The following is a 142384-nucleotide window of genomic DNA, read 5'->3' on the forward strand; positions in this document are numbered from 1 at the left end:
AGACACGGGAGGATGGCATTCCAGACTGAACAGGGACAACGTGAACAAAGGCCTAGATACAGGAAAACACAAGGTTCGTTTAAAGAACAGAATTGTGAGGTGAGGCTGAAGGATTGGGATGGGAGGTGGGATTGAGGTGGGAACTGGCAATGAGGCCAGTGAGCCTCAGGGGCAGGGAACAGAAATAAAAGTCTGCATGGAGAAAATGAGGAGGGAGGCCCAGCAACTTTAAACAGGATAGTTACAGCAATTATCTTAGAAGTGACACATTGAGCCCAGGCAGGGTGGCTCATGCCTGTAATCCCAGCACTTTCGGAGGCCAAGGCGGGCTGATCACGTGGTCAGGGGTTCAAGACCAACCCTGCCAACATGGTGAAACCCGTCTCTAAAAAAAATACAAAAATTAGCTGGGCATGATGGCGGACACCTGTAGTCCAGCTACTCTGAAGGCTGAGACAGGAGAATCGCCTGAGCCCGGGAGGTGGAGGTTGCAGTAAGCTGAGATAGAGCCACTGCACTCCAGCCTGGGCCACAGAGCAAGACTCCGTCTTGGGGGCAGGTGGTGGGGGGAGTGACAAGTTGAAGAGGTAAAGGAGTAGCCATATGACTATCAGGGGGAAGAGTTTCCAGACAGATGAGCAGTGCAAAGGTCCTGAGGCCACAGGGCTGCCATGCTGATGATGCATTAAAAAGGCCAATGTGACTGGAGCGTGGGAGAAGGGGAGGGCAGTAGAAAGAGAGTTTAAAGAGTTGAAAGGGAGCCAGCTCCTGAAGGGCCTTTGCAGGTCATGAGGGGCCTTTCCGGTAAAGGAACGACGTGCTCTTACTTAAATTTTAAAGGATGGCCGCTGGGACTGTTGTGTAGAGAATAGCTGCAGGGGGCCAAGGGTGGAAGCTGGGAGGCCAGTAAAGACGCTATTATGGAAATCCCGGGGGGGTGGGGGATGATGGCTGGAACCAGTGTGGTAGCTATGTGGTGGCTCGCCTCTGATTCCCCGTGTAAAAAATGGAGTTTAGGATCCCTGCCCTGTGTGCAGCCCACAGCCTCAAGCCCCTATGGGGATGGAATGCCGGAAACCTCTGGCCAGCATGGTAACAGCCTGCAGAATACCGGAGATTGCGGGAGAATTGTGGGGCGCATGGGCAGCTCCCTGCGCGTCCGGGCCCCTGGTGCCCACGAGAAAACCGACAGATGCGTGCCCCTCGCCGCACGTCAGGAGGGCAAGACTCAGCGGAGGGAGGAGCTGTCCGCTCGCTCTAGCTCCCCAGAGGCTGAACAGGGAGAACTGGGAAAAGGGGCGCCTCCTCAGCGTCCTAGAACTGGTACTCGTCACCCGGTATTGCGTGCGCCCTAGTATGCGGCCGCTCCACTTGCGCAGGTGTTGGTAACATGGGAGGAGCGCCACAGCATGCCCCCAGTGAGCCGACCCCCCCACCCCCCAATTCTGCCCCCTTTGTCTCGCTGGCCCCTACTCCCTCTGTCTGCCTGTCTGTCCCGTCCCAGGTTCAGCGCGCACGGCCCTGGCAGGGTCCCTCTGGCGGTTGCCGTAGCAGCGCGGCCCGACCCGGGGCTCCCAAGAGGAGAAAAATCATGAATGAAATGGATGCGATGCTCCCACTCCTCCGCCCTCCCTGTCCAGGCAACCTTGGCTTGAGGACAACGACTGCTGGGACTCCGCGCAGAGTTGCTCGGGAGAGGGAGGCACCTGAGATGAGGTCAGGGGTTAAGGGTCTGTGATCCGCCCCCTTCGTGCCCCGGGAGCAGCCCGATCTCCCGGTCCCCAGCCCCGCCAGCCCTGCGCAATTCCCGGGGAGCGGCGCCAGCCCGCCCGGGGGCGGGGCGGAGCCAGGGCTGGGGGGTGCCAAACCCACCCGGCGGCTGCGCCTGCGACTCCGCAGCTGAAGCGCATTTGGTGAGGCTGTAGGGCGAGGGAGCGCGCACCGAGCGCGGGACGGAGCGCCGGGCGGACGGACCGAAGGACGGACGCCCCCGCACACGCAGACGCACAGAGCTCGGCGCGCCCCCGTCGCGCACACACTGGCACAGACACAGGCAGGGACACACGCAGACACACGCACACTCGCGCGCGCACATCCTCCCGCCAGCCTGCCCGCCTGCCCGCCTGCCCGCCTGCCCGCCTGCCCGCCTGCCCGCCTGCCCGCCTGCCCGCCTGCCCGCCTGCCCGCCTGCCCGCCGGAGCCCGCAGCCCGCAGCCCGCAGCCCGCAGCCCGCAGCCCGCAGCCCGCAGCCCGCAGCCCGCTCTGGCCGGTAAGTGCAGCGCCTCCGTCGGCGCCTTTGTGTGCGGAGCCGGAAGGTGCAGGGCGCGGGTCCCTCCTTGGGGTGGCCCCGCGATTGACACCTTCTCCAGTCCTCCGGGCCGAGGAGTCGGCGCCCGCCCCCGCCACGCCCCCGTGGGGCTCCGGGCGCCCCCATGCTGGGGGAGGGGTCCCCCAACGCAGAGGAGGGGGCTCGGCGCTTGGTAGCCGGGAGGGAGCGGCAGCCACTCCCCACGAAGCCCGTGCGCGGTTCTGGGGAGGAATCGGGATAGTGTTTTGGAGTGTGAGCCTCTACGGCCGGCGGAGGTTGGTGCGCGGCTCTGGGCTGCATTGCCTCTTCAGAGCCTGAAGCCCCTGAGGGAGGTTGGAAACCGCCGCTACCCTTCCGGTCTCTAAAGCGCGGCTCCCAGCCTTCCCAACGCATCGCCTCCACCGACCCTTTAGCTTTAGCCTCCAGCGTCCCACCCTCCCCCAGAATAAAAGCTTAGCGCGCTCCCCTCCCCCAGCATGCAGCTTGTTTCTGGATGAGGCCCAGGCTCCTGCAAAACCGGAGATTGCCCGTGTAAGAGCCTTGGGAGGCTTACCTTATCCAGGATCACAGGGCTTTAGAAGATCCGGGCCAGACGAATCTTCGGAACTTAGTCAACCTCCTCATTTTACAGGTGGGGTAACTGAGGGCCCAGTAAGGTGGCTTGGCCAAGGTGACCGGAGAGTTAGTGGTAAAGCTTTCATTAGAATCTAGGGTCACAGGTTTTCATACTCATGCCCCCTCCTACACAACTAGATCCCACCCCCATTGAAGCCCCAGAACCCCAAAATTCACCTGAGTGTACCACGAAAGTGTGTAATTCCAGCCCTGCCTCACTTGGAGGGGCAGGTGCCATTCATTTGCTATCATCCCTACCTGCTGTACCAAAAAACGGGGGAGGGGGCTTTAATTTGCTTCCTTCAACCTCAAAGGAGAGCTCTCACGTCTCTTATGCAAACACTCAAACACTCCGAGTTTGGGATTCCGTTTGGGAGAATGAAGAAGCCCTGGACCTGAGATCAGATTCCCAGGCGTTAATCCTGATCCACCCAGGACACATTGAGCCTGAGTGTCCTCAGTTGGAGCAGGTGATGTGGCATCCCAGGATTTGTCCTCTTCTCCACTGTGTCCTGACTGCGTGCCCTCCCAGTCACCCTTCCCTCCCCCTTGAGGGCCAAGTCTTCTACTCCAACCAGGCCCCTTTAGTCATCCCTTTGCGGAGGTCCCCACCTCTTTCTCCTTGGGGCTTGTTAAGGGCAGCCTCTTGGTGCTGCTGACAAAGCTGCTGGGGAAGCTTGAGTTACAATCACACCAGGCTCGGGTGCTTTCTCAGCACAAGGCTCCATCAAGGGCAGCCGGGTGTCCCCAGAGCTGAGCCTGAAGCCTGGTGCAGAGAGGGTGCCCCGAGAGGTGTGTTGAAGGAGTACAAGCACAGACGGATGGTGAAGGGATGGAGTCCGTCACCTTGGAGGAGACTCTGGATGGAAGAGTTGGCAAGGAGGGCAGTGTTCAGTCTCCAGGGACCTGAGGTTCTGGTCTCAAGAACTTCCTTTTTTAATTTTATTTCCATAGGTTTTGGGGGGACAGGTGGTGTTTGGTTTCATGAGTAAATTCTTTAATGGTGATTTGTGAGACTTTGGTGCACCCATCACCCACAGTATACACTGAACCCAATTTTTGTAGTCTTTTATCCCTCACCCGCCTCCCTCCTTTCCCCCAAGTCCCCAAAGTCCATTGTATCATTCTTATGCCTTTGCATCCTCATAGCTTAGCTCCCACTTATGAGTGAGAACATACAGTGTTTGGTTTTCCATTCCTGAGTTACTTCACTTAGAATCATAGTCTCTAGTTCCATCCAGAACTTTTTTGAGGGGTGAGCAGCTCATCCTGGAGCTGAGCCAGGGTGGCCAAGTGGCAGAACTTCAGGGGCTGCCACTGACAATGTAGTCCATACAGATGGCATTGGCTATGAAGTTTACACAAACTTCATAATGAATTGTGGCCCCTGGGTTTTTGCCGTGTAGGGGTTTCTCCCTTCAGAGTGGAGAGATCTGGATTCCAGGCCCAGTTTCTTCCTCACTGGCTATACAATGTCAGTATATAACCCTTCTGGGTCTCAATTTCTCCATCCAAAAAATAACATCATTGGATTGATGATGTTATGAACTATTTGGCGGTGGGGTAGGGGGGAGCACGTATTTATATAACTGCTATGGGCTTCTTTTGCTCTATGAAGGAATAATTTCTGACTGAAGAATAATGTATGTAGAGTACTTAGTACAGTCCCTAGCACATACGAAATGCTCAAGAATTGGTAGCTAGTAATTCCACTAGGACCCCAGCTTTGTGGATATACCCTATACGTCTTCCTTTCTTCAGATCATCCAAGGACATGGGATTCTTAAGGCCTCAAAAGTCCTCCTCCCTCAAAAGAATCCTTTCCCCACTGACCTATTCCTGGACTTCAGGCTCAGCCAGCATAAAACATCCATGAAAACTCCCTGGGAGGAGCAACACTTTTGTTTATTCAACGTTTTGTATGTTAGCATGATAGAATTTCATAATTAATTTGTATGTAGTGTCAAAAGCTTTTCCTATACTCTGTCACTTACTCCTCTATAGCACATCCATGACATCAATAATGTTATCCCCATTTTACATATAGGGAAATTAAGGCTTGGATATTCACTTATCTAAGGGTGCATACCTCAAAAGTCTCAGATCCAGACAGCTAGGCCCTCCAGCTCAGATGATCTGACTCCAGATTCTGAACTCTTCTGTGTCATATTGCCTGTCCTTTCCTGAGACTTGCCCTAAAAGAGAGGCAGATAACCCCTTAAAAAACAGTTGAGAAGAAAGAGGAATTTTAATCTCCTCACAGGTCAGTAATGGCTTCTTGGAGAAGCCAAGTAGCATTTAAACTGGGTGAATGATTTGTACATTAGAAGAAAGGAAGAAAACTATTTCAAGAAATGGAAACAGCATAAGCAGAGGATGGACAGGCAATGGGGACTTCTAGGATATATACAGAAACTGGAAAGCAGTTCATTCCAACTGGATCAAAAAGAATAAAAGAAGGGTCTTGAGAAGGAAGGTTGGGTTAAGGGGATGGAGGTTATTGGGGGCACATTGACTGCCAAGCTATAGAGTTGGGAGTCTTTAGTTTTTGAGTGGGGAAGAAACATGATCAAACCTTAGCATGATGAAACTCACTCTGGCTACCCCTTGGAGAACAGATTGGGTGAGGAGAGCCTGCTGGCCGGAAGCCCAGGTAGGAAATGATGACAATGGTTTAGGTGAGAGATAGAGTATGGACTGGGGGTGGTTGTAAGAATGGTTAGAAAAAGGAGTTGTTGCAAGAGGCCACAGTGTCACTAAAATTGGTAACTGATTGGATGTAGGCACTAGCAGGAGGGAGGAGTAAGTGGTGGCAAGGCTTTGAGACTGAACGGCCAAGGACACCATTCACAGACAGAGCCCAACAGGAGGAGGAGTGGGAGGCTTAGGAGTAGGGGCTATGAATCTACCAGGGACCATAATGATCCCTCCTGCAAAGCTGGTTCATCAAGCACCCTAAACTATCAAGAACCAGTTCATTCATTTATTCTCCGAATACATATAAACATCTGTTACATGCCAGGTTGTTCTAGCCCCTAGGGATACACTGCTAAAAAGATGAACTTCCTCCCCAAGCTCTACCAGGGGAGGCAGAAAATAAAAATAAGCAAAGATAAAATTGTTCAGGTGGTGAGCAGTGCTTTGGAGAAAAATAAAGTAGGATGAGGGATGACTGGGAGGAAGAGTGGAGGAAGAGATCTGCCTTTAAATAGAATTGTCTTTGAGGAGGTGATATTTGAACAAAGACCTGAATGAAGAGGAGACCTGGGGAATAGCATTCTAAAAACAGGAGACCGCAGGTGCAAAGGCCCTGGGGTAACAATATCTTGGTATCTTCAAGGAACCTGAAGTGCAGCTGTAAGAGATAAAGGGGGAAAGTGATAAGGAAGAAGGTGAGAGAGTGGGCAGAGCCAGTCATGTAAGGGCCTATAGACCTAAAGAATGAGAAGGTGCATGATGTTAATGAATCTAAGAGAACAGACATCCTATTCACCTTATATTCTTTGTGCCTAGCAAACCAAACCTGACCCTTCACAGTAAATAATTGTTGAATGAATGAATGAATGAATGTTGGAAGTGACCATTTATGTATGAGACTGCATATCTTGGACTTATACGAACCAATAAATAAAGATATTATACCATAGTAAGGGTATAGTAAGCTGTACTATGATCAAAATAGTAAAGCTCAGATAACTTGAATTCTGTGTTGTTGCTCAAGTATGAAAATTTAAGTGAAGTCTACATATTTTATTCAATATGGCTTGATACTATAACACTGCTGTTGACTAATACGAAATAGTAAAACATACCTGAAATGACTGTAAAACAATGAAAATAACATTTTTGGTCTTTCTTCATCCTCCTCCCAGCACAAATATACATCCTTCTGGCTTCATTTCAAATTTTCTCTTGAACTCTCAACCATTTCCTTCATAGAGGTTTTAAAGAAACTCATCTCTAACACAAAGACCCATATTTGCAGGACAAGATGCTGTCATCTCCAGTAAATTGACAGATTCCCAAAAAGAGAAGGCAGTGGAGAGGGAGAAATTATAGACATACAAATGCTTCAGGCACCTAATTAATTGTTGAAATGGGTCTGCAAGTGGAGATGGGAAAACTGACTGGACCATGTGAGGGGCTAGGTGACATGCAGGCTCAGTGTTAGAAACACAGGATCTCTGGACCCCCTGGTCCAGATTCCATCTGAAGCCACAGGTCTGTCACCTGTCACCTCTAGAAGGTGGAAGCTCAGGTCATCTCAAGGGAAAAAAAAACAAACTAGAAACTCTTTTCGTTTTCAAGCAGTGTTATCACCAAAAGGCTCTCCCTTACGTTAGGGGATTATGGAAAATAAGATTCCCCCCATTCTTTAACATCATCTCAGTCTTTTCTACATCTGGTGAGATGTGGAACGAGCATCATGGTCACCGGTGTCTGGCAAAACTCAGAAATTTCTAAACTCTTAGACTGAGAAAAGCTTTTCCCGCTGTGCTGCAGCACATGGAACAGAAGCTACCCTCCTTCCTGTGTCCCCGTTGAAGCAAGCGTGACTCAAGTTTCTATACCTGGGGTGTAGCATGTTGGATGGGGAGGGGATCCCCTCACACCAGATGCAGGAGATCCACTGTTTGCAGATTTGTAAGGGAACAAGCATCTTGGGAATTCCTAACTTTGGGCTAATGTAAGGGATAAACTGTTCACAGCCAAATTTTCTGGTTAGTCCAATAGCAAAATAAAGACCCTAAATTGCCCTCCTTTTTGTGGTGAGGTAGTTGGTTGCAGTCGTTAGAGAGACACACCAAGTCCCCACGTGTCTTTCTGTAGAGTCAAGATGAAACACCGCCTCGCCCCCCGTTCCTCTGGAAGCCGTTCGGGAGAGATTTGTGGGCCTCAGTGGTGGCAGCATATGGGCATCTGGAATCAATTCTGAAGATTCTTGCAAAACTAACGATGTGTATATTTCATCATCTGCCTAAAGGCGTTGTCTGGTATGAGTTATAAATTACAGTTGTGAAAATAACCATACTCCATGCTAGAGAACAAACATAAGATGAACCATTGTTTTATATGCTCCATTCTATGTTTTCTGTAGATCTGTATTTTGTAATAGTTGAAATTAGTCCACATATAGGTGTATAGCCTGCATTTTTCACTTAACATTTTGTCATGACTTCTCTGTTTATACCTGGTTGGCTGGTCCCTACTTTATTTAACTATGTCTTTATTGTTGCGTGTAGTCCATAATGAGCATCTCCAGGCACATAGCTTTTCCATCTCAGAGTCTCAAAGCATCTATCTGAAGCACCCTCGAGAGATATGATGGGATCAAGGAAAAGAACATGTCCTGGTCCTGGGGTCTGCAGTAGAAAAAGAACAGAGAGCTGGGTGTGGTGGCTCACACCTGTAATCCCAGCACTTTGGGAGGCTAAGGCAGGGGATCATTTGAGGTCAGAAGTTTGAGACCAGCCTGGCCAACATGGTGAAACTGTGTCTCTGGTAAAAATATAAAAATTAGCCGAGTGTGGTGGTGTATACCTGTAGCCCCTCCTACTCAGGAGGCTGAGGCAGGAGAATTGCTTGAATCCAGAAGGCAGAGGTTGCAGTGAGCCAAGATCATGCCGCTGCACTCCAGCCTGGGTGACAGAGCGAGACCCTGTCTGAAAAAGAAAAAAAGAACAGGGAACACGAGAGCTGGAAGCAAGGAGAGGATGGAGAGGAAGACAGATCATGGGCCAGGAGGTCAAGGTCACAGAGCACTAGGGTTGGCAGAGGGGCATGCAGCTCTGTCAGATTTCAGAGGGAAGTCTGTCCTTCCAGTGTTTTGTTTGGTGTGGGAGGCTTTTATTAAATTGTGGTAAAATGCACATAACATGAAATTTACTATTTTAACCAATTTTAAGTGTATAATTTTGTGGCGTTAAGTATATTCACAGTGTTATACAACCATCACCACTGTCCATCTCCAGAACCTTTTTATCTTACCAGACTGAATCACTGTACTCAGTAAATACTAATTCCTCATTCCCATCTCCCCCAGCCCCTGGTGACCTCCGTTCTACTTTCTGTCTTCATAAATTCCCCTATCCTAGGTACCTCGTGTAAGTGGCATCATGTTTGTCTTTTTTTGTCTGGTTTCTTTCACTTAGCCTAATGTTTTCAGGGATCATCTCTGTTGTATCATATATCAGAATCTCATTTTTAAAGCTGAGTATATTCCATTGTATGGATATACCACATTGTTTAGCCATTCATCTGTTTCCACCTTTTGGCCATTGTGAATAATACAGCTATGAACATTGGTGTGCAAGGATCTGTTTGAGCCCCCGCTTTCAACCCTTTGGGGTATATACCTAGCGGTGGAATTGCTGGATTGTATGGTCATTCTGTGTTTAACTTTTTGAGAGGTGCGGAGTGCATTTTTTAAAAAGGATTTTTGCATGCCCAGTATGAAGACCACTGAGTGAAGTCTTAGGAGTAGAGAGTCCAGGAAGAAGCTGTTAATTTAAAAACTAAATGTTGTTTGGGTTCTGCATGGCCATGGAGGTAACAGAAGAGAGAAGAGGGAACAGAATACAAATGAGTCTGGCTCCATTTCTGAAGAATTGTTGTGATTTAGAGGCATTGTGGGTGGAAAAAGAAAGCTCTCAGGAGAGATCTTAGTGGGTGGAATTCATTCAAGCATGCAAGTATTTACTGTACCAGGCACTGTGGTGGACACAAGGCCCTCAGCAATCAACATGACCACAAGGACCCTGCCCACAAGGAGCTTAACATCTAGTGGAGGCACCAGAGGAGTCACCTGGCAACAGTGGTCTGTATTGATGCATTCTAGGCTCACCATAAGCACTCGCTCTTACTGAGTGCTTACTACATTATCTCAATCTTGGTAATAGTTCAGTGAAGACGGTTTCTGTTAGCCTCAATTTGCAGGTGAGGAAACAGAGAGCTTGAGTAACTCCGTTTCAGGTACGCACAGCAAGTAAGTGTCAGAGCCAGAATTCAAACCTAGGCAGTAACTGTGTTCTGTAGGGCTGTGGGAACACAGGAGAGACACCTGCCCAGGTCAGAGAAGGCTTTCTGAAGGGAGGAGGGGTCAGGTGAGTATTTTCATGCAAGTCAGCTGTGTTGTTCTTTCGCCTGTGATATAAAACAGTGCTTTTCTATAGTAGCAGCAGTAGCGTTCAGCCCTGCTTCCAGTGGCTCCAGACACTCAGGGAGACCCCCGTCACTGAGACTCCACTTCAGAGGAAGATGATCACTTTTATCCTTGGTGCTTATCATGAGGCCGGGAGGCTGGGGGTGAGGCATTGCCGTTTCCACTACCATCTGCTGCCTCTGCTACTTCCCTAGCTGGTCAGCAGCTGAGGTGCCTCAGAGGTACCTCCTGGGGCCCCTCCAGGACAGCATCAGGCCAGTGGGCTAAGAGGCAAATATGAGGCCTAGGAGTGGCAGTGAAGATCATATGTCCACCTTCTGTGCCACATCACTGTCCCAAGACTCTGCCACCACCACCACCAGAGCCTTGTCTTACCAAAATACAGATGTGGCCAGGTCTCTCTGGTGTTTCCGTCCTTCTGCAGCTCCCCATGGCTTGCAGCTATATTTCTCAACAGGGACCTACTGGCCTTTGGGTGGGAGAGTTCTTTGCTGTGAAAGCATCCCTGGCCCCATCTCCTATAGATTTGCCTGTAGCACCCTTCAGTTATTATAACAACCAAAAATGCTCACCCATGTTCTTCAGGTTTATTTTACAAGCAGTCAAATGTACAGATCTTAAGTGTTCTGTTCAGTGCATTTTGACAACTGCATGAGCTCATATAACCATCACCAAGAGCAAGACTCAGAAGATTTCCATCACCCCCAAAAGTTCAGCGATAACGATTGTTCCCATTTCTATCACTGTAGATGGATTTTGTCTGTTCTTAATCGTCATATAAGTGGAATCATATCGTATGTGCTCTTTTGTGTCATGAAATAGTTTTTAAAAAGCCAGATGCAGTGGCTCATACCTGTAACCCCAGCATTTTGGGAGGCTGAGGCAGGTGGATCACCCAAGGGTCAGGAGTTCAAGACAAGCCTGGCCAGCATGGCGAAGCCCCATCTCTATTAAAGTACAAAAATTAGCTGGGCATGGTGGTGCACACCTGTAGTCCCAGCTACTCGGGAGGCTGAGGCAGGAGAATCACGGGAACCTGGGAGGTGGAGGTTGCAGTGAGCTAAGATTGTGCCACTGCACTCGAGCCTGGGTGACAGAACAAGACTCCATCTCCAAAAAAAAAAAGTAAAAAGACATAGTTTTTGAGATCCATCCATGTTGTCACTTTTTCCCCACTAACTCCTGATACACACATGGATTTCTAAATGCCAGCTAGCATGGCAATACCTGCTCTGTCCCCCTGAGAAAAAAATGGTCTGTGAGTCAAAGTCAGTGTGTCTTTAGGCTGATGCATGAAGCCCTCTGCTGTGTGACAAGAATCCCGCTTATGTCTACTCTGTGGCTACACTGAGGTGCCTCCTCTGCCTAGCGTACCTTGTGCTTTCATCTCCCCGGGCCTTTGCCCTGCAGTGTTCCCTGCCTGGAATGTCCTCCCTGTATCTGGTGAACTCCTGCTTGTGCATCGGGTCTCTTCTGTGCAGCCTCCCAGACTCTCTTTTTGTGCCCTCCTGAGCACTCCCATAAGACAGCCTCAGTGGGCCCTTAATGCATTTCTCACTCAACTCACTAGGCTGAATGCTGGGTGGGGGGCGGGGACTGGTTCTTAGTTATCTGTGTGTCCCCCAAGGCTCAGTACAGAGCCTGATATTAAAGAAATTGATACAAGATTATAGCAAGATTATCTCAGAGACAAACTGGGTTTAAAATGCAAAATATATTCTGAACCAGCCTCTGGAGCTAACAAAGCTGGGGCCGGGCACGGTAGCTCATGCCTGTAATTCCAGCACCAGGCCGAGGCAGGCGGATCACTTGAGGTCAGGAGTTTGAGACCACCCTGGCCAATATGGTGAAACCCCATCTCTACTGAAAATACAAAAATTAGCCGGGCATGGTGTCTGGCGCCTGTAGTCCCAGCTACTTGGAAGGCTGAGGCAGGAGAATTGATTGAACCCAAGAGGCAGAGGCTGCAGTGAGCCTAGATTACACCACTGCACTCCAGCCTGGGTGACAGAGGAAGACTCCATCTGGAAAAAAAAAAAAAAAATAAGTGGTCAAAAAAAGACAGTCTGATCTCTGGCTACAGATGATAAATGTAAACTGACTTCCTGCCAGTGAGGCAGAGACCTCCATGCCTTCCCCAGAGGACCTGGCACACAGTAGTAGGTATGCAGCTGCTATTTATTAAATTTGAATTCAGGAGGTCAGGCCCCTTTCAACCGTGATTCCTGGTCCCACCTGGATATTTTTTCCTAGTTCACACTCTATTTTTTTGTTTCCTGGCAAAAGAGCCTTAAAACCAGCTGATGTTTCCAAACCCTGCCTCTCTGTGTCTTCTCCTCCAGGCCCTGCTTCTGACTCAGTTTGACTCTTCCACCAAACCCGAAGATGCCGAGATCTTCCCAATTTGCCACGATCTGAGCCAGGCCTGAGCACAGAAGGGTTAAATCGGGCTGGGGGCAGGAGGCACTGATGAGAAGCTGGAGTTCACAGCAGGGTGTGGCAGGAGCTAGGGGCCCCTCTAGTTGCAGGTGGGAGCAAACTGAGCTCTGAACTTCAGCTTTCCCCTCTGTAAGTACATCCCAGCCCTGTGAGAAAGGAGCCTTGTAAACAATGAGGACCAAAGCAGATGCCAGAAGGGAACATCATGGACCATCCAGAGCAAGGCAGCTGCACTGGCAGCCCGGGCCCAGGGCGGCATGAGGGAAGTCTAGGGATGAAACCAGAGGCATGAAATAATATGTGATCAGGGTGGGTGTGTAACCAACACAGGCTAGGCCAGAATTCTAGTTCCAGGGTGTATTAGACCATTCTTGCATTGCTCTAAAGAAATACAGCAATTTCTTTAGAGCAATGCAAGAGACTGAGTAATTTATAAAGAAAAGAGGTTTAATTGGCTTATGGCCAGGCTGTCCAGGAAGCATGGCACTGGTGTCTGCTTGGCTTCTAGGGAGGCCTCAGGAAGCAGACAATCAGAAGGCAAAGAGGGTGCAGGCACATCACACAGGGAAAGCAGGAAGAGAGTGAGTTGGGGGAGGTGCCACATGCTTTTAAAAGATCAGATCTTGTGAGAACTCTCATCAGGACAGCACAAGCCATGCGGGATCCGCCTCTGTGACCTACCAGGCCCCACCTCCGACACTGGGGATTACAATTCAGCATGAGATTTGGGCAGGGACAGATATCCAAACTATATCACAAAGGGAGAAGGGAGAGCTGCAAGAGGGGACAAGGCCTAATCCTAGAAGGCAGAGACTCTGCCCGTTAGAGCAGAAGGCCAGTTGCTGGGGTTGGGTCAGTGTCCAAGCCAGATAAGCAACAGTGAGACTGAGTTAAAACTCCTAACGGTGATATTGGCTAACACAGAGCACACAGCGTGCCATGTGCTCGTCTAAGAGCTTCAGGTTTACTCCTCACAACAGTATTTTGAGTTAGGTCCTACTGCTGATCTGTTTTAAAGATGAAGAAACTGAGGCACAGATTGAGCAAAACTCTGGACCTCTGCTAAGACTGGCAGCATGACTCTTCACATTCATAGCTTGAAATCGGCCACGGTGGGAGCATTACACCATGAAAATTGGCAGAGGACACAAATCAGGGCTTTTCTTTTTTTTTCTTTTTTTTTTCTGAGACAGGGTCTCGCACTGTCACCTGGGCTGAAATGCAGTGGTGCGATCATAGCTCACTGCAACCTTGAAGTCTTGGGCTCAAGCAATCCTCCTGCCTCAGCCTGCTGAGTAGCTGGGACTACAGGTGTATACCACCATGCCCCGCTCACATACTATTTTTTGGTGAGATGGGATCTCACTGTGTTGCCCAGGCTGGTCTCGAACTCATGGCCTCAAGCAGTCCTCTTGCCTCAGCCTCCTAAAATGCTGGAATTACAGGTGTGAGCCACCATGCCTGGCCTACATTATTCTTTTTTTTAATTCCTGCATAATATTCTAGTTTGCTTCATCTTGCTCCCAGTGATACAGCAGTTCAGGTCCAGTAAAGAGAAAGTTAAGAACCAGTTTACCAGGACACCCCAACATTCATCCCAGAACCTTCGTGGACTTTATCCATGGGAGGAGAAGAGTTATATTAACTGGGAAACAGGCAAAGCCTGAAACACAAGATGATGACAACATTTTTAGGAGCTTCCTGGCCCTGTTCTACACATTTTCCATGCATCTCGTGTAAAAACTTTGTGCGAAGATCAACATTCATTTAATCTTCATTTTAACCCTCTGAGGTGTAGACACACTTATCCCTGCTTCACAGATTAAGAAACTGAGGCACAAAGAAGTCAAAGTCTTGCCCAAGATCAGGCAGCCAGTCAGGGAGCCTTGATTCATACTCAGGCAGACCAGAGCCAAAGCCTATGTGTTTACTACTTTTATGGTGGTGGTGGTTTTTGAGATGAGTCTCACTGTGTCACCCAGGCTGGAGTGCAGTGGTGCGATCTCTGCTCACTCACTGCAACTTCCACCTCCCCGATTCAAGTGATTCTCCTGCCTCAGCCTCCCAAGTAGCTGGGATTACAGGTGCCCACCACCACTCCTGGCTAATTTTGTATTTTTGGTAGAGACGGGGTTTCACCATGTTAGTCAGGCTGGTCTCAAATTTCTGACCTCAGGTGATCTGCCCACCTCAGCCTCCCGAAGTTCTGGGATTACAGGTGTGAGCCACCATGCCTGGCCTTTTATGATGTTTTTAATGAGCCGTTTGTAAATGTTCAAACATTACCCCACTTTTCATTTTTTTTTAACATTTGCATGGTGCCAGATACAGTATTGGACATGGGAAACAGAAAAGTCCATATCAGATGCTGGAAACCTTGTGATTTAAATAAAGCCTGGAGTTGATATAAACTGAGTTTGAAGCCTGGTTCTGCCGTGTACCAACTATATGACCTTGAGCAGATGGCTTAGTCTCTCCAAGTCCCAATCTTCACGTGTAGGTGGAGGATGACTGTTTACCTCATAGGGTTACAGTGAGAAGTGAATGATGTCATACATGTACAGTGCTTGGCACGACATCCAGCACACAATAAACCTGCAATAAAAGGAGGCTACAGTCATCATAGACCACAGATTTATGTCCAGGTAGCTCTGCGTGAGGCAGGGAGACTGGCATCAACACATAAGAGGTAAGAACAGAAGACAGAGTACCCAGTTCTTCCTAAGGGAGTCGAGGAGGGTTCTATTGAGGAGGTGACATTTGAACAGAGTCTTAAGAGGCAAATAAGAATTTTCCAAGCAGAGAAGGGAAAAGGGGGCTTTCCAGTGTAGGGAAAAGTGCATCCTAAGGCATTACAGGTAGGAGCAAACATGTAACTGAATGGAAATATCAGAAGACGCCCACAAGAGGTGTGATCACACCTTTGCCTTTGTGATTGCTGTTTTCTCCCTGTAAATTAAACTGCATACCTGGGGGCAGGTGCGAGGAGAGGGAGCAGAATGGACTGTTTTCAGAGTCTTGGAGAACAGAGGTTCAGACCAACCAGATAACCTTTGAACTCCAAAATCCTGCCTTTCTATCTTTTGGGTCCCTGACCGCCGCACCATTTAGAATCAGGCCGGACCACCCACAGCATCAAATCACAGCTGAACCTGGACTCTGTCAATAATTGGCTCAGGCCAGATCTGCCCTCCACGCTTGAAGGTTGGGCTGCATGGACCAAGGCCTGTTTCCCTGATGCTATGAGCATCCTTTGCTGGTTCACTGCCGTTCCACCCTCTGCCTCATTAAACCTGACAGGCCCGGAATTGAAGCCTGACCTCTAAGGAAAGGCCCTTAGAGGTCATCTCATTCAGGCCGTTTGGGTTTCATTTGGGGCTACTGAGTTTCAGATAGGGGAAATGACTAGCCCAAGGTCACACAGTAGCCTGGGACTAGAGCCCAGGGCCAGTGAGTGTATTCGTCACGGCACTGATGGAACACAGCTGCCACCATCACAGGCTCCCCACCCAAGCCAGCCTCCCAAACTCCCCATGCAAGCTAGCCTTCCAAAGCCTGCTCCCTGGTCTGCTACTTCAAGTGAAGAAACCCGAGGTCGTGGTCCAGCGCAGGACTTCCAGTCGTTCTTCTGGGGAGAACAGCAATGAGCCCAAGCAGGCACACAGGGACAGGGATCTCCCTCTTGCTCCTTCACTCATTCACTTGGGTCACTTCACCCCCTGAGCCTTAGTTTTCTCAGCTGTAAAAATGGGGATCATCACACGCTACTCACATAGATTTATGGTGAAGATTTTTTAAAAGAACATGTAGAAAGCGACTGCCATGATGTGCAGTCTCTTCACAGAGGTGTATTTGCAGAATATTTTTTCTTGCCAAAAGCTAAAAAGTGAAAGAGAGGTTAGGAATGTGGGCAGTGGGGGCAGCTCTGTGATGACTAGCTGTGTGGCCTTGGGCAGGTAACTTCACTTCTCTGAATTTCCATTTCCTCCTCTAGAAAATGCGGGGAATGTTAGGAGGTTCCTCCAGGGGCCGCTGTGAGGATTGAATTTGCTAACACATGGAAGGCACCGGAGCAGTGCCTGGCCTGTGTGGTCCAGGTGCAGTAGTGATAGCTGCCCTTTCTATTGTGAAGGTACTGTCATTGTTATCCTCTTCGGTCAGGGGCTAAGATGTTACTGAACAGGTGGCCCTAAGATTGCTTCTGCCCTTTTTGCTGCTTCCATCCTCTCCCTGATCACCTCCTTCTATTCCCTTCCATCCTCACCCATCTGACCATGAAATTTAAAAGGTATACATTTTAAAAGAAAGCCAGAGTGGCCCTGAGAAGAGGCTGGGAGGGTCCACAGAGTCTGAGCTGAATCAGTGTGAATTTCTGACCCTCCACTTCAAAGGTGTATTTAGGACAGAATGTGTTGGCTTCAGCCATGAGCCCCTGCTCTCTCTCAATGCTGCCTATGCAGCTAGCCCCTGCTACTTTGGTCCCAGCAGGGTGGCCAAAGCCAGCAAGGAATCTGTGTTTGTTTCTCCTGCTCCCATCCCACCCAATAAGAATTTGGCAGGATGGGGTCTCCTCAAATCTCCCTCCAGCCCCCTCCTCCTCAGAGTACAGGGGGAAGCTGGTAAATTCAGTTCATACTGAACCTTTGGACCAGACCACAGACACCTGCAGGTCCAACAGTGCCTTTCTGTTGTCAGCAAGGGAGGGCACATGGTCCTGGGATGCCTCTCTTGTCCAAAGGCTGCCCCAGACAACTTGGCATTGTTCAAAGCCCTTTGCCCTTTCTAGAAGCTAGGTTCCCAGCCCTTTCCTGGGAGTTTATACATTGTCTACACCTGCTTCGCCACTACCAGCACCCTCATTTCTCTGCTGTGCCTTTGTTGGTTGTTTGCACAGGTCCTGAGCACCCGGTGTTCACCAGTCACCATGATAGTCAACATTCACCTTTCTCATTCACTGGTGGTCTTCATCACAATCCTGTGTGGAAGGTATTGTCATCCGTGTTAGACATATGAGAAAAATTTAAGGCTCAGAGTTATAAAGACACTTTCCCAGAGCCACACAGTTTGACTAGAGCAGAGTGGAGACCTGTCCCCAGGCAAGGCTTCCTAGAGCAATTGAAGATTAAGCTGAAGCTTAAAGTCTGAGTTGGATTTTAAGGAGGGGTGCAAAGAGGTGATGGCCTTCCAGGCAGGAGAGACAGCCTAAGCAAAGGGGTGACAGGAAGGATGTGCTTCGTGTTCACGGGGGTGATGAGGAGACAGTTATGGTCTGAAATCAGAGTGACTGGAGCAGGTGGCCCAGCAAGGGGGCAGTCCCCAGCTGCAGTCCCAGGCTAGGATGCCCCATCACTTACCTGATTGCCACACCCACCTTTTAGCTGGTCTCCTGCCTCCCAAGGCAAGAATCTATTCCTAGAACGGGTTGATTTTTTTAATCCTTAATATCAGGTATGGAAGAAATGTCTCATTGTGCTCCTTAAATGAAATTAGTCCAGACTCAGAGCTCCCCAGCAACCCTACCCTGTAGGAAATTCAATCCCAGTCGTCACTGGAGTGACCTCAACCCACTGCCGTGACCACCATGCCAGGGATGTTTCAAGGAAACCCTGCTGATTATAGCTGAGATATCCCAACCCCACCTGAAGAGCCCCTCTGGGTCTGCAGACCGTGTGTCTTCTGTCAGGGTGTCATGTGGGGTGCAGCAGAAGCCCTGGAACGGAGATCCAGCCCTCTCTATGCACTCAGTGCCACCCACCCACACACCAGGCACCAGTCATGGAACTGATGGGCTCTGTCACCTTCGCAGGCCCGGAGACCCCCTCCCCTTCCTCACACCCCCACCTCCCTGACCAAGAGACACCCCATCCCCAGGTGCTCCAGCTTTCACAGAACAAAGACTGGAAGGATAGCTCCTCCAGGAACTTGGCCTTTGATCCTGTAGCCAAGCTGTCTCTCCCAAGGGAGTGTAGGTCTGCCTTACCTCTCTGGAAAGAAGGGGAGGGATAAGGAAAAAATTTACAAGTGAGCGGTTCGGTAGATTGTCCCATCCGACACCACACCCCCTTTCCACACTCCCTTTTTAGACTACATTTCTTTCTAGTCCTTGAATGTGCCCTGCTTTGTGTCAATTCCAGGCCTGTCTGCATGTCCTCATTCTACCTGGAGCACCCCACCCCCTCCTGTCTCATCCCACAGCCTCTCCCCCCAACTCCTCTTTCACATCTCATCAGAGATGACCCTTCCTGGGAACCAAAACTCTCCTGAGTCCTCTGCCTCCTTAGGGGTCTGGCTGGCACTCCCAGGGCACCCTGCTCGTCTCCCCGCACACGGGTCACCTGTGTCGCCATTGCCTTTTCTTCTTACCTACATCCCCCACGAGATGCTTGTCATTCATTGTATTCCCAGGGTCCCACACGTAGCCTGAACATGGAAAGTGTTTAGTAAACGGGTTGAACAAATGAATGGTCCAATCCCTGAATCAGACTCAAATGAAAAATGGACAACTGTTGCCCGAGCCCCTCAGCAGGCTGGGCCTACCCTACACTTTTCATCTTCTCTTCCCTGGGGTCTCTGCCATGCCCACACCCTGCTTCTTCCACTCGGAGAAGAGCAGGGATGGAAGGGAAGTCATTCGTCTGGGCATATCCCAAGCAGAGAACACTCAGACCCTGTGTTTAGGATCCAGAACACTCAAGTTTGCAGTCTGCTCAGACGTGAGGACAGATGGCTGGACAGTGGACAGCTGGGCAAGGAGGGTAGGCAGCTTGGCAGGATGGAAATAGCAGTGAACTAAGCATTGGGAGTCCTGGGCTCAGAGCCTATTCATTCCACGAGTTTGCTGCACGCATCAGTCTGGGTTATTTGGTTGCCAGCAACAGAAGAGGACTCTGAGTAACTTAGGCAGAAAAGATATTTATTAGAAGGCTTCGGGGTATGATACAAATAACAGGTAACTGAGTTCTGATTCTGGGCTGTCTGTTGTAGCAAGGGGCAAGCAGGGCACCAGGGGAGGAGAAAGGTGACTCCCAACAGGAAATCAGGGTTTTGACTACCTGAAAACAAATTGTTGGCACACTGTGTGACCGGAGACTAGTCACTTAATCTCTCTTTGCCCCTGTTTTCCCATCTGGATGATCTGAAACTGCCCTCTCTCCTTCATTTATATCTCCAGCTTGCTTTTTGCTGAGAAAGCTTCCTGCGCTGGAAGATGGCACCCTTCCCCATCCAGATACCTTGGGAATGAATTATGAGGGAGCCAGGTGAGTGAGCATTTATGCCGTCCCCCTGCAGCCCACCCACTGAGGAGGCCAATCCTCCATCTGGATGCTCTGGGGCACATGACTCATTCTCATGAGGTGGTCATCCTGATCATTCCTTTTCCATGAAACCAGCATGTCCTCTGCCCCCTGCCTGCTGAACATGCTGATGAAAATCTGGATGGCGTTATGGGCCTCTTCCTGGCTATGGTTTGGCCATCTTCTTTAATTGGGAGGCTCCTAGCTGGAATCTGCCTTCCTAGAGCCCCTAAAGCTACCAACCCTGAGACCCTGCCACTACCCCGCATTTGGCCTTTAACATGTACATCAACAGGCTCAGGCCCTGTGCTGAACACATGGGATGCAGAGGTGGTTGAGGGGGTGAGGATGCTCCAAAGTCGGAAGTTGGTGGGGGAGGCAGGTGCATAAACAGCTAACTATAGCAGCAGAACAAAGTAAGAGACAAAGGGACGTATGAACCAGGTGTGTGGGGGAGCCCAGAAGTGGGAGGACGCAGTTCTTCCTGAGAGATCAGGGAGTGCTCCGTGGAAGACGTACCGCCTGAGTCGCACCTTGGAGAATGAGTAAGATTTGACAAAAGGGGAAAAGGATCTTCCAGGCTGAGGGAACAGCACAAACAGGGCTCGAAAGGAGGAATGGACAGGTTCAATTCAGCGAATAGAGATGTCAGGTGGGGTTGGAGCTTTAAGAGGGTGATAAGAGCCCCACATTGATAGTGAGGGGTGTTAATGGGGTACCAGGAGCACAAAGGCCAGAATAGAAGGCATGTCTGCCTGGGCTTGGCTCAGCCTCACACCCAGGAATCCTGGCTTCAGCATCCCAGTTCCCCCTTGCTCCTCACCTATCTTGGAAGCAGGCTCAGGCTCCCTGACTGGCTCAGCAAACCAGCCAGCTGTTTCTCTACATAAGTCCTGGGCAAAGCTGGGACCTCATGTAAGGAGACTCCAGGATGTCTCCTAATAGCATCCCCCATCCCCCGCTCCACCCCCCAGGCAGAGGGGCGGTGCCTCTATTAGAACTTCACCCAGCCCACGGCAGCATCTGTTCTATGTCTTCTGCCCTGGCCGTGAGCTTCTGGAAAATGGGGTTGGGTGGTCTAGGCTGGGTCTCCAGCACCCAGCACTGGTGGCGTAGCTGCACGACACATTACCTTCACACATACGAACGAGCCAAGGAAGGTGATGACTTTTGAGTTACAATGGGCTTAGAGTCCAACCACCTTCTTTTCATAAGTGAGGCCTCAGACCCAGAGCGCAGAAAGCATTGCCCAAAACCACAAGCGTGATGGGAGGAGAGTGGAAACAGAGCAGCTTGGTTCATAGGAGCACTATTCACAAATAGCCAAAAGATGCAAACAACCCACATGTTCAACTGCTGAACAGATAAATAAAACATCGTCCATCCTACAGTAGAATATTATTCAGCCATGAAAAGGAATCCATGAAAAGGAATGAAGTACTGATGCATGCTGCGGACTTGGATGAACCTAGAAAACATTATGCTAAGTGCAAGAAGCCAAACACAAAAGGCTGCATATTTTATGATTCCATTTATATGAAATATCCAGAATAGGCAAACCCATAGATACAGAAAGCAGGTAAGCAGTTGCCAGGGGCTGGAGGGAGGAGGACAGGGAGTGACTTCTTAATGGGTACAGGATTTCCTTCTGGTATGACAAAAATATTCTGGAAGCAGATCATTATGATGGTTGCACAATGGTATGAATGTATTAAATGCCACTGGATTGTACTCTTTAAAATGGTCAAAATGTTGAATTTTATGCTATGGGAATTTTAGCACAGTAAAAAGAGTAGTTTCAGACCAGATCGGATGCTACCAGCTGGGTCTAAAGTCCATTCCTTAAACATAAGCTGCTGCTCCCCCACTTCCTGTTACAGACCTACCCAGCCAGACCAGGTGTGAGAGAGCCAGCATCACTCTCAGTGCAGGGAAGCCACAGGGAAGCCGTATGATCAAGTGGAAGAGGGCTTCCCCCGCCCCCGGGAGGCAGGATTTCTGGCTTCTAGGCTGCTGCTTGCCCACGTGCCTCTGCTGAGGCCTAGCCCCCATCTGCTGCTCCATCCCACTGACCAGCCTACTTCTGATTGCACCAGATGTTCCACACATCTTGGGTCTCCATGCCTCACTTTTTCTATTTGCTCTACCCAAGAAATCCTTTTCCCAACCCCTCATTCACCTAAAAACATATTTTAAAAAACAGCTCCTGGCCGGGCACGGTGGCTCACACCTGTAATCCCAGCACTTTGGGAGGCCAAGGCAAGCAGGATCACCTGAGGTCAGCAGTTTGAGACCAGCCTGAGTAATATGGTGAAACCTCGTCTCTGCTAAAAATACAAAAATTAGCTGGGCGTGGTGGCGGGCATCTATAATCCCAGCTACTGGGAGGCTGAGGCCGGAGAGTCACTTGAACCGGGGAGGTGGAGGTTGCAGTGAGCTGAGATAGCGCCACTGCACTCCACCAGCCTGGGCAACAGAGTGAGACTCCATCTCAAAAATTAATTAATTAATTAAATTTAAAAACCATTAAAACCAGCTCCTGTGTCCCCTTTGAAGAAGACTTCCTCTTCCCCTTGCCCCTCCCCACAAATGAGCAGAGCCTTCCCCAAGGTGGTCACATGCATACATCGATTAAAGCAGGCATCAGGGTACGGTCGTGTCTGCATGTCTGTCTCCCTGAGAAGACTGGGAGCCTGCAAGGAGGGACCTGGATTATTCATCACTGTGTTCCTAGGGCAGCTCCAGGCCTTGCTCACAGGAGGTGCTGAGCACATGCCTGTTGAATGTGACGATGGCTTTGGGAAGCTGCTTTCACTCTGGGACATCCTCCATCAGTGAAGCGGGGGCAGGCTGGGTGATTTCCAAGTCCCTTCATCCCTAGTGTTCTCTGGTTATAAGGGAAGCAGTGGTGGGGGCAGCCCAGCAAGTGGCTGCTGTTGTCACAGGCTGGTTTTCTGTTCCTCTTGCCTGGCTGATAGAAGTGGGGAAGGAGAGAGCAGGAGCCGTAGCAATCCAATAAAATCAGCTATTTCTGCTCTTGGTGGGGAGGGAGGAAGGCAGCGCCCAGAGACTGGGTTCCCCATCCAGCCTGAATGGGCCATCTGTTTTCTTTGGAAGGCTAATTAAACCCTCCTCTGGACAGCCTGGACATGCAGGCTTTGGCTGGGGTTGCCTGGAGTCCTTCGACTACAGGGAAGAGCAGCAGGCTCTTGCTCCATTTTCCCCTGCAGTCAAGAGGTGCTACTCGTTCTGCTTTTCTGGTTATGAAATTAGTCATTTTCTAGGAAGCTTATTTATAGAGTCCACTGCACACATGCAGCACTGAGCTATTCTGAACACAGCTTGGGGTCTGAGAGGCTTAAGGTGTGAAAGCAGGTGTGAGTCACACATGGGTCCCCTTCCAGAGGTATCTGGATACTGTGCTTTTCTGTACCCAGCCAGGGGTCAGCCCTCATGGTGCTGCCGTCCAGCTGGGTGCTCTTTAGGGTAAGGAAAGAACAAGTTTAGGATTGGAGGTTTGGGGGTGGGTGCTCTCAAACACAATCCCTGTGGCCGCTCTCAAACACAATCCCTGTGGCCACCACCAACTGAATATAAAATGTGGGGCAAGTCAGACTCCATCCTCTGCCTCAGTTTCTCCTCTGTAAAATGAGAGGCCTTCCAGGTCTGTGATTCTCTGACTTCTGTGGACAATAGCTATGGAGGAGAGCTCCCAGCTACTTAGCAAAGACCCATCCACAAAGCAGCTCAGATGATGGCTGTGTTTGAGGCTCCTAATGTTTTCTCAAGAACATCAGGTCAACATTTACTTATTCCATAAGTGTTTGTTTATTGAACATCCTGCTACGAACCAGGCACTGTGCGAGGCTTTGAAGATATGATGGTAAATAAAACAGAAATAGTGGACTCTGCCTTCATGAAAGCTACAGTCTAATGATGAAGACAGGTGTTGAATAATGGCATAAATTACAGTGACATTTCTAACTGTGTCAAGTGCATACCATGAGTAAAAAGTACTAAGAGGTAGAGCTAGAGAACCTCTCTAGGTAGTAGGTAGAGAGAAAAACATGTGAAAGGCACTGTGAGGAAAGAACCTTCCCAGTGTGGCTGGAGTGCAGAGGTCAAGGAGGAGAGGGACATGGGGTGAGGCTGGAGGGATCAACAGGGACCAGACCACCCAACATCTAGTGAACTATGCCAAAGGATTTTTCTCTTTGTTCTAAGTACAATAAGGATGCCATGAAAATATTTTTTCAAGAAAGGTTGTGTGATAAAGATTGAGTTTTGAGGAATTGATTCTGGCTCCTCTCTTCTGGGGAAGAGTTCTCCATGCCACTTTCCATTGCCTGGGGCAGAGGGGACTTCCACATCCAGTTGTGCAGGTTGTAAACTGCACAGATTTTCTATGCCATAAGCATTGGAGCCATGTGGAGAATGTTTTGGAGGCCAGCCTGAGTGGATGCCAGCAACCAGTTAAAATACTGCCACAGCAATCTAGGCAAGAGATAATAGTGACTGGGACCAAGATGGGGCGGGAGAAAGATGAAGGGACTCCAGAGACATTTAAAGAAAGCGCTTAAAGTTACCTTGAAGGAAGTGACCTCTCTGCAGGAGTGCTGGGGGGCTCTAGGACTTGTGATTCTCAGAGACCCTGGCAATTGGGTTGAGGAAAAAATAAAATAATATAATGCCAGTTGAAAAAGAAGATATCAGAGAGAGAAGGGACACCCTGAACCTGGCCTTTCTGCCCTTAATTATTTAAAATCTGGAGTTAGGCATGAAACAGGCCCCAGGGCCAGTCTAAGAGGCAGGATAGCAGGACTCAGGGGCAGAGAGGCAGCTGAGCCTCTGAAATTCCTGGAAGTACGCTAGCAAGGCTATGTCAAGGGTTCTTTTGGTTGCCAGTTTCAGAAATCACATCCCACTGGCGTAAGCTAAAATGTGGAGATTTATTGGAAGGATCCATGGCCATCTTGTGGTCTGGACGGACATATTGTCCAAGACTCAGTACAAATGAGAACAACGCGGCTCTCAGGCCCTCATCAGCAGATGTTTGCAGGTCTTCTCTCCGGGGCACTCTGGCTTTCATGATTCAGCCAAGCAAAGTGCACCAGAATGCATTTTCAATGTGCAAGGGAGAAGATCTGATTGACCCAGCCTGGTTTGTGTGTCCAGCCTTGAATCAGTCATCAGCTACTGCCAAGGGTCAGAGACATGAAAGGCAGGCAAGGCCACTAGAGCCCACGCGGCATTTCAGGCCATTCCCAGGGTAGAACCCCTGTGAGCCAAGTGGTTGCTCTCAAGATATATCTAAAGATGCTTCATGGGGTCTGGCTGATCTCCAGCAACCTTTTTCCAGCTTACTAGGTAAAGGAGAAAAACTAGACCCCCATACTGTCCTATAAGGTGCCCTGATAGGCTAGAAAGAGGGTTCTCTGATTTCAGGAAGGAAACATTTAGACTATACAAAACATGTATGTAACTACTTTTTATAGCTATTTCTGGAGAAGAGTTCTGCATGCCACTTTTCACTGCCTGGGGCAGAGGAGACTTGCACATCTTGGAGAGCTGGACACAGGATTGTGGGTTACTCAGAGCCCTCTTCTTGTCCACCCATGGTTCAAAACCACTGGAACTAGGACACAGAATGGCACAGCAGCGAGAGCATGAGTCCGGAGTCCTAAGCCATAATTTCAAACTCTTCTCTATTCTGTTGAGCTGTGTGACCTTGGGCAAGTTACTTAACCTCTCTGAGCCTGTTTAATGATCCCTCATTCATGAGATCATAGTGAGGATTTAATGTGGTAAAGTTTGCAAGGTGCTTGCATATAGTAAATCCTCCTTCTGTGGTAGAGATGATGATGGTGGTGATGATGATGATGGTTGTGATGATACTGCTGCCACTGATTCCACAAGGAAGACACATGCAAAATTCTGCTCCTGCCTCTGCAGCTTGACCCGTCAATAGGCTGATATTTTCCTCAGGTCCCTTTGATGGGGTGGAGTTATCCAAAGGGATACAGAATACAGGAGAGGGAGGCTTCTTATCTTTGCTCAGGGTTTTTGTCTTGATACTGGCTCAACAGCGTCATCTCACCTTTTCCATCCTGCTGCAGGAGTGAGAGAGAGAACCACGCTGCTGATGACTTCGAGGGAGGAGCCCTGGACATGTGCTGCAGTGAGAGGCTACCGGGTAAGTCTTCCCAGCACCCAGGTCCTCCCCAGACCTCAGAGCGGAGAGAGAATGCCCCGGCTGATGCCGGGGCCGGAGTAAAGCCTAGCTAGCTGTGAACTTGAGTGAGAAAAACCATGCGGCTGCTCCATAGCTCTTCGTTTAAATGGGGACTTGTTTTTCTAATCCCTGATGCCTTCTGACCTGTTATCATTTGGAGCTGCTCTAGGCTCACATGGAGGGAAGAGCAGGCCACTGAGGGTGTGCTAGGAAGTGAAGAGAAGGATGAAGAGCTGGGGAGTCCGGGGCTCCTAGGGAATGACCACTGACCATTCAGTGCTGGGCTGACTTCAAGAGGTAAGGATAGGAAACAAAACCTGAAGGCAGCATGAGCCAAGGATGGGGTGGGGGATGTGGAGAACTACCTGACCTCCCTGTTGAGAAGCCCGGCTCGAGGGTGAAACTGTGCTGCTTGAGTCCAGTTGACCACACTTGCAGGGAGCCAGGCCATTGCAGCCACCATGGAGACATTACCAAGGCACTCTTGTCCACAGGGTGGCAGCTTGTCCCAGTTGTAGCCCCATGACCCACGCCATGATAAATAGCCTCAGAAGGAAGAAAAAGAAGGTGGGGGGGAGAGTTTCACATTTTTAAATAAGTTTTTATTGTTCTTTTCCTTCGTATAACAAAAGGTTAACTGTCAAAATATTAGAAAATAAATACAAATAGAAAAAAGAAAAATCACCATAATCCTGTAACACAGCATGTATTTTTATATCTCTCCTTCCAAACATTTTGTTAGAAGACACGTCTTTTGGGCCGGGCACAGTGGCTCACACCTGTAATCCCAGTACTTTGGGAGGCCGAGGCGGGCGGATCACAAGGTCAGGAGATCAAGACCATCCTGGCTAACACGGTGAAACCCTGTCTGTGCTAAAAATACAAAAAAATTAGCCGAGCGTGGTGGCGGGCACCTGTAGTCACAGCTACTTGGGAGGCTGAGGCGGGAGAATGGCGTGAACCCGGGAGGCGGAGCTTGCAGTGAGCCAAGATCACGCCACTGCACTCCAGCCTGGGCAACAGGGCGTTACTCCATCCAGAAAAAAAAAAAAAGAAGAGGAAAAGTCTTTTGAACTCTTAACTTTGAAATCCCAAACCTGTAGCTTGTCAGAGACCTCATGATTGGCAAGGAACCTTAGAATGGAGTCTTCATGTGACACTCTTTAAGACAGACACTGGAAACAATCAGGTATGAGTCTAAAGCGATGACTCTTCAAAATAAGTGGTATTTTATTCACACCACACACTCAGTGCCCCCGGCTCCTGAGGAAGCCCTTTGGTGCAGTTCATACCTTAACCAGTAGGGGGTGCCATTGCTCAAAACACTTCAGACAGCCTGTTGAGATAGTCTACGACGGACGCCATCTGTCTTGAAGAGGAGAATTCTCTGAAAAGATGTGAGAACTGCCTGAATATCTGAATGGCTGTCTTGTGGAAGGAGCAGCAGATCTATTCTGTGTATCTTAGGATGATGTAAGCCCAAGGCATTGAAATCAAAGACAGGCTTGTTGGCCCATAGACACAGAACTCTCTGTCCAGTCATAGAACTCGATAATTCCAGAAGGAGAAATGAGTGTTCTGTCACAGGAGGCATTCAAGTACTGGATAGATAGACAGTGGAGAGGAAATTTCCACAATGGGTGGGAGGTCCAGATGACATCAGAAGTTCCCTTCAACTATTAAACGGTTCTGTGATTCAGATATGAGTCATAGAATTCGGAGATGACGCTACAATCAGGGATGGCCCCACTGGCTAGAAGAAATCTGCAGAAAATAGGACAGGATGAGCAGGAGTTCAGAGAGTAGCACGGTGTGGAGGACGAAAGAGCATGGGGTTTGACGTTTGAGTCTGCCTGTTCTGCTTCAGGCTGTGTGTTTATGCACGAGTCACTTAACCTTGCTGGAGCTCCAGTCCCTCAACTGTGAATAGAAACAATAGCAATATGAATATTTATCCTCACAAGGGTCCTGGGGGAATAAATAAATTTTACCAGTCAGTCATTCACTCAAGTATTTATGAGCACCTGCTGGGTCTCAGGTTCTGTAATAGGTGCTAGAGATATAGTGGTAAATAAAACAGACATAGTCCCTTCCCTAAGGAAAGTTCATGGACAAGTTTGGCTCTGAGCTTCTTCTGCAAAATGGGATGAAGCCACAGCAGAAAGGCTTGCAGTAATAAGCATAATATGTTAATCCCAATGTTCTCTCCCTTTTCTCCCCGAAAACCAGCAACCAGTGTAGAATACAAGAGTATTGGTCATGTAATATCCTAGGAAATCAGTGTCATTTGCTACCCCCATCTTACAGATGAGAGGACTAAGGCCCAGGGAGCTTAGGCAGTCCGTTCAAGGTCACTTAGCTGGTAGAGGGAGGATTCACTCCAGGCAGTCTCTCTCAGTAGCCCATGTCCTCACCACTACCTTGTTCTGCCTCTGTTGTCCCCATGGAACTACTGTCATCTTCTGGCAACCTGTGGACTGAGGCAGAAAGAGTTAAGGTGTGTTTGTGCCAGATAGGAGTTTGGAGGAGATAGACAGTGTCACTGTGCCTGTCCCCATCTGTGTCCTTCCTCTGGGAAGTCCTGCTTGCAGAGGCCGAGCAAGTTGTGTGACCCTCTAGACTCCCATGATGCTGTCCTCATAGGGGATTGCAGTAATTATTTGCCGCCTCCACGGGGCCATGAGCTCTCTGAAGGCAAGCGCCTCTCTGTTTCATCTCTGCATCCTCCATGTCCAGCATGTATTCCCTCATTTCTTCATTCTGTCACTACTGATTGAGCACCTACGTGTGCTAGACACTGTTGTAAGCATTAGAGATTAAATAGAAATCCAAACTGAAAAAATGGCCCACCCTCCCAGGACAGGATTATGTGCTGGTCAAGAGCATGGTCATGATCATGGACAAGCTACTGAATCCTTTTGGGCCTCCCATTCACAGTATAGCAAGAACGATATTCACCGCTGTGTCGAGTTGTTAGAGGATTCAGTAAATTAACAAAGTTTAGCACAGTGCCTGGCATGTAGCAAATGCTGTACAGACATTTGCTATTAAGGCAAAAATAGACAACAAATAAGTAAGTCATGCCACATAGTTTGGCTAATAGTGGTAAGTGCTGTGAAGACAATTAAAGCCATGAAGAGAGGGATGGGAAAAAACTGGGGGATGGTTTGGCACTGTGAATAGGGTAAATTCATATTGTGAATTTGTGGAATTCTACTCTACACCACAGCCTGGTGTAGAGTAAACTTCCACAAATGTTTGCAAAGGACACTGACCTGTACTGCAACTTGGACATAAAAGGAAATGGGGGTTTGTAGGCCAAGGGAGTTGGAGTGTTAGGCCTTTAAAAGGAGCCCATGAGCACTACAGGCAATTGCATAATGATGGTATAAAAATCCAGCCCTCAAGAACTGTCTCCCCTCCTGGCTGTCTTGCCCAGAGGTGAGGCAGAGTGAGGGCCAGCCATGCCTAGTGGCTCATTCGTTCCCACACCCACCTCCGGATAGGGGCAACATGGCCAACATTCCCAGCCACCGTGGTCATCCAGATCTGAGCCAACACGGGGCAGGTCATACAGTTCCCTCAGAGCTTTCTGGTGTGGAAACATCCTCAGCATCACCAACACCCCCTGGCACCCCCTGCTACCCCCTGCCACAATGCCCAGGGCCAGGCATGCTGCCTCACAGCCCCTGAGACACCTCACAGTGTGCTCGCACCCTCGTGTTTGTGCTCACTTGTCACAGCCGCATGCTCCCCGATGCACATGCATGTACCCACGCAGTCACCCAGACACGTGGCCTCCCTCTGTCTCACACAGCCCTGCAGGGGCGGACGCACACCTCCAGGCTCACACATCTGCATGCTTTCCTCTTGCACACTCACCTCTCTCAGCTCCATCCCTCCATCCTGCGGCTTCCACTCTGCATGCTTCCTGGAGATGTGCTTGCTCTCTCGTTCCCTCCTTAGGTGTCTTTCTCTCTCTCCCACAACTGTACCCCTTCTTCACACACACTCAAAAATGACTAGGCAGACTCCTTTTCTCCCTCTCCATTCTCTATCCTCTTCCCAGGCTCTCAGTCATGCCCAGCTCCCAGGTACTGTGGGGGCACTGAGTGTCTACCCCACTGCCTTCTGCACCCCCATGCACATACACATGCATATGCATGTGTTTTTCTCCTCCCTCGTGCACACACCCTTTTTCATGTGGTCACCCTCCTTTTCTCTTTCACTCTTCCTTTCTTGCTCACTTCGTTTGCTCATAGTCACCCAAACACTTTGGTGCATTCAAACTCACACTCTCCCTTCTTCTATGTGTAGGTGTTCACATTTGCAAGACACCAGGCGGTACTGCTAATGCTGGGGCCTCCACTCCTTCCCCAACCAGCACCAGTACAGGCCTAGCCCAGTATAGTCCTAGCTCCCAGCAGTTGCCACGGAGGTACAAGGTAGAAGGAGATAGATAAAGCAACAGTGGGTGCCAGTGGGGGTCAGCACATGGAATACAGCAATATCTCCAGGCATTGCTCTCAGCATCTTCATCATGCAGACTCGTGGGCAGGCCTGCAGGGACCAAGGTCAGACTACCAATAAAGACCCTCACAGTATACCACCCCTGCTCAGTCCTGCACTGCAAAGGCCGTCGCTTGCATGCATGCATGTGGGCAGGCCAGTCTGTATGTCCAAGCTTGGTCCACACTCCACCCTAATAGCTACCCCTTGGCCACCCCTCCAACCTGAAGATGCATAAGCAGGAGACTGTCTACCCTCACAGGGATGTACCTGAGCAAGAGACCCGTGCAGGCTTCAAGCCATTTGGGCAGGAAATCCTGAAGTCCTAGTAGTTAGAGTATAGCCTGGAAAGGGGAACATGGATTCCAGCTGGTAAGAGACTCTAGCTGAGTATATATCCTGAGCCCTGTGGACTTCTCTGCTTATGGGGAGTGACATGGACAGAAGAGACGGGGCCCAGGGCCCAGGTCTAAGGACAACACTGCTCTTGGAAACAGAGTACTCCTGGAGCCTTTCTGCGGGCGGCTGGCGGGAGCCGTGACAATCCCTACCAACCTGAGATTTCAGTGTGTCATGATTAGCTGGCTTTATGCATGGTCATGAGTATGCTGAAGGCCTGAGTAGGCCATTGCACCTTTGGTAGGAACAGCTGGCCTCTTGGGCTGGTGATTCTGAGACCTACTCTCCACCTTAGATCCTGATGTCTTGCAACCTGTCCCCAGTCCAGCCCTAGGCACTCTGCTCTGTATCATTGTGGGTATTCAGTGGACCCTCCCTTCAGGCCGAGGACAAGGTCTAGGTCTCAGCAAGAAGCCACTGCCCATCCCGAGTGCCAGTTTTTAAAGTAAAGGAGTTGGAGGCCTGAATCAAGGAAAGCTTTGTCACCCTAATCCTGCAGCACCTATCTCTGACCAGCAGGAAGGAACAAGTCATAGCGTGCATAGCCTTCCTACCATGCCACAGATGAGGTCTTGCACCAGTAGCCAACAAGGCCAGTTGAAAAGGCAGCCTGATTCTTTTATCCACTCAAATTTATTGAGCACCTACTCCATGTTCCATGCTTGCCAGACACTAGTGATACAGTGACAAGACAGACAGGGTCCCTGCTCCTAAAGAGTGTAGGGTGCCATGGAAGGGTACAGCCATTATGCAACCCTATCTTGGTGGGTCAGGGAAGGCTTCCTCTAAGAAGTGACCTAGAACATGAATAGGGTCTTGGTTCATGTCTTCAGGAACCTGCTGTGTCAAGCATTTTAAGGAGCGGGTTTACCTCATAATGGGCCTCATCCCTGATCAGCTAGCCCGTTTTCACAAAGCCCCCCAGAGTGGTGCTTAGTACTGGTTCAAGCTGGTCTGTGAGCAGGTGCAGGAGCCCAAATGGACAAACTTCAAGAAGATGGACCTGGTTGTAGTAGTACTAAGATATCACCGGTAGCTGTCAACACTCAGTGGTAGAGGTTCTGTTGATTTTTATTTCTTTGTTGAATTGATGGTTCTGTTTTCATTCAAGACTTTAAATGCATTTAGAGATATTTATTGTCATTGATAGTACAATGAGTTTTTTACTTGAGTCTTCAGAATGGATAAAGTAAAATGAAACACCATTTGGATGTGCTAAGAACACTAATTGGGCAGTATTCTGTAACAGTGCCATTGTATTGAGAAAGGAAGTACCATCCCAGATGCCCACTGGTCAGCAAAAGTGAGGCTAACTATTCTCAGACACCAGGATGGAGCCCATCTAGTTAGGCCTTGGGGTGCTATGGCCAGGCAGACAGACCTGGGTTCAAATCCCGGCTCTACTGTTGACCAACAGCATGATCTGAGGTGAATTATCTAACTGCTGTGAGTTCCAAATTCCTCACTCTAAAATAAGGGTAGTAATATGATGAGATCTTCACAGAGATTTTGTGAGGATTAAATGAGTTCATGGACGTAAAGTGCTTATTACACAGTGCTGTATAAATGGTAGCTAATAGTGACGGTGATGATTGTTCCAGGATATGGAATGTGAACAGAAAAAAACCTTTGCATCAGGCCGGGCGCGGTGGCTCAAGCCTGTAATCCCAGCACTTTGGGAGGCCGAGACGGGCGGATCACGAGGTCAGGAGATCGAGACCATCCTGGCTAACACAGTGAAACCCCGTCTCTACTAAAAAAAAAAAAAAAATACAAAAAACTAGCCGGGCGAGGTGGCGGACGCCTGTAGTCCCAGCTACTTGGGAGGCTGAGGCAGGAGAATGGCTTAAACCCGGGAGGCAGAGCTTGCAGTGAGCTGAGATCCGGCCACTGCACTCTAGCCTGGGTGACAGAGCCAGACTCCGTCTCAAAAAAAAAAAAAAAAACCTTTGCATCTTTGTGTTCCTGTGCCCAGGGCTTGGGCCTCAGGTCCAGGCCAGTTCTACAGCAGTGGAGTGGGGTAGTGTAGCCGGTGGTCCTTCTTGACTCCCCATCGCAGGTCTGAGACCTCACTGAACCAGCACAGCCACAGGCCAGGAGTGCTTTCTGCTTGCATAGTCAAGGGGCCAGGGTTGGTGGGGAGAATGATCCTCCATTTTCCTTCACCAGGGTAGAAACAGTTCTCATATTCTAGGGAGTTGCCTGGATGTATGATGACACTTAAAGACAGTCTTTGCAACTGAAAGAAGGAATGCATCTGGTCCAGTCCCCTGCATCTTCAAAGGTTGATGCCAAAGCCCTTTTAGACAAATGAGCATCCATCATACTCCTAAGATATGCAGTGACAGATGCCATTACCTTTCTCTTTGGTCTGGCTCAGGGACAAATCACCCCAGCTCTCAGAAAGTTCTTTATATCTGGGGGAAAACAAAAAACAAAAAACAAAAAAAACTCATCCTTCCATTTAAGCTCATTTCTTCATTTCAGATCTCAGCATCTGTTTTGGTTGTCTATTGCTGCCTGACTATCTCAAAACGTAGTGGCTTGAAACAACCACCATTTTATTTGCTCATGACTTGGAGGGTCATGCAGGGTTTAGATGGGTGGTTCTTCCATTCCATGTGGCATCAGCTGGGGTCACTCATTCAGCTGTACACACCTCGTTCTGTGCTGGGATAGAATGTCCGAGAAAGTTTTTATCATACATCTGGCACCTCAGTGCTCCTACCTTGGGCTTCCTCACAGCATGATGGTCTCGTGGTAGTTGGACTTCTTATGTGATTATCCAGAAGGAGCACTCTAAGAGGGGCAAAAAAAAAAAAGAAGGCCCAGCTCCAGAAGTTACACAGGGTCACTTCACTACATTTTGTTGATCAAAGCCAGTCACAGGGTCAGCCTAGATCCAGGGGATGGGAAGTAAATGCCACCTCTGGATAGGAGGAGTGCAGAGAGTCTGTGGCCATCCTTCATCCACCTGAACTTCCTCTTTATAAGCTTTCACATCCCTCCTAACACTAACTTCTTCCGCTCCTAAAGCTTCCTACCCTCGGCCTTCATCTCATGTCTCATTCTTTTCCCCAACCTTGCATTATGTGAGCTACTGACCCTTTGTTGCTTAAATCTTTGGCTCTTTTGCTCTTCTCTTTTCTTTGGCTCTCCTCCCTGCCACTTCAAAGAGCACAACTGTGTGCAGTCCCACCCCTAACATCTGTAAGGCTGTATATGTTATGTCTGGATAGCTGTTTGGAAGCAAGCTGATAAGCTTTGAAAGGAAATATGTTGTCCTTCCACCCTGACAAATACTCATTTGTAAGGAGTTTAAAAGCCTGGTTCAAATGGAGAATTCTGAGTTCTGCACCAAAATATGGGGTCTAGGGAAAGCCAGTCTCCAGTCCACCCCAGCTCTGTCCAGCACCATAAGGACACTCATGAGCACTTGGGTAGATGGGTACCCCAGCCCACACATCTGAGCTCCAAACACACCTCCTGCAAACAGTCACCTTAGCCAGTTCTAGGAATACACACAGCATGGTGTACTCTCATAAAGCAGTCAGTAAAGAGGGCCACCAGGTCCAGGAATCAGGCTGAGGACCGTTTGACCAGGGAATCTTGTTGGGGGGGGTGGGTGCGGAGTGTGAATATGTGGCCTTACAGGAGGAATGTCCCTTTGGTTCCCTGGACTCCTAACCTGTGAGGAGGAGCATACCTGGTGGCGGATTGGAGCAGGGCCCTTCAAAGCGTGAGATCAGGATGAGGGACATTTTTGTAAGGACAGTGCTGAGTGTGTCTGCCCTTGTATTGGGCATTGCCTTTCACTGATGGACTTGGACGAGCCCCTGTATTGCTCCATCTGTCTCATGAGGCATTTCCACTGTGAAATGAGAAGCAATTTTTTTCATGGGAGTTATAAGAATTCAGTGAGACAATGGATGTGAATGGGGTTTGTAAACCATAAAGTCTTATTCACAGCTCATTTTTTTATGGTTTCTTATTGTTGGATTCAGAAGCCCTGGATGTGAATGAATTTGGACTCTGCCCCTTTTGAGCTTGGATCTTGCTTGAATCACTTTACATCTCTAAACTTTGGAATTTCACACACACACATATGAAAATGATGCATGGGACAGGTGGGGATGTTTATTAGGACCTTGGTGCTATTTTTAATTCCAAGTGATTAAAACCTGAAGGATGGGCTGGGTGCAGTGGCTCAGTAATCCCAGCATTTTGGGAGGCTGAGATGGGTGGGTCACATGAGGTCAGGAGTTCAAGACCAGCCTGGCCAACATGGTGAAACCCTGTCTCTACTAAAAATACAAAAACTAGCTAGGCATGGTGGCTTGTGTCTGTAATCCCAGCTACTCAGGAGGCTGAGGCACAAGAATTGCTTGAACCCGGGAAGCAGAGGTTGCAGTGAGCAGAGATCATGCCACTGCACTCCAGCCTGGGTGACAGAGTGAGAATCTGTCTCACACACACACACACAAAAAGTGAAGGATGTAAGGTACCAGGAAGAGTTGCCAGCAAAGAGGAAACAAGGCTGTCTGAACCAGACATAAGCCAGATGTCAGCTGGGGTAATGTTGCCTTTTAAAATACAGATGAGAAGCCTGCCCAGAATTTCCCATTGCACACCATTCTCCTAAATAAGACAAGGCTTTGCATAGAGCATCCCTCTTCTGAGGACCAGTCACTAGCCTGCCCCCTCTCAGCCCTATTTGGGTTGTGCCTGACATGACTATTAGATATTGAAAAAGATCATCTTTTTTTTTTTTTTCACTTTTTTTGATACAGAGTCCCACTCTGTCGCCCAGGCTGGAGTGCAGTGGTGCGATCTTGGCTCACTGCAACCTCCGCCTCCTGGGTTCAAGCAATTCTCCTGCCTCAGCCTCCCAAGTAGCTGGGATTACAGGCACACACCACCATGCATGGCTAGTTTTTATATTTTAGGAGAATATAAAAATATAGTTTTTATATTCACCACGTTGGCCAGGCTGGTCTCGAACTCCTGACCTTGTGATCTGCCCGCTTCGGCCTCCCAAAGTGCTGGGATTACAGGCATGAGCCACCGCGTCTGGCCCAAAAAAGACCATCTTTTTTCCCACATCCCTGTTGAACATCACCTAGCTTGAGACAAACCTTTATCAATCACAAGCAAGACCATTTGGAATTGTGCGTTAGTCCTCTACCCAGCCCAGTGCCACCCTCTGCCAGTCTTGAGTAGCTTCCCAGTGGGTCCTGGTATCCAGCAGCAGGGCAACCCCCAGCCTCTTAGGCCTGTCTCTCCTCAATGGGAATGCAGCCTGCTATGAAAGTCCGTATTACCTGAGGGAGGGATAAAACCGCTTACATTAGTTATATTTTGCTACATAACAAATTACCCCTAAAACTTTGCAATTCAAAACAAATAAAAACATTTCTTATCCCCCACAGTTTCTAAGTTAGGAAACCAGGAATGACTTAGCCACATGGTCTAAGTCAATCTGGCCTGATCTCTCACAACATCTCAAGATGTTGACCAGGGCTGCAATAATCCCAAAACTCGACTGTGGCTGAAGAATCCACTTCTAAGCTCACTCACAGGTGATTGGCAGACTCCAGTTCCTTGCAGCCTCTGGGCCAGAGGTCTCAGTACCTCACCATACAGGCCACTCCACAGGCTGCCTCAGCGGCCACACTGCAGGGCAGCTGGTTCCCCACAGAGTGAGTTATCCAAGAGAAGGCACACGAGGGAGCAAGAGTTGTGTCCAAGATGGAAGTCACAGTCTCTTAGGACCTAATCCTGGAAGTGACATGCCTTCACTTCTGCTGTGTGCTATTGGTCACGAAGACTCACTCTGGTACCACGTAGGAGGGACTGCACGTGGATGTGAAGAGCAGGAGGCAGGGTTCACTGAGGGCCACCTTGGAGGCTGTCTGCCATATTACTTAAAAGTTGACTCCCTGTAGGCTGGGCACAGTGGCTCACGCCTGTAATCCCAGCACTTTGGAAGGCCGAGGCTGGCGGATCACGAGGTCAGGAGATCGAGACCATCCTGGCTAACATGGTGAAACCCCATCTCTACTAAAAAATACAAAAAAATTAGCCAGGCGTGGTGGCGGGCGCCTGTAGTCCCAGCTACTTGGGAGGCTGAGGCAGGAGAATGGCGTGAACCTGGGAGGCAGAGCTTGCAGTGAGCCGCACTCCAGCCTGGGTGACAGAGTGAGACTCTGTCTTTTTTTAAAAAAAAAAAAAAAAGAAAGATTGAATCCTTGTAATCGAAAGGGGCATAGTCTCAGGATATGCCTACGTACAAAACGATGCACAAGGTAAAAGTGCACCCACAACAAGAGAAAAATACATCAAAAGGAAACCAACGCCTTTCTCAATGAGGCAAGAGTATGGATGACTTGGTTTTTCTTTATGCTTTTATTGTAGGGGCAGGTCTTCATATTTTCTAAAATCATTAAGGAAAAATGATTGGCCACTCCAAAATAGTAACTAATCCTTGCCAAGCAAGAGTGATAGCTGATGAGAGAGGGGGCCCTCTCAGTTGAGTCACCACCCTCTGGGTTGATTGGTTCAGCTTGGCAGGTGGAAACCTGGGGATGACCCAACCCCAGGGATCTTAATGGGGCTGGTTATTCTTGGAGACAGCCACCAAGACATAGAATTCCCCTCTCCCTGTAGAAAGTCAAGAAAATGACTCAGCGGTCATGTTGGTGAACCAGCTCAGAGGAGAGGAGATCCAGGGGTCTCCCTGACAGTTGGCTCTGCTGCAGCTCAGTCCATGAGTCTTTCTCCCTTCAGAGGTGTTGATTCCCAAACAGCCAGGATTTCTCTCTCTCCAGCTCTCCCAGTTCCAGGATGCAGACAGGATGAAGGGCCCTCAATTTCTGTTCATTGTTTCCCCCATTGGACCTTGGCTCAACTTCCAACTCAGTGGTTTTTGGATTTACTCGGAGAGGAAAAGGTGGTTCTCAAGAGTTTCTAGAGCATTATCCATCATACTCCTCAGTGCATGGTCCTGTTATCTCCAGTGGGCCATAGAGGCTCTCTCTTTAGTTTTATTCACTTATTTACTTTTATGTCCCACTGCTGTACCCCCTCTCTCTGTAGTTAATGGGTTTAATATGTATTTTTTGTTGCTATGTGCCCTTGCAGAATGGGTGATGTTTTTTGTGTCTGTATTTTTAATTGTGCATATTGTACTGTTAAATCTCATTCTTTTTACTCAACACTGTGTTTCTAAGTTACCCCACGGTGCCATGGTACTCTGATCCTTTGCTCCTGAGGGCTGCACAGCACTCCCCAACATGTCCCTGAACACTTGGCCCACCAGCTCCCCAGCCAGGGGCTTTCAGATGTCTGTACTCCCCAGCCCCCACCACAGGTAGCGCAAGAGAGAACATTGGCTTACATGCTCCCTTGGGGACTGTGTGAGGATTTCCTTGACATTTACATCCTAGAGCAGAACCACCAGTTTCCAGACTTTTCTGCTTCCCATACTGGTTCCAACAGAGGATCTGGAAGAAGCCAGACCAGAGAAAACCAGGAGGTGTGGGTAGAGTCTGGGGAGGTAAGCAGGGGCCAGAGCATGGTGGTCCTTTGTTAGCCATGGCAAGGGCAAATATTTTCGTCTTTATCCTAAGAATAAAGGGAAGCCATTGAATTAAACTAAAGCAGAGGTTCAGATTTATTTTTAAGTAACAGTGGATCTTTAGAGATAGAAGGACCCTGAAAGACTCCTAGTCGCACTCTTTGAATTTACAGGACACTTGGAAGGCCCCCTGAGGTAGTGAGATAGATGCCGAAGATCACACAGCCAGAGAGTCCAGGCCCCCTGACACCTTGGGAACGTGGTGTGAGCCTCCCAGGTTGCAAAGACCATCTGATGGTGGCAGCCTCTGGAGGCTTGGGATTTGTCCTGGGGGCACCCTGGGCTGAAGAGTTCACGTCCTGTCACCTGGACTTTCCTAGACCTCTGAGGGCATTTAACAGGACCCTTCAAAGAGCCCCAAGCCAGGACCCAGCCTTCCACTGCCATGGGGCCTCAAGCCGTAGACCTTCCAGATATCCACAGGCAATCCCTGTTGAACTTCATGTGCTAGCTTAATGAGACAACTGAACTCTAGAGGCTTAAAGATGAGCATGGCAGTCCTGGTTTTGCCTCTTATTCTCTGGATCTCATCAGTTTTCTCATCTTTGAAATGAGAGGATGGAGCAAGATGCTCTCTTAAGTCTGTTCCTTCCTCCCCAAGCATTTGTGCTTAAGTGTCAGGCACTGGAGACCTCTGGTATCTCACCGCCCCAGGGCCTCTGCTGTCAGCTCTTTTAGTTCTCAGCATGGGCAGCTGCTGGGGGAAGCAACACCCTCAGAGTTTCATTGACCCTTTTCACCCTCGTACTTGTGGGCCTCCATGCCAAAGAGGCACAAAGAACTGAGCCTTTGTTTGCAGCAACAAAGCTGTTTGCAATTTCAGATAGAACCATTTTATTATATCCCATCCAAAGAGGACTTGAGTTGTTTTGTTTTGAAAGCTTGTTAGCATTCTGGACTTAATTAGCTGGCAGAGACAAAGCTCCTCCACCCCCAGTCCATGCCCACTCCATCCACCGACCCCAGTTGCCAATCAGCAGCTTCAAAGCCCCTGCCCACCTCCAGGTGGGGCACCCATTGTACTCCCGAGGGGCTCACCTGGCAGATGAAAGGGAAATCCTTACTGCTACCTCTCCCTCACGCTCCCCTTTCCCCATAATCTCTAGATTCTGGCTACCATTTATTGAGTATTCACCATGTGCCAGGCAGCAGGCTAAGCATTTTGCATGCTTTAATTCATGGCATCCTCTGAGTCCTATGAGGCAAGTTTGTTTTTTAAGACGGAGTTTCACTCTTGTCGCCCAGGCTGGAGTGCAGTGGCACACTCTCTGGCTCCCAGGTTCAAATGATTCTCCTGCCTCAGCCTCCTGAGTAGCTGGGACTACAGATGCACACCACCATGCCTGACTAATTTTTGTATTTTTAGTGGAGTCGGGGTTTTACCATCGAACTCCTGACCTCATGCAATCTGCCTGCCTCGACCTCCCAAAGTCCTGGGATTACAGGGTGAGCCACCATGCCCGGTGACTACATGGACTCTTCTAACCTAGCCTTACAGTCCTATAACATCACTTCTGCCACCTTCACTCCATCAGGGCAATCAGCCAGAGAGGGGACATAGATGCCACCTGTTGATGGGAGAAATGGTGAAGAATTACGGACGTATTTTAAGACCACCGCAGGAGTTAAGTTACAGAGAGGTTAAACAACTGGCCTAAGTCATATGTAGCTGATAAGTGGTGAGCACCCATGTTTTAGTCCAGAATCTTCTTATGTCACAATTTGATTCCTTTTCCCACCCCCATCCTGCCTGCCTGGAGAGTGTGGAGATGAACAAGACTTGGGCCCTTCCTTCAGCCAGCTTACCATCCGAGATGGACTTGCTGCTGGCCCAAGCCCTTATCTTCCTACTTCCTCCTGTGGATCTCTTGGTCGTGTTGCTCACTGATCAGCAGGACTAACAGGGTGGAGGGGTTGCAGAGAGCCAGTACAAATTCCCAGAACTCCAAATCCACCACCTGTTTGTGTTTGCCTTTGCTGGGAGAAGCTAGAAATTTTTTCCACCAGGACTTCTCTCACTAGGAGTCCTATTGGTCAGTGTCGAGGTTGAAACATAGAACATCTTGCAGGCAGGAGATAATCTTAGTGAAGGGCCAGGCATAGAACCGGTGCTTGGTTAGTGTTTGCCGTGTTTCAGGGACTCTGCTCTTCAGCACCGTATACTCTAACACCTACTTTGCCTGCTACACACCTGCAAAAGGTAGCAGAAAATAGGGAGCCACCTTCAGCCTCTCCCAGTGAGTACAGAGACCACAGCAGTGCCCAGTGAGACCAGGCTCTTCCTCTCAGAGCCCACGGGAATGCTGAGGGTGTGATATTGCAATGGCAGAAGTGGCTGATTGGGCCTGTTCCTTCTAGACTCTTCCACCACTCTGCCCTTCTCAGTTCCTCTAGCAGTACCTCCTTTGATTCTGGACCTATCCAAGCAAAACTTCAAAATAGGCCTGGTAGGCAAACTTGCTCCACCCATTCCCCTTGTGGGTTTCCCGACCTTTCTGTGGAATAAAAGAAAAGTCATAGACTGTGGAGACCCACGAACCTGGGTTCAAGTCCCAGTTTTGTCGCCACTTGGCTCTGTGATCCCAGGCAAGTCACTTAACCTCTCTGTGCCTCAGTGGCTCCCCATGCAAGACATAGGCAGTCATGTGAACCTGCAGCTCAGTTGTGAGTATTGAACAGCATAAGACTGACAATGTGCCTGGCTCCAAACTGGCAAGATAGGAGGATAAAGGAGGGCAAATCCTCCCTGTAGATTCATCTCTTCATAGGGGAGAGCTGTTGGGAAATTGCCCAAGGTCACCCCTACCACTCCTATATCCACCTCCATCCCCACAATGAGATAGGAGCAACAATCCTATGAACAAGAAGTCAATGTCTACTGGTGGCATTTTGGACACAGCGACAGGCCATGGAGCCCAGCATCATCACCCAGATGGTTGAGGGGTGGGAGTGCTGGAGACTTGTTAACAGTGATGTGGTGTGGGAGGCAGAATGCCTAGTCCTAGGCATGGGGAGTTAGTCTCATCTCGTGTGTGGCTAATAGCATGGGCTCTGGAAGCAGACTGCCTGGGTTCTAGTCTTAGTTTCTACCCATTTATTAGCAGACCTCGGCCAAGTAACTTAACGTCTCTGTGCCTCAGTTTCCTCATGTGTAAAATGGAGGTAAGAGCAGTGCCTACCTTTTGGGATTGTTGTGAGGATTGAATGTGTTAATATATGTAAAGCACTTGGAGCAGCACCCAGCACACAGTAAGTCTTCAACATTCAGGCTCTGCCCTTGGCTGGCTGTGGACCTTGGGCAAGCCACTTCCCCTCTCTGGGCCTGTTTCTCCATCTGAGAAATTAATGGGCTGAACCAGATATCCCTCAGGGCCCACCAGGCTCCGACAGCCGGTAGTTCATGAAGTCCGGGCAGGTCTGAGTGTCATGTTCTTTTGGGTAGGGCTCCCTGTGGCTGCTGGCCACATTGGGAAGGGAAGAAAAGCTAACTGGGACAGAGCTTCCTTTCTCACGTAAACAGGAACAGGCTGAGCCAGCCTTCCACTCCAGTTCCGGTGGGCTGGCAGCCTGAGAGCTCAAAGAATGAGTCACTGACAGGAGCAGCCACAGTTCTGGAGCTCAGGCGGCACCAGCTCCAGGGCACAGAGTAGCTGCAGAGTTCAGTGGTGGGATTTGGGAGCCGGGTGACAAAAGAGGGATCATAATGTTTCCCTGTCCCTATGTGAAATCCGAAGGCCATTTGCCTGCATGCCTTACCCAGGATCCTACAGCTTTGGCCTGGGATACTGAGCTTTGCCTTCCAGGCTTGTTTCCTTCCCTCCTTACCACATGTATACTTTGAGGATCCATCAGCTGGGGACCAGGCACAAAATCCGCACCGTGGCCCCCATGCAGCTGATCAAGGTTCAAGGTTCTGCCCTGCACCCCTACCCCCACCCCAGACACAGGACCTCCCTGCCTTGCTGCAGTGACTCTTTACTGAGAAGCGGCATGGCAAAATGGAAACGTCACTTGATACTGGAGAGCCCTGGGTTTGAATCTCAGGTCTGCACTTACTTGGGCAAAACACTTAACCTCTCTAAGCCTTGATTTTTCTTGCCTGGAAAATCCCATCATCCTGTGCAAGAGGTGAGCCCATGAGGAGCCCGATGTTAAATCACTCGTCAGCGAGCTGCCTCTGAGTCAGGGTTTCATGCGTGGCAAAGCAGCTACCTCGCTGTGAACTATTGAAAAGCCAGCCCTTGACACAAGCAGCCGCCTCTCACTGACAAAACAGGGCTGATGATGATCATGTCTACCTCATAGGGCTGTCGAAAGAAGCAAATGCAATTGCGTGTGCAGAGGCACTTTGGGAACTGCGGAGAGCCAGCCCAGTGAGGTGGTATTATTCCCAGAACAAGATAGTGAGTGAAGGAGAGGGCAGGGAAAGGATAAGAGCTGACATCATCTCTAGGAGCAGAACAGAGTCCAAAAAAACAAACAGGCCTAGGACCACAGCGGTCCGCGCAAGTGGGGGCTTTTTCCTTCACTGCTGTATCCCCAGAGCCTAGCCGAGTGCTTGACAAAGTAGGCACCCAGTAAATACTTTTCTGAATTGCATGACATTGAATCTTCGTGTTCCCAGTGCTTGACGTATATCGGTGCTCAGTAAATGTGTGTTGGACTCATGCACAAATCGGCAGAGACTAAAACCAGAGTGGCAGGCTCCTAGCCCAGTTCTCCATCTTTGAAACTAACACCAATTTCCATCACAGACACCCACTGCCCACCCCTGAGATCAGGGGCTCTTAACCTGAGGTCCATGCATCTCCCCAAAAATTAACTTGTAGAATATAGTGTGTGTTTGAAACATATCTTGCTGAATTTAAAAAAAGTCAGATTTCTACCCAGAAAAATACTAAATAAACTCTGCTCTGAAAGATGTACATCTACCAGGTGCCTCGTAAATAGCCATCAGTTGGATGTATCTGGTCCCCAGGGCTGCCAGGTGACCAGTAGTCTTAAAAAAATTGTAAGCCTCCCACTCTCTGAGATCCACATCTAGGGCCCTGTGAGCCTGCAATTTTTCCTACCACCTCCATAATGTGCAAGGCAGTTAACCTATCTTTCATATGCAAAAGTGATGATCACACATTATCCCGGGGACCTGCCTCCGGAGTGGCTGTTCTGCTGCTGGGTGGGTCTCGCAGAGCCACGCATACTCTGTCAATCTCTTACATCCCAGCGTATGCATTTAGATGTGACAGGTGGGAGTCAAGGCCTGAAACTTGAGAATCCTAACTAGGCTTCATGATATCAACTCAGAACTTTGATCTTTTTGAAAAAAATATTTTTCTCACTACAAATACGTGTGTGCATGTGTCTGTGTATGTATGCACACACATACATATTTATTAGAGGAAATGTAGGATATGTAAATAAAATCACCTCTAATTTCACCCTACCCCCAAAGAACCGGTGTTAATACCTGGCTTTAGTCTTCCCATTTACTGTGTACAACATTTATTAAGCATTTACTGTGTGCCAAGAGTTCACTGTTCCATGCTGTATGATCTCTAACTCATGTAACCTCTAATCTCACATCAGGTATTTGCTATCTTTTTACAGACATGTTTATACTTTCTTAATTTTTAAGGCCAGTGAGATTATACTGTTTTGTAACCTTGCCTTTCTTAGTCCATACCATCAGATTTCTTTTACCATGTTATCAAATATTCATCAGCAGAGTCATTTATAATGGCTGCATGATGTTTTATTGCAGACAAATTCCATGCTTCTCAGACTGGGGTGCATGTACCCCTGAGGGCAAAGCCACAGGATAAATGTCACAGATCTTCCTGAAGCAAAATTTGTGATTCAGAGCTTTAGGAGAGGGAAATAAAACACATTATTTTCAAATCAAAACGAGTACAAATATATCGTAGTGTAGAATGCAGAACACCCATATGTCTTAATACAGGCCAGATGCGATGGCTCACACCTGTAATCCCAGCACTTTGGGAGGCTTAGGCAGGCAGATCACCTGAGGTCAGGCGTTCAAGACCAGCCTGGCCCACATGGTGAAACCCCATCTCTATTAAAATTACAAAAATTAGCCAGGTGCAGTGGCTCGTGCCTGTAGTTCTAGCTACTTGGGAGGCTGAGTCAGGAGAATCGCTTGAACCCAGGAGGTGGAAGTTGCAGTGAGCTGAGATCACGCCACTGCACTCCAGCCTGGGTGACAGAGCAAGACTCTTGTCTCAAAAAAAAAAAAAAAAAAAATGCAGCCAAGTCCAAGATCATGTTATTCCCCATAGTTCCATATTCCCTCTCCTCTGAGGTTTGCAGAAACATCTAAGAAGCGCTGAATTCTAGTTCAAGCCCTTGTTTTTACAGATAAGGAAACTGAGTCCCAGGGAGAAGAAGGGCTTGCCCAAGGTCCAAGTATGTGCTCTGCAGAACCAAGGCACAGAAGCCAGGTAACCCCTGGGTCTGTCCCTTTCCACCATTCCATATTTGGCATCACCTGTCAACTGTGTGTGGGCAGAGACCTTGCCCCTTGAGAAATCAACCCCCTGCTTATCAATAGTAGCAACTCTTGCCTTCCCACGTGATCCTTCTTTTAGCAGCAGCTTTTCCTTTTTCACCTTGCTCCCAGAATCTGAGCTGACAGCTGAGGTGGTCAGGAACTATAACCTCCATGGACAAAGGTAGATGCCCTCCCATGACCCTCTTAGGCTCCATTGGCACTTAGATTAATTGCTTAATGCACTATATTGTAAACATGTCTTTACTGGTCTGTTTTAGCCATGAGACTGGAGACTTTTGAAGGCAAGAATTATGTGTTAGCATTATAATCTGCCATCTATTGGGTTCTTACTAAATGCTGAACACTGTGCTAGGTGTTTCATCTGTAGTATCTAAAATATTTAAAACAGCTGCCGGGCGCAGTGGCTCACGCCTGTAATCCCAGCACTTTGGGAGGCCAAGGTGGGTGGATCACCTGAGGTCAGGTGTTCAAGACCAGTCTGGCCAACATGGTGAAACCCTGTCTCTACTAAAAATACAAAAATTAGACAGGCGTGGTGGTGTAATCCCAGCTACTCAGGAGGCTGAGGCAGAATTGTTTGAACCCAGGAGGTGGAGTTTGCAGTAAGCTGAGATCACGCCATTGCCCTCCAGCCTGGGTGACCGAGTAAGACTCCGTCTCTCAAAAAATAAATAAATAAATAAATAAATAAATTATATATATATATACACACACACACACACACACAGAGCTTTTCAAAGTATGTATTATCTCCATTTATCAGGCAAAAAAACTGAGTAAAAGAGTGTCATTTGCCCATCATCATTCACTCATTTAGTAAGCATTGATTGTAGCCTTACACACCAGGACTTATGCTACATGCTGTAGACATCAGGATGAACAAAGCTGATACCACTCTGCCCTCATGGAACTTCTTGGTGGGTAGAGGAAGATGATATTCAAAAATTATTTTACAACCCATAGCAAATGTAATGTAGCCTGAAGCCTATCGGACTGCCCTGGATTGAAGCCACCCTCTACCCTTACCAGCTAGGCGACCTTGGGCAGCTCTGTTAACCTCTCTGCACCTCATCTTCCTCTTCTGTAAAATGGGGATAATAGTAGTAGCAGCTCCATAGGGGTGCTGTGAAGAATAAAGAAATTAACCCATGTGAAGCACACAAAGAAGGGCCCCTGCACGTTCCAGGCATATTGCTGCTGCTGCTGCTGCTGCTGCTGATGATGATGATGATATGAAGGAGAGGCGTGGGGTGCTCGTATGTGATACAGCAGGACCTACTTCAGGGGACGTCTGATTGAGGTCTGCAAGATGAATAGGTGTTATCTTGGCAAAGTGTGTGGGTGGTAGGGGAGGGGAGCAGGGTTTTGGAGGGATGTTCCAGGCAAAGGGAATAGCATGTCAAAGCATAGGGGGCGGGTTTACCTGAGGAACTGCAAGGAGTGCAGCTGAAAGGGGTCAGGCTGGGAAGTGGGAACCTGTGCTACAAACATAGCCCCAGGACCGGGTTCCCTGCACCACAGTCTTGATCCAGGCCATGGGAGATGCTCAGTAAATGTTTGTCAAGTGAGCGAGCAGCTCATGGACAAACAGCTGTGTTGGGCCTACATGGTTCTGTTGTCACCCAAGTCCATTGTCCCATATACAGCATGATATGTAGACAGCCCCTTCCCAGCTGTCAAACTGTATACATCCATGTTTTGGTCCCTCTCTTCTTGACAGTAAACTAAATCCTGTGAGTTTGGGTGCAGACCTCCAATATCTGGGACTCACTGAGGTGACCGCAGCTAGAATCCCCATGCTGTAGTCAGGGGCTCAGATCTAAGCCAATGGTTTTCAGACTCTTTAGTAGTAGAAGTCTGCCTTGAAATAATCTTAGCGGAAATCCAGTATATGGTACAGGGACAGGCAGAGCGTCTGCCCTTGAGCGGACATAGGGCCTCAGCCCCTGTGCACCTGAGAAAACACTAGGGCTCTGTAAAGCACAGTTAGAAAAACTAGGGTTGAACCCAAACCCCATCTTCCAGGCGGGGAAACTTAAGACCCAGAGAGGGAGTGACTCTCCGGAGTCAATAGGGACAGACCCAGAACTGGCCCGAGACATCTGGTATCAATTCTGCTACACCAAGGTTTTCCTGCACTTCGCCCTAACCGCCCCCAGCCCCTCTCAGTGTGCAGGGAGTCTTGAGATGGGGTGGGGGCATGTGGCTGTGGTCTTGTCAAGAGTCCGGCCTCCAGCCCCAGTCGGGGCATGGCCCACATGAGACAAAAATCCACCAGGCAGGCGTGGGTGGGTTGCTCAGGGTCATGGCCTGGTTATGCCGTGCCTTTTTTTTTTTTTTTTTTTTTTTTTTTTTCCTGCTGCTGCTGCTTTTTTAATTGAGTTTGAGGTGGTTGTTTTTTGTTTCCTTAAGAAATGGAAAAGAATGAAGCTACGTAAATACAACTATATTAACTCCCTGAAAAACCTCCTGCCATTTTAACTCTGTTACTGGAGAAATAAAAGAGAAATAATTTGTCCACCCACACTTAGCTCTTTCTGACGAAGGTAGGTGAATATTGCTTTGCTAATCGAGGGTGACTGCTGGAAGTGGAGCCACGCTGACTGATCCCAGATTGAGAGGCAGCCACAGCCACCCCAAAAGGAACGGCCCGCCCTGGGGTGGCAGAGCCCTGCCTGTGGACAGGGCCAGAGTCATCGGCCCGCATGGCTCATCTTCCACAGGTCTCCCCCAGCCGATAGTGATGGAGGCCCTGGACGAGGCCGAAGGGCTCCAGGACTCGCAGAGAGAGATGCCGCCACCCGCTCCTCCCTCGCCGCCCTCAGATCCAGCTCAGAAGCCACCGCCTCGAGGTGCCGGGAGCCACTCCCTCACTGTCAGGAGCAGCTTGTGCCTGTTTGCTGCCTCACAGTTCCTGGTAAGGATGGCACAGGCCTCACCGGGGCCTGGAGAGAGGTGGGCGGAGGGCCAGCCTCCCGCTTCCTCCCCACATGGCCCCCTGGAAGGCAGGAGGATGAGCGGCCTCCCTGGTGTTCCTCAGGAGCTCCAAGCCCTCAAGGATGGGATGAGGGGAAGGCTGGAATTCTGAGCTACCGCATCAGCAGCTGAGACCTCACACCCTGCCTCCCTAACCTAAGAATCCGGAACACGGGGCCTCCCCGACCCCTGACCTCCCAGCCCTGCAGGGTTCTCCTGAGAACTCCTGTCTGTGGAGGCCTTTCTGGGAGACTTCCCTTTTGATGTACATATTTGTGAGGTCCTCTCTGGAAAGGGCTTTCTCTTGGTTCCCTTCAGTCAGCTTTTCTCCAAGGAGAGTCCTGAGGCCTCCCCTGGGCACACAGCAGCGGGGCCCTGCTCTCAGCTGCCCAGGCTGGACCTTAGAGGTTCAGGAGCCTCCATGCAGGGCCAGGTTGAGGCTGCAGGTGAGCTCTGCTGGGGGAGCATGGGGGAAGGGGGCTGGCTCCATACTTAGCCTGCTCCCCTGTGCCCCAGCTTGCCTGCGGGGTGCTCTGGTTCTGCGGCTATGGCCACGTCTGGGCACAGAACGCCACAAACCTCGTCTCCTCTTTGCTGACGCTCCTGAAACAGCTGGGACCCACGGTGAGTAAGCTTTGGGGAGTCCTGGGGTAGCAGGGATCTGTTGGGGGCCTCTAGTCCCACCATCCCCAACCTCCGGATGGGCCTTCTCTGAGTTCAGGAGATACTTCCAAGCCCCTGAAGTTCTTCTGCCTGCTCCCCACCCCAGACCTGGGGCGCGATTTTCAGAGTCTTGGTTTTGTCATCATTGCAAGAGCTGAGAACTCTGCCCCCACCACCACCCTGACCTGTTTATCTGATGTTCCCCAGGCCTGGCTTGACTCTGGGACCTGGGGAGTCCCCAGTCTGCTGCTGGTCTCTCTGTCCATGGGCCTGGTCCTCGTTACCACGCTGGTAAGGTGCCTCCTGAACCCAGCCTCAAGGCTGTCCTCCTCTGACCTTGAGGCCCGGATTTCTACCAGCTCCCATCTGACCTACAGGCTGGACGTTCTGGGTGGGGCAAGGAGGGATGCCTATCTGTTTGCACAAGTGTGCCAGCCTGGGGCTAGAACCTCCTCCTTTCTGAAAATTGGTTTGCAGTGATCTGGGCTAAGGAAAAGGGGTGAGACGGGGAGAAGGCTGGTGTAGGAGCTCTGAAGCCCCACTGAGAAGGCCTGAACCAAGAAACAGAGCTGGGAGAGGGAGGGGTGGGGAGGGAGAGTGGGCATGGAGCCTCCCATTGAGGCCGGGGCAGTGCCTTGTGGACAACTCCCAGGAGAGCAGGGCTGCTCGAGACACACTGAGGGAGTGCAGGGGTGCCAATCCCATTTGCGCTCCAGGAACACGGCGGGCAGCCAGCATGGTCCCAGATCCGTGATGCTGTATACCCCAACCAGGTGTGGCACCTCCTGAGGACACCCCCAGAGCCACCCACCTCACTGCCCCCTGAGGACAGGCGCCAGTCAGTGAGCCGCCAGCCCTCCTTCACCTACTCTGAGTGGATGGAGGAGAAAGTTGAGGATGACTTCCTGGACCTGGACCCGGTGCCCGAGACTCCTGTGTTTGATTGTGTGATGGACATCAAGCCTGAGGCCGACCCCGCCTCGCTCACCGTCAAGTCCATGGGTCTGCAGGAGAGGTGGGAGGGGTGGAGGAGGGGTGGGCTCCACGGGCCCTCGAGCTCTTAGCTCCTGATCAGAAGAGTGGATACCTGACTCTGACCCCTGGTGCCCAGGGCAGAGCTGGCCTCATAGCTTAGCCAGTGTAGACACGTGTTCTCCAGGTCATTCATAGAGAACAAAGCGCCCCAAAATGAATGCTGAGAAATACTGTTACTGCACACGCACACATAGGTGTACACATGTTCACACACACTCTCCCATGCTCAAGTAAGTTTGGGTGGTTTTCTTTGCTGCAGGACTTGTCAGAGCCTTTAACATGTTGTGTTCATTGGAAATCAGCAAGGGGGCAGTATGTGGCATTTCCCAAAGTCACTTGACCACAGAACTCTATTTTTTTTAACTTTTATTTTGGATTGAGGGGGTACACGTGCAGTGTTGTTACCTGAGCATATTGCATGATGCCGAGGTTTGGGGTACAAATGCTCCCATCACCCAGGTACTGAGCATAGTACCCAGCAGTTAGTTTTCCACCCCTTGCCCGCCTCTCTCCCTCCCTCCTCTAGTAGTCCCCAGTTTCTATTATTGCCGTCTTTATGTCCCTGAGTACCCAGTTAGAACCCTGTTTTTATAGGGTGGCTCATAGTGTTCCACAGAGCACACTCTGAGAAGTGTAGACACCGTCTTTTCAGAGTCTAGGTGGATAAGCCAGATCGCACCACATTTGAGTTACCCATGTAATGTCATGGAACGAACACTGAGTGTGGAGTCAGGAAACCTAGCTTTTTGTTTCAGCTCTGCCACCCCCTTACTGGGAAAGCCTGGACAACTCTTGGCCCTTCATGGGGACTCAGTTTCCCCTTCTGTGTAATGAGGTCCCATCCTGTCCTGTGGTCTGAGACACTGAGTGTAGTAGAGTTTGCCCATTGTAGACATCCTTGCGGCCACCTTGCTCCTGGGACTCCCTCCTTCCTGACAGCTGAGGGTCCTGGCCTCTCCTGGACAATATGTCCTTGACTCACCAGCAGCCTCATCCCAGGACTGCTGGGCCCAGGCCTGCAGTGGGGAGGGTCTGGAGCCATCCTCTCGGGCCCAAGCCCTGCTTCTGTGCTTCAGGCAGGTGTCCCCTCTCTGAGCTTCCTGGGGACCACAGGGCAGAACTGCCTCCAGCGGTGATGGAGGAGAGTCCGGGGTAAGGCCATGTTGGGTTAGCTTTGGATGGAACTTTTAGAACAGGAGCTCCAAACCCCCACTAAGTTAACATCTCCACTGCAGGAGGTAGGAGATAGGGAGTCAGGCCGATGCCTCGGGGCTGAGATTCATGCTGCTTTGACAGGGGGTTTTGTCACACTCCCACTCCTCTTCCTTGATCCCACCCTGTTCCCAGCTGATCTCTCCCTCCCTCGTTTTCCCAGCCCTGAAGACCCCAGCTCATGCCCGCCCCTGTGCCTCTGAGACTCACACTCCCTTTCCTGGTCTTTCCAGGAGGGGCTCCAATGTCTCGCTGACCCTGGACATGTGCACTCCGGGCTGCAACGAGGAGGGCTTTGGCTACCTCATGTCCCCACGTGAGGAGTCCGCCCGCGAGTACCTGCTCAGCGCCTCCCGTGTCCTCCAAGCAGAAGAGCTTCACGAAAAGGCCCTGGACCCTTTCCTGCTGCAGGCAGAATTCTTTGTGAGTTCCCTTGAGCCGGCTGCCCCACTGTGTGCAGACCCATGTCAACCATCCACCTACCCAGGTGGTGGAGCGTGGTGCCTGGAACTCGGCATCTGCCGTAGATTAGTACCACTTTATCATCAGCTCTCCCACCGTCTTGGGCAAGCTGCTTTCCCTCTGAGCTTCAGTTTCCTCATCTGGAAAATGGGGATGAAAATAATAGGATTGTTCAAAGGTTAGAGAGACTAGGAACATGTGCAGAGCACCCAGCCAGGTGATGGAGGTACAGTGACAAGGCGAAGTCTTTATTGCCCAGTGCTGTGCTTTGAAAGCCACAGAGAACCTTCGCTTCTAACTCTTCTGTTTTTCCACCTTCCTCCTGCCAAGCATTGTTCTTCTGCCTTTGAAATCTCTCTAGTCGCCTCCCCTCCTTATCATCCCTGGGGCCCTAGCTTAGGTCCTAATCACCTCCACCCTGGCTTTTGCAGCTGCCTCCTATTGGACTTTGAGGGGCTCGATAAATGGCACCCCTGTCTACCTGCCTGAGTGCTCAGCCATTAAGAGCTAAGGCATAGGAGATCACAGTATCACCTTTGTTGTCAATAAAATACAGGTTGGAAATGAGGCTTAGCAGGGTATAGCAAGAGTGAGCCTCCCGATACCGAGACCCAGAATTAGATGCACTTTCCACCCTCCACAGGGGTGCCGGCATATCTCGGACCTTGCCCCATGGGGGCACCCCTATAATTCTTTCCTGGCAGGAGGGCCCTGAGAGGAGGAGGAAGGAAGGGGCTGAGACTCAAAAGCTCCATTCCTCAACCAAATTCACCGAACAGGTAACTCCTCACTTCTATGAGCAGGAAGAGGCGAGAGACCGAGAATATCGGGGGTGAGTTCCTCCTGGTAGAAGCCAGAGGGGTACAGAAGCAGGCACCTCCTCCCTCACAGCTCCCTTCCTTTGGCCTCCACCCTGGGCCTGTCTGGACCGGGTAGCTCTCCCCTGTGAGAAGACCTCCATCACCATCTAATCTGCTGCTCCAAGTTCTCCAGAACTTGGTACCACCTGCATACACCATCAGCACACCTCACCTGGTGTGGCCCCAGCCTCCTTTTCCAGCCTTATGCCCCATGCCCCACCCCTGCAGGGATGGTCCGCTTCAAACTGGGCCAGCTCCGCCTGTGCCTTTCTCCTGCCGTGCCTTTGCTCACATCATCACCCACTCCAGATGCCTCTAGAAAGCCTTCCTCGACCACCCCAGCCTCAGCTCCTGCTCTGAGCTCCCACGGCTATCATCTCCCATCCGAGAAAGAATCACTTCCTCTAGCTCATTTCCTGTTCGGTGGGTCATTGTCGAGGAAGGAGCGTGGCCTGAGCACCCACTCCGGGGGCAGTTTTTCTCATGTTGTATTTTTCTTTTGATCATCACAACCCTGGAAAGCATTATGATCCTCATTTTACAAAGCCCATACTTAGTGTGTCCAAAAACAATGAATCAGTGTGAAGCTGGGTGCAGTCAGGGACTAAGCTGGCGGGCAGACTGGAAGGAAATGCAGAGGCAAGAGGCATGGAGAGTCATCCCAGAGGATGTCAGGAAGAGACACACTCAGAGGTGAAGGGGTTTTTTTCGTGGTTTGTTTTTTTTTTTTTTTTTTTTTTTTTTTTTTTTTTTTTTTTTTTTTTTTTTGAGACAGAGTTTCACTCTTGTTGCCCAGGCTGGAGTGCAGTGGCGCAATCTTGTCTCACTACCACCTCCGCCTTCTAGTTCCAAGTGATTCTCCTGCCTCAGCCTCCCTAGTAGCTGGGATTATAGGGGCCTGCCACCATGCCTGGCTAATTTTTGTATTTTTATTAGAGATGGGGTTTCAACATGTTGGCTAGGCTGGTCTCAAACTCCTGACTTCGTGATCCGCCTGCCTCGGCCTCCCAAAGTGCTGAGATTACAGGCATGAGCCGCCACACCCAGGCAGAGGTGAACTTTAAAGGGTGGGAACAACTTGGAGAGATGAGGATCAGGGGAGACCAGTGCCCTCAGGAGGCAGAACGTCACAAGCTCAGACCTAGAGGCAGCACTGAGAACAGCAGATTAACAACAGGGGAGAAACAGGCCTAACTGGAAGTAAAGAGAGGCCAGATTCGAGAAGCCCTCACATGCCAGGAGAGAAGTTCAGACTCAGAGCTCTGGACACAGACAGTGGTTGGGACCTGCAAATACTCCTGGGATCTCAGAAAGAGGCTCCTCTCCTGCTGGAGAATCAGGGAAGGCTTCTCAGAGGAGGCGAGACATAAGATGAGGATGGAGTGGGTGTTACCACAGAGCTAGCAGCGCGGACCCAGGTCCCCGAGATAGGGATGCCCAGGGGAGGAATGCTACCCAGGGAGCATGGAGGAAGGCAGCGATTGGCCAGGTCACTTTTTGTCTTTTTCTTCATTCATCAGCTATTTATTGACTATATATACCAGGCTGGCTCTCCAAAAACAACAGTCATTATAATATTTATTACGCACTCGGCATGTGCCAGGCACTGTTCTGAATGCTTTGTGAGCACTCACTCTCTTAATAGTAAATGTTTGTTGAATGAATGTGTGCACTCAAGCCTGCCCCTGGGCTAGGAGGTGGGGGCACAGCAGCCCCTGGATTCAAACATCTGTGAGGGCCCATAGCTGCTCACACCCCGTGTTCTCCTTCCACAGGAAATCCCCATGAACTTCGTGGATCCCAAAGAGTACGACATCCCTGGGCTGGTGCGGAAGAACCGGTACAAAACCATACTTCCCAGTGAGTACTTGCTGCCCCAGAGGGATGGGGGCAGGCTCAGCTTCACCTGGGGACCCCCTCACCCTGAGGAGGAGCGTAAGCCCCCAGCTGGGCCTCCAGGGGTGAGGGGACACTCATCGCTAGAGGAGGTGGGACAGAGGGTTGGGGTGTGCTGGCTGAAGGGAAGCGCCACCCCGGTGAGGCCAGAGGCAAGTTCATTTCCTCACACAGCACTCTCTGGTCCTTTGCCCTGCCTGGCCACGTGTTGTGCCGAGCCCTCTAGAAACCCAGAGAGAAAGGGTGGTAATGACAGCAGCTCCTAGCCACAGTGTGGTAGCCGAAAGGTCACCTTTCATATCCTCTGTCTTTTCAGAGTGGGCAGATTTTAAGGAAAGGAAGTTAAGGCTTAGAGAAGTTAAGTGGCTCACCCACAGTCCCACAGCTAGGAATTGCAGAGCTGAATTTCAGACCCGGGCCTCTGTGATCCCAGAGTCAGGCTGTCAGGCTCTCTGTCTACACGGCGTGGAGTGTGGTCGGACTGTAAGCCCTCTAACAGGGACATCCACTGCCACAGGCGAATGAGGGTCTCTGTCAGGGAGTGAGCTCCCTGTCACTTAGTGTATTCAAGTGAGGCGGCATGAGCAGTCCCCTAGAAGGTCTGAAAGGGGTTTTCCTCCTTTGGGGTTAGTTAGACCAGGTGACCTGATGCTCCTCTGTCAGCCCTGGGGTGTCATTTTCAGATAACTTTTATCAAGCTTCGATGAGCCTGCCACCCTTGCCAAATTCTGACCCCAGGCCCTTGTTGAAAGTGAATCCGCATAAACCTGCTCCAGTTCAGTTTGTAGAGTAGCAAGGCTTTTAAAAAGCAGCTTTGCCATCAGCATCTCCAACAACATGTAAGATGTCATGACTTATTTTTAACTTTTAAAATATCGACTTGTAGTTGCTATGGTTACACAGTCTCTAGGTAGTTCCGGTTAAACAAAGCGCCATTTAAGGCCAGGATGCATTATTCAGGGATGCTCACCTCTTCCCTCATCTTGCCCTCCCCCATCCCAGCCCTACGTGGAGGGAGGGACTTGAGTATCCCTAGAACCTTATACTTTGCTGGCCACTCAGAATGGCCACTGGGGGAAGGTGGGAGCAGACCAGGATTCCATGCAGTCCTCACTGCATTCCGAGAGGCTCGAGCTGCCTCCAGCCATGCCCTGAGCCCAATAAAGAATTTTGTCTGTGTCCAGCAAGAATGGACCCTGTGCCTGCAGAGACTGGGTTGGGAGGCAGAGAGCAGGTGAGGCTGAGCAGCGCCGCCTCTCAGATCCAGGACACGCTGAGGTTTGTTCTCTCATTCACTGGGCACACGTTTCCTCAGCTCCTGCCCCAGGAACTGAGGATTTAGTTGTAAATAGGACACAGACTCTGTGCACAAGGAGCTTCCAGCCTAGTGGGGGAGAGAGGTCCATGCACAGTTACAGGCAGAGTGACCAGTAACCCACAGGCAGTGTTGAGAACAAGATGCTGCGAGCAATTTCTCTCCCCTTCTCCACTGTGTGCAAAGCATCAAAACAGTGCTGCCTGGCACATGGTAGACATTCTGCACCTATTTGGGTAGTTTTAATTTTTGTAGAGATGGAGGTCTTGCTCTGTTGACCAGGCTGGTCTCGAACTTCTGGCCTCAAGGCTACCTTCACCTGCTTTGGCCTCCCAAAGTGCTGGGATTATAGCCATGAGCCACCATGCCGGGCTCTGCACCTATTTGAATGAATGAATAATATCTCTCAGATCTACATCCTCTTCTTCAGCCTCACTGCCAAATGATGCTTTTGAGGTTAGGGCTTTCATGTTGCCCAATTCCAGGGGACACCATTTACATAGATTACATTGATTGACATAAGTGCCCCCTGGAGCCGTGCCAGGCTGGACAGCCCTGTGATCCTTGACACTTCTTACTTGGATCATTGCCGTAAACATCCAACTGGTCTTCTGGCTCCCAGCTCCCACACTCTCCTCTCCATCTTCTACCATTGCCACCAAAATGATGCAAAACAGAAATCTAATTGTGTCGTTCCCTTCCTTAAATGCCATCATTATTGTCACCCTTTTAATCCTCAGGTTTAAGTCCATCTTTCTTTTTGCTTTTTTTTTAGACAGAGTCTCACTCTGTTGCCCAGGCTGGAGTGCAGTGGCACAGTCTCGGCTCACTGCAACCTCTGCCTCCTGGGTTCAAGCAATTTCCGGCTAATTTTTGTATTTTTAGTAGAAACAGGGTTTGACCATGTTTGGCCAGGCTGGATTCGAACTCCTGACCTCAAGTGATCCACCCACCTCAGCCTCCCAAAGTGCTGGGCTTACAGGCATGAGCCACTATGCCCAGCCTAAATCCAGCTTTCTAAGCCTGGTTTATAAGATCCTTTGTCACCTAGTTCCTCTCCAGCCTCACCTCTCACCACTCCCTACCCTGTGCTGTGCATGTGAATCTGCCAGAACGGCATTGCCTGCCGACAGGGAGATGGGAGATGGCCCACACAGAGCTTCCTGCCCTCCTCTGCTGCAGGTCCCCCAAAAGCCCCCTCCCACTTACCCTCGCTCCTCTCCATCCCTGCCACCCTCTACACCCCCTCTTCACAAGAACTGCCTCCAAATCACCTGCCAAAAACTTAGACAGTGGGGTTGGGCTAAAGAGGCAAAGCTTGTGCCCTTTACCTCCCCAATTTCTCCTACCGGGTTTAGGATCTTTCTTTTTATCCTTTAACTTGTGGAACTTGTAATAATGACAGTAATAACAGCAGCTGATACTTTGTGTTGGTCTTAGTTACTGGTATAAGGACTCTAGTTGTTAAAGTTAACTTCTTTACAAGATAAGCAAGGTCACTGCGGAATGACCATCCCCAGGTTACAGATAAGGCACAGGGAGATGAAGTAAATTGTCCATGTTGACACTGCTAGTAAGTCAGAATCAGGATTTGAACCTAGCCTCTCTGGCTCAGCGGTGTAGACTCTTAATGACTCCCCTCTACTGCCTGTGAGAGCCTCCTAATGTGCACACTGGAAGTCTTTAGTCCAGTCCTCCCTATTACAGGAAGTAAACTGAGTCCTAGACAAGTGGGCTGATGACAAAACTAAACCAGAACCCAGGACTCTGGGCCTCCAGCCAGCTTCCCCCTTAGCCCATACAACCTCAGTCTCGGCCTCTGCAGGCTGACCGAATAGTCAATGCACGGAGGCTCTAGCTGGAACAAAACAAAATCTACTTCAGGAAGAAGAACAGGGTGGGGGCTGGGCACAGTGGCTCATGCCTATAACCCCAGCGCATTGAGAGGCCGAGGTAGGAGGATCACTTGAGCGAGGAATGTGGGAGACCAGCCTAGTCAACATAGCAAGACCTCATCTCTACCCAAAAAAAAATAATAATAATTTAGCCAGGTGCAGTGGCACATGGCTGTAGTCCTGCTTACTCAGGAGGTTGAAGCAGAAGGATCACTTGGGCCCAGGAGTTAGAGGCGGCAGCGAGCCATGATCGTGCCACTGCACTCCAGCCTGAGTGACAGAGAGAGCCCCTTTTACTATGGGATTTGACATGTGAATAAATTGAAAGGAAAAAAAACCCTTTTTGACATGTGCACATGAGGCTAAGACCCTCCAGTCTTATTTCAGATAGGGGAGACTATTGTTTTCATCTTAATAGCCTCCCTCGACTTTCTATTCCCACATCTGAACAGCCCTTTATACTTATAAAGCACTTTACCGTTTATACAGAACTTTCACTTCTCTTTTCTCATTCGTCTTCCCAGCAGCCCAAGGAAGTAGACATCTTTGCCTCCATTTGACAGATAGGAAAACTGGGGCTTAGAAAGACTATGTGCTTTACAAGGCTACACAGCAAGTCAATGACAGTGTGTACTCAAGCTAGCTGTCTCTTGCTGTCCAAGATCTGTACAGGAATTTCCCTAGGTAATTCTATTGTTGACTTAGCTGTCTCCTCTCCAGAAGCTAAGACGCAGTGAGTATAGGGCAACTTAAGGGGCACAGGCTAAGGATAGAGACAGAGGTGGAGACCCGGGGACACCTCTCTGTCTCCACCCTCCTCCTCCATCCTGAGTCCTGCAAAATGAACCATGAATGGGTGAATGTTTTGCTGCTGGGCAAGGAAAGGAAGAACTGCTAAGGTCACAGAAGAAATATGGGTATCTTGGAATAGGCCAGAGAAGGTGGGCCCTGCCCCAGAGGGCCCAGCTTCCAGCCTTACTTGTCTCCTACCACCCCAGACCCTCACAGCAGAGTGTGTCTGACCTCACCAGACCCTGACGACCCCCTGAGTTCCTACATCAATGCCAACTACATCCGGGTACGTATTCCCACCCTGACAGCCTCTTGCTGAAGGGGAGGCTTGAGTCGATGGGATCCATCCTCCAGCCTTGGCCCTACACCAGTCTGACTCCTGCCAGCTTCTGGGAAGAGCCTGAGTGTGGGGATGGGGTCCTGGGAGCACTGCCTCTGACCCTGACAGCCTGGACTTGGCTGGCCGCAGGGCTACGGTGGGGAGGAGAAGGTGTACATCGCCACTCAGGGACCCATCGTCAGCACGGTCGCCGACTTCTGGCGCATGGTGTGGCAGGAGCACACGCCCATCATTGTCATGATCACCAACATCGAGGAGATGAACGAGGTAGGGACCCCGTCCCCTTTCCGAGTGCCTGCTACATTGCGCCCTATACTAAGTGTCTTGTTCTCAGATTAATCTTTATGACAATCTCACAAGGTTGGCGGTGTTCACCCTGCTGCCAAGATGAGGAGATGCGAGGCTTGGTGAGGTTAAGTCGTTTGCCCCGGCCTCACACATAGAGGCATGCCTGGAGGTGGTCTTTCCACTTCCGATGCCTGTGACCTCAAACACAGCACTCTGCTGCCTCCCAGCCTGCCGGGACAGATGTTGGCTACTCCTGTACTCCTGGCCCATTTAACTGAATCTCCATGAAAGTCCTTCAGATGGTAGCACTTCTGTTTTCCAGAGGAAGAAACGGAGGCTCAGGAAGGGGAAGTAGCTTATAGAGTTTGCAGCTGAGATTTGAACCCAACACTCTGTAGCAGCAACCCTGTTGCCCTTGTGTATCTCTCCGCTGGCCCTGGAGAGTGTTGGGGAGAGTGTGGGAAGGGACCAGGATTGTATGGCAGCCTGATCTGGGCCCCTGCAGAAATGCACCGAGTATTGGCCAGAGGAGCAGGTGGTGTACGACGATGTTGAGATCACTGTGCAGAAAGTCATTCACACGGAGGATTACCGGCTGCGACTCATCTCCCTCAAGGTGAGGCCTGGGGCAGGGCTGGGCGAAGCTGAGGATGAGTGTAGGGGCTTAACTGGGGACTCCACAGAGAACAGGTCCCCAAAGTCCACTGTAACTGACCTAAAAGCCAGTGTCACTCCCAGATTTTCTGATAACTATGGATGAGTGAGAGGTGAAGGACTTGGGGGCCAGAGGTAGAATCAAACCCCTTGCATTTCCCAGTCCTCAGTTGTATTTCGGGCTGTTGGGCTCCTCTCTCTTTCTACTCTGTCATTCATAATGCCTTCTAGCTATGCTTCAAATGTACCCAAGGCCAGGACTGTCCGGATGAGGGGACTTCAGCAGCCTCCAGCACTGTCTTTATAATTGAGGGTTCATCATGACTTTGAGATCCTCCCTAGAAACATCTCTTCACCTGGGATGCTGGGCTTCTGGCCTGTAGTGCCCAATTTGTCCACAAGAGGGCAGGCACTCTTTGCTGCTTTGGGGTTGTATAGGGAGGCTGTGGTTACAGAAAACAGCAAGAAAAAGGAAGACACACAAAATATGAGCAATACAAAACAGCCCAGAAGAGTGGGGGAAGGTATCCTCCCACCCTGAAGTTGTGCTTCTTCCAGGATCAGCATAATAGAGGAGACTGTTCCTTTGAAATCGGGATTAGTGGATTCTGCTTGTGAGAAATAAGACCCATGTTTAGGGAAGGCTGGAAGAGGCGAGCCAGGCACCAGGAAGCTGATGCCCTATCCAGGAGGAGCCAAGGAGGTTCATTGATGCTGACAGCCACAGGGGTTACTGAGCACAATACCGGAGACTTGGCCCTCTGAGCTGCTCCCTCTCCCACTGGATAGGGGCTAGGTAGGGTGTCGAAGCATCTCAGCCCCCAAGAGCAGTGCCCCCCTCCCCAAGCAGCTCTAAGATCCAGGTCTTGTTGGAGGGCATGAAGGGCCAGGAAGTCAAGAACAGAGGTAGTGGTTGCTGTCACAGCCAGGTAACCCAGGACCTGAGCAAATGGCTTCCTGAGTAGAAATTCCACAGAAAGACAGGCTGAGATGAGGCAGGGCTGCTCACCTTCTCAATGCCATGGAGATGATGAGGGAAAAACCGGGTCTTCTTGGAGTTTGAGGGAATTTACTTTTGTCCATAAGACATTACAAATACCTGGCCTGAGCTTGGTTCTGGGTTGGGTACTGTGAACACAGAGCTTCTCAAAGCTTGGACTCTTTCCTCGAGAAGCATGTATAAGATGGTCAGTACTGAGCTAGAGATAGGTATATAGAATATAGGATATGTATGTCATATGTTAAATTGGATGAATATAGGATCTATATCATGTGTATATATATAATATATATAATATAAATATATGAAATACATAATATATATAAAATATAAAAATATATATATATAAAATATAAAAATATATATATATATATAGGGGTGTGTGTGTGTGTATATATGTATAAAAGAAGGACACTCTGCCAGCTAATGTGCTCAGGGAGGGCCTCCTGTAAGTGGTGGTGCCGAATGGGGTCTTGAAGGATAAGTAAGAGTTGACCGGGGCAAACAAGTCAGGAGAGCATTCCCAGTGAGAAAAAAATAAAACAAAGGACATGGAAGATGGAACACTTGTGTGCATGTGTGTGTGCACATGTGTTTGCATGTGCCGCTGAGATTTTACCTACAAACCTTTCGGAGTGTGGGAGCATTGAGTACAAGTACACAGGAGCAGGAGGTGTGTCTGGAAGGGCAGGCCCTGTAGCAGTTGTCTTCCTAGCCAGGCGAAGGACTGAGAAGAGTAGGTCTTATTCTGAGAGCAGTGAGAGACATTGAAGGATGTTGTGGTCTGCTCAGGCTGCTATAACAAAATACCATAGACCAGGGAGCTTGTAAGCAACAGGTTTATTTTTCACAGTTCTGGAGGCTGGGAAGTCCAAGATCAAGGCACCATGACCCTGGTGAGGACCCACTTCCAGGGTCATGTCCTCACATGGCAGAAGGAGTGCAAGATCATTGAGGCCCCTTTTGTAAGAGCACTGATCCCATTTGTGAGGGCTCCGTTCTCATGACTTAATCACCTCAGAGGCCTTCCCTTCAAATACCACCATATTGGGGTTTGGTTACAACATGTGAACTTAGGGGGACACACACATTCAGTCCAAAGCCATGCGTTTGCAGCAGGAGAGCAGCATGTCCAGAAGTGTGTTGTACACAGACTATTTTGACTCTGTGGATCTGAGACAGTTGGGAATGAGGCAGAAATCTCCCACACTCAAGCAATGATAAAGGTCAAGGTGGCAGTGAAGCGGGGAGTGTGAAGAGGTGGTAAAACTTACAGCACCAATTGCAGCACTAAGATAGAGGTGAGTCACGCAGGCGACGCAAAGCAGGAGGAGGAGAGTCCTGGGGCTGGGTTATGTGACAAAGGGATGACTGGGGGACCATTTGTTAAGATAAGGAGCCCCGGAGACAGTAATAAATTGGAGAAGGGGCTCTTGGCCCCTCTTGGACGATCCTGAAGTCGTTGGGGCAGGACCAAAGACAAGATCCACGCCAACACCACTGACCAACCCCCAAAACTGAGCTGGCTTTGGGTCTCTGTCTGGTGCCACTGGGCAATATGGCCTAGATGGAAGGGTTAAGGGGTTCCACTCTCTGTGTGCTTCCTGTGTTCTTCTTCCTCCCATCCCATCTCTATCTCTGGGCTGGTTTGTGAGCTGAAGGAGTTCACACATACCCGGGGTGGGCCTCTGTCTCCTCGACAGAGTGGGACTGAGGAGCGAGGCCTGAAGCATTACTGGTTCACATCCTGGCCCGACCAGAAGACCCCAGACCGGGCCCCCCCACTCCTGCACCTGGTGCGGGAGGTGGAGGAGGCAACCCAGCAGGAGGGGCCCCACTGTGCCCCCATCATCGTCCACTGCAGGTGGGTCCTCCCAGCCAGCCACTGGAGCGGGGCAGCCCCCCACCTGCTGGGCTGCCCTGCCCCTCACCCCACCGGTCCCCTCGGCCCTCAGTGCAGGGATTGGGAGGACCGGCTGCTTCATTGCCACCAGCATCTGCTGCCAGCAGCTGCGGCAGGAGGGTGTGGTGGACATCCTGAAGACCACGTGCCAGCTCCGTCAGGACAGGTCAGCCCATGGGTGGGGGCTGGGCACACAGGGGAGCTAGAGCCTCGAGGGGGTAGAGGGAGAGACCCACATGTGCATTGGGGGGCGAGGGGCAGATGGAAAACACTGGCATGGACTGATGGGCAAACAAGGAGTAGCGAGAACAGCTGGGTAGAGAGGCAGGATCCAGACGGTGGGGGACCGGATGAAGAGGGAAGAAAAGCAGAGCTACTGGACAAAAGGACAGAGGCTGAGAGGCTGAAAGCGGTAGGACATGTCATCTGTGTCCCTGATAGGAAGGGGCAGAGGGTAATGGTTGGCAAGGGTTGGTCTCTCCGAGATGCACAAGGACAAGGCCTGGCAAGTGATGGCTACTCCGTGGCTTTTGAGGCACCCTCCCACAGCCCATCCTTCCATGACCCTGCCCCCACTGTGCATCTCTGCCGGGCAGGGGCGGCATGATCCAGACATGCGAGCAGTACCAGTTTGTGCACCACGTCATGAGCCTCTACGAAAAGCAGCTGTCCCACCAGTCCCCAGAATGACTGCGCTTCTCCTGCAAGGTTCTCTGGGCACTGCCCAGCCTGAGTCTCGGCCCTCACCCAGGGCCCCGCCTTGGGTCCTGGGCCTGCTCCCCGCTTCCTCCCCTTCAGTCAGCTCCCTCTGTCCTCTCTGTCAGCCTGGCCTGGCCCCTACCCTCCAGCATTGCTCTTCCTACTGTACATATTGAGGAGTGGGGGCAGGGTCGGGGAGGGACATGCCAGGCCGGGCCTGGGGCCCCAGGGCCTGATCCACACCACACAGACCCCGGGCCCCAGTTTTTAACGATGGTCCCATCAGTACCTGATCCAGAACGTTTCCGTGCCACACTCTGTGTCCTGCTGCAGTGTGTTCTGTCTGTCCGTCCATCTCTGCTGTCTGTACCGGACACTGTGTCTCCTCGGCCAGGAAGGGGGTGATGAGCTCCAGCCCCTAAGCAACCTGGGCGGACTTGCCTGCCCTGACCTCACCCGCACTTCTCCCAAAAGGCGGATGACTGGGAGTTAGGCATGGGGAGCTCCGGAGGGCTACCAGAGTTCCAGCTGAGGGAGAGGTCTCTAGGTTGGAGTGGGCATCACAGCCAGGGTGGCCTCTGGGTGTCAGATGCCCTCAGGAGGGTGCCCAGCCTGTGAGGCACTGGCGAGGAAGGGGGCAGATGGGGCGTGGAGAACCCAGAGGATCTGGGCCCTGTTGGGGAGGGGAGGGGAGCTCAAGGTTTGGGTGGGGACTCAGCCCCAGATCTGTGTGAGACATTTTTCGTGTCACTGTGGGAAAGCCTTCCCAGAAGTCTCACTGCGTGTCGCTCTGCGTGTGTTCCCATGTCCATGCGTGTGTTGAGAGCCCACCAGGAGGGCATGCATGACTCTGGCAACGTGTGTTATCTTGGAGCCACGTGTTTTTATTGCTGACTTTAAATATTTATCCCACGGCAGACAGAGACATTTGGTGTCTTTTTATAATTCGCTCGTGGTCATTGAATAGAGCAATAAACGGAGCATTTTGAGCAAAACTAACCACCTGGGTCTGTGTGATTTGCCTCTCCCTTCTACTGCCTGCCTTCATGTACCTGGGTCTTTGTGCCCCTCCCCAGCACGAGCACACAGAGAGCTTGGCCTTTCTGCTCACTGGAGCCCCTTGTGGAGACTGGGAGTTTGGAACGAGTCCAAATTTGTAAAGCCAAACTGGGAACATTCTGCAGGATTCTCACACAGCCTCAGCCCTGGCCCTGACAGATGCTCTGGGCCAGGTGTGGAGCCTCAAGGACAGGTGTGGAAAGCTTCCAAGGAAGGCACAGTGGCTGGCAGGTCACCAATTCCAACAGACGTGCCAGAGAAGCCAAGGCTAGAGCAAGTAGACATTCAGGTCGCACCCAGGCCCCTTCCTGTTGGCCAAACACTTATCCCTTGTGGGCTCCACAGGTCCCAACAGCAGCTGCAGCCCAGTAATTTCCCTTGTAAGGCCTGGGCTCAGAGTAGCTTCTCCCAAGGGGCCCAGGGAATCTGCATGTGGACTGAGATCCTGAGCCATCCTGGACACTCCTGCTCTATTCTTGTCCCCTGCCCCCCTGGGATGGAGCAAAAGTAGCCATGATGCCACTGCTGGCAGGTGGGGGTCACCCCAGGGCAGAAGGAGGGGTCCAGAGCAAGGGTGCTGACCAACAAGTCCTTACAAGATGCCAGAACCTTGGGTGGGATCCAGGGTCCAGGCATGTGGGGTGTGCTACAGATGATGAGAAAATCTGTCCAGGGTGGGCTGGACACAGTGGCTCACACCTATAATCCCAGCACTTTGGAAGGCTGAGGGGGGCAGATCATGAGGTCAGGAGTTTGAGATCAGCCTGACCAACATGGTGAAACCCCATCTCTACTAAAAATACAAATATTAGCCAGGCATATGGTGGTGCATGCCTGTAATCCTAGCTACTCAGGAGGCTGAGGCAGGAGAATTGCTTGAACCTGGGAGGCGGAGGTTGCAGTGAGCCGAGATTGCGCCACTGCATCCAGCCTGGGTGACAGACTCCATCTCAAAAGAAAAGAAAACAACAGGTGGCTGAAGCAGCCCAGATGGAGGTCCTTGAGAAGAGGTGGCCATACTCTCCAGTCACCCTCAAGAGTAGAGACCTCCCCACAACCCCCAGAGGATGGGCCCTCCTACTACTCTTCTACCCAGATTAGGGAGATTGGGCTGTTGAAGTGGGAAGAAGGAGAGCTAACATTTCCCTGTCCTTCCCCAGGGTGGCCTTGTAAAGATACTCAGGCTGTGTATGAACCACACATAGGAGTGCAACATGAATGGCACCCCCTGGATTTGTGTAGCAAAGCAGCAGATCCCAGAGGCCCTCCCCAGTTCACCCCGTCCCAGTCCCTGAAAAATACAGACCTGTTGCTTTGCTCCCTGAGCCCTGCTGGACTATGCATGCACATGTACCTGAGTGTGTGCCCATGGACACACACTATCCTGAGCCCCTCCGCTCAGAGAGGTCCCCAGCAGCAGTGAGAGCCAAAACCTATACCACAAGGGAACAGAAAAAGTATCCCTGGACTGCCACCCTCAGCCTCCTTCCTGCCTGGCCTTCAGTGTTTCCCCCAGCCTGGATCCAGCTTTGCTTCCCACCTCCCTTCTCCACTGCCCTCCCTCTTCCCCCCTCCCCCCACAACCAAGCAGTGTGCCATCTAGCTGAGACAGCTGCAGAGCCTGAGTAAGGAATCACCCCCAGGGGGCCAGACATTTAAGGAACAGATGACACTGGTAGCCTCACTGTTGGGGCAAAGGAAGAAGGAGACGGGCCACCGTACAGTCCAGGCACTAGCTGAGCCTCCAAAGCCGTGGACGCAGCATTCGAATTTTGGGAGGGACTGGTCAGTGCTGAAGGTAAGTCTCCCCTCCTCCCTCAGGAAGGGGACAAAGCTGACCACCTTCTGAGCCCAGAGGGGACTATAGGGTAGAGAGCAGGAATGGGGACAGGGGAATAGTCTCAGAACCCAAAGGTAGAAGCAGCCCAGGCAGAGAGATATTAGGGGGTGGAGGGAGGAAACAGAGTTTAACCCCTAACTACCTGGTTTAAAGAAGGCTTTGGAGCCCTCTGGGACACCACCAGACTGGAGTCAAGAGCTAGGAGTCTAGTCTGAGTGACCTTAGACAGGGTCATTTCTTTCAGACATCAGATTCCTCATATACAAAATAGGGCTTTAAAAACTGCAATGCTGGGCCAGGCGTGGTGGCTCACACCTGTAATCCTAGCACTTTGAGAGGCTGAGGTGGGCGGATCACGAGGTCAGGAATTGGAGACCAGCCTGGCCAACATAGTGAAACCCCATCTGTACTAAAAATACAAAAATTAGCCAGGCATGGTGGTGCGTGCCTGTAGTCCCAGCTACTTGGGAGGCTGAGGCAGGAGAATTGCTTGAACCCGGGAGGCGGAGGTTGTGGTTAGCCAAGGTCGCGCCACTGCACTCCAGCCTGGGCAACAGAGCAAGACTTCATCTCAAAAAAAAAAAAAACCACACAAAAACTGCAATGCTGGCCAGACACTGTGACTCACACCTGTAATCCTAGCCCTTTGGGAGGCCAAGGCAGGTGGATCAATTGAGGTCAGGAGTTCAAGACCAGCCTGGCCAACAAGGTGAAACTCTGTCTCTACTGAAAATACAAAAATTAGCTGGGCATGGTGGCATACACCTGTAATCCCAGCTGCTGGGGAGGCTGAGGCCGGAGAATCGCTTGAATTTGGGAGGAGGAGGTTGCAGTGAGCCGAGATCGCACAAAAAAACCCCGCAATGCTGGTTAAATACAACATGGAGGGACATCCATTCATTGAGATAACATGGTACTCTGAATAGGAATGAGGAAACTCTATCATCTGGCATGGAAAAAATCTCCAAGACATATTAAATGAAAAAAGAAAGGGTCAGAATAGTGTGTATAATGGGCTACCTAAAAAAAAGGAAGATGACAAGAATATATGAGTTTTCCTATTTGCATGATGGAGGTCTAGAAGGAGCCTAGAGACGGGCTACCTATTGCAATGGGGAAGGTTGTAAGATAGACAGACACAGGAGTGGGTGGGAGCCTCTCCATATGGATTTTTATATTGTTTTATTCTTTATGTGATTGAATTACCAGTTCAAAGAAAAATGTAAGAAAAACTAAACCTTTGCCTTTACCATGTCGCAAACACAAGCAGAACTGTAGCAACGTTTTGTCATCTGTTTTAGCATCCGGGTTCCCCAGGGCCCAGGAATAAGAGCCACAGCTTCCTTCTAAGGCCCATTCCAGTATGTCTTAGTCAGGAAGTTCTTTCTTAGGTCTGACTGCATTCCCTCCTGATGAAACATCCAGCACTGCCTCCTTAGTGCCATGTAGCTATCAATAGGTATCCTCAACTCCCTCCAGGCCTTACTTGGTTGGCTGGGTAAGTCCAAGCCCTATAACCCCTCCCTCTGAGACCTTGGAATAGTTTGGAGTTGCTCAGTGAGAGGACAGGACTATTGGGTCTGGTAACTAACCAGGAAAAGGGAGCTAGGAAATGAAGAAAAGAGAGCTTGACTGCTCTCCTGGCCCTCTCCTGTGTGCTTCCATCTCCTCTTATGTATGAATACACACATAACATCTCTGAATCTCCCTCCTACTCCCTGTCTTGTCCTTCATGGCCTCATCCTCTCCCCAGTCTCACAGGTGAGTGCCCACGCCTGCTGTCACCATGACAACCATTCACAGCCAGCAGATGCTGCAGGAGCACGTGTCCATGGAGTTCTCCAGCTCCACCACCCACGTGCAGACCTTCTCCCAGACAACCAAGATCGTGGGAGGCAAGTGGAATGGGGGCAGGGAATGGATCGGGAAGGGCAGCTATTCTTCCTCTACACCTATCCCTTGGGTGGCCCCAGTTGTGCCACTAATGGGCCCCTCAGGAGCCCACAATACCAACAGCAACCCCCACCCAATGTGTGCTTCTAATCTGGGCTTTGTTAAAGCTTCAGTCAGCTGGATGTACACCACATATCAGATCTCCAGGAAAACAGCTTAGAAAAGATCAATCGTGTGGATGTGTGTGAATGATTGATAAGCTCTTAATTGCTGAAGGAGATCAGAGCCATAGGTGAACGGATTATGTCTCCAAAGGTAGAACTTCAGGCATGGGGGAAATTAGGAGGGTAGCCACCTTATCTACATATCAGTAATGCTGACCCTGCTCCACTTAAGAAATAGGAGACTTGGGGCTACCAGTGGAGAGAGAAGGTGAACACATAAACAAGAAGGTGACCTTAGCTTCCAGGCTTTTAGCCCACTGGGGCCAGACTTGGAGGAGGGCAGATCCAAGGGAAAGCTGAGAAATGGTCTCAGAGCTGAACAGAGTGTTTTAGTCATGTCTCTAGTGGAAAGAGATTAAAAGATGGCCAGGGGCTGAGACATTGGATACCCCTTCTCACAGTCATTGCTCCTCCCTCAAAGCCTCAAATGGATAGAGTCTCTCAAAGTCTTCTGTGCACAGAGGTCAAGGCCAGATAAATACTCTATACCAACCAACACCTCCTGGCCAGTGAGGCAGAGCAAGTGGAACAGCTGGGACTCGAGGCATATGGTCTAGACCAGAAGTTCCAAACTCAAGTGATTTATAGCAGTGATTCTCTGCCCTGGCTGCACATCAGAGTCACCTTAGAGCAGGGGGTGGGAGGAGGGCAAAAATACAGCAGTACCTGAGTCTCACCCCAGACCATTCAATCAGGTATTTCTTATAAAGTTCTCCATGGATTCTAATGTGCAAACAAAGCTGAAGACCACTGACCAACAGGGCCCAGGCAGGGAACATAAATGTAGGGAAAAGACTGGGGTAAACTAGATGGTATATCCCATCTAAAGGGGCAGCCACTATTCACCTCCCACTGACTGTTGCCATATGGGAATACAAGTCCAGTGTTGAGAATCCAGAAATCCGAATTTTTATGTGAAATCTTTCTATTTCAGATGTAGGGCTACTTTTTTGTTTAAACATTGTGGAGGTCACATAAAAGACATCTGCAGGCCAGGTATCCCCTGCATTCTGCCTGTTTGAGACCTCTGGTTCCTATTTAAAAGCAGGCCATGAGAGCTTCTTAACACACTTTTCCCCCTCTGTCAGATTAGTGGGATACTAAAGGCACCTACTTCAGTGGGATACTGTGGAGATTAAATAAAATCACCTCTGATATGTGCCTAGCACAGCTCCTGACTCAAGGAAAGTGTTCCATGATTCGGAGCAATTGTTATGAATTGATAACTCACCAGCCAAGAAGATTTTCTGTAGTTTTATGCTGCAAAAAGTTTTTTGTCTTCCAAATATAAAATTATATTTCCACATTGAAGATGTGCTTTCAGATAAGGATATTCCCATATATAGCCCCACTGGAGTGGGAATGTGTCCTGTCCCTCACTCAAGAATCACTACTGCCAAGGCAATGAATGCTGAACCCGCAGAATGGCAGGGAGAAAATCTAGAGCAGAGCTCAGCCAAGCTACAGACCTCCCAGGCAGAAGCAGGCCTAGCCCCTCTTAATGCTACTGGGGGACCAGGACTTCCAGGAGAGAAGCCTAAGAGACCAAGAAAATTCCAAAAGAGAAGCCACCTTTAAAAAAAAAAAAATAGGACTCAGGGCTGTGGCCCCATAAAGGTAATGGACCACTGAGGTGCGGGAAAGGAGTTCGCGTCCCCTAGTGGTTGAAACTTGCCATAACACAATGGCCCATCGACGCACCCTGCTTTCTCCCCACGTAGCTGGTCCTGGTCCCACTTCCCTAAATGCCCTTTGTTCCCATGCTCCACTGTCCCCTCAAGAAAGCTCAGTCCTCCCATCGCGAGCTGGGCTTCTACCTGGAGCCCATTCTGACCTCTCGCCTGCCTCCACAGAGGAGGTCGTGACGAGGAAGTCCTCGAGCACAGTGGAGTTCTTCAGCTTGGTGACCCGGAGCTCCAACATCCCTGCGGGCGACAGCGTCCCACAGTTCGTGGAGAAGCCTCACCCGGTCACCGCGCCCGAGGGTGTGTTGCTGCCCATGGCTCCCCGGGCCCCCAGTGCTTCGCTTTCTAATCGAGTGTCCCCACCCTCCCTTCCACCCCAACGACCTCTAATGCTAAACCCTGGCAGAGCCTGCCTGAGGGTTCCTCCCCTGCCCGGGGCCAGGCCCAGGTGTCTGGGAGGAGGCGGGGAGCCGGCAGAGGGTGGCAGAGGCTCTAGCCTGGTGGCTAAGAGGCGAAAACGCGTCCTGTGCTCATCGCAGGGGACAAAGCCGTGTTCCGAGCCCGGGTGCAGGGGAACCCCAAACCCTACATCTCCTGGAAGAGGGAGAGCGGCATCCCCATCAAGGAGTCCGCCAAGATATTCTACGACAGCATTAACAAGGAACACGTGCTGAAGGTGCTGGGGCCGAGCCGGAGTCTAGTTACCGAGAAGGCCAGAGGCAGGGACCCCCAGGGCGTGCCGCCAGTCTCCTCACCAATGAGAGCCTTAACGGCGGCCCGAGAACTGCGGCAGGATAAGAGAGGCGGAGTCAGGAACTGGGGTATTCCCGAATGAGCAGAGGACCCAAAGTACCCCCAGGGCAGAGCAGAGCAGGGGCAGAGCCAGAACGTGGTGGGGCGGGGCCCAATGGAAGTGAAGGGGCGTGTCCACAAGGCGAGTGAGCCAAAAGGAATGCGGGACCAAGACGGTGGCCGTAGCCATGGAGGGCGGGACCATTGTGGGTGGAGAGGTGCCGCAGGGACTGGTCCGTAGAGTAGGGTTGAGGGTCAGGGGCTCTGGACTCTCCAGCTGAACCCTCTAGAACAGCCTCCCCAAGGACAGACCATCCTTAGGTCTAACCAGCTTCTGGATCACTTTCTGAGAGCTGGGCCTGCCCAGCTGCAACCCCTGGCTCCAAGCCCTTCGAGGAAAGAGAGGGATGGGTCACTGAGAGATCTAGGCCTATAATTACTTCTGATCCTATAATCACTCGGATCCTGGCCCGATTTCCCGTTGTGAAAGGCAAAGAGCCTCCTTTTTTCCCCACAGACAGAAGTAGTCTCCTCCCAAAGACCCATCATCACTGGACTTTCAGCCCCGCACAACACATAGGAGCTGCCCCAGGTCCCCCTACTGGCCACCTCTTACACAAGCTCATTCATTCAGCAGACACTTTCTGAGAGTCTTGGTTTCTGACAGCCTAGCAGGCTTCTGCAAGCACCATGCAGACGGGTACCAAATCAGCCTTACTCACCACCGCTCCTTCTGGGGCTCAGCCCAGTGCCTGGTACAGAGGAGTAAATTGTATTAAATGAAGACTCAGCAAGATGATGCCAGAAACTGCAGATAGAGTTACAACGCAGGGGAAGTCCTGCCTTCTGGGAGCTCACAGCCAAGGGGGAAAGTCTAATGGAGAAGCAGACAGTTTTATTGCTATGGAATCAGGCTACAAACATGCATACTTGCACTGAGTGCTAGCTGGTACCTCCAAATCATATAGGCTGCTCAATCCTCCACACGTATACCCAACACTCAGCTCCTATTGGCCCCTTTTAAAAAAAAAAAAAAAAGGGCCTCATTCCTTATCTCACAGAAAGTCTCCCTGTGGTTCCTTTTCCCTCCCCCTCTAATGGCCGGATTTGATCCAGCTGGAGCCACTGACCTCAGATGACTCTGACAACTACAAGTGTATTGCAAGCAATGACCATGCAGATGCCATCTATACTGTATCTCTGCTGGTAACAGAAGGTGAGTTGGCCCCTTCCTCTTGGCCTTTCTTCTTAGGGGCCAGACTCCCCCTGTCTGAACCTGTCCCTCTGTGTGTCCTCAGGTCAAGAGAAAATGGACTTCAAAAAGATGCTGAAGAAGCGGTGAGGCTGGCAGGTCCCTCTGCCCAAGATATTGTCTCCTCATCCAGGCTGAAGCCTCTCAAAGGCCTCTCCACAGGGCCCTGAGTTCCAAGAATCTATGGAATAGGGAGGGGTTTCTCAAGGTTGGGAGAGGCATTGTGTACAAGCTTAGTCCCTTCCTCCTTCTCCTAGGGCACCCCCTGCTCCCAAGAAGCAGCAGAAGAAGGTGGCAAATGAGAAAGAGATGCTGGAGATTTTGTCCAAAGTGCCCAAGAAAGACTTTGAGAAGGTCTGCATGGAGTACGGTTTCACCGACTTTCGGGGGCTGCTCAGGAAGCTCAAAGAGATGAAGAAGAAAGTAGAGGTGGAGGTCAGTACCCTGCAGGGAGCAGGGGCCTGCAGGCTAGGGGCAGGGCCTCACCCAAAGTGCTAGTGCCTGTGTATTTCTCAGCAGCAAGGTCTCCCCAGTTCTGCACACACATACTCAGAGGCATACTCTCTACTGTGAAAGCAGCAAGGGAGCACAAGTCACCTTCCTTCTACTTCTGTCTTTACCACTCCCTGATATACTTGCATGGACCTTGGAGTCAGATAGACCTAGATTCAAATCCCAGTTCTAGGCTGGGTGCAGTGGCTCACGCCTGTAATCCCAGCACTCTGGGAGGCCAAGGTGGGTGGATCACCTGAGGTCAGGAGTTCGAGACCAGCCTGCCAACATGATGAAACCCTGTCTCTACTAAAAATACACACACACAAAAATTAGCTGGGTGTGGTGGCGCACACCTGTAATCCCAGCTACTTGGGAGGCTGAAACAGGAGAATCGCTTGAACCTGGGAGGTGGAGGTTGCGGTGAGCCAAGATCACACCACTGCACTCCAGCCTGGGTGACAGAGCAAGACTCTGTCTCAAAACAAACAAACAAACAAATCCCAGTTCTACTGCCTTATTAGCTGTGTGAACTTGGGCATCTCTCTGAGCTTCAGTTTCCTCATCTACAAAATGAAAATTATACTTCCTTCTTTCATTTGTTTGTGTGTTGTTGCTGTCATTCACTGGTTCACTCAACCAACTCATTAAGCATCTACATTAGAATTAGAGAATCTATATAATAGGCCCAGGTACCTAGTGACTATTCTATGAATGATGGGTTTTATTGTTTGTTTGTTTGTTTGTTTTTGGCTCATCCCCCATAATATTCCTCTCCTCCTAAATATTTAAATTGATCAGTGGAGCAGTGCAGGTTGTTATCTAATTAGCCTAGTCATTTCTCCCCATACGCTTAAGAGTTTCTCCAGGATTGAGGACACAGTCTGGGCAGGCTTTGGGTACCACTGACACTTGTCATTTTATTATCATAATCTCTCAGGCCATCCGGATTCTGAAGCCCCTGGAAGACAAAGAGACCAAGGTTGACACCACAGTGGTCTTTGACTGCATAATGGAGCTGAAAGACCCCAATGTCAAGATGATATGGATCAAGGTGGGGGATTGCCAGGGTCCACCTTGGCAATATCTCTTCCTCTCTACCCCCTTCTCTCACTATCCATAAGCCTTAGCCTCTCTTCCATCCCATCAAGAGGATGCCTCCTGGTATGGTTGAAAGAGGCTGGAATTGGGCTCTACTGTTAATTGTTTCACCCCTTTGTTGTGTGACGTAAGACAGTCACATTCCTCTGTCTATGCCTCAGTCTACCCATCTTTAAATTGAAAGGCTTGATTAGACAGTCTTAAAGGTCACTGAAGATCTTTGCCTCTAATGGAAAGCATCTAATGAACTCATGCATATTAAGAGCTCGGGCCTGTGAGGAGGCCTGTGGGGAGGCAGGGATCTTGGATCCCACCAAGCCAGATGATGAGGCTATAGAGATCATAGGAACCTCTGTGTGTCTTGAGGGTTGGACATGCACCCTCCAGCTTAGGCTGGCATTGGGGAATAGAGACCTCTGGAAGCCTCCTCCTAAAGCCCTTCATCAGCTTTCCTACCTGTTCCATGAGGCAGGGTACTGAGCCACTGAGGATCCAGTACTCCCTGGGCAAGTACGATGTGAAGCAGATGGGCACCAAGTACATGCTGGTTATTAGCAACGTGAACATGAACGATGCTGGCATCTACAGCCTGTCCGTGGGCGATAAGCGGATGAGTGCAGAGCTCACAGTGCTGGGTATGAGTGGGGGCATGCAAGGGCACAAGGAGGACACGTCGGGTTGGAAGAGAGGAATGGCCAGGGATGTGGTCCATGGGGATATTGAAGAGGACTATGGGACTATGCAAGAAAGGATTGTGTGGGGATGGGAGTCAATAGAGGGAGGAAGCATCAGATGTAAGGGAGAGGACTATGAGACAATAAGTACCTTGGGGCTGTGCAGCATAGTGATTAAGAACATAGACTCTAGGCCAGGCGTCGTGGCTCACACCTGTAATCCCAGCATTTTGGGAGGCTGAGGTGGGAGAACCACTCAATGCCAAAAGTTCAAGACCAACCTGGGCAATATAGTGAAACCCTGTCTCTACAAAAATGAATAAATAATTGGCCAGGTATGGTGGCACACACCTGTAGTCCTAGCTACCCGGCAGGCTGAGGCTGCAGTGAGCCATGATCCTGCACTGCACTTTAGCCTGGGCGATGAAGCAAGACCCTGTCTCAAAAAAAAAATAAGTTAAAAAAAAGAACACAGACTCTGGAGCTAAACTACTAGAGTTCAAATCCCAGTTTCTGCCACTTATGAGCTATGTGATTTAGGTCAAGTTATTTAACTTCTCTTTGATTCAGTTTCCCCATCTACAAAATGGGGAATAATGGAATCTACCTATATGATCATCGGATGAATTAATATGGCTACAATGGTGCCTGGAACATATCTAAAACCACAAAAGTGCTTTTAAAATTGCTGTTACCGTTACTGGGGAGAAGACCACGTGAACATCATAGGAGGGGACTCCAGGTGAGAAGGGCTCGAAAACAAAACCAAAGGAAGGGTGCTTCCCCCCAGCCATGGGCTACAGGAGGCCAGTGACACGTGAGTCCCCTCTTCACCATTCTACCCCTCACGAGGGACCAGCCCAATGACTGCCCCTCCTGCTGTTTGCTGCAGATGAGCCACTGAAGTTCCTGGGAGAGATGAAGCCTCTGAAAGTGACAGAGCGCCAGACAGCTGTGTTTGAGGTCCGCCTCTCCAAGAAAGAGCCCAACTTTGTGTGGAAGTTCAATGGGAAGGAGCTGAAGAGGGATGACAAGTATGAAATCACAGTGTCCGAAGATGGTCTGACCCATACGCTTAAGATTAAGGATGCCAGACTCAGTGACAGCGGCGAGTTCTCCGCTGAGGCGGGGAACCTGGTGCAAAAGGCCCAGCTCACTATTGACCGTGAGTCGTTGGGCAACAGCCTAAGGGGTGGGCTTTGTGACACAGCAACCTCCATGCAGGTAGTCATCATTTATATATCCATCTATCCATCCATCTCCTCTTTGCAAAGCCCTGTGAGAGGTACTGGAAAGATAGAGGGATCTCCCCTCTGTTAACCCCTAGTCTAGTAGGGGAGGCAGGTATGAAAATGAAATTAGAATATCAGTTATTATTCCAAGAGTCAAGACACACTGGGATCTTACTATCAGCTGTGAGATCATGGACCAAGAAAGTATTAGTCTATATCTCTAATGTCATATATTACAGCACATCTGTGTCACTCTTGACTACTTACATTCTGCTATCACAACTCCTTTGGGAATTCCCACATAATGTAGGTACATCAATGAGCATGTCATACATCTGCACCGCACCTGGAATCTATATCACATGGAATCATCATTGCTGTGACGGAGGGAGTCACAAGGGCTGTAGAAGACCAAAGAAAAGTCATCACCTGGCAATGTCAGAAATAATATAATGAATGATGTCCAAGCTTTACCAAGAACTAAAAGGAGTTCCACTTTCAGAGAATGAGGGAGAGTAGAGAACATCCCCAGCAGAGGTAATAGCATGTATAAATGTCCAGACATTAGAGAGACAATGCAGGTATGGCTGGAGCTCCAAGGGGGTGTTAGAGATAGTGAGAACTGTAAAAGTTCTCACTCCATTTTACATATGAGGAAACTGAGACTCAAGAGAGGTAAATGAGTTTTATATAGTCAACTAGCAAGACAGGGCCAGAGCTAGGACTCTTCCTGTCAGGTACTTCTGTGAGTCACATATTGCACACAAACACATTCAACATCACAAGTTCTTGTGTTTTCTGGGGCCAGAAAGAGGGACAGGGCTCATGGCTCTGTAGCTGCAGAAAAAAGATGTTGTGGTTTGGGAGCAGGCCCAAGTGTCTGTCCATCCACAGGCATCCCCATTAAGTTTGAGAGCAACCTCAAAAATGTACGTGTGAAAGAGAGGAGCCGTGCATGCCTGGAGTGTGAACTGACGTCCAAGGATGTGACACTGCGCTGGAAGAAGGATGGGCAGCTGCTGATGCATGGCACTAAGTACAGCATGAACCATGAGGGCAAGCGAGCAGAGCTGGTCATTGAGGATGCACAGCTCAGTGATGGTGGCGAGTACACTGTGGTGGCCATGCAGGATGGAGACCCTACTGAATACTACAGTACTGCCATCGTCACTGTAGAGGGTAACACCCGCCCTATCAATCCTCACTGACCAATCCACTTGACCCTGGCATTCCCTTACAGCGGACATCAATTGCCCCCCTCCCACTAACTCCAACCCTCCTACAGACCATGACCAACTTGTGTCTCCCCACTCTGATCACCCTCACCTCCTAAATTCTGACCATCTCTGACCTCCCATGCCCTGAACATTTATACCTCCTAGACACTATCACCCCCCATCTTCCAGACTCTGTCCCAAATTTCCTGACTTCGTCCTTCACTTTCAGACTCTAACCATCCCCAGCAACCCTGATATCCCAGACACCTTGATCCCAACCATCTCCTACTACCTAACCATAAACCACTTTCCACAGACCCTGGCCACCCTCAACCCCCAATGACTCTATGTATCCCACAGTCTAGCATAACCACAACTAAACATCCCAACTCCAGTGACCGCCTGCATCTTCACCATCTATTTCCCTCTTCAACCCAGCATCCTAAGTCCCTGCTGACCACCCTTCACTAATCAATGCCCCATTAGCCATCTCCCAGTTTTCCTGGTCACCATTTCCCAAGCCACTGACCTTTCCCCATCCCCCTCCCACCTATGGCTCCAGTTCCCCCCACTGACCATCCCCCAATCACCTATGGACCACAATGGCAAGCCACCTGCTCATCATAAATTATTTTGATTGACGCAGCACCCCTGACCAGTCCCATAACATCGCCACCAGCCCTTTTCCCAGAAGTCCCTCCCACCCCAACATCCTGAGCCAGTACCTTGCCCACCTTTCTCCCCAGAGCGTCTGGCCACAGTGAAGAGCGGGATGTCCGACGTGCACGCAGCCACTGGGAGCCCGGCTGAGTTGTGTGTAGTGCTGAACGACGAGAAGGTGGAGGGTGTGTGGCTGAAGGACGGCAAGGAGGTCTGAAGCAGGGGCCAGGGAAGGGGGTGAAGGAGGTAGACCTATCCTATGCTCACACTCACGCCCACCCCTGGCCCCCAGATCACGGACTTGCCAGGCGTGCAGATTGTGAAGCAGGGTGCAGTGCACAAGCTCATCTTCCCCAGTATGGGCCCTGAGCACGAGGGCAAGTACACATTCCAGGCCAAGGGCGCGGAGAGTGAAGCCTCTGTATTCATCGCAGGTATGGATCTGTCCAAGGCAGGCAAAGCTCAACCATGCCTGGCCCACCCACAAGCTCATGGCTTCTCCCCTGCCCCATGGGCTCCTCCATGCCAATGCTCAAGCCTTCCCTGCCGCCCCGCCCCACAGATCCTCCTACCATCGACCCGTCAGTACTGGAGGCACTGGCCGCACACCCCATCACCATAAAGGTAGGCCACACGGCCCACATCAACGTCCCCTTCCGGGGAAAACCGCTGCCCAAAGTGACATGGTACAAGGATGGCATGGAGGTGACGGAGGAGGAACGCGTGTCCCTGCAGCGCGGGGAAGACCAGGCGCTGCTCACCATCTCCAACTGTGTGCGTGAAGACAGTGGCCTCGTCCTGCTTAAGCTCAAGAATGACCACGGCTCAGCCACAGCCACTCTGCACCTTAGTGTGCTGGGTACGGGCAGGGCTGGTCTGGGCTGGGCTGAACTGAGGGCATCTGCTGCCCAGACTCAGGGCAGAAGGCAGGCTGAGGAGGATGCCAGAGATAGAGTTGAAGTTTGGGCTGGGAATGAGCCTAGAAGGCTGGCTTTGCAGTCAGAGCCTGCTTTCTAACTTCCCAGCTAGCTCTTGGCCGAGTGAACCTCCCTAAGCCTCAGCTTCTTACCTAGAACAGGGTGATTTTTTTTCTAGTATCCATTTCTAGTGAATTTAAAGTGCACAGCTAAGAACACAGAACATAATATACTTTCAGATATGTTACTTAAGTATTGTTATTGACTTGAAGAGGAAAACTTGATAGGAGGTAAGGTGGAAATGAGGTGAAAGACAGGTGAAATTGGCCAGACACAGTGGCTCACGCCTATAATCCCAGCACTTTGGGGGTCCAAGGCAAGTGGATCACTTAAGGTCAGGAGCTCGAGGCCAGCCTGGCCAACATGGCGAAACCCGGTCTCTACTAAAAATACAAAAATTAGCCAAGCGAAGTGGCACACAACTGTATTTCCAGCTACTCGGGAGGTTAAGGCACAAGAATCGCTTGAACCTGGGAGGCAGAGGTTGCAGTAAGCCAGGATCAGGCCACAACACTCCAGCCTGGGTGACAGAGCAAGACTCTGTCTCCAAAACAAACAAACAAAAAAAGCAACAACAACAACAAAAAAAGGGGTGGATTTAGGGTTGGAGGTGAGGTTGATTGGAAAGAGTAGTGAGTTTGAAAGTGAAACAGGGTGAGGTGGGAGGTCAGATACAGCTGGAGACAAAATAACGTGGGAAAGATGGAATGGGGATTGGGCATGGGATTTGGGATTTGTCTGAACATGAGGATATAAGGAAAGAGATAAGGAGCTGGCCTGAATGTACTTATATTCAACATGCCACATACACGCCATCACCACCTCCTCCACCTGCATTTCCATCGAGCTGTGGGATGGGAAAGTTTGAGTTTCAATTCAGCAGCAAGACTGAGCACCTCCTCTGTGTTCTCACTGCTGGCTACACAGAGATGAAGTATCCCCAGCAGTTCCTCAATCCAAAAGGGGTGAAACTGGTAGACAGACTGTAATTATAACATAAGGTAAACGGTGGTACTAGAAAGCACTGGTGTTCTCAAAGTTCAGAAGGGGAGAACTGGTCTGGAAGGGGACAGGGAGATCAGCTAAGGGCAGGGGACCCTAAGGTCTCTAGTCTACCCATTGCTAGGCAGATGGGAAACTCACGGGGGCAAGGATCAAACTGTTTGGGCAAGTCTTAGAAGGAGGGATGATGGACACAGGGAGGGGCAAAGGGTCCAAAAAGCTCAAAATCCAGCTATACCCTAGTCTGGGCAGACCTTTGATGAGTGGGAGGAGGCTCTTCTGATCCTTTGTTCCAACGCCCCATTCTGAAGCTGTTCTCTGTCCCCAGACCGTCCGAAGCCTCCACAGGGCCGGGTGGAGTTCCTGGAGCTCTCAGGTAGTTGTGTGCACATGAAGTGGAAGGCCCCAAAGGACAATGGTGGACGACCTGTGACACAGTTCATAGTGGAACGGAGGGCAGTTGGCAAGAAGTCCTGGATTAAGATAGGCGAGGTGGATGGCAAAGTCACCAACTTCTCCACCAACAAGGTGGAAGAGGGAAAAGCCTACCAGTTCCGTATCCTGGCAGTCAATTCAGAAGGTGTGAGTGACCCACTGGAGACGGAAGAAGTGTTTGCAGGAAATCCCATAGGTCAGTGAGATAGCCTGGTGCTCAGTGGGGAACCCAGGGGTCAGCGTGGGGGCCTTCAGCCAGGGATGAACACTGATCTGTGGGGAATTCCACAGGAACATCTCTCCAGCTGTCTCATGAGACGGACTGATTCCAGAGTAAAAACAGAACATCATTTTGGGGAGGAATTCTCAACTTTGTCCAGTCATATCACATGCACAACACACTCCCATGGGTATACCCAGGACGTACACAACTTCAGGGAACTGACTCCACTTCTTTCTCCATCCCAGAAGTCATCCCAGAATCCAAGTGAGCATGATGTTGCTTTAGGGATAACCTTGAAACCACTCTAACTTTTTCCCCACAGAAAACCCTTGACAACATTGGCATTTTAATTATAATTACAGGCTGGGCACAGTGGCGCACACCTGTAATCCCAGCACTTTGGGAGGCCGAGGTGGGCGGATCACCTGAGGTCAGGAGTTCAAGACCAGCCTGGCCAACATGGTGAAACCCTGTCTCTACTAAAAATACAAAAATTAGCTGGGCGTGGTGGCAGGCTCCTGTAATCCTGGCTACTCAGGAGGCTGAGGCAAGAGAATTGCTTGAACCCGGGAGGCGGAGGTTGCAATGAGCCAAGATCGTGCCACTGTACTCCAGCCTGGGCAATAGAGTGAGACTTTGTCTCAAAAATAATATTATTATTATTACTGCAAGTTAATTACTTGCTATACCTCTCCCAACTGATCTCCAAATCTCGTGTCAGGACAGTAGATTGAGAATAATGGGATTGGGGGTCACACTGTGGAAAAGTTTAAGTCACTGATTCTCAATGTTGGCTATACATTAGAATCACTTGGTTTCTTTAATAATGCTAATAATACTTGCCATTCACACCAGGCATAGAATATGGGTAGGCGGGACCCAGACACTAGTTGTTGTTAGTAAGGTTTTTTTGTTTTGTTTTGTTTTCATTTTTGTTTTTACTTCCCACTTGATGCTAATGTGCAAGCAAAGTTAAGAATCATTTGTGCCAGGCATGGTGGCTCATGCGTGTAATCCCAGCACTTTGGAAGGCCGAGACAGGAGGATCACTTGAGCCCAAGAGTTCAAGATCATCCTGGGCAACACAGTGAGACCTTGTCTCTAAAACAGGAAAAAGAAAAAAGAATCACTGGTTTGAGTTTATTTAAGCAGGGGAGGCAGAAGTCAGCATGAGGTGGGCAACTATCTACATGCTCCCCTTCCTAACCTTTGTGATCTCTCTGTCCCCCATAGAGCCTCCTGGTTTTGCCTCCCAGCCTCAAGTGACTGATGTGACTAAAGAGACTGTGACCATCACGTGGAATGTCCCTACCCAGGATGGGGGAGCCCCAGTGCTTGGCTACATTGTAGAACGAAGGAAGAAAGGCAGTAACCTGTGGGTGCCAGTCAACAGGGACCCCATCCAGGGTGAGGTCCTTGGGACAGAGGCCCAGGAGGGGCCAAAGGTGGTCTTGTTGAGTGGACCCATTAGCTGCTGACATAGTCCCTCCTCCAGCTCTTCTGGAATTTTTAACAACATCCCATGACCTCCTCTTCTATGTCTCTCACTCTTGTTCTCACCCCATGGATGCCTCTGGCCTCACGACCCCTCATCTTCCCATTTCAGGCACCAAGTGCACTGTGAATGGTCTCCTGGAGGACACAGAATATGAATTCCGAGTTATAGCTGTAAATAAGGCAGGCCCTGGACAGCCCAGTGTGCCATCCAGCTCAGTAGTGGTCAAGGATCCTGTTAGTGAGTATGGGGCTGCCAGGTCCTGACACATAATGGAATTAGCCCATTCAAAGTAGAGAAAGAATTTCTTCCCTAGGGAAGTATGACAGGCGGTACCACAGTCTCTACACTCTGGAAACTGCCAGTCTCATAGAGGGACAAGATTCACATGCAAGAGAAAGTCAGCAAATAAAGACTGAGAGTCAGGGACAGTGAGGAGGTGGGGTACAAAAACGTTTTTTAAATTTCGTGTATTTCTAGTTAGGTGAGGTAGGAGAGGCAAGCTGAGGGTTGAGTAAGGGTGTGAGGTAGATGGTTGGAGGGTGTTGCATTTAGGAAGCAAGGTGAGGGTACTGCCTGGAAGTGGATGTGGTGGAGATGGTTGGGTTAAAGGCTGGGGTTTTGAATATAGAAGCTTTGAATGTGTGGGGTATGTTGAATTTAAGGGGTATTGAGTTTAAGGATGAAAGTGTTGAAACAGTAAGACAACTGAATTTGAATTTGGAGGTTGAGTGTATAAGGTTAGGTACTGAGGGTGTTAACTGAGGGATCTGGAGCTAGAAGTAGTGAAAGATGGGGTTCAGGAGTATTGAGTGGAGATGAGTTTGGGGGGGGCGCTGACTACATGTCTGTTCTACCCCAGAACCCCCAGGCCTGGTCCAGGACCTGCATGTATCTGATTCCTCCAACTCCAGCATTTCCCTGGCCTGGCGGGAGCCTGCAGAGGGAGACCCACCCTCTGGCTACATCCTTGAGATGAGGACTGAAGACACAAAGGAGTGGTCCAAGTGCACAAAGATCCCCATCTCAGGCACCTGCTACACAGTGGGAGGACTCACCGAGAGGCAAAAATACTTCTTCCGAATCCGGGCTGTGAATGAGGCTGGGGTTGGGGAGCCTGTGGAGCTAGACAAGGGGGTCCGTGCCATGCCACCACCAGGTGAGGAGACAGAGAGGGCTGGGGATTCATGCCCAACATGGTACCTCCAAACCTTCTCCTCTGGGGCCTCATCCCACAGGAAAATTAGATGATGCTATGATCATGAAAAAGTCATCCATAGTTATTGTGCCTGGACAAAGGGGTAACTTCAGGGGCACCCCCACTAAAGCAATCATTGTGTGCCAAATAGCATCCACTGTGTGTCAAAGTATAACCACCCAATGGGTTCTTCTTGCCCATTGCACACACAAAACCGGTTCACTGAGACCACAGCATTGCAACAAAGAGTTTAATGGACACAAGGCCAGCCATGCCGTATGGGAGATGGAGTTATTACCCAAATCAACTCCCCAAAAATTCAGAGGCCAGGGAGCCTGCTTCTGAGTGGGACCACAGGACCGGTGGGGTGGGGGGCTCAGCAGGTCCAGGTGGAGCTATCAGTCGTCAGAAATGCAAAAACCTGAAAAGACATCTCAACGACCAATCTTAGGTTCTACAATAGTGATGTATTTGCAGGAGTAGCTGGGGAGTTGCAAATCTTGTGATCTCTGGAATAATGGCTGATAATCTTTTATGTCTACACCTTAGCAGAATTCAGGCTCCTCACATCCTCCTAACCTGGTGGCCTTTCATTAGCTTCGCAAAGGTGATTTAGTTTGGGGGAAGGACTGTTATCATCTAAACTATAAACTTAAAAAATGTCTCTCCCAACGTTAGCTTGGTCTGAAACCAGGAATTATTAAGGGCAGTTTGGAGGTTAAAGGTAAGATGGGGGTTGGTTAGATCAGATCTCTTTCACTGTCATAATTTTCTCACTGTTATAATTGTTGCAATGGCAGTTTCAAAAGGAGGTGTTAAGAATATAGAAACAAGACACAGGACTTGCCTTCCAGGGTCTTGCATACTAGTAGAAGGAGACAGATAAGAAAACAAATAAATGTTTCACAGTGTTACAGGGCAGCTAGATGTCCGTATGGCCTGTAGTGGGGGCATAAAAGAGGAGAGGTTGGGAAGGCTTTGATGAGGAGGCTTAAAGCAGAGTCTTCTTGAAAGAGAGATCCATGCCTCCACCTCTGTCTCCTCCATCTCAGCTGCACCCAAGTTTGACCTCAGTGCCCGGCTGAAGAGTCACATGGTGGTTCGCGCTGGGACAGCCCTCTGCATCCATGCAGCCTTCTCCGTGAGTTGTCCCTGACCCTGACCTCCATACACTCTCCAATAACCAAAATGGCTATTGTAGCCATCACAGTCTCTGACTCTGACTCTGCCCCTCACCAGACCTCTAGTGCGACAGCCTGGCGGGAAACTCCTCGACAATGGAGGAAGGCCTGCCCCCAAATATCTGCGTGACCAATTGTGCCATCTCCTGTCACTACTCAGGGCTCACCACCACCTGACGTGATCTGGCAGAAAGATGGTGTTCCCACCAAGGGCCGAGAAACAATTACCAAGAGCAAAAACCACTCCCAGTTCCTCATCAATAGCACCAAGCGCTCTGACTCAGGGGTGTACCGAATCTTGCTTCAGAATGAGTTTGGAGAAGCACACTATGACATCCATGTGCGCGTACCAGGTATGGAGAGAAGGCAGAGGCCTCCAGGACCCATCCCTGCACACTCTCCAAAGTACAGCTCCCCAGTGCCGCTTGAGTTCCTACCACAGGAAAGTTGTGCCTTAGGGTCATGAAGATTTCTTTGACAACCCAGAGCAAAACTTTATCATACAGAGTATGGTCAGCAGAGAGAGTAGAAATGAGTGAGGGGCAGGAGGGACAAATGGAGATGAATCCATTAAAAATTGGGGTGACCGCTTAAAGAGAGCTGGGAGCTTTAAAATAAAGCTCTAAACCCCCAAGGAAGGAATGGATTCACTTTTACTGAACAGTAACTACATGCCAGGCTCTTTACCCACTATTTCTATGAAATAGTCATTGTTAGCTCTATTTTGCAACTGAGGAAAGAAGTTTCAGATAAGTAACTTACCCCAGGTCACAAGGCTAGTAAATGGCAAAGCAGACTTCAGAAATAGTTTTCCGACTCCAAGACACCAGCTGCCCGAGACTTGCCCCATCTTATCTACCATCGGACTTGGCAGATGGCTGGGTTGGGGACACAATACTTCAGGTCCCCCAAGGTCGCTGACAGATCTTCCAACTCTTCCAGATTTCCCTCGGCCCCCCACAAACCTACGGTTGTTTGAGGAAGTCCCCAACACAGTGACTCTGACCTGGAACCACAGCCCAGATGTGCAGGAGGACAGTGAGGCTCACTATGTCATCATGAAGCGGGATGCAAGCACCGCCACCTGGTACACGGCAGCCGAGCGTGTCTTCAGCAACAAGTACACAGTGACCGGGCTGCTCCCAGGCAGGAAGTATTACTTCAGAGTGGTGGCTCAAAATGAAATCGGTGACAGTGAGCCACTTGACTCCAAGGACACCTGGCTCATCAATAAAGACCAGAGTAAGTCTGGGTGCCCTGATGGTGGGGATGACATAAGGATCGCAAAGGGTACCCAAGAGGCAGGATAAAATCCGAAAACCATTGAGATAGAACGGTTAATATCTGGGACGCTGCGGAGAGAAGGAAATGTTGGCTTTCTTCGGGATACTTAGGGGTGAGACTAAAGTGGAGGTGGGGAGGTACCTTTGGGGGCAGAGACGACGGTGGAGGGGCTGCGGAGGGACTTAGAGCGCAGACTTAGACTGCGTTCTGCTCTGAGGGGAGGGTCTAACCGGGCAGAGAACAGGGGAGGGCTCTAGGGAGCCAGGAGGATGGCTGGGATCCCTGGAGACTAGGCGTTAAGGGTGGGGGCCGCATCAGGAAACTCCAACTGAGGAGCTAAAGGGATAAGACGGGAGACTGTGGACGCTGATATGACGTAGGGGAAGCTTGGAGGCGGAGTTAAAGGCTGGGAATAACAGGGTCCAGGAAGCTGGCGCTGGAATGACATCTTGGCCCCGGGTGTATGGGAAAGCATGGCTTGGGTGGCAGAACCCTGGAGTGGCTGGGGACGGGGCTGGGGGGTCCGGGGGAGATCTGGGGGCTGGTGGGGAGCCCTTAGGAACCAGTGTAACATTGGGCCCCCAGAGTTAGTGGCGCTGGGAATCTGGCCTAGGTCCTCGGGGTTTCGTGTAAGCTGAGCTCTAAGATGTGGTTGGTGGGTGGGGGCTTTGGGGCGCGCTCACGGCCCGCCCCGCCCCGCCCGCGCAGTCGAAGACCTGAGCGCCAAGCTCAAGCCCTACGAGAAGAAGGACTGGCGCCAGGCACCGCGCTTCCTGACGCCCCTCAAGCCACACACGGTGCTCCGCGGCCAGGACTGCACCATGACCTGCGCCTTCCTTGGGAACCCGCGACCCACAGTGACCCTCTACAAGGGCGACGTCAACATAACAGCCAACTCGAAGTTCTGGTACAACTCCACCAGCGGCGTGTGCACCCTCGTCATCCCCACCTGCACGCTCAAGGACAGCGGCGATTACAGCGTGCTGGTGGAGAACGAGCTGGGCAAGGACTGCAGCAGTTGCATGCTCACCGTCTATGGTGAGGGCGCCACGGGGTCCGGCCTCGGGGAGGGGGAGAGGCGCAAAAGGCTGGTCTTGTGGGCCATTGGTCAGCTCTTTTTTTGGCTGGCACCGTTTTTTGACCTGACTACCAACAAGTGGTGCAAACATTCTTAGTTGGCCACAGTTCTTACCACTCTCCCATCCTTTCGATGTCATTTGTTATATGCCTGGTCCCTGCAGACATGAGAGTTCTCAATCCCTAGATAAGATGTGGTTTGCAACTCTTGGTGAGCCTAGACCTGCCTTCAAAAAAGATACTCGTGATCAGGATTCAACCAGACTCACCAATCACGATCTCTCTGGCAGGGTTCTGGAAATAACCTTTATGTTTACAAAATTTTGCGGGTGATTCTGATGTGCAATCAAAATTAAAACTGGTCTAGGATAAGGGCAGGTGGGGGGCACAAACAAGGGGAGGAGCGAAGGGAACCCTCCCTTTTGTACATGCATGCCATGTTTCTACTCGTGTGTGCACACGTGGGGGAAGCATTTTATTCCTTCCCAGTCTACTGTCTTCATAGCCACACAGCTAGCAGCATGAACTCTAAATGCAAAGCTGGCCTGCCTTGCTGTTGCTTAAATTTCCCCCGGCTTTCCTTTCATGGTAAAATCCCAAACCAACAAGGTTTCCCCTCCCCCACCTCTCATCTCATCTTCTGCTACTCCTGAACCTTCCATGACACTCCATTGCTGTGGTCTCCATGGTTACAAACCTTTTTTTGTCCAGTTATAGATACCTCTCTTTGGGGAAAGGACCTTGTCATGTTGCTCTGTCTCTTGAGTGCTTAGCTAAGTGTCTGGCACTGAGACAATATCTCCAGAGAGGCTGCTGAGCTGTGTAAAAGAACTAGGCCAGGGAAGGCACTGTGGGCGCTATCCAGCTTTCATTCCACAGCTAAAGAGATCCCTGATAACTCAACTCCGGTTGTAAGCACAGCATGTGGGCCCAGGGCCCTGGCTCTGCCACTGACCAGCCATGTGACCTTAGCAAGCTACCTCATTGAGCCTGTTTTCTCATCTTCTTTATAGGACTGTGAGGTTTAAATGAGATAGTACAGAATTGCCTGACACAATGTCTGGCAAATATTAACTGCTAGATAAATGGCAGCTCTCGCCCCTTCCGCTCTGCCAACCCAAGATTAAGGGTCCCAGGGTCCAGCGCCTGGTTTCCTGCATAGGAAGTCCAGCAGTTTGGAATTTCCCTGGTCCCCAGCATCATTAATATAATGAATACTTGCTTTGCTCTTTCAGACAAAGATGATAAGTCAATTGTAGCATCCATCACCGAGAGTCTGCAGAAGAAATCAAAGCACCTTATGTGAGCTCCAGCCCAGTCCAGGCATCAGGAGGCTGTTACGATGTGGAGCTTCTTGGCCGGTCCTCTGCATGGCGTGGTGTAGGAAGCCCAGTTTGCTCTCTGGTGTTTGTCAATGTAAACATTCAGTGAAGGGATGGGGCAATAAACTAAATTCATCCTTTCCTGTTCCTGAGGGTGGTATACAGCAGGGACCAAGGGGATGGATGTGATTGCATGATGGGGAATCCCAGACCTGGACCCCTGAAAGCCTAGTCCAAACCCACCCACAAGGCAGTGACCAGCCTTCCTGTGACTGGGCCTAGACTTCCCTTCCCCTCCTCCACATCCACATGGCACCTTATCCCTCCCCTCAGAGCTTGGAGGCAAGTCCTGCTGACTTCATCCTTCTCCCCATCCTGCTCTCTCCCATTTCTTCACACTAGGTAGGTCTGTGTTCAGAGTTCTGAAGTTTGAAAGGATCAAGATCTTCCCTCTTTAGTGTCCAGGGTTCAGAGCTAGAAAGGAATGATCATCCAGCTCACTAAGTTTCAAACTTACGTTTTTCAGTGGACTCCTTCCACAACAAAACAAAACAAAAAAACGCAACCTAAGAAGCTACTGGACTTGAAATAAGGATAGGGGGTCTTTGAGCCTGCCTTCTCTCATTATTCCTTCGCTAACCCCTTACCAGGAATCTCTGTAAAAACTAATTTGGAAATCACTGATTCATCCAACCACCCATGACACTTGAGTCTCCTAAATCACATTCCCACAAATGTGCAACACCTCTACTGATGGCATATCCACCACCACCGAAGGCTTCCCTTTCCACTTCTGGGTTAGGGCATTGCCTGTTAAGTTGCAAATGCTCCTGGAGCAGAGTGACACATTCTTTTGCCAGGGCTTTACATCTAATGAATGAATCAGTCAATCTAATCCCATTGCTCCCAGCTGTTCAACTAAGCCCAGAGTCCAAGATGAGGGAGATGCTTGAAGGGAATCTGGATCATTTTGAAGGAAGCAGCAGGTCTCGAGTCGGGAGGGGAGGAGGTGGGCAGCAATAGGTGACACTGGATAACTAAAGGTCACCAAGGGTGCTGGGCACCTGTGCACAGGGGAGTACAACAAGGACAAATTTGGACAGTGACAAATACCACCCATCCCCCATCCTCCTAAACCACATCCTCACCTATACCAGGGAAGTGAGACACACTCCAACCAGCACAGTGTCACCACAGCCAGGGAGCCAGCCTGGCACCAAGATGCACTGCCCAGGACTGTGACTAGGCTGTGAGGACAGCCAGAGCCCCTGGCACCATGCCCCCATGCCCTCTCCAAGATAGGCATGTGCCACACAGGCCCACAAGCAGAGCAGCCAATGGCTCTTGATTTTTATTTTTTTTCACATGGGCAGCAGAAGATGGAGTTGTCCCATCCTTGCTCCCCTTGCATTGAATGTGCCTTGGGTCTTAAAACCCCAGAGTGTCATTGCAGCCCCCTCCTCTTGCTCCTAGTGTAGGAGGGGCAAGGAGGAAAGCCCTGTGAGTATGTGTGTTGGAGGGGAGAGGTCCCAGCTCCCTGAGCCAGGCTCAGCACCCCTCAGCAGCTCCCTGAGGCCCTCTCTCTGTGAGACTTTTGACAGACAGACAGCAGGACAGAAACATATAGCAGAGAAAGACATAGGCAGACTAGGAGACAGGCTACACACACACACACACACACACACAGAAGCTGGCCCCCTCCTTTGGCATGCTTCACCCTAGCCCTGGGGACAGGATCTAAGGGTGGTATATGGGACCTGAGCTTTGGGCTTGCCTGAGAGAGAGATGGGGCCACTTGAATTCTTGAGACCCCAAGCTCCGAGACCAAAAAAGTTCTCTCTCCTGCCTAGCCTGGATCCACACCTCTTCATATCCCCACCCACCACTTAGAGATTGAGATTGTTCAAGTAACAAGGATAGAAGAGGGAAAAGGGAGGCTCCACTCTCATCCAGTCTTCCCAACTAGGGGCCTGTGAAAGGGGCTCCTGGGTCTAAGTCTTCTCAGCACAGATTCTCCCATTTCCCTCAACTCTGTGCAGATGAAAAAGGGGAGGAGTGGACGAACCACTGCCATTGGTCCTAGGCATAACACATGGAGTCAGACTCTTCCACCTGGTAGGGGAAGGGGGTGTGTCAAGAAGCTGAGCACCATCACCTTCCAGGAGGGCTTTTGAAAGTCCTGATGGGGTAGAGGTGGGGAGATGTCTACTTCTGGCTCCAGTCAGGGATTAGGCTGGCTCTTTTAGCTCTCAGCATTGTCCTGGACCACGAGTTCCGCTAGGGAGATCCTTTTCCAGCCTCCCCACTCAAACTTGCAAATTCCTCAGGCAGAACCTGCTGCCCCAGGATGGCACTGCAGCCATCCTGATCCAGCTCCTGCAGCTTCCCAGGATCTGGGCCCCAGCCCCAGGAGGAGAGAGGGGTGACCGGACCCTGGCACCTCATTTGGCCTTGCTCAGTCTGTAGTGTTCCACAGGCTCCCGGCTTTCCACAGCTGACAGGGCGACGAGCATTTGAGCCGCATAGTAGGTGGACATGATGAGCGCCCGAGAGTAGGGCACAGGAAAACAGAATTTGTTGAGGGCGATGGTCAGGTCTGAGATGATAAAGAAGAGTGCACCACTGCCAGCTGCCAACTCTGTCCAGCGCCAGTCTGCCCCGGCCAGCCGCAGCCCTGCCATAGCTCGCCAGCCCATGAAGCCGATAAGGGCCACATAGACCCCCACCAGGTAGGTGAAGGCACCTGAGAGGCACGGGTAGAGGAGGGCATAGCACAGACCAGACAGCACTGCCATCACCAGACCTGTCCGAAGAGCCAGTGGCCGCATGCCAAAGGCCGAGGCGTAGAACATGTGGGTCACAGCAAACATCAGCAGACCTGGGGGTAAGAGGGGCGAAGGCAGCTGAGGGCAAGCTTGATGAAGAATGAGTAACAGGGTAGGGGTAGGGATGGAGTGGAGTGTTTGGGATAACCCAGCAGCTTTGCTTTGGGATAACAGGGGTAAGAAAATCTAAACTTAAAGACCCCCACCCCAGTCCCCTGAAGGACTCTGGAACTGATCACTAGTTCCCCTGCGAGGTCATCCCCTAACAGGGACCCTCACAGTCCCTGGTCTCAGAAACCCTCAGGCTCCCCATACTCTGGTTCAAGAACTCCCTCTTCCAAATCTTTGCCCACAGCCCCAGGACCCCTCTATCCCCAAGCCTAAGGACTCCTCCCAGGCAACTACTATGGCCACTGACCATGCACGAAGTATCCTTGGTCCTGCCAGATGAGGAAGGCGTCACCTACAGCAGAGAAGACAAGCCCCACAAAGATGCGGGTGGCACTAGGGTGGGCCAGCAGGAATCCCAGGCCATGGGCCAGAAGGAAGAGCCAGAGGCAGAAGATGGGCAGGCATTTGATGAGGGTGCTGACCCACGACGGGCTAGATGAGGGCAGCCAGAGCACGAAATACACGCAGGTGGCCTTGAAGAACGGCACCAGTTTGGGTCCTTCACTCTTCACCTGGAGGACACAGGACAAGGGCAGCACTCAGAACCTGGGGGCTTAAAGCCAGCATCCTCAGCCTAGGCATCCACCCAGAGACACTCCCACCCATACCCCCACCTCACTTCCACCCCAACCTGAGAAGACTGACACAGAGAAACCCCGCCTGACCTGCCTCTACCAACCAGCAGGTTGTGGCCAAACCCATCACTGCCCTGAGGCTCAGTATACTAGGAGGGGGAAGGGCTCCACTGTCCTTGCTGTCTGCCTCCACTCTTGGCCCTGGGGCTGGGCCGGAATAGTCACTCACTGGGCAGCAAACAAACTTTGGAATAATGTCCCCTTCGGCAGCCTAGTGTGCTTCTCCCTTCCTGCCCCCTCCTTCTCCCTCCTCAGGGCCCCTTTGGCCCCCCTCTCTGCCAGCAACAGCCCCCAGCTGTCTGGAATGGAGTGAAGTCAGTAGGAAACCACAGAGACGCCCTGACTGGCCAACTCGTGATCCTCAGCATGGGGCCAGGGTGCAGCCTTAGGGCCCTGGCAACACCAGGTGTGTGCCAGGAATGTGGGAAGGCAGGCAATGCCAACCACCTCAGCCACCACAGCCTCTCTCTCCTCAATCAATCTGTTCCTCAGCCTCCACTCCACCTGCCCCAGCCTGAAGGTGGCATCAAGGGCAAGGAGAGCTATGCTAGGGATGCTGGCTAGACAAATGGACCCATGAGTTGGGAGCAAGAAAATTGTCCCTCAAACACCAAATATTTCAAGGATTGGGGGAAGGGAGGGTGTGTGTCAGTCAGTCTCATTTCCCAGAGAACAAGAACAACTCAAGCCACACCAGAAAGAGGCAGGAAGCGGGGGAGGGGTTCTCTTCCCAGCTTCTGATCTGGAGCCAGCAGACAGGCTGGGAGATGGGGAACTGAGAGGGGGAAGTTAGAGCAGCTGACTTGGTCTCAGCCGGATTAGCAGAGGGCAGCTAAAGAAAGGTTGTCCCCAAGGCCACTGCAGGCAGAGTCCAAGCTGGGGGTGGGGGCTGCAGCGATATTCTGAATCTGTGATCCTTGCAACTCCCTTCCTTGGGCTGCTAACAGATTCCTTGAGGGTGATATGGAGCAGCTGGGGTTCCCTGTACACCCACACTCTGCCTAAAGTGATTGTGTCTCTGGCTAAGTGAGCTGTCCAACACAGGACTTGGGAAACACTCAGACTCCCAGACCACCAGGTACTTAAGGACTAATCAGACTGTGATGATGAGGATTGGGAAGAGGCAGATGGGTGGGTCCAGGTTCCAAGCCTTTCCTTGTTCTGCCAGAGGTAAGAGCAGTGAGAAGAGATGACTTCCACTTCCCATGGAAATTAAGGCTGGTCAGGGTAGGGGCATGGTCAGGGTAGGGGCATGGTCAGAGGAGGAGGCTGGAGGGGATGCCCAGGCCCACAATGCCCAACAACCACCTGCCAGCCCCTGGGAGCATTAACCTCCGCTCCATGGCCTCTCCCAGCCCCATATTTTCTAGAAGGAGATACCAGCAGTAGCTGGGGAGACTCTTACAGTTATAGGGAAGCCAATAGTAGAATAAGGAGGATGGGGAGACGAGACAAAAGGCTCGAGCTAAGAAAGTCTGAAAAGCAGGGGATGTCAGAGAGAATGCCCCCTTTTCCTCCAGCGCGTTATCAGCGCTCCTTAGACTCAGTGGCGTCCGCCAACTTGTTTACAAAATGGGGAAGGTTAGGAAACAAACTTGGGACGGCATTCCCAGGAGGTCCCTGTCATCCTCCCAGCACTCCCCGCCCCCACGCCTCCCCGTGGTCCGCCTACGCAGAACCCGGCGGCCGCCAGCGGTCCCCTCCCTCTCCCGGGCCCCGACCCCGCCGACCGGCGCCGAATACGTGGAGATCAACAAAGTCACGCTTCCGAGTCACGTGGCCAGTGTTTTCCTCCCTCCCGCGGGCGGGCTGGGGGCGAGCGAGGAGGGGCGCCGCGAGTCTGAGGAGCGGGGGACCGTGACAGCGCCCGCCTCCCGCCGGGGAACGCCGGCCGCCGCGGGACCCCCGCCCCGCCTCGGCCCCTAGCAGCTCGGCCTGCCGAAGTCCGGTGGCCAGGCCGGTGGGCTCCAGCCGCGCCGGGCACTGGCTCGCTCGCTCGCTCACTCACCACAGTGACCGGGGACACCATGGCGGGGGCGGCGGCGGCGGCTGGCACCCCGCTCCCGGCTGCAGCGGCCAGGACCCGCCCACGGCCAGGTGAGCCGGCGACGACTCTCCAAAGCGCGGAGGGACGGACAATACCTCCCGAGCGCCAGGCGCCCGGGTTCTGTCAGCTAGCCCCGTGACGTCACCGCGGCCAGGGCCAATGAGCGGGCGGGAGCCCGGGGGGCGGGGCCCGGCTGGAGGAGCCGGCCAGGCCTCCGGCTGCTGCTCGGAGAAACGAAGCATCTCCCAGGGGTCAGAAGGCGGGGACCCCCCAGGCCCCGCCCCCTTGGGAGGCCGTGCCAAGGCGTCCACGGAACGTGAACGTGACCGTGATCCCAGTGCCTGGGTGAGGACTGAGCTTGGCTCAGAGACAAACACATTGCTGTCCTGGACGCACAGCCACATACATTTTCTCATAACCCAGGAGCAAAAGGCAAAGACAGATTCCCTTAAGCCTTTAAACATGCAGTCCACGCCGATACAATTGCAACTGGACCCACAACCTTCACTGTATACAAACACACATCCAAATCATCAGTGAACACAAAACATTCGACTTGAAAAGCGGCACGTATATAGGTATGCAGCAGCCATGGACCCATAATCGTAGCATATACATTACACATACAGAATCATATTTACCCTTAAGCACTCAACAAGTACACAGATCCAAAACCAATAACCACAAATTGGCATATATTCTCCAAGTAAGAATAGAGACATATACAGGGGCTCTACAGCAGCTCGTAGACCCATGACCCCAATATAGAAACAAACACAGATAATTGCCCTTAGGCACACACCTCTTACAACTCAGAGACAACTGCCACACATACAAGAGCACCCCAAGAATGACAGACAGGTAGACCTGAGTATACTTAAGGACCCAAAGAAGCGTGAGCCAACTTTGCCAAAAATACGTCCCAAGTTGATTTAATGTTGATTTTACGTAGACTAAACGAACACAAGCTCATTCTGAGCCGTGCATGTTCAGAATCATTGGAATTACATGGATGGAGAGGTAGGTGGCCAGATGGACTGGCCATCTAGTCCCAGTTTTGCCACTTCCATGCTGTTAGATTGGGTGAATCACTTCCCCTCTCTGGTCTTGATTTCCTCGCTTAGAAGATGAGCGGGTGAGTTCTAAGGTTCCACCCAATTCTGACATGTATAGGATGGGGAAGAGGAAGGCCTGCTGGTTTTAGGAAATTTAAGTCTAGCAATCCTGGAGATGGAGATTTCAGCTATATCTCAAAGGATGGACAAGTGGTCTGTAATCTGCTGTAGAAGGGCAGTAGCTGTGTGTCAGGCTTCGGGAATTGATGGGAAAGGGGTGACCAGCCCTAATTAGCAGCCATAAAGGAGTTTCAAACATCCTTGCATGGTGACACAGGCCCTTGTGCTGGTCCTGAGCCTTGTGCTGTTTGGGCAGAGACCCACAGGCTGAAGTCTCCTGTAGGCCCCTCCCACAATGGGTCTCTTCCTTTGTCTTCTGGATCCTACCCAGTTTTCCCTAAAGTCCCAACACCCATTCAGAGGGGTGATAGTCCTCTTCTGGTGACGGAATTAGCAACCAGAGCTTCAGAGCCCAGTACAACAAGAGTGAGAGTCAAGGCTTGGAACAGGGGTCACCCAGATCTTCCCCCCATCCCCTCCAGTCCCCTCCAGCATAGAGTTCTAAGAGTCAATGACCTCTGCCTGCTCCGCTTTCTTTCCAGTTAGGGGCTTCAGGGAGAGCACCTTACCATAATGAAGGACTAGAACTGCTGCCCCAGGGCTTTGTCATACACACATACACACACACACACACACACACACACACTTCTACAAAGTGTGCTGCCTAGCGAGAACACTGGCTTGAGAGTTAGAAATGCCATTCTTAGCCCTAGTGCTTCCTTCTGCGTGACTCACTACTGTGGTTGTATAATTGAGCACATCATTCCATCTTTGGAGCTTCAGTTTTTTTCATGAATAAAATGGAGGAAATGGGCTAGTAGAAGGTGCAAATATTCCAGTTTTCTAGCCAAACCCTCTAACATCACCTGAGGGATAGTTCTCAAACAGAAATTGCCAAGTCAGGGCATTTTTCATTTCTCTAGACGTTAGTTTGCCTCTCTATAAAAATGAGAAGGTGGATTATATCTGTGGTTCCTAACAAGAGGTACCTACCCAAGAGGTACAAATCACTTGGGAAGCTTTTAAAAACTTAGATGCCCTTGCCCCACCCAAGACCTACCAATTAGTGGCACAAGTTTTAAGAAGCTTGCACACACAAATACCTAACGATACAAAACATGAGACTCAGAACTCCCATCTACAGGGTTCCACTCAGTGCTTGATTACCCAGTAGGCAAACTAATCATATTCACAGGTCGCCTACAAAGCGGAGGCATCTACCCTCAATGCCAGTTTTTCTCCATTTGCCCTCCCACCACCTAGATTCATTCTTGGCTCTTCTCTACCCTGTTCTGGGACCCTGAGCTCTATGGACTCTATCTGCAGGGATCACCAGGGCCCTGGCTTCTGGTTGGGTTCAGCCAGTGAAATTCAGAGGCAGGAGAGGAGAGCATGGATGAGTCCTGATGGACCAGACTGAGATTCTGGCTGTGGCCTTGCTTCTCCATGGCTACAGCCCCAGGCTCCCTCCCTATACCTTCAGGCCAGGGGTGGCAACAGTTTCCTGCTGTTGCTAGTCTTTTTTTTTTTTTTTTTTTTTTTTTTTTTGAGACAGGGTCTCGCTCTGTCACCCAGGCTGCCGTGCAGTGGTGTGATCTATGCTCACTGCAACCTCTGCCTCCTGGGTTCAAGCGATTCTCCTGCCTCAGCTTCCCAAGTAGCTGGGATTACAGGCGTGTGCCACCACGCCCGGCTAATTTTGTATTTTTAGTAGAGATGGGGTTTCACCATGTTGGTCAGGCTGGTCTCGAACTCCTGACCTCAGGTGATCCACCCGCCTCAGCCTCCCAAAGTACTGGGATTACAGACATGAGCCACCATGCCCAGTGCTATTGCTAGTCTTTAGATGCCTCCTCACCCATGGCTAGTTTCATCTCTGCAAATAGTCATTAACTTCTCTTCACCTAAATTATTGAGTGTGCCAGCACCCTGGCTGATATAGGTGCCCACAAAGCAGAGGCACCACCCTCTTCCCAAAGAGAAAGAGTTTATTCTGACTTCATTCACATGGTCAAGATTTGTTGTTTCAAAAATAAATTTTTATTTACTATTTACTAGTGTTTACTATTTACTAGTGTTTTTATTTTGAATTGCATATTGCAGGAGGCGAAAAGTGGGATATGGCTGCCTGAAAATGAGCATTTCTTCCTTTTGGTAGGAACTGGCATTTCTTCCTTTCCAACCTATTAGCATGGCCCTTTTCACACAGCTTTGTAATTTTCCCTGTGCTTGTGAGCCCGTTCACTCACTCATTCATCCAACAAGTGTTTACAGTGCACCTAATACGTGCTAGCCAATGTATTAGGTGCTGGGGTGTAAAATATTGAGTAAAATATATTCTCTATCCTTATGGAGCTTACAGTTCATTTCAGACAGGCAAGTAAACAATTACGCAATGTGGCAGCTGACCTAATGAAGTATGAAGGTGTCACAAGTGGCATTAAAAAAGACATCAGAATTATAAATTGCACCTGGAGCAATTGCGGAAGCTAGAGTTAAATCTAGAAGAATGAGTTAGTCTTTATTGAGCAGACACCAATGGACATGCCATTCTAGGCAGAGGGAATTGCATGTGTACATAAAAGCACAAGAGACACACTGAATTCAGGGAAATACCTGTAGTACTGATTTGAGCTGGGGAGTGAGAAGGTGAAACTGAAGAAGCATGAGCCAATTCAGGTCTTGAAGGTTCTATTCAGCCAGGCGCAGTGGCTCATGCCTGTAATCCCAGCACTTTCGGAGGCCAAGGTGGGCGGATCACCTGAGGTCAGGAGTTCGAGACAAGCCTGGCCAACATGATGAAACCCCGTCTCTACTAAAAATTTAAAAAAAAAAAAATTAGCTGGGCATGGTGGTGGGCACCTGTAATCCCAGCTACTTGGTTCAAGGAGAATCGCTTGAACCCAGGAAGCAGAGGTTTCAGTGAGCCGAGATTGTGCCACTACACTCCAGCCTGGGCAATAAGAGGGAAACTCTGTCTCAAAATAAATAAATAAATATGAAACTTCTACTAAGAAGTTTAGACTTGATGTAGTAGATGACACTAAACCAATTGTCCTCTGTTCCTTAGCATCTCCAATTGTGCCCGCTGTCACCCACCAGAGACATGGGCAAGGCACAGACATGATGACGCATCATCATTCTGGGCTTGCCTCACTTCCCCCATGGGGCTTCTTCTCACCCAGTGCTCTCCTTCATCTCTGACCCCTGTTGTTTTGCCACAGGATATTTTTCCTCACTTAGTTTGTCCTGCTTGAAATCATAATCCAGTCCTAAACTGGTTATCTTATTCCCGACCTGATGCTGGATCTCAGCTAATTTCTTTTCTGTTCCAGGCCTCCAGAGCATTTTTGTTTTTGTTTTTGTTTTTGAGACAGAGTCTCACTCTGTCGCCCAGGCTGGAGTGCAGTGGCGTGATCTCGGCTCACTGCCGCCTCCCAGGTTCATGCCATTCTCCTATCTCAGCCTCCCGAGTAGTTGGGACTACAGGCGCCCACCACCACACCCGGCTAATTTTTTGTATTTTTAGTAGAGATGGGGTTTCACCATGCTAGCCAGGATAGTCTCGATCTCCTGACCTCATGATCCACCCGCCTTGGCCTCCCAAAGTGCTGGAATTTCAGGCGTGAGCCACTATGCCTGGCCTCCAGAGCACTTTTAACCAACTCTCAGGGTTACCACCCAAACCCGATTCTACCCCCACTGCACCTATAGATATGGTGAAGAAATCAGAGATGTTAAGGAGGGTGTGACAAGGTCAGATGTTCTGATAACAGTGTGAGGGCGTCAGTTGTTGAGTTGTTAGGAGTGAGCTGAATGTGTGTCAGCCAAGTGGAGAATGTTTGGGTGGAACTGGATACAAAACTAGGGCTTGGGTTCACAGGGAAGATTTGGAAGTCTCAACCATACTGAAAGTCTGTGGATGTGATGAACCAGAGAGGAGCCTTGAGGGAGTAGAGAAGAGGACTAGAACAAGTACTTGGGGGACAAACATGTAAGAGAATCGTGGAAAAAAGGAAAAGAAGGAAGAAGACCAACACACAGATAGATAGATATGCTGAGAATGTATCTGGCACACCCAGATATACCTAGTTCCAAGTATACTCACAGGGAAAGAGACAGACACACCCAGAGAAGTACATGTTCACAGATGATCTGTGGGTTTTGTGGTTTTGTTCCCTCCCTCTGGAACAGGTGGCAGGTGCTGGTTCTGCTTCCCCATTGTGGTGGGCCAGAAGCTTTGAAGATAAATGACCGTGAACCATCACCATTACTGACTGCGTGCCCCATGGCCCAGAGTCTGTGGGAGGCTCCACAAACCCAACCCCAGCCCAGGCATTCCTCCAGGTCCCTCCTGCCCTTCCTGCTTACAGGAATCAGCAGCCTAGAATCCTAGGCTGATTCCTACTGCCACCCATCCTCTAACAACATCCATTCTAGAAGGCCTCTGTCATGCTGAAGCCCGCTTGGGTCAGGGAGGCGAACCCTGGAGTGGTCGATGTGGTCAATGTCGCAGAGTCTGCTCCTGGAGGCACTTCGGAAAAGGACAAAGATTTTAGCAGAACTTTTCTTCCAGACCCTTGGTGAGGGTTAAATATTGATGCCGTCCTGAGATCATATGTGGGGCAGTGTACCTAAGGACATTCCGGGCTATCCGGTTAGCCTCTGGGCTTGGGGCCAGGCAAACATGGGTTTAAGGCTCTTCTTCTACCTTGTGGCATTGGCAAATTGTTTAACCCTCTGAGTTTCAATTTCCTTTTCTATAAAATAGCAAACCTGGCAGGGGTGGCGTGAAAGGAAGTTTGCTGATGCATGTACCATTAAGGAAGGAGACCACTACTACTCCTGCTGCCCTCCTCCCTGCACCTTGCCTAGTTCACAAGACAGGAGGAAAGCGAGAAAGAAACAAAAGTAAGATAAATAGCCAGACAACCTTGGCACCACCACCCGGCCCCAGGAGTTAAACAAAGTAATAATAATAACATCAACCCCTGGCCTAAACTACTTGTGTTATCTGTAAATTCCAGACACTGTATGAAAAAAGCATTGTAAAACTTTTTGTTCTGTTAGCTGATGCATGTAGCCCCCAGTCACGTTTCCCACGCTTGCTCGATTTATCACGACCCTTTCACGTGGACCCCTTAAAGTTGTAAGCCTTTAAAAAGGCCAAGTATATCTTTCTCGGGGAGCTCGGCTCTTAAGACACGAGTCTGCGGATGCTCCCAGCCAAATAAAAAACCTCTTCCTTCTTTAATCCGGTGTCTGAGGAGTTTTGTCTGCGGCTCGTCCTGCTACACCACAGCCAGCATAGCCCCTTACCCACAAGATACTTACTCTTCTTTCCTTTCCCTTCCTTTGCCTATTTGTTACTGGAAAGGGATCCTGATCAAGACCCAAAAAAGGGTTAATGGACCTTGTGGAAGAAAGAATTCTGGGAAAGTCCATAGAATAAAGTGAAAGCAAGTTTATTAAGAAAGTAAAGGAATAGACCAAGCATGGGATTACATGCCTGTAATCCCAGCACTTTGGGAGGCCAAGGCAGGCAGATCCCTTGAGGTCAGGAGTTGGAGACTAGCCTGGCCAACATGATGAAACCACGTCTCTACTAAAAATACAAAAAATTTTTGGCTTGGTGGTGCATGCCTATAGTCCCAGCTACTTGGGAGGTTGAGGCAGGAGAATCACTTGAACCTGGGAGGCAGAGATTGCAGTGCACTAAGATCAGACCACTGCACTCCAGCCAGAGTAACAAAGTGAGACTTCATCTCAAAAAAAAAAAAGCCAGTGCAGTGGCTCAAGCCTGAAATCCCAGCACTTTGGGAGGCCGAAGAGGGCAGATCATGAGGTCAGGAGATCGAGACCATTCAGGCTAACATGGTGAAACCCCGTCTCTACTAAAAATACAAAAATTAGCTGGGCGTGATGGCATACACCTGTAATCCCAGCTACTCAGGAGGCTGAGGCAGGAGAATCGCTTGAACTCGGGAGGCAGAGGTTGCAATGAGCAGAGATCCCGCCACTGCACTCCAGCCTGGGTGACAGAGCAAGACTCCGTCTCAAAAAAAGAAAAAAGAAAAAGAAAAAGAAAGCAAGTGAAGAAATAAAAGAATGGCATAGCCATAGGCAGAGCAGTGACAGGGGCCGCTCAACTGAGTATACTCATAGTTATTTGTTGATTACATGTTAAACAAGGGGGGAATTATTCATGAGTTTTCTGGGAGTGGCAGGCACTTCCCAGAACTAACGGTTCTTCCCGCTTTGAGACCTTATAGAGTAACTTCCTGACATTGCTATGGCATTTATTTGCAAACTGTCATGGCCCTGGTGGGAATGTCTTTTAGCATGCTAATGTATTATAATTAGCATATAATGAGCATTGAGGACAACCAGAGATCACTTTTGTCACCCTCTTGGTTTCAATTGGTTTTGGCTTTCTTCTTTACTGCATCATGTTTTATCAGCAGGGTCTTTGTGACCTGTATCTTGTGATACCAGTCCTGTCAACATCATATCCCATCCTGTGACTAAGAATGTCTGACCTCCTGGGAATGCAGCCCAGTAGTTCTCAGCCTTATTTTACCCAGTCCCTAATCAAGATGGAGCCACTCTGGTTTTTTTTTTTTTTGGTTTTGGTTTTGATTTTTTTGAGACAGAGTCTCGCTCTTGTCGCCCAGGCTGGAGTGCAGTGGCGCAATCTTGGCTCACTACAATCCCCGCCTCCTGGGGGCTCAAGTGATTCTCCTGCCTCAGCCTCCTAGTAGCTGGGATTACAAGCACCTACCACAACACCCAGCTAATTTTTGTATTTTTAGTAGAGATGGGGTTTCACCATGTTGGCCTGGCTGGTTTCAAACTCCTGACCTCAAGCGATCCACCTGCCTCGGCCTCCCAAAGTGCTATGATTACCAGCGTGAGCCACTGTGCCTGGCCTCAGTCACTCTGGTTCTAATACCTGATATATTTCTCCCCTTCCCTTTACAAGGGGACCCTTAATTCTAAGGGTTGTAGAGGGACAAAGATCCATCTTTTGCAACTTCTTCAGGTTGAATAAAGGTGACGATATTCTTGCCTTACTATTAGGATCTTCTGTATCCAGGGTAGAGAGGAGCTCAGTCAGAAAGCACTGGTATGCTGAGGGCCATTCATAACTCTGAGTTCTGACAAAAGGTGAAATCAGGAAGATTAATAAGTATTCAATTTAAGAAAATGTTGACTAAGCTTATCCTGCATTCCTACACAAAGAGTACAACAGTAATATATTCCACAAAAGTAAAGCAAAATAAGTAAAACTATCCCAAGTAAACTAAATAAGAAGGCTTTCCATGAACTGGGCAAGTGGTGGAACCAAGCTGATATGGAGTTGCTAGCTAATTCTAATCAGAATTATATTCATGCCAGAATTAGATTCAGAGATTGACATTACCCATCCCTCTTATCTCTTTTTTTTTTTTTTTTTTTTTTTTTGAGATGGACTCTCAATCTATCACCCAGGCTGGAGTACAATGGCACAATCTTGGCTCACTGCAACCTCTGCCTCTCAGGTTCAAGTGATTCTCCTGCCTCAGCCTCCTGAGTAGCTGGGACTACAGGTGCGGGCCACCACACCTGGCTAATTTTTGTATTTTTCATAGAGATGGGGTTTCACTATGTTGGCCGGGCTGATCTCAAACTCCTGACCTCATGGTCCACCCGCCTCAGCCTCCCAAAGTGCTGGGATTACAGGCGTGAGCCACTGCACCCAGACCCCTCTTGTTTCTTCTGAGCTGCAGTCAGAGATCACTGGTTGGTTCACAGGAATAAGTAGGGTCAGTCTAAATTGCAGAAAACACTCAAAAACAACTGATGAGATGAGAATTTAATAACAGGTGTACTGGCCAGGTGCAGTGGCTCACGTCTGTAATCCCAGCACTTTGGGAGGCTGAGGCAGGTGGATCACAAGGTCAAGAGATCGAGACCATCATGGCCAACATGGTGATACCCCATCTCTACTAACAATACAAAAATTAGCTGGGTGTGGTGGCACACACCTGTAGTCCCAGCTACTCGGGAGACTGAGGCAGGAAAATTGCTTGAATTCAGGAGGCGGAGGTTGCAGTAAGCTGAGATTGCGCCACTGCACTCTAGCCTGGCGACAGAGCGAGACTCTATCTCAAAAATAAATAAATAAATAAATAAATAAATAAATAAATAAATAAATAACAGGTGTACCATAGTTGTGGAAACATATTTTTTCTCTCTCCAGTCTCCCATTTTTATTAAAAACAAATCATAATGGGACAAATTTCCTTGATTATACTTGGCCCGATTATTTGCATAAAGCACAGCAAGAATAATTATTCACCACATAGGCTCTTTTTTTTTAATTGGCTTTGATGGAAATTTGTTCCATAAGGAATCTCAGTTTTTAAAGACTTGAGCCCAGCTATGGGTTTATAACACCAAATAGCTCCATGAGTTGAATAAATTTCATACCTCTTGAGGTCCCAAGATAACTTAGAGCTACTTGGCCAGTCAAAAAGTGACATTCCTTACTTGTCACAAGTCAGGAACCCTGTACAGGGACTGTGTATACAAGGTATGAGGCCAGTGTTCCCAAGGGGCTTTTATTGGCTCTGTAAGTCAAGTTTGATTCCTGAAAGGAATCTGGTTGTATCAGAAAGCATGCCATTCCAGTCAAAGCCTTGGTAAAATAACCAGTGTCTCCAATTGTGTCCTTTATAAAAGAAAGCAGATTCCTATTGCACTTATGCAAGTAACTATATTGCCATAAGTTAAGAATACTCACAAATAGTTTTCAAATTCTGGAGCAATCAACTAGAGAGAAAGAGGCATGCTCCAAATTTTCCTCACAAGACTATACTTTTGTTAAAAGCTATAAATAGCTCAAAAGAAAAGTTTTCTTGACTCTGAAAAGCAAAACAGAAAGGATCGGAAATGTTTTAAGCAAAAAGTCATAAAAAGATTATTTTGTTCTTGTATTAGTTCAGTCTATGCAACTAACCCCTGCTTTGCACAATATTTATGTGCAAAAACACATTAGTTTTTCAAGAGAGTCTTGGAAGTTTCTTCCTCTCTATTTTAATGGTCCATTTTCCACAGTTATCAGAGACCTGCATTCAAGAGCATCTGTCATAATCCTATAGCTGATTATATATTGCCTTTTAGGCTGGGCATGGTGGCTTACACCTGTAATGCCAGCACTTTGGGAGACCAAGGCAGGCAGATCACTTGAGGTCAGGAGTTCAAGACCATCCTGGCCAACATGATGAAACCCCATCTCTACTAAAAATCCAAAAATTAGCTGGGTATGGTGGCATTTGCCTGTAGTCCCAGCTACTCAGGAGGCTGAGGCAGGAGAATCGCTTGAACCCAGGAGGCAGAGGTTGCAGTGAGCTGAGATCACACCACTGCACTCCAGCCTGGGTAACAGAGTGAGACCCTGTCTCAAAAAATAATAATAATAATAATAATAATAATAATAATAAATAAACCACCTTTTAAAGCGAATCAAAACAAGACAACAATTATCTGTGGACAACAAAAAGTCTTAGGGGAAAGTCAAAGACACAACTGACAAGGAAATTTGCTTACCTTTGTGGCACACAATAATTTAACATAACAATCGTAATTGTTGCTGATAGCATACACTAAGTCATATCAGAATTATAGTTTATCATAATTTTGGAATGCATACCAATAACATTTATACAAATACAGTCTAAAGAAAGCAAAACACCATTTCATATTTGACAGTGCTTCCTGAATGATTTTAATATACCAAATAAGCCAAATATGACATTTTTGGACTTTAGGGGACTAGTATCTAAAGGATTAATTAGGTCAGAAAATCATTTGATTTTGGAAACTTTGTCAAATACCGAAGGTTTGAAACACCTGATGCTATAAAATCAAGTCCTAGGTCTCCATTAAGTCATTTATTTAGCCAAAATGGTAACTCAAAAGGCAAAAAGCTTTACTCATTTAGAGAGGAAAGACTTAGCTTTCTAGACAATCTGTCTCTTTTCTTTCCCTTATTTTTCCTGTAGTTTGTTCAAAAAGCAAATAAAAATATTTCATTATCTTTTACTGTTACATGAAAATCTTGTTCAAGAGATAGCCAAATTTCACCTTTGCATTAGCATACCATTAACATCAAACCCAATTCTTTTTTTTCTTTCTGTTTTTTTTTTTTTTTTTTTTTTTTTAGACAGAGTCTCACCCTGTCACCCAGGCTGGAGTGCAATGGCATGATCTCAGCTCACTGCAACCTCCGACTCCCAGGTTCAACCAATTCTCCTGCCTCAGCCTCCCAAGTAGCTGGGATTACAGCAGGCACCACCACACCCAGCTAATTTCTTGTATGTTTAGTAGAGAAGGGGTTTCATCGTGTTGGCCAGGATGGTCTTGAACTCCTGACCTCATGATCCACCCATCTCCACCTCCCAAAGTACTGAGATTACAGGTGTGAACCACGGCACCTGCCACCCCCCTTTTTTTTTAAATTGAGACAGAGTCTCGCTCTGTCACTCAGTCTGGAGTGCAGTGGCATAATCTCAGCTCACTGAAAACTCTGTCTCCTGGGTTCAAGCAATTCTCATACCTCGGCCTCCTGAGCAGCTGGAATTATAGGTGTGTGCCACCACACTCGGCTAATTTTTGTATTTTAGTAGAGACGGTGGTTTCACCATGTTGGCCAGACTGGTCTTGAACTCCTGACCTCAGGAGATCCACCCACCTCAGCCTCCCAGAGTGCTGGGATTATAGGCATGAGCCACCATGCCGGGCCCACGCCCAATTCTCAATAAAACCTTATAGACAAATAATATCCAATCTTAATCAGTTTGACCATAAGGTAAGATTCTCATAAATCTTTTTAATAACTCTTAATTTTCTATTAAAGAGCAGATCAATGCTCTAAAAAACCCCTGTTGTGCTTTTTTTTTTTTTCTTTTGAGACGGAGTTTAACTCTTGTTGCCCAGGCTGTAGTGCAGTGGAGCGATCTCAGCTTGCTGCAACCTCTGCCTCCTGGGTTCAAGCGATTCTCCTGTCTCAGCCTCCCAAGTAGCTGAGATTACAGGCACATGCCACCACACCCAGCTAATTTTCGTATTTTTAGTGGAGATGGGGTTTCATCATATTGGTCAGGCTGGTGTCAAACTCCTGACCTCAGGTGATCCACCTGCTTCTGCTTCCCAAAGTGCTGGGATTACAGGTGTGAACCACCACGTGCAGCCCTGTTGTGCTTTTAGTCCAAAGTTCAATTTATGTAAAAATCGAATAATACCCCTTTAACTTTAGCCATATGTTCACACACAGAATTTTTTATAAGGTTAATCTTTCACAAACCTTTCACAACTTGCTTAAACATTCAGCTTTAACCTATCTAACTTAAAACAATCCTTTAACTCTCTAAACTAGGCAAAAAAAAAAAAAAAAATCCACATTCCCATGCCTTCTTATAATCTTTTACCAAAAGCACACTCTACTTTCCTTACACACATTGCATGTAAAATTGTTTTTCCAGTAGTCTCAAGTACATGCTACACTGTGAACTCTTAGCAACTTTTATGTTTGATGAAAACCCTGGTAAGTGATTTTAATTATGTACCAGGTGTGGAGCCTAGAACACTAGACAGATGTGCAGATAAGGTCTGACTCTTTCCGGCATATGTTAGGGGACGAGGCTAACTCCACATATCCCCAGGCCTTATCTAGAATCTAATGGCTCCAAAGCAGGTAAGTTGAATAATTTTCAAATGGCGGAGAAGCAGTTTATGACCCTAAAGAATTTAGCAAACCTGATATGCGGTCTGCCTAATTTAGACCAAATGTCTGAATTATGAAGACATTTTTAGCCAATAATCTTTAAAATTGTCTTTATTTCCCAAAGATTACTAAAGTCACATAAACTAAGTACAGTTTTTACTTTTCTGAGAAAATATTTGATTTAAATGCTATTTTTTAAGCCAAATTAGAGCTCTTTTATATAAACATCACACACACAACACACATAATACACAGACAGACAGAAGATTCAGTAGTTGTAAGATTTTTTCATTTGTCAGTTTTTGTTTCTTAATTAGATTGCTGGCTTCAGGGTGAAGCCCGTGGAGGAAGAGGGCCAGGAAAACATGCAGTTTCTAGGGCGTAATAAGCAAACACAGCTGGAAGGTAAAACAGATCCCCAAAACCAAGGGTCCCATTTCTATAGTGGATCCTGGATCTCCAAAAGAAAGAAACACTACAAAATAAGACAGTGCCATGATTTTACAGTGCCTTTTATTTCGAGGCAACCCAAAGCCAATCAGCCCATTCTGTAATCAGCCCATCCTCTCTGAGAGTCTTATTTCTCAGTCCAGGAGTGGAGATGTTTCCATATCTTCCTGGTAGCCAGGAGCATGCTTCTTTCAGTCAAACGTGCAAATAACTAAGTATTTCCCCATAATTGCCATTAGCCATCCCTAAAAGTATATTTCCTGCCTAGTTATTACACATCAAAGCTCTCTTATAGTGTGAAGTAATTTTTGATACCCCCAAACATAAAAATCATCAGATAACCCAATGCAACACAGAACAAAGCCTTGGATTTTGAGAGGGATCTTTCCACTCTCAATTCCTGGGGTTTCACAACGAAAACAGAGGTTTTCCCCAAAACGTGCTTATAAGAAGGCATGGGAATGTGGTGCCTCTGTTTTTCCAAAGGAGTCCCAGGCTGTTAGAAAGTATCTTAGGTCCTCTCATGTGTGCATCAAGAATGGCAAGAAGATGAAATGGAGAAAAACAGTTCAGTTGACTGAGAAGAAAAAAAATTTTTTTCTTTGGGAAAATAAGATCCAAGAAGAGAAGAAAAACACAAAGGCCTTTTAAATATGTGTACAGCTTGGATATATGCTTTTAATTAAACTGACTTAACCAAATTTCTTATTAGCAGACTCTAGCCAGGACAAACAGCCACTATTTCTGGCTTTTGAATTTTACCAAAGGTAACCTCCCATAAGCCTTAACTAAGGTTACGACTTAACCACGGGTGTACAAGCTATTTTCAAAGAGGTGGTTAGTAGTTTTTACAAAATCTAGAATCTCCAAAGGTAACTCAGAGAAAGGAAGGTTCAAGAAGGGAAGTCAGAAGTTGTTCATGAGAATCAATAAGTGGCAAAGGTCACATAGATATCAAACCAGAAAGGATTAATTCTCTCAACCAGGAATTGAACCCAGGCTGCCATTGTGAAAAGGCAAAGCCTTAGCTACTAAGCTACAGCATTGGGCAGTTTCCATTGCTCTTCCCAGAAGGAGCCTAGAGCAGTCAGTCTTGAGCTTGCAAAGGCTTTTAAGTGCTTGAGATAATTTCTAGAGCAAACTATAACATGAACTCCAAAATTCCTATCTTCTTGATGGCAGAGAACAAGAGAAAGTATTACCACCTGGTTACAAGGTCAAGCTCCCAAGGACATAAAACAAGATAACAAGGAAACCTTATCCCATTTTTTTGTCTGTTTCAAGGACTTGCAGCAAAGCTTATATCTGACTAGTTTGCTGGGCCAGCTAGAGTAGCAGGTTTATAGAGGTCTTAAGCCCACATCCTATTCTATGGCACACCCTTTCATGACAGGATGGCAAAGACAAATTCAAAACACAAAATACACCAGATTCACTACAGCTTAAGACTAGCCTCAGAAATCCATTTTCTTATTAATCAATTCCCTTGCAAGAGAGACAGTGATTTTTATCATTTATTCAACAGGTTTGCACAAAGAGGTCAGAAGTCTGACTGGTAAGAAATTCTTACCCTTTTGCCAGGATGCCAGGTTTCTGGGTTCCCTTTTTCTCTAAACGACTTTGATGGCCCGGCTTGCTGCACCATAGCTATGGGGGTCAAGCCACCTTACAAAGGAGAATCATCTTTTACCATTTTATGGAATCACAGGCAAAAAGCCTCTTGATTTTGTAAGATGCTGCCCAATGGGTTGCATGGGGTAACCGATTTACATTTTCTATTCCAGCCAGAGAAAAATATGTGTGACAGGCCTGGCATGGTGGCCCATGCCTGTAATCCCAGCACTTTGGGAAGCCAAGGCAGGTGGATCATGGGGACTGAGGCAGGAGAATTGCCTGAACCCAGGAGGCAGAGGTTGCAGTGAGCCAAGATCGCACCATTGCACTCCAGCCTGGGTGACAAGAGTGAAACTCCGTCTCAAAAAAAAAAAAAGAAAAAGAAAAATACGTGTGATAAAACCTAGACATTAGCCACTCTGCTTAGTGCCCATTATCAAACTAGCAAGGCTCAAACTTGCCCCAGGTTGGGCCCTGTCATGTTTGATCCACTCAAAGTGGGGTGGAATGACTTCCAACCAGGAGTTTCAACACGTGGTCTGTGGGCAAGATGGAAGAGTGGACAGTTGCCCTGGGTGACAGAAAAGGTGGGAAGAAAGGGAAAGGAGAGAGAGACAGAAAAGCATTGCCTGAGGTGGGGTGGGGAAGGCAAGAACATCAGGGAGAGCAGAGAAAGACTCACCTGTTGCAGCGACACATCATGAAGGGATCTTTACCAGCAGTCCCTTCAGTTGTCAACTGTCCCACTTTGGGGAGAAAAAAAGCTCCCCATGTCCAGTGATGCTGTACATGCCGAATTCTGACACCCACAGTAGTCAGCAAAGAGTACAAGGCAGATTAGTTCAATGAGAATAGCGGTTAACATCCCATTGTGCCAAATCCATTTTTAACCAAGAGGCACTTTACTGAGGGGGGGCCTCTAACCCCTTAAATATTAGGAAAAACTCTAACCTTCCTAAGTTGGGCCTCGAACCCAATCCCATTTTTTACCCAGGTAAAATGAACCCCACCACTTACCCAAAGTTGGACAATTGGTGCTGGGCAGATAATTTTCCTTTGTGTCAAGGGTGTCTTCAGTATAGTTCCTTCGTGGTTTGCCAGGAAGATGTTACCAGAAAGGGGTCCTGATCCAGACCCCAAGAGAGGGTTCTTAGACCTCATGCAAGAAAGAATTGCAGGCAAGTCCAGAGAGTAAAGTGAAAGCAAGTTTATTAGGAAAGATAAAGAATAAAAGAATGGCTACTCCATAGGCAGAGCAGCAGCGTGAGCTGCTCAGCTGAGTGTACTGAGGGTTATTTATTGATTATATGCTAAACAAGGGGTAGATTATTCATAAGTTTTCTGGGAAAGGGGCAGGCAATTCCTTTTAGACCATATAGGGTAATTTCCTGACATTACCATAGCATTTGTAAATTGTCATGGCTTAGCTACTAAGCTACAGCATTGGGCAGTTTCCATTGCTCTTCCCAGAAGGAGCCTAGAGCAGTCAGTCTTGAGCTTGCAAAGGCTTTTAAGTGCTTGAGATAGTTTTTAGAGCAAATGATAACATGAACTCCAAAATTCCTATCTTCTTGATGGCAGAGAACACGAGAAAGTATTGCCACCTGGTTACAAGGTCTTTTAGCATGCTAATGTATTATAAATGGTCTATAATGAGCAGTAAGGACAACCAGAGGCCACTTTCATCACCATCTTTGGTCTTAGTGGGTTTTGGCTGGCTTCTTTTCTTTTTTCCTTATTTTTATTTATTTATATATTTTTCTGAGATGGAGTCTCACTCTGTTGCCCAAGCTAGAGTTCTGTGATGTGATCCCAACTCACTGCAACCTCCACCTCCTGGGTTCAAGTGATTGCCCCACCTTAGCCTCTCAAGTAGCTGGGATTACAGGCGCCTGCCACCACACCCAGCTAATTTTTGTATTTTTAGTAGAGATGGGGCTTCACCACATTGGCCAGGCTGGTCTTGAACTCCTGACCTCAAGTGATCCACTCACCTCGGCCTCCCAAAGTACTGGGATTACAGGCATGAGCCATCGTACCCAGCCTTGGCTGGCTTCTTTACTGCATCCTCTTTTATAAGCAGTGTTTCTGTGACCTGTATCTTGTGATACCAGTCATGCCAACCTCCTATCCCATCCTGTGACTAAGAATGTCTAACCTCCTGGGAATGCAGCCCAGTAAGTCTCAGCTTTATTTTACTCAGCCTCTATTCAAGATGGAGTCACTCTGATTCAAATGCTTCTGACATATTGATGGGGGCATCATCAGGCCTTGAGACACAAGTGGATTTCTCTAACTATAAAGCTGCCAAACCAAGAGTCTTCTAACAGGGTTTAATACCAGGATGTCCCAGATGGAATCCCTCTCAGTGAGGTGTGTGGGATTAGATGACCACCAACACCCAAGTTTCAGAGTTGCAAACTCTGTGAAGTCCAAGTGTTTTTATGAAGTCCTTGTGTTGTGGTCTCTGAGTACAGCCCTCTCACTGATTCCAGTCCCTTCTGCCCCCACCCCATCCAGACCCGAAGCTCTCAAGGGTGCACCTTTGAACTGCTTCTTCCTTCCTGTTGGGAAGTTAGTATGAGGAAGTAGAAATAAGAAGGAAGTGTCTGGGGATTGGGCAGGAGAATGGCCTTCAAGGGAAATAAAAAAAAAAACCTAGAAGATCCCACCCACCAAGCCCCAGGACCCTGAATTAATAATTGTCTTCTCAATGCCTGAGAACCAGTCTTGGGATAATAGGGCAAAGCAGACCTCCCTAACTCTTTCTCTCAGAGACCCCATCTTCCCAGACACTCATCTCCCCTGCCCAGACCTTTCCTCTAGTTAGCCTCACTCAGATATGATAATTAATTCATGTAACTAGGCCAGGCACAGTGGCTCATACCTGTAATTCCAGCACTTTGGGAGGCCAAGGCGGGCAGATCACCCGAGGTCAGAAGTTGGAGACCAACCTGACCAACATGGCGAAACCCCATCTCTACTAAAAATACAGATCAGCCAGACATGGTGGTGCATACCTGTAATCCCAGCTACTCAGGAAGTTGAGGCAGGAGAATCTCTTGAACCCAGGAGGCAGAGGTTTCGGTGAGCCGAGATTGCACCATTGCACTCCAGCCTGGGCAACAAGAGTAAAACTCCGTCTCAAAAAAAAAAAAAATACATATATATATAAAATTAATGTAACTGGTATTTATTACCCACTTATAACAGGCCAGGGTATATCTGGGGCACAGACATGAAGACCTTCCCTGTCCTCATGGAGCTCACCAGCTGGCAGGAGAGGCTGACACAATGACCATGGCCTCAGCTTCCCTCCTCCACCCTGCCTCACTCTCCTACAATCTCGCAAGACCAGAAAAATGGGCAGGGACAGCGAGAGCTTGCCAGGCCTTCAGGGAGATTCCTCCCCACAGACCAGAAGCAGAGCAAAGGGCAATGAGGCTGAGGCACCCTGTCCAGCGGTCGGGAGAGTTATTTGTGTTACCTCAGCCCTCTCCCAACCCTTTCCTTGGCTTCCTGCCTCCCATTCAGAGAAGATGAGGCTTTTGGGAGCATATAACACTCATATATTACAATAGGGTTTAAACAGTAAACAAAAAAGCTGGAATTGTGACCATATTCCTTTCCCTGCCCCAAGTCCTGATGGCTCCCAACCTCAAGGTGAGGATGCAGAGCAGTTCCCCATCCCTCTAGAAGTGAAAAATCGACCATTCTGCTTATTACTACACACACACACACACACACACACAGCCCCTGCAACAAACACCTAAACTTCCGTTGTACTGGGAAATGTTTTAAATGACTTCCACCTGCTGCAGGAGAGCCAGTCAAGCAAACGCTCACACTGTGGAATTGAGACTGCATTGAAAGCAGTCATAGGCCGGGCGCAGTGGCTTAAGCCTGTAATCCCAGCACTTTGGGAGGCTGAGGTAGGGGGGATCACCTGAGGTCAGGAGTTCGTGACCAGCCTGGCCAACATGGCGAAACCCCCGTCTCTAATAAAAATACAAAAATTAGCCAGGCATGGTGGCAGGCGCCCACTTGTATGCACCCACCTGTATGCGCCCACCTTTAACACATACATGTGTGTATATATATACATATACACATGTATATCTATATACACATATATATACATGTATGTGTGTATATATATACACACACACACATACATATTTTAAGACAGAGTCTCATTCTGTATTCCAGACTGGAGTGTTGTGGTGCAATCTTGGCTCACTGCAACATCTGCCTCCCAGGTTCAAGCAATTCTCCTGCCTCAGCCTCCTGAGTAGCTGGTACTACATGCACGCGCCATCACGCCCAACTAATTTTTTTATTTTTAGTAGAAATGGGGTTTTACCCTGTTGGCCAGACTGACCTCGAAGTCCTGACCTCAAGTGGTCCGCCCTCCTCGGCCTCCCAAAGTGCTGCGATTACAGGCATGAGCTAGCACGCCCAGCCAAGAAAACAATTTATTTTTTGATATGCCAATGCCTACCACAGGGCCTTGCACATATGAGCATTTATTTAAAAGTTAACACATAACAGTCTTTAAGGAGGTGCATCTTTATGTGGGAGACAGACGTAAGAATCAATAAATCTGCAAATAGATTGAGTACCAAGAAAGGATATCTGAAAGGAACTAATGCTGCCTTCAGAGAGGGATGTCTGAGAAGGCTTCCTAGGGAAGGGACATCTGATAGCTTAAAAGATAGGCAAGGTTGGGGCCAGGCACGGTAGTTCACACCTGTAATCCCAGCACTTTGGGAGGCCGAGGCGGGCAGATCACTAGGTCAGGAGTTTGAGACCAGACTAGCCAACATAGCGAAACCCTGTCTCTACTAAAAATACAAAAATCAGCCGGGCGTGGTGGCAGGTACCTGTAATCCCAGCTACTCCAGAGGCAGGAGAATCGCTTGAAACCAGAAGGCAGAGGTTGTGGTGAGCCAAGATCACACCACTGCACTCCAGTTTGGGCAAAAGAACAAAACTCCATCTCAGGAAAAAAAAAAAAAAAAAAAAAAAAAAAAAGGCAGGGTTCACCAGCCAGAATATCGCACGTGTGCAAAGATTCAGAGGAGTGACAGAAAATGACTATGTGTGTCTGCAGCTTAGGGTACCAGGGAGAATGGTGGGCAAGGAAGCAGGAAGAGATGTGTGTTTGAGAACCGGACTGGGGTGGGCCTGCTCTGCTAAAGAGTTTCAACTTTGTGATGAAGTTCAGGGCAGCCATGAGGATTTTCAGATAGTGGGTGAATTATCAGATTTTCATTGTAGAAACATCATTCTAGCAGCAACCAATGTGGAGAATGGGAGGGCATAGTCAGTACTGGAGGCAAGGAGAGCAATTAGGAAGCTGTTGCAATAGTCCACAAGAAGGATGCAGAAGATCTGAACTGGAGTACTGGCAGCAGAGTGTGGAGGGGAGGCACGAAGACCCATTCAAAAGATTTTTAAGCAGTTCCTTCCAGTATCATGATTCTGTCATCCCAGTGTGGCCCTTCTCAAAACTTGGGGGAAATATTTTTTGCCTTATAGGCTATTATAAAGAACCTTTATGGTTATGAAAGTAACATAGGCTGGGCGTGGTGGCTCATGCTTGTAATCTCAGCACTTTGGGAGGCCGAGGTGGGTGGATTACTTGAGGTCAGGAGTTTGAGACCAGCCTGGACAACATAGTGAAACCCCGTCTCTACCAAAACTACAAAAAAATAAATAGACAAATAAAATAGCCAGGCATGGTGGCGGGTACCTATAACCCCAGCTACGTGGGAGGCTGAGGCAGAAGAATCGCTTGAACCCAGGAGGCAGAGGTTGCAGTGAGCCAAGATTGCACCATTGCACTCCAGCCTGGGCAACAAGAGGGAAACTCCGCCTCAGAAAAAAAAATAATAATAACATATATATAGATTATGAGAAGTTTAGAAAACATAATAAAGCATAAAGAATATAATATAAATCACTGGCCGGGCACAGTGGCTCAGCCTTAAAATTTTTTTTTTTTTTTTTTTTTTGAGACGAAGTCTCGCTCTGCCGCCCAGGCTGGAGTACAGTGGCCAGATCTCAGCTCACTGCAAGCTCCGCCTCCCGGGTTTACGCCATTCTCCTGCCTCAGCCTCCCGAGTAGCTGGGACTACAGGCGCCCGCCACTTCGCCCGGCTAGTTTTTTGTATTTTTAGTAGAGATGGGGTTTCACCGTGTTAGCCGGGATGGTCTCGATCTCCTGACCTCGTGATCCGCCCATCTCAGCCTCCCAAAGTGCTGGGATTACAGGCTTGAGCGACCGCGCCCGGCCTTAAATTTTTATTTCATGCATTTTTCTTGACCCTTTGACACTTTCTATCTATACAAAGGCCTAATGTATTGCAGCAAGTTATGTAATAGTTAAAATTAATATATCAATGTTTCATAAAGTACACAAGCAATAAGACAACTGAGGCTGTTGGGAAATATCTGGGGAAGAAGGTTGCAGATGGCAAGATTTGTTTGGACGTGGCAACCAAGCTTCCTAAGCTGTGACCTTAAAAAGTGGTATGAGAGGCCAGGCACGGTGGCTCACCCCTGTAATCCTAACACTTTGGGAGGCCGAGGTGGGTGGATCACCTGAGGTCAGGAGTTCAAGACCAGCCTGGCCAACATGGTGAAACCCCGTCTCTACTAAAAATACAAAAATTAGCCAGGCATGCCGGCAAGTGCTTGTAATCCCAGCTACTCAGGACGCTGAGGCGGGAGAATTGCTTGAACTCAGGAGGTGGAGGTTGCAGTGAGCTGAGATCAAGCCATGTACTCCAGCCTGGGCCACAGAGCAAGACTCCATCTCAAAAAAAAAAAAAAAGTGCTTGCCTGTGACCAGAGGGGAAGAGTCAGCTCTTTTGGTGATCACATTGCCCTTGCTGCCTTAGGCTGAGGTTGCAGTTAACTAAATTCCAAAATATTTTCTTCCATCCTGTACTTCACACTTTTCTGGATCTAAATTCAGGACTTGATATTTTTCCTATCATGTTTCATCTGCTATCTTCCTGACCGGGGAGAGCTTTGTGGATCCAGATGATTCTGGCAATGAATTCCACAAGTCCTGTCAACCCCCTCTGCTATGGACTGAACTGTGGTCCCCCAAAATTTGTATGTGGAAGCCTTAACCCTCAATGTGATGGTATTTGGAAATGGGGCCTACGGGAGGAGGTTAGGATTAGATGAGGTTATGAGTGTGGGGTGCTCATGTTGGATTAGTGCCCTTATAATAAGAGACACCAGAGAGCTGCTTGTGATTTCTCACTCCCTCAACCCCAAACCATGTGAGGAAGGAAGCCCTCATGAGAATTCAACTATGCTGACACCGTAATCTTGGACTTCCAGCCTCCAGAACAGTAAGAAAATAATGTCTGTTTTTTAAGCCATCCAGTGTATGGTAGAGTTGACCCTTGAGCAACACAAGGGTTAGGGAAACCAACCCACCACATAGTCAAAAATCCACATATAATTCTTGACTCCCCCAAAACATAACTAATAGCCTACTGTTGGCCAGAAGCCCTGCTGATAACATAAACAGTAAGTTAACACATCTTTTGTATGTTATATGTGTTATATACTTTATTCTTACAAAGTAAGCTAGAAGAAAGAAAATGTTATTAAGAAAATCATAAGGTAAAATATATATACTATTCATTATGTGGAAGCGGGTCACCATGAGGGCCTTCATTCTCATCATTCTCACAGTGAGTAGGCTGAGGAGGTAGGGGAAGAGGAGCAGCTGGTGTTGCTGTCTCAGGGATGACAGAGGCAAAGGAGGTGAAAGGGGAAACAAGAGAGGCAGGCACACTTGGTGTAACTTTATGAAAATATGTTGTAATTTGTCTTTTTTGCTATTTTCATTTCTCTAAATTTTTTTTCTATACAGTACCAATCCTTCTCCAACCATTTGCTTTAGTTTCAGTCTCTGTATCATAGAAAAGTCCATGTCGTAAAAGAAGTCAAAAGTGGCCAGGCAGGGTGGCTCACGCCTGTAATCCCATCACTTTGGGAGGCCAAGGCAGGTGGATCACTTGAGGTCTGGAGTTTGAGACCAGCCTGGCCAACATGGTGAAACCTCATCTCTATTAAAAATACAAACATTAGCTGGGCACGGTGTCTCAGATCTGTAATCCCATCACTTTGGGAGGCCGAGACAGGTGGATCACTTGAGGTCAAGAGATTGAGACCATCCTGGCCAACATGGTAAAACCACATCTCTACTAAAAATACAAAAATGAGCTGGGCATTGTGCTGTGAGTCTATAATCCCAGCTACTCAGGAGGCTGAGAGACAGGAGAATGACTTGAAGCCGGGAGGCGGAGGTTGCAGTGAGCTGAGATCGCACCACTGCACTCCAGCCTGGCAACAGAGCGAGACTCTATCTCAAAAAAAAAAAAAAAAAAAAAAATATATATATATATATATATATATATATGTATAAAAAAAACTTAGCCAGGCGAGGTGGTACACACTCATAATCCCAGCTACTCTGGAGGCTCAGGAATGAGAATTGCTTGAACCCAGGAGGTGGAGGTTGCAGTGAGCAGAAATTGCGCCACTGCACCGCAGCCCAGGCAACAGAGCTAGACTCTGTCTGAAAACAAAAAACAAAACAAAACAAAAAAACAACAGAGCAACAAGAAATCACCTTTTTTTTTTTTTTTTTTTTTTTTTTTTGAGATAGCATTTTACTCTTGTCACCCTGGCTGGAGTGCAGTGGTGTGATCTCCGCTCACTACAACCTCCACCTCCCAGGTTCAAGCGAATCTCCTGCTTCAGCCTCCCAAGTAGCTGGGATTACAGGCGCCTTCCACCATGCCCAGCTAATTTTTTGTATGTTCAGTAGAGATGGAGTTTCACCATGTTGGCCAGGCTGGTCTCAAACTCCTGACCTCAGGTGATCCACCCGCCTCGGCCTCCCAAAGTGCTGGGATTACAGGCATGAGCCACCGTGCTTGCCCTAAGAAATCACTTTTTACTGTGATGTGTAACTTACTGGAGAGATGAACTGCTCACTTGTTCACTCAGAGATGATCAGCATGACACACTGTTTTAAGTGGGTACTCATAATGCTTGAGCTCACCACAACAGCAACAAGAAGTGGCTAGGAAATTATTATAGTAGTATAATATATCCTACTGTTATTGTACAGTTATGATTTAATACTGCATCTTTACATTTATATACGTTTCTCTTGACTTCAAATGGCGCCCTGTGCTGTCTATGTGTGTGTACGTTTTTATGAACTTTAACTTTTTATAATAGATTTGTGTATATTTTATGGTAGCAAGTGATAAAATATAGACTAATATCTACACGTATTTTATGTATTCATGACATACCAAACTTTTTCTTATTTTTTATATTTATTTCCAGGCTACATGGTTCATCTGTATTTTTATTATTTATTTATTTATTTATTTATTTATTTATTTATTTATTGAGATGGAGTCTTGCTCTGTCACCCAGTCTGGAGTACAGTGGCACAATCTCAAGTCACTGCAACCTCTGCCTCCTGGGTTCAAGCAATTCTCTTGCCTCAGCTTCCTAAGTAGCTGGGACTACAGGCATGCACCACCACACCGCATAATTTTTGTGCTTTTTTTTGTTTTGTTTTTTGAGACGGAGTCTCGCTGTGTCTCCCAGGCTGGAGTGCAGTGGCGTGATCTCGGCTCACTGCAAGCTCCGCCTCCCGGGTTCACGCCATTCTCCCGCCTCAGCCTCCCAAGTAGCTGAGGCTACAGGCGCCCGCCACCACGCCCGGCTAGTTTTTTATATTTTTAGTAGAGACGGGGTTTCACCATGTTAGCCAGGATAGTCTCGATCTCCTGACCTTGTGATCCACCCGCCTCGGCCTCCCAAAGTGCTGGGATTACAGGCTTGAGCCACCGCGCCCGGCCAATTTTTGTGCTTTTAGTAGAGACGGGGTTTCACCATGTTGGCCAAACTGGTCTCAAACTCCTGATGCCAGGTGATCCACCCGCCTCAGCCTCCCAAAGTGCTGGCATTACAGGCATGAGCCACCATGCCTGGCTGATCTGTATTTTTAAATTGTCAAAAATCTCAAAAAATGTTTTCAATGTATTTATGGGGGGGGAAATCCCATATACAAGTGGACCTGCACAGTTTAAACTCATGTTGTTCAAGGGTCAACTCTATTTTTTTATGACCGCCAGAGCCTGAGCCAGTTAAGACACCTTCTTTATCCCGTTATCTCATGACTCCATTATCCTCAATTCTCACTTTCTTGTCATATAGTAGCATCACCAGGTTACATGGTGACTCACCTTCCAGTGCCCTTGCATTTGCTCCACAAGCTGCCTTGGGTCCCACCTGGCCTCCTGAAGGGGTGGCCTGCCCGTCCACACCTGTGGGTGTTTCTCGTTAGGTGGAACGAGAGACTTGAGAAAAGAAATGAGACACACAGACGAAGTATAGAGAAAGAGAAAGTGGGCCCAGGGAACCGGTGCTCAGCTTACAGAGGACCCACGCCGGCACTGGTCTCTGAGTTCCTTTAGTATTTATTGATAATTATATTTACCATGTTAAAGATAAGGGAGTGGCAGGACAATAGGATCGTTTTAGGGAGGAAATCAGCAGTAAGACATAAGAACAAAAACCTCTGTGACATGAATAAGTTTAAAGGAAAATGCTGTGCCTTGAGATGCATATGCAAACATCTCCATAAACCTTTTAGCAGCATTGTTTCAGCCTATCACATGGGGAGAAACCTTGGACAATACCTAGCTTTCCTAGGCAGAGGTCCCTGCGACCTTTGGCCGTGTACGTGTCCCTGGGTAGTTGAAATTAAGAGAATGGTGATGACTTTTAACCAGCAAGCTGCCTTCAGGCACTTGTTTAACAAAGACACATCCTGCACAGCCCAAAATCCATTAAACCTTGAGTCACCGCAGCACGTGTCTCTTGCAAGGACAAGGTTGGGGGTAGGGTCATAGATTAACAGCATCTCAAATACAGAACAAAATGGAGTCTCTTATGTCTACTTCTTTCTATATAGACACAGTAACAGGCTGATCTCTCTTTCTTTTCCCCACACCTCCAACCCCCACACCTCCTACAGATTTGAACATGCCCTCCTTGGGGCCCTCCATCACCCATTAATCAAGATATGAAAGACAGACAGATGCTAATATTTAATAAAACAGTTAAAACCATAGGCTCTGAGGCCAGAATGTCACAGTTCTATCCTCTGTTAATTCCCTGACGTTAGGCAAGTAATTCAACCTACCTGTGCTTCAGTTTCCTTATCTGGAAAACAAAGTAATTACATGAGTTAGTCTATCCATAGTACTTGGAACAGTGTCTAGCACATTACAAACATTCAGTAATTGTTACCATAATTAATACTCTGTCTCAGGCACAATGCTAAGTGCGTCATATGTAGTATCTTATGTAATTTTGATGTCAAACCTGTGAAACAGAATTGCCATCTCCTATTACATATAAGCAACATCCCTGGTCACTCTATCATTTTATCTTATTTTATTATTTTTGTTTGTTTTTTGTTTTGAGACAGGGTCTCACTCTGTTGCCCAGGCAGGTGTGCAGTGACACCATCACGGCTCACTGCAGCTTCCACCCCTCGGGCTCAGGTGATCCTCCTGCCTCAGCCTCCCAAGTAGCTGGGACCACAGGTGCACACCACCACACCAGCTAATTTTTTGCTTATACTAGACACAAGGTCTTACTACATTGCCCAGGCTGGTCTCAAACTCCTGGGCTCAAGAGATCCTCCTGCCTTGGTTGGGATTACAGGCGTGAGCCACCATACCCAACCATCTATTTTATTGTCTTTATAGCACCTACTGCCATTCCCATACTACACCATTTATTAGTTTTCTTGTTTATTGTGTCTCCCTAACAACCCTTTATGCCTGAAAGCTCTTAGAGATAGGGGACTTTGTCTTGTTCACCACAAAATTTCAGTGCATAGTAGTAAATTCTCAATAAATATTTTTGAGTACATGTATCATTAAATGAATGAAAAGGAGAGGTGAGGACAGGTGTGATGGCTCACGCCTGTTATCCCAGAACTTTGGGAGGCCAAGGCAGGTGGATCACCTGAGGTCAAGAGTTCAAGACTGGCCAGGACAACATGGCGAAACCCTGTCTTTACAAAAAATTAGCCGGGCGTGGTAGCAGGTGCTTGTAGTTCCAGCTATTTGGGAGACTGAGGCAGGAGAATGGCGTGAACCCAGGAGGCGGAGCTTGCAGTGAGCCGAGATTGCGCCACTGTACCCAGCCTGGGCAACAGAGCAAGACTCCGTATCAAAAAAAACATAAAATAAAATAAAAGGAGAGGTGAACTTGCTAGGACAAGGTCACACAGCAAGTAAGTGACAGAACCAGGATTTGACATCAGGTCTAGACGGTTCTAAAAATCAATATTTACTTCTGCTTCCCAGAGCAGCCACAGTTGGGAGGAAAAAGCTGTGGGGGACAGTGAGAGGGGGTTGATAACATTCAGCTCCCTAAGTCAGAGCTTCCCCTCTTTCCTCCCAGTGTTCAAGTGACATCACAGCTGGCGGAGTCAACATTGATATCCAAGGCGCTTTATGGACTAGCAACCCAGCTCCAAGTTGCACTTACAACCTCTTATGTCTCCACATCTAAGGGAGAGTAAATCTGTCTGATAAATCCCTGGGAGTTACATCATTGATTGAAGGCTACGTGCATCTTTTCTTTTGATATTAATCCAAAGAGGACGCACCAGTCTCTACTCACATAGTATTTTCTCACACTTTCACAACAGGCTACTAGTAATCTTTTTTGATATTTTAAATTTTGCCAATCTGAGAGATGCAGCTGGAGACTGCAATATTCTAAATCTCCCCAAATTGCTCCTGGGGATATTATCTTAGGTTACAGTAAAACCTAAGGTCAGTGCTTGAGATAGTTTGCGGATTCTGTACTCGATGGATCAGCTGACACCACACAGATCAGTAACCTGGCTCATTTGGTCTTGTGGTCCCCATCCAGGAACTGACTCAGCACAAGAGGACAGCTTCAGCTCCCTATGATTTCTTTTTTTTTTTTTTTTTTTTTTTTTTTTTGAGACGGAGTCTCGCTCTGTCGCCCAGGCTGGAGTGCAGTGGCGCGATCTCGGCTCACTGCAAGCTCCGCCTCCTGGGTTTACGCCATTCTCCTGCCTCAGCCTCCTGAGTAGCTGGGACTACAGGCGCCCGCCACCGCGCCCGGCTAATTTTTTGTATTTTTAGTAGAGATGGGGTTTCACCGTGGTCTCGATCTCCTGACCTTGTGATCCGCCCGCCTCGGCCTCCCAAAGTGCTGGGATTACAGGCGTGAGCCACCGCGCCCGGCCTGCTCCCTATGATTTCATCTCCAACCTGACCAATTAGCATTCCCCACTTCCCGGGCCTCTACCCACCAAATTATCCTTAAAAACTCCAATCCCTGAATTTTTGTGACCAGTCTCTGCTCTACATAGTATTTTCTCACACTTCCACAACACAATATTAGTAATCTTTTTTGATATTTTAATTTTTTGCCAATCTGAGAGATGGAAAAGAACTCATTTTAGGTTAATTCAATTATGACTAGGACTATACATCTTTTTTTTCTTTTTCTTTTCTTTCTGAGGCAGAGTTTCACTCTTGTTCCCCAGGCTGGAGTGCAATGGCATGATCTTGGCTCACTGAAACCTCCCCCTCCCTGGTTCAAGTGATTCCCCTCCTTCAGGCTCTTGAGTAGCTGGGATTACATGTGCCCGCCACTACGCCCAGCTAATTTTTTGTATTTTTAGTAGAGACGGGGTTTCGCCATGTTGGCCAGGCTAGTCTCGAACTCCTGACCTCAGGTGATCCGCCTGCCTGAGTCTCCCAGCGTGCTGGGATTACAGGCATGAGGCACCGCGCCCAGCCCATCTTTTCTTATTTATTAGCCATGTATAAGCTGTTCTTCTGTGAGCTGCCTGTTCCTGTCTTTTGCTAATTTGATTTGAGATTCTGCATGAGGGCCTAGAGCGGCCCCAAAGTCCCATTCCCATCCGCTCTTCTCTCCCCACCATCAGCACCTCCCCCTGCTCTGCTCGGTTCTCTACTGCCGCCTGGTGACAGGGGTTAGTCTTACCACAGGCCTCACAGACGCAACTACTGCCTGCCTCTCCCTGAGGATAAATTTCCTGCTGGAATCATGCCCTTGATTCCTAGGTAGGACTGCCAGGTTTAGTTAATAAGAATACAGGACCTCCCATTACGTTTGAATTTCAAATAAACAAATACCTTTTTAGTTGTGACATACTTTTATCCAAATTTAACTGAGTGTCCTGTAATTTATCTGGCAACCCTATTCCAAGGCTTCCCATTAAATTTCATCCCCACCCTCCACCATTCCTTACTGGCTGTCATTCTCAGCAAGTTCCATTCTACTACATTCCTCCCCAGTGGTTTCCTAAATGCACCTTCAGGCGGTACATGAATCACTGTTGTTAAGACCTTGTCTCTGGCTTAATCTGGGTTTGAATCCTAGATCCAGCCACTTTGCTAATTTCTTTTAAAACTGTATCTAGTCAGAACTTAATCATTTTATTGCGTATGTTTTTACAGTTGCCTTCTATTTAAGTCGAGTGATAGTGAATTCCCAGATTTCTTTTTAAAACAGATTTAAGGCCAGGCGCAGTGGCTCATGCCTGTAATCCCAACACTTTGGGAGGCCAAGGCAGGTGGATCACGAGGTCAGGAGTTCGAGACCAGCCTGGCCAAGATGGTGAAACCCCATCTCTACTAAAAATACAAAAATTAGCTGGGTGCCGTGGCAGGCTGAGGCAGGAGAGTCGCTTGAACCCAGGAGGCAGAGTTTGCAGTGAGTCAAGATCACACAACTGCACTCTAGTCTGGGCAACAGAGCAAGACTTTGTCTCAAAAAAGAAAAAATGAAAAAAAGAAAAAAGATTTAATCTTTAAAAACCTGAAGAAAAGGGATTGAATAGTATAGATGATAAATGGAAATGGCAAAAGTCATAAGGCAGCTTCTGAAATGATTAAAGTTTGGGAAACCGTCCTGTTCCCATTCTGGGAGTCAACACAGATCAGCATGGTGCTGACTGAAATAACGTGCTCCTTTTGTAGCAGGACAAGCCGCAGACAAAGCCCCTCAGACACTGAGTTAAAGGAGGAAGGGCTTTACTCGGCCGGGAGTTTCAGCAAGACGCGTCTCCAAAAACTGAGAGCCCTGAGTGAGCAATTCCTGTCCCTTTTAAGTAAAGGCTCACAACTCTAAGGGGGTCCACGTGAGAGGGTCATGATTGATTGAGCAAGCAGGGGGTATGTGACTGGGAGCTGCATGCACCTGGTAATCAGAACGGAACAGAACAGAACAGAACAGGGATTTTCACAATGCTTTTCCATACAATGTCTGGAATCTATAGATAACATAACTGGTTAGGTCAGGGGTCAATCTTTAACCAGGCCCAGGGCACAGTGCTGGGCTGTTTGCCTGTGGATTTCATTTCTGCCTTTTAGTTTTTACTTCTTCTTTCTTTGGAGGCAGAAATTGGGCATAAGACAATATGAGGCATGGTCTCCTCCCTTACTTTATGTGGCCCCGGTTTCAGGAGGAACCTTCATAACTCAGAGGGTGACTAGAGGTGGAGGGAAAACTCAAGGATATGTAACTGTTTCATTTGGGGACTGTGGTGGTGTAATGACTCAACAGGTTTTCCTTGCCTGCTGCCTAGAAAAGCTGATGTATCAAGACAGGGGAACTGGCTGGGCACGGTGGCTCAAGCCTGTAATCCCAGCACTTTGGGAGGCCGAGACGGGCGGATCACGAGGTCAGGAGATCGAGACTATCCTGGCTAACACAGTGAAACCCCGTCTCTACTAAAAATACAAAAACTTAGCCGGGCGAGGTGGCAGGCGCCTGTAGTCCCAGCTACTCGGGAGGCTGAGGCAGGAGAATGGCGTGAACCCGGGAGGCGGAGCTTGCAGTGAGCTGAGATCCGGCCACTGCACTCCAGCCTGGGTGACAGAGCGAGACTCCGTCTCAAAAAAAAAAAAAAAAAGACAGGGGAACTGTGACCAGGCATGGTGGCTCACACCTGTAATCCCAGCACTTTGGTAGGCTGAGGTGGGTAAATCACAAGGTCAGGAGTTCAAGACCAGCCTGGCCAACATGCTGAAACCCCATCTCTACAAAAAATTAGCTGGGCATAGTGGCAGGCTCCTGTAATCCCAGCTACTCGGGAGGCTGAGGCAGAGAATTGCTTGAACTCAGGAGGCAGAGGTTGCAGTGAACCAAGATCTTACCATTACACTCCAGCCTGGGTGACAGAGTGAGACTCCTTTTACTTTACTTTACTTTCTTAATAATTGACTTAATTCCTTTACTTTCTTAATAAACGTGCTTTCACCCTGTCGCAAAAAAAAAAAAAGAAAAAAGAAAAAAAGGGGAATTACAATATAGAAGGAGTTTAATTGATGCAGAACTGGCTGTACAGGAGACCAGAGTTTTATTATTACTCAAATTAATCTCCATAAAATTTCAGCGATCTGAATTTATTTTATTTTATTTTATTATACTTTAAGTCTAGGGTACATGTGCACAATGTGCAGGTTTGTTACATAGGTATACATGTGCCATGTTGGTGTGCTGCACCCGCTAACTTGTCATTTACATTAGGTATATCTCCTAATACTATCCCTCCCCACTTCCCAGCACCCCACAACAGGCCCCGGTGTGTGGTGTTCCCCACCCTGTGTCCAAGTGTTCTCATTGTTCAATTTCTACCTATGAGTGAGAACATGCGGTGTTTGGTTTTCTGTCCTTGCGAAAGTTTGCTCAGATGATGGTTTCCAGCTTCATCCATGTCCCTATGAAGGACATGAACTCATCCTTTTTTATGGCTGCATAGTATTCCATGGTGTATATGCGCCACATTTTCTTAATCCATCTACCATTGGATTAGGGTTGGTTCAGTCTTTGTTATTGTGAATAGTGCCACAATAAACATATGTGTGCATGTGTCTTTGTAGCAGCATCATTTATAATCCTTTGGGTGTATACCCAGTAATGGGATGGGTCAAATGGTATTTCTAGTTCTAGATCCTTGAGGAATTGTCAAACCGTCTTCCACAATGGTTGAACTAGTTTACAGTCCCACCAACAGTGTAAAAGTGTTCCTATTTCTCCACATCCTCTCCAGCACCTGTTATTTCCTGACTTTTTAATGATTGCCATTCTAACTGGTGTGAGATGCTACCTCATTGTGGTTCTGATTTGCATTTCTCTGATGGCCAGTGATGATGAGCATTTTTTCATGTGTCTGTTGGCTGCATAAATGTCTTCTTTTGAGAAATGTCTATCTATATCCTTTGCCCACTTTTTGATGGGGTTGTTTGATTTTTTTCTTGTAAATTTGTTTAAGTTCTTTGTAGATTCTGGATATTAGCCCTTTGTCAGATGGGTAGATTGCAAAAATTTTCTCCCATTCTGTAGGTTGCCTGTTCACTCTGATGGTAGTTTCTTTTGCTGTGCAGAAGCTCTTTAGTTTAATCAGATCCCATTTCTCAATATTGGCTTTTGTTGCTGTTGCTTTTCGTGTTTTAGACATGAAGTCCTTGCCCATGCCTATATCCTGAATGGTATTGCCTAGGTTTTCTTCTAGGGTTTTTATGGTTTTAGATCTGACATTTAAGTATTTAATCCATCTTGAATTAATTTTTGTATAAGGTGTAAGGAAGGGATCCAGTTTCAGCTTTCCACATATGGCTAGCCAGTTTTCCCAGCACCGTTTATTAAATAGGGACTCCTTTCCCCATTTCTTATTTTTGTCAGGTTTGTCAAAGATCAGATGGTTGTAGATGTGTGGTATTATTTCTGAGGGCTCTGTTCTGTTCCATTAGTCTCTATGTCTGTTTTGGTACCAGTACCATGCTGTTTTGGTTACTGTAGCCTTGTAGTATAGTTTGAAGTCAGGTAGCATGATGCCTCCAGCTTTTTCTTTTGGCTTAGGGTTGTCTTGGCAATGTGGGCTCTTTTTTGGTTCCATATGAACTTTAAAGCAGTTTTTTCCAATTCTGTGAAGAAAGTCATTGGTAGCTTGATGGGGATGGCATTGAATCTATAAATTACCTTGGGCAGTATGGCCATTTTCACGATATTGATTCTTCCTATCCATGAGCATGGAATGTTCTTCCCTTTGTTTGCGTCTTCTTTTATTTCGTTGAGCAGTGGTTTGTAATTCTCCTTGAAGAGGTCTTTCACATCCCTTGAAAGTTGTATTCCTAGGTATTTTATTCTCTTTGAAGCAATTGTGAATGGGAGTTCACTCATGATTTGGCTCTCTGTTTGTCTGTTATTGGTGTGTAGGATTGCTTGTGATTTTTGCACATTGATTTTGTATCCTGAGACTTTGCTGAAGTTTCTTATCAGCTTAAGGAGATTTGGGGCTGAGACGATGGGGTTTTTAAAATATACAATCATGTCATCTGCAAACAGGGACAATTTGACTTCCTCTTTTCCTAACTGCATACCCTTTATTTCTGTCTCCTGCCTGATTGCCCTAGCCAGAACTTCCAACACTATGTTGAATAGGAGTGGCAAGAGAGGGCATCCCTGTCTTGTGTCAGTTTTCAAAGGGAATACTTCCAGTTTTTGCCCATTCATTATGATATTGGCTGTGGGTTTGTCATAAATAGCTCTTATTGTTTTGAGATACATCCCATCAATACCTAATTTATTGAGAGTGTTTAGCATGAAGGGCTGTTGAATTTTGTTGAAGGCCTTTTCTACATCTATTGAGATAATCATGTGGTTTTTGTCTTTGGTTCTGTTTATATGATAGATTAACGTTTATTGATTTGCTTATGTTGAGCCAGCCTTGCATCCCAGGGATGAAGCCACTTGATCATGGTGGATAAGCTTTTTGATATGCTGCTGGATTCAGTTTGCCAGTATTTTATTGAGGATTTTTGCATCGATGTTTATCAGGGATATTGGTCTAAAATTCTCTTTTTTTGTTGTGTCTCTCCCAGGCTTCACTATCATGATGATGCTGCCCTTATAAAATGAGTTAGGGAGGATTGCCTATTTTTCTACTGATTGGAATAGTTTCAGAAGGAATGGTACCAACTCTTCTTTGTACCTCTGGTAGAATTCAGCTGTGAATCCGTCTGGTCCTGGACTTTTTTTGGTTGGTAGGCTATTAATTATTGCCTTAATTTCAGAGCCTGTTATTGATCTACTCAGGGATTCAACTTCTTCCTGGTTTAGTCTTGGGAGGGTGTATGTGTCCAGGAATTTATCCATTTCTTCTAGATTTTCTAGTTTATTAGGTAGAGGTGTTTATAGTATTCTCTGATGGTAGTTTGTATCTCCGTGGGATCGGTGGTGACATCCTCTTTATCATTTTTTATTGATAAATCTATTTGATTCTTCTCTCTTTTCTTCTTTATTAGTCTTGCTAGCAGTCTATCAATTTTGTTGATCTTTTCAAAAAACCAGCTCCTTGGTTCATTGATTTTTTGAAGAGTTTTTTGTGTCTCTATCTCCTTCAGTTCTGCTCTGGTCTTAGTTATTTCTTGCCTTCTGCTAGCTTTTGAATGTGTTTGCTCTTGCTTCTCTAATTCTTTTAATTGTGATGTTAGGGTGTCAATTTTAGATCTTTCCTGCTTTCTCTTGTGGGCATTTAGTGCTATAAATTTCCCTCTACACACTGCTTTAAATGGGTCCCAGAGAATCTGGTAGGTTGTGTCTTTGTTCTCATTGGTTTCAAAGAACATCTTTATTTCTGCCTTCATTTTGTTATGTACCCAGTAGTCATTCAGGAGCAGGTTGTTCAGTGTCCATATAGTTGAGCAGTTTTGAGTGAGTTTCTTAATCCTGAGTTCTAATTTGATTGCACTGTGGTCTGAGAGACAGCTTGTTATAATTTCTGTTCTTTTACATTTGCTGAGGAGTGCTTTACTTCCAACTATGTCATCAATTTTGGAGTAAGTGTGATGTGATGCTGAGAAGAATGTATATTCTGTTGATTTGGGGTGGAAAGTTCTGTAGATGTCTATTAGGTCTGCTTGGTGCAGAGCTGAGTTCAATTCCTGGATATCCTTCTTAACTTTCTATCTCATGGATCTGTCTAATGTTGACAGTGGGGTGTTAAAGTCTCCCATTATTACTGTGTGGGAGTCTAAGTCTCTTTGTAAGTCTCTAAGGACTTGCTCTATGAATCTGGGTGCTCCCGTATTGGGTGCATATATATTTAGAACAGTTAGCTCTTCTTGTTGAATTGATCCCTTTGCCATTACGTAATGGCCTTCTTTGTCTCTTCTGATCTGTTGGTTTAAAGTCTGTTTTATTAGAGACTAGGATTGCAACCCCTGCTTTTTTGTTGTTTTCCGTTTGCTTGGTAGATCTTCCTCCATCCCTTTATTTTGAGCCTATGTGTGTCTCTGCATGTGAGATGGGTCTCCTGAATACAGCACACTGCTGGGTCTTGACTCTTTATCCAATTTGCCAGTCTGGGTCTTTTGATTGGAGCATTTAGCCCATTTACATTTAAGGTTAATATGTTATGTGTGAATTTGATCCTGTCATTATGATGTTAGCTGGTTATTTTGCTTGTTAGTTGATGCAGTTTCTTCCTAGCATGGATGGTCTTAACAATTTGGCATGTTTTTGCAGTGGCTGGTACCGGTTGTTCCTTTCCATGTTTAGTGCTTCCTTCAGGAGCTCTTGTAAGGCAGGCCTGGTGGTGACAAAATCTCTCAGTTAGTCTGATGGGCTTCCCTTTGTGGGTAATCCGACCTTTCTCTCTGGCTGCCCTTAACATTTTTTCCTTCATTTCAACTTTGGCGAATCTGACAATTATGTGTCTTGGAGTTGCCCTTCTCGAGGAGTATCTTTGTGGCATTCTCTGTATTTCCGAATATGAATGTTGGCCTGCCTTGCTAGGTTGGGTAAGTTCTCCTGGATAATAACCTGCAGAGTGTTTTCCAACTTGGTTCCATTCTCCCCGTCACTTTCAGGTACACCAATCAGATGTAGATTTGGTCTTTTCACATAGTCCCATATTTATTGGAGGCTTTGTTGGTTTCTTTTTACTCTTTTTTTTCTCTAAACTTCTCTTCTCCCTTCATTTCATTCATTTGATCTTCAATCACTGGTACCCTTTCTTCCAGTTGATTGAATAAGCTACTGAAGCTTGTGCATGTGTCACATAGTTCTCGTGCCATGGTTTTCAGCTCCATCAGGTCATTTAAGGTCTTCTGTATGCTGTTTCTTCTAGTTAGCCATTTGTCCAATCTTTTTTCAAGGTTTTTAGCTTCTTTGCGATGGGTTTGAACATCCTCCTTTAGCTCAGAGAAGTTTGTTATTATCAGTTGTCTGAAGCCTTCTTCTCTCAACTCGTCAAAGTCATTCTCCATCCAGCTTTGTTCCATTGCTGGTGAGGAGCTGTGTTCCTTTGGAGAAGGGGCACTCCAATTTTTAGAATTTTCAGCTTTTTTGCTCTAGTTTCTCCCCATCTTTGTGGTTTTGTCTACCTTTGGTCTTTGATGATGGTGACATACAGATGGGGTTTTGGTGTGGATGTCCTTTCTGTTTGCTAGTTTTCCTTCTAACAGTCAGGACCCTCAGCTGCAGGTCTGTTGGAGTTTGCTGGAGGTCCACACCAGACCCTGTTTTCCTGGGTATCGCCAACGGAGGCTGCAGAACTGCAAATATTGCTGCCTGATCATTCCTCTGGAAGCTTTGTCTCAGAGGGGCACCTGGCCGTATGAGGTGTCAGTCGGCTCCTACTGGGAGATGCCTCCCAGTTAGGCTACTTGGGGGTCAGGGACCCACTTGAGGAGGCAGTCTGTCTGTTCTCAGATCTCAAACTCCGTGCCGGGAGAACCACTACTCTTTTCAAAGCTGTCAGACAGGGATGTTTAAGTCTGCAGAAGTTTCTGCTGTCTTTTGTTCAGCTATGCCCTGCCCCCAGAGGTGGAGTCTACAGAGGCAGGCAGGCCTCCTTGAGCTGTGGTGGGCTCCACCCAGTTCAAGCTTCCTGCCACTTTGTTTACCTACTCAAGCCTCAGCAATGGCGCGTGCCTCTCCCCCAGTCTTGCTGCTGCCTTGCAGTTCAATCTCAGACTGCTGTGCTAGGATTGAGCAAGGCTCCGTGGGCGTGAGATCCTCCAAGCCAAGCGTGGGATATAATCTCCTGGTGTGCCGTTTGCTAAGACCATTGGAAAATCATGGTATTAGGGTGGGAGTGACCCGATTTTCCAGTTGCCATCTGTCATGGCTTCCCTTGGCTAGGAAAGGGAATTCCTCAACCCCTTGCACTTTCTGGGTGAGGCAATGCCTCACCCTACTTCGGCTTACAGTCCGTGGGCTGCACCCACTGTCTTGCACCCACTGTTCGACAAGCCCCAGTGAGATCAACCTGGTACCTCAGTTGGAAATGCAGAAATCACCCGTCTTCTGCATCACTCATGCTGGGAGCTGTAGACTGGAGCTGTTCCTATTTGGCCATCTTGGAACCAATCGATCAGAATTTTTAAGGATAATTTGGTGGGTAGAGGCTCGGGAAGTGGGGAATGCTAGTTGGTCAGGTTGGAGATGAAAATATAGGGAGCTGAGGCCGGGCGCGGTGGCTCAAGCCTGTAATCCCAGCACTTTGGGAGGCCGAGACGGGCGGATCACGAGGTCAGGAGATCGAGACCATCCTGGCTAACACGGTGAAACCCCATCTCTACTAAAAAAAATACAAAAAACTAGCCGGGTGAGGTGGCGGGCGCCTGTAGTCCCAGCTACTCGGGAGGCTGAGGCAGGAGAATGGCGTGAACCCAGGAGGCGGAGCTTGCAGTGAGCTGAGATCCGGCCACCGCACTCCAGCCTGGGCGACAGAGCGAGACTCCGTCTCAAAAAAAAACAAAAAAACAAAAAATAAAAGAAAATATAGGGAGCTGAATCTGTCCTCTTGCACTAAGTCAGCTCCTGGGCAGGGGCCACAAGACCAGATGAGCCAGTTTATTGATCTGGGTGGTGTAAGCTGATCCATGGAGTATAGGATCTGCAAACTATCTCAAGCACTGACCTTAGGTTTTACTGTAACCTAAGATAATATCCCCAGGAGCAATTTGGGGAGGTTTAGAATCTTGCAGCCTCCAGCTATTTGACTCCAAAGCCATAATTTCTAATCTTGTGGCTAATCTGTTAGTCCTACAAAGGCAGTCTAATCACCAGGCAGGAAGAGGATTTATTTTGGGAAAGGGCTGTTATTGTCTTTGTTTTAAAGTTAACCTATAAACTAAGTCCCCCCCCAAAGTTAGTTCAGCCTACGCCCAGGAATGAATATGGACAGCTTGGAGGTTAGAAGCAAGATAGAGTCAGTTAGGTCAGATCTCTTTCACTGTCATAATTTCTGCTATAATTTGTACAAAGGCAGTTTCAGAGATGAGAATGTCAGTGACATATTTTGAACCAGAGCAACTCTATCTTGGATAGGGGCTGGACTGCATTCTCAGGGTGTTAGGCATTCTTTTTTTTTTTTTTTGAGACGGAGTCTCGCTCTGTTTCCCAGGCTGGAGTGCAGTGGCGCGATCTCGGCTCACTGCAAGCTCCGCCTCCTGGGTTCACGCCATTCTCCTGCCTCAGCCTCCCGAGTAGCTGGGACTACACGCACCCGCCACCTCGCCCGGCTAATTTTTTTGTATTTTTTTTTTAGTAGAGACGGGGTTTCACCGTGTTAACCAGGATGGTCTCGATCTCCTGACCTCATGATCCACCCGTCTCGGCCTCCCAAAGTGCTGGGATTACAGGCTTGAGCCACCGCGCCCGGCCAGGGTGTTAGGCATTCTTAGTCACAGGAGGAGATAGGAGATTGGCACAAGATACAGGTCACAAAAACCTTGCTGATAAAACAGGATGCGATAAAGAAGCTGACCAACACCCCCCAAAACCAAGATGGTGATGAAAGTGACCTCTGGTTGTTCTCACTGCTAATTATACACAAATTGTAATACATTAGCATGCTAAAAGACACTCTCACCAGACCCATGACAGTTTACAAATGCCATGGCAACATCCGGAAGTTACCCTGTATAGTCTAAAGAGAGGAGGAACCCTCAGTTCCCAGAAACCTCTGTCCCTTTCCCAGGAAATACATTAATAATTCATCCCTTGTTTAGCATATAATCCAGAAATAACTATAAGTGTACTCAGTGGAGCAGCCCAGGCCACTGTTCTGCCAAAGGAGGAGCCATTCTTTTGTTTCTTTACTTTCTTAATAAACTTGCTTTCACTTTACTCTATGGACTTGCCCTGAATTCTTTCTTGCACAAGGTCCAAGAACCCTCTCTTGGGGTCTGGATTGGGACCCCTTTCCGGTAACAAGAAGACCTAAGTGGGACAGGGAGATGTCTGTATATGGTGATGGGAAGGGTATAGGAAGTACAGAAGAGAGAAGAGGGGACAGCCAGAGGAGGTGGCTTCAGAGCACAGGTCCTGGAGCAAAGAAAGGATGGAAGGAGGCAGAGGCAGGTTTTTGAACAAGAGAAGTAAAAATGTTTCAGTGGTGAGAAAAGGAAACTTTTGGCCAGGTGTAGTCTCACGTCTGTAATCCCAGCACTTTAGGAGGCTGAGGCAGGAGGATCTCTTGAGCCCAGGAGTTTGAGATTGGCTTGAGCAACATAGCAAGATCCCATCTCTACTAAAAATCAAAAAAATACACCAGGCAAGGTGGCTCACACCTGTAAATCCCAGCATTTTCGGAGGTCAAGGCAGGTAGATCACCTAAGGTCAGCAGTTCAAGACCAGCCTGACCAATATGGTGAAACCCTACCTCTAGTAAAATTACAAAAATTATACAGGCACGGTGGGGTGCACCTATAGTCTCAACTACTTGGGAGGCTGAGGCAGGAGAATCGCATGGACCCAGGAGGCAGAGGTTGCAGTGAGCCAAGATCGCGCCACTGCACTGCAGCCTGGGCAACAGAGTAAAACTCTGTCTCAAAAAAAAAAAAAAAAAATCAAAAAATGGTGGGGCACAGTGTCTCATGCCATAATCCCAGTACTTTGGGAGGCCGAGCAGCTGGCATATCACCTGAGGTCAGGAGTTCAAGACCAGCCTGGCCAACATGGTGAAACCCGGTCTCTATTAAAAATATAAGAATTGGCTGGGCATGATGGCGGATGCCTGCAGTCCCAGCTACTCGAGAGGTTGAGGCAGGGGAATTGCTTGAATCCAGGAGGTGGAGGTTTCAGTGAGCCAAGATCCCTCCACTGCACTCCAGCCTGACAACAGAGGGAGACTGTCTCAAAAAAAAAAAAAAAAAAAAAAACGGGGAGGGGGGAGCCGGGCGAGGTGGCTTACACCTGTAATCCCAGCACTTTGAAAGGCCGAGGTGGGAAGATCATGAGGTTAGGAGTTTGAGACCAGCCTGGCCAACATGGTGAAACCCCGTTTCTACTAAAATACAAAAAATTAGCCGGGCATGGTGGTGCGTGCCTGTCATCCCAGCTACTCCGGAGGCTGAGGCAGGAGAATCACTTGAACTCAGGAGAAGGAGGTTGCTGTGAGTGGAGATCACACCACTACACTCCAGGCTGGGCAACAGAGCAAAGCTCTGGCTCGAAAAAGGAAAAAAAAAAAAAAGTTAAAATTAGTCTGGCAATGGTGGTGTACGCCTATAGTCCCAGCAATCGGGAGGTTGAGGTGAAGAAAATGAAAAGAAACTTTCATCCTTGGGGCTGTTTGAGCACAAAGCCAAGTGATCACATGTCAGAGCTTCTCACAGTTGTGTGTGTGTGTGTGTGTGTGTGTGTGTGTGTGTGTGTGTGTGTGTGTTGTTTAGTAAAGATGAGGTTTCACCATGTTGGCCAGGCTGGTCTCAAACTCCTAACCTCAGGTGATCTGCCCGCCTCGGCCTCCCAAAGTGCTGGGATTATAGACATGAGCCACTGTGCCCAGTTTTCCCACAATCCTTAAACCCAAAAGTCTATGATTCTTATTTTAAAATTCCAGGGGCTTCTCTTTCTAGGCTGGAGAGATATTCCCCTAAAGTCAATTCAGGTTCATAGTTGAAATCCTGTCTAGGGATTCTAGGAAGGCAACAGAAAAAGGATCTTTGAGGTTTAAAAGCCTCTTTGCTTTCTGTTCCTTTAAAAAAGGGAGGGGGACTGGATGCGGTGGCTCACATCTGTAATCCCAGCACTTTGGCACGCCGAGGCATTTGGGTCACTTGAGCTCAGGAGTTCAAGACCAGCCTGGGCAACATGGTGAAAACCCACCTCTACAAAAAAAAAATAGAAAAGTTAGCCAGGCACGGTGGTGCACGCCTTCATTCCCAGCTACTTGGGAAGGAGAGGTGGTATGATCACCTGAGCTGGGGGAGTTTGAGGCTACAGTGAACTAAGACTACACCGCTGTACTCAAGCCTGGCTGACAGACAAAGAATCTGTCAAAAAAAAAAAAAAAAAAAAGAAAAAAGGAAGAGAAAAAGAAAAGAAAAAGAAAAAGAAAAGAAAGCATGGTTAATACAAGTTGAAACATAGTAAATACAAGTTGAAACATACCAGTTAATTAGTAGTTGCCCGGCGTGGTAGCTCTGGCCTGTAATCCCAGCACTTTGGGAGGCCGAAGTAGATGGATCACAAGGTCAGCAGTTTGAGATCAGCCTGGCCAATATGGTGAAACCCCATCTCTACTAAAAATACAAAAATTAGCCAAGTGTGGTGTCAGGCGCCTGTACTCCTAGCTACTTGGGAGGCCGAGGCAGGAGAATCGCTTGAACCTGGGAGGTGGGGTTGCAGTGAGCAGAGATTGTACCACTGCATTCCAGCCTGGGCAACAGAGTGAGACTCTGTCTCAAAAAATAAGGGAGGAAATATACCCAAAATAAACATGTACATATATTCACCATAACACATGTTCAAGAAGATTCATAGCACCAAACGCATAATAGCTCCAGACTAGAAACAACCCAAATGTCCATCGACAGAAAATAGTGATATATTCAGGCAGTGAATACGACACACAATGAGAATGAATAAACTACAACTACACACAGAAATACAGATGGATCTCACAAACATAATATTGAGCAAAATAAATCACAAAAGACGTATACTGCCTGATTCCATTTATATGAAATTCAAAACTAGACCAAAAAAAATCTACGCTGTTAGAATTCAAGATAGTACTTTCCCTTGGGATAAGGGAAATGACCAGAAAGAGGCTTCTGTGGGTACTGATAATGCTCTTTTTTGTGATCTGCTTACTGAAGTGTGTTGACTTTGTGAAAATTTATCTGTATACTTTCAATTTGTTTATTTTAAATATGTTTGTTATACTCCAATTAAATGCCTTTTTTTTTTTTTTTTTGACGGAATCTCACTCTGTTGCCCAGGCTGGAGTGCAGTGGCGCGATCTCGGCTCACTACAAGCTCCGCCTCCCAGGTTCACACCATTCTCCTGCCTCAGTCTCCCGAGTAGCTGGGACTACTGATATGCACCACCATGCACCACTAATTTTTTGTGTTTTTAGTAGAGACAGGGTTTCACCATGTTAGCCAGGATGGTCTCGATCTCCTGATCTCGTGATCTGCCCGCCTCAGCCTCCCAAAGTACTGGGATTACAGGCGTGAGCCACCACGTCCAGTCAAATGATTTCTTAAAAGTCAAAAATGGCAGGGAAAAATATCCACAATCTTACGCTAATAAATAACTACTATTATCATTTTTGAGTTGATTCATTTGGGCAATTTCTATACATATATAAACATATAAATAGTTCAGGTGCAGTGGCTCACGCTTGTAATCCCAGCACTTTGGGAGGCCGAGGCAGGTGGATCACCTGAGGTCGGGAGTTTGAGACCAGCCTGGCCAACATGGAGAAACCCTATCTCTACTAAAAATACAAAAATAAGCTGGGTGTGGTGGCACACGCCTATAATCCCAGCTACTCGGAAGGCTGAGACAGGAGAATCGTGTGAACCTGGGAGACGGAGGTTGCAGTGAGCTGAGATCACACCACTGCACTCTAGCCTGGGCAACAGAGCAAGACTCCATCTCAAAAACAAAACATATAAATAGATGAGTTTGTACTATACTATCTATTATTTTTTTCACCTATCACCTACTTTTTTCACTTATTAACATAAATCTTTTTTTTTTTTTTTTTTTTTTTTGAGATGGAGTCTCGCTGTGTCTCCCAGGCTGGAGTGCAGTGGCGTGATCTCGGCTCACTGCAAGCTCCGCCTCCCAGGTTCACGCCATTCTCCCACCTCAGCCTCCCAAGTAGCTGGAACTACAGGCGCCCGCCACCACGCCCGGCTAGTTTTTTGTATTTTAAGTAGAGACGGGGTTTCACCATGTTAGCCAGGATAGTCTTGATCTCCTGACCTCGTGATCCACCCGCCTCGGCCTCCCAAAGTGCTGGGATTACAGGCTTGAGCCACCGCGCCCAGCCAACATAAATCTTAAAACTATTTCATGTACAACATTATTCTTAGTGGTAATAGAATATCACATGTGCATACCACCGTTAATTTAATAAACTATAGCTGGGCTCGGTGGCTATGCCTGTAATACCAGCACTTTGGGAGGCCGAGACGGGCAGATCTCTCAAGGTCAGGAGTTCGAGACCAGCCTGGCCAACATGGTGAAACCCCGCCCCTACTAAAAAATACAAAAATTAGCCGAGCGTGGTGGCAGGCACCTTAATCCCAGCTACTTGGAAGGCAGAGGCAGGAGAACAGTTTGAACCTGGGAGGTGGAGGTTGCAGTGAGCTGAGATCAAGCCATTGCACTCAAACCTGGGGTACAAGAGCAAGACTTCACTCAAAAAGAAAAAATAAAATAAAAACAATAAATTATAGCTGAACATTTAAGCTAGCTCTACTTTTTTGCTGTATAAATAACACTTGGCAACAAGTATTTTTAATTCGTTTTTGTACTAGTTTTCCGTTATTTTATCCTTGTATTTTTGCTGGGAACTTTTTTTTCTTACCTCACTTGTTCTTTCCTCTTCACCCCCTTTCTCCTTGCTCATTCTTCACGCTCAAACATATCTAAATATCTACAAGGGTTTAATTCTTGTTCACTTTACAAAAATTGAATCAGCCAGACACAGTGGCTCAAGCCTGTAATCCTAGCACTTTGGGAGCCCAAGGCAGGAGGATAGCTTGAGGCCAAGAGTTTCAACAGCCTGGGCAACTCGGTGAGATCACATCTCTATACTAAATAGAGAAATTAGCCAATTGTGGTGGTGCACACCTATAGTCCTAACTACTCAGGAGGCTGAGGTAGGAGAAACGCTTGAGCTCAGGAATTTGAAGTTATAGTGACTATGATCTCGCCACTACAATCCAGCCTGGGTGATGGAGTGAGATCTTGTCTCTTGAAAAAAAAAAATCACATGCTTTCTTCTGAAATTTGCTGTCTTCATTTTGCCAAAGCTCATAGAAGCCCCACTAGAGCACTTGATATGGTTCTAACATATATTTTAAGTAGCTGCCACAATATCCAATGGGATGGATATACCATCATTTTAGCCAATCATTCTCTTATTGAGAACACCCAAGGTATTTCTAGGGCTTAAACATTACAAAAATCCTGCAATAAATGTCATTGTGTGTATGACTTTATGTGCCCATTACCAATCTATTGCCTCTTCCAAATTCATCCTTTTTTTTTTTTTTTTTTTTTTTCTGAGACGGGGTCTCGCTCTGTCACCCAGGCTGGAGTGCAGTGGCCGGATCTCAGCTCACTGCAAGCTCCGCCTCCCGGGTTTACGCCATTCTCCTGCCTCAGCCTCCCGAGTAGCTGGGACTACAGGCGCCCGCCACCTCACCCGGCTAGTTTTTTGTATTTTTTAGTAGAGACGGGGTTTCACCGTGTTAGCCAGGATGGTCTCGATCTCCTGACCTCGTGATCCGCCCGTCTCGGCCTCCCAAAGTGCTGGGATTACAGGCTTGAGCCACCGCGCCCGGCCAATTCATCCTTTTTGATGGCTCTGTAAATAACAGTTCTGGGCCCTTTAAATATTTTCCCTTTGCAAATGATGCTGAAGCTTTGTCAATAGAGGGCGCTAGAGACATTGAAGAAGGAGAGTCTCTTGCTTCCTGGTTGCTGTGTGCTTCCTTGCAGTTAACTTGGTGTCTTAGTCCTATGGCTCCTGCAATGCATGGCGGTTCGTGCACCGGCAGCTGCAGCTTCCTCCCAGTACTCTCCCGCGGGGAGTTTTATAGAAGAGTTCCTACAGCGAGACATCTCCCTGTGAACAGCTTTCCCCAGCACCCTAGAAGGCAGATATTTAACACGTTTCAGAGGATGGATTTTCCGTCAGTTCCACTGATTTCTGTCACCTAGTGAGCCACAGCCATGTCCTTTCCAACAAGATCTGGATCTCAGCCGTAGGGGTAGGGGATTCTTCCTTGGATTTTTTTTTTTTTTTTTTTTTTTTTTTTTTTTTTTTTTGGCGGAGTCTCGTTCTGTGGCCCAGGCTGGAGTGCAGTGGCCGGATCTCAGCTCACTGCAAGCTCCGCCTCCCGGGTTCACGCCATTCTCCTGCCTCAGCCTCCCGAGTAGCTGGGACTACAGGCGCCCGCTACCTCGCCCGGCTAGATTTTTGTATTTTTTAGTAGAGACGGGGTTTCACTGTGTTAGCCAGGCTGGTCTTGATCTCCTGACCTCGTGATCCGCCCGTCTCGGCCTCCCAAAGTGCTGGGATTACAGGCTTGAGCCACCGCGCCCGGCCCTCTTCCTTGGATGTTTTAACTCATTTATGGGGTTAGTGGTTGCTTCCTAACCTAACCGCTTCCTTTTGTTTTTGTTGGTTTGAGTCTTGCTCTGTCGCCCAGGCTGGAAGGCAATGGCACAATCTCAGCTCACTGTGACCTCTGCCTCCTGAGTTCAAGCAATTCTCCGGTCTCAGCCTCCAGAGTAGCTGAGATTACAGGCATGCACTGTCTCACGTGTCCGTGTGAAGAGACCACCAAACAGGCTTTGTGTGAGCAACATAGCTGTTTATTTCACCTGGGTGCAGGCGGGCTGAGTCCGAAAAGAAAGTCAGCAAAGGGTGGTGCATTATCGTTAGTTCTTATAGGTTTTGGGATAGGCGGTGAAGTTAAGAGCAATGCTTTGGGGGCAGGAGGTGGATCTCACAAAGTACATTCTCAAGGGTAGGGAGAATTATAAAGAACCTTTTTTTTTTTTTTGAGACAGAGTCTGGCTCTGTAGCCCGGGCTGGAGTGCAGTGGCCGGATCTCAGCTCACTGCAAGCTCCGCCTCCCAGGTTTACGCCATTCTCCTGCCTCAGCCCCCCGAGTAGCTGGGACTACAGGCGCCCGCCACCTCGCCCGGCTAGTTTTTTGTATTTTTTAGTAGAGACGGGGTTTCACAGTGTTCGCCAGGATGGTCTCGATCTCCTGACCTCGTGATCCACCCGTCTCGGCCTCCCAAAGTGCTGGGATTACAGGCTTGAGCCACCGCGCCCGGCCCCTAAAGAACCTTCTTAAGGGTGGGGAGATTACAAAGTACAATGATCACCTTCTTAGGGTGGGGCAGAAACAAATCACAGCGGTGGAATGTCATCAGTTAAGGCTATTTTCATTTCTGTGGATCTTCAGTTGCTTCAGGCCATCTGGATGTATACCTGCAGGTCACTGGGGATACGATGGCTTAGCTTGGGCTCAGAGGCCTGACATTCCTGTCTTCTTATATTAATAAGAAAAATAAAACAAAATAGTGGCAAAGTGTTGGGGTGGCGAAAATTTTGGGGGGTGGTATGGAGAGATAATGGGCGATGTTTCTCAGGGCTGCTTTGAGCGGGATTAGGGGCAGCTTGGGAACCTAGAGTGGGAGAGATTAAACTGAAGAAAGATTTTGGGGTAAGGGGTGATATTGTGGGGTTGTTAGAAGGAGCATTTGTCATATAGAATTATTGGTGATGGACTGGATGCAGTTTTGTATGAATTAAGAAACTAAATGAAAGACACAAGGTCCAAATAAGAGAAGGAGAAAAACAGGTAGAGGTAGAGGGTGGCATAAGAACGGGAACAAGAATAAGAGTAAGTATAAAAGTAAAGAATAGGACTTCATCCTGGTGAAAGTATTGGAGTGTACTTTGTCACCGAAGATCTTCTATCCAATTAAAGAGAGACTTAAGGGTGGCAGTTTGAGGTAAAACCAGGCACCACTGAATACCAAGAGCCTGAGAAACTGCTTAGGTGATTTGATTAGTGGGCCGGTCCGTTATCGGACTGTATAGAGGTAGGAAGGCCAAACCGAGGACTCATGTCTGACAGAAGGGAAGAAATGACCGCGGTGGCCTTCTCAGAGCCTGAGGGAAAGACCTCTACCCATCCAGCGAAAGTGTCTACCCAGACCAAGGGGTATTTTAGTTTCCTAACTTGAGGCATGTGAGTAAAGTCAATTTGCCAGTCCTGGAGCTGATGTGTAGAGAAGGGAGGGGGCCTGAACAACCCCTGAGGAGTAGTAGAATAGTAGATGGAACACTGAGAAATGATTTCCTTAAGGGTAGATTTCCAGGATGGAAAGGAAATGAGAGGTTCTAAGAGGCGGGCTAGTGGCTTGTAACCTACATGGAAGAGGTTATGAAATGACAATAGACTAGAATGGGCCTGTGAGGCTGGGAGAAGAGTTTTTATTAAAGAGGCATTAATGATGGAGGACCCTTGTGTAGTGAGGAAACCTTTCAGCTCATAAAACAGCATGGTGGTGCAGGATATGGGCTCAGTATAAATATTGACGCGTAATCCCTTTACAAGAGTGAGGGCCCGAATTAAGGCAATGAGTTCGGCTTGCTGAGAGGTAGTGGCGGGGAGCAGAGTGGTAGCCTCAATGATAGATGTGGAAGGTACTATAGCATAGCCTGCCTTTGCTGGTGTGTGGCGATTAGGCCTGGTGGAACTGTCATCAATAAACCAAGTGTGATCAGGGTGAGGAACAGGAAAGAAGGAAATATGGGGAAATGGGGCGAATGTCAGATGTATCAGGGAGATACAGTCATGGGGGTCAGGTATGGTATCTGGAATAATGTGGGAGGCCGGATTGAAGTCCGGGCCAGGAACAATGGTAACTGTGGGAGACTCAACAAAGAGTATACCTGAAGGAGTTGGGGGGGCAGAAAGTATATGCATCAAGCGTGAGGAGGAAAATAGATTTTGGAAGTTATGAGAACTGTAGAGAGTGAGTTGAGCATAATTTGTGATTTTGAGGGTCTCTAAAAGTATTAGGGTGGCGGCAGCCACTGCACGGAGGCAAGATGGCTAGGCTAAAACAATGAGGTCAAGTTGTTTGGATAAAAAGGCTACAGGGCGCAGTCCCAGCTCTTGTGTAAGAATTCTGACCACACAGCCCTGTACTTTGGCTGTGTGTAATGAAAAAGGGTTGGGATGAGTTAGGGAGAGCTAGTGTGGGGGTAGCTTCTAGGACTGTTTTTAGGGAACGGAAAGGAGTGGCGAAAGGATTTAGGATCTGTGAGGTCAGCTAAGTTTGCTTTTGTGAGTTTATATAATGGTTTAGTCAGGATGGTAAAACTAGGTATCCAAAGGCGGAAGTACCTAACCATGCCTAGGAAGGAAAGGAGTGGTTTTGTAGAAGGGATTGGGGTTTGGGAGATTAGCCAGACACGATCAGCAGGGAGAGCACGTGTGTTTTCATGAGAGTTATGCCGAGATAGGTAACAGATGAGGAAGAAATTTGGGCTTGACTGAAGTAATGGGGGCTGTCTGTGAAGCCTTGCGGCAGTACAGCCCAGGTAATTTGCTGAGCTTGATGGGTGTCAGGGTCAGTCCAAGTGAAAGCGAAAACAAGCTGGGATGAAGGGTGCAAAGGAATAGTAAAGAAAGCATGTTTGAAATCCAGAACAGAATGGGTTGTGGAGGGAGGTATTGAGGATAGGAGAGGATATGGGTTTGGCACCATGGGGTGGATAGGCAAACAATTTGGTTGATAAGGCACAGATCCTGAACTAACCTGTAAGACTTGTCTGTTTTTTGGACAGGTAAAATGGGGGAATTGTAAAGAGAGTTTATAGGCTTTAAAAGGCCATGCTGTAACAGGCAAGTGATAACTGGCTTTAATCCTTTTAAAGCGTGCTGCGGGATGGGATACTGGTGTTGAGCGGGGAAAGGGTGATTAGGTTTAATGGAATGGTAAGGGGAGCATCATTTGTCACCAAGGAGGGACTAGAGGTATCCTATCCTTGTGGATTAAGGTGGGGAGAAACAAGGAGAGGATGCGAAGGAGGCTTTGAACAGGTGGCAAT

General features: G+C 48.6%; 3 protein-coding genes across 3 annotated transcripts; 2 read left to right on the plus strand and 1 right to left on the minus strand.

Annotated features, from left to right (window-relative positions):
• The first annotated feature begins 2173 nt into the window (after window positions 1-2173).
• PTPN5 (protein tyrosine phosphatase non-receptor type 5) lies at window positions 2174-64113 on the plus strand. The gene is made up of 15 exons (XM_050755399.1): window positions 2174-2269; window positions 19696-19783; window positions 25936-26012; window positions 47848-48041; window positions 48617-48724; window positions 48971-49054; window positions 49537-49778; window positions 51244-51433; window positions 54108-54192; window positions 58437-58516; window positions 58700-58837; window positions 59364-59474; window positions 62216-62376; window positions 62468-62581; window positions 63012-64113. Exons 2-15 carry the CDS (start codon window positions 19764-19766, stop codon window positions 63103-63105), a joined length of 1698 nt encoding a protein of 565 aa, XP_050611356.1. The 5' UTR covers window positions 2174-2269; window positions 19696-19763; the 3' UTR covers window positions 63106-64113.
• Window positions 64114-67799: 3686 nt separating this feature from the next.
• IGSF22 (immunoglobulin superfamily member 22) lies at window positions 67800-87576 on the plus strand. The gene is made up of 22 exons (XM_050755505.1): window positions 67800-67908; window positions 69984-70115; window positions 70355-70491; window positions 71724-71823; window positions 71906-71945; window positions 72117-72294; window positions 73292-73405; window positions 73925-74087; window positions 75019-75291; window positions 76253-76537; window positions 77322-77446; window positions 77528-77669; window positions 77798-78094; window positions 79543-79845; window positions 81106-81279; window positions 81479-81607; window positions 82230-82526; window positions 83618-83706; window positions 83907-84099; window positions 84689-84988; window positions 85739-86068; window positions 87343-87576. The coding sequence occupies exons 1-22, from the start codon at window positions 67800-67802 to the stop codon at window positions 87411-87413; spliced, it is 3981 nt and encodes a 1326-aa protein (XP_050611462.1). The 3' UTR covers window positions 87414-87576.
• A 1186-nt stretch (window positions 87577-88762) lies between these two features.
• TMEM86A (transmembrane protein 86A) lies at window positions 88763-93244 on the minus strand. The gene is made up of 3 exons (XM_050755480.1): window positions 93069-93244; window positions 90673-90937; window positions 88763-90307 (listed from the first exon to the last, which is right to left on the minus strand). The coding sequence occupies exons 1-3, from the start codon at window positions 93087-93089 to the stop codon at window positions 89871-89873; spliced, it is 723 nt and encodes a 240-aa protein (XP_050611437.1). The 5' UTR covers window positions 93090-93244; the 3' UTR covers window positions 88763-89870.
• Window positions 93245-142384: the final 49140 nt, after the last annotated feature.

This window comes from Macaca thibetana, chromosome 14 (assembly GCF_024542745.1).
Source record: "Macaca thibetana thibetana isolate TM-01 chromosome 14, ASM2454274v1, whole genome shotgun sequence".
Lineage (NCBI taxonomy): Eukaryota > Metazoa > Chordata > Mammalia > Primates > Cercopithecidae > Macaca > Macaca thibetana.

What these genes read in the sequence shown, in the direction of transcription:
- TMEM86A (XM_050755480.1), bottom strand. Translation starts at nt 93,089, where the DNA reads ATGGTGTCCCCGGTCACTGTG. An exon ending in TGGTGTCCCCGGTCACTGTG is followed by an intron (nt 90,938 to 93,068) that starts GTGAGTGAGCGA and finishes TGTGTCCTCCAG; the next exon opens with GTGAAGAGTGAAGGACCCAA. An exon ending in CCAAGGATACTTCGTGCATG is followed by an intron (nt 90,308 to 90,672) that starts GTCAGTGGCCAT and finishes TCTTACCCCCAG; the next exon opens with GTCTGCTGATGTTTGCTGTG.
- IGSF22 (XM_050755505.1), top strand. Translation starts at nt 67,800, where the DNA reads ATGACAACCATTCACAGCCAGCAGATGCTGCAGGAGCACGTGTCCATG. An exon ending in GGCTGAAGGACGGCAAGGAG is followed by an intron (nt 77,447 to 77,527) that starts GTCTGAAGCAGG and finishes CCTGGCCCCCAG; the next exon opens with ATCACGGACTTGCCAGGCGT. An exon ending in GTTTGCAGGAAATCCCATAG is followed by an intron (nt 79,846 to 81,105) that starts GTCAGTGAGATA and finishes TGTCCCCCATAG; the next exon opens with AGCCTCCTGGTTTTGCCTCC.
- PTPN5 (XM_050755399.1), top strand. Translation starts at nt 19,764, where the DNA reads ATGAATTATGAGGGAGCCAG. An exon ending in TGCTGCAGGCAGAATTCTTT is followed by an intron (nt 51,434 to 54,107) that starts GTGAGTTCCCTT and finishes CTCCTTCCACAG; the next exon opens with GAAATCCCCATGAACTTCGT. An exon ending in TGCCAGCTCCGTCAGGACAG is followed by an intron (nt 62,582 to 63,011) that starts GTCAGCCCATGG and finishes TCTGCCGGGCAG; the next exon opens with GGGCGGCATGATCCAGACAT.